General features: G+C 39.9%; 2 protein-coding genes and 4 long non-coding RNA genes across 11 annotated transcripts; 2 read left to right on the forward strand and 4 right to left on the reverse strand.

The window, feature by feature from the left end:
- Positions 1-21,766: 21,766 nt before the first annotated feature.
- On the forward strand, positions 21,767-27,067 carry LOC141587392 (putative GABA transporter 2). Its single transcript, XM_074408877.1, has 7 exons — positions 21,767-21,972; positions 22,281-22,511; positions 24,513-24,610; positions 25,270-25,456; positions 25,703-25,833; positions 25,919-26,155; positions 26,547-27,067. Exons 1-7 carry the CDS (start codon positions 21,867-21,869, stop codon positions 26,934-26,936), a joined length of 1,380 nt encoding a protein of 459 aa, XP_074264978.1. The 5' UTR covers positions 21,767-21,866; the 3' UTR covers positions 26,937-27,067.
- A 2,705-nt stretch (positions 27,068-29,772) lies between these two features.
- LOC141587395 (uncharacterized) lies at positions 29,773-44,070 on the forward strand. Of its 2 annotated transcripts, none has more exons than XR_012519760.1 (5): positions 29,773-29,894; positions 30,084-30,167; positions 31,591-31,655; positions 31,887-32,046; positions 43,049-44,070. It is a non-coding gene; the product is annotated as an uncharacterized LOC141587395 (long non-coding RNA). The 2 variants fall into 2 exon arrangements; XR_012519759.1 differs by lacking the exon at positions 43,049-44,070 and adding an exon at positions 37,404-37,838.
- On the reverse strand, positions 34,267-36,546 carry LOC141587394 (ethylene-responsive transcription factor ERF061-like). The gene has a single exon (XM_074408879.1). It carries the CDS (start codon positions 35,486-35,488, stop codon positions 34,448-34,450), a length of 1,041 nt encoding a protein of 346 aa, XP_074264980.1. The 5' UTR covers positions 35,489-36,546; the 3' UTR covers positions 34,267-34,447.
- Positions 44,071-58,904: 14,834 nt separating the features above from the next.
- Positions 58,905-61,142, reverse strand: LOC141585807 (uncharacterized). Its single transcript, XR_012519425.1, has 2 exons — positions 61,064-61,142; positions 58,905-59,084 (listed from the first exon to the last, which is right to left on the reverse strand). It is a non-coding gene; the product is annotated as an uncharacterized LOC141585807 (long non-coding RNA).
- A 2,007-nt stretch (positions 61,143-63,149) lies between these two features.
- LOC141585808 (uncharacterized) lies at positions 63,150-65,874 on the reverse strand. 4 transcript variants are annotated; one of them, XR_012519428.1, is made up of 8 exons: positions 65,731-65,874; positions 65,554-65,649; positions 65,135-65,441; positions 64,944-65,033; positions 64,576-64,750; positions 64,212-64,257; positions 63,989-64,120; positions 63,150-63,238 (listed from the first exon to the last, which is right to left on the reverse strand). It is a non-coding gene; the product is annotated as an uncharacterized LOC141585808 (long non-coding RNA). The 4 variants fall into 4 exon arrangements; XR_012519429.1 differs by having other exon boundaries at positions 64,576-65,033; positions 65,135-65,436; XR_012519427.1 differs by lacking the exon at positions 64,576-64,750.
- Positions 65,875-75,064: 9,190 nt separating this feature from the next.
- On the reverse strand, positions 75,065-78,916 carry LOC141585809 (uncharacterized). 2 transcript variants are annotated; one of them, XR_012519430.1, is made up of 7 exons: positions 78,671-78,916; positions 78,471-78,536; positions 78,022-78,106; positions 77,468-77,639; positions 77,201-77,372; positions 76,653-76,842; positions 75,065-75,514 (listed from the first exon to the last, which is right to left on the reverse strand). It is a non-coding gene; the product is annotated as an uncharacterized LOC141585809 (long non-coding RNA). The 2 variants fall into 2 exon arrangements; XR_012519431.1 differs by having other exon boundaries at positions 77,468-77,642.
- Positions 78,917-108,402: the final 29,486 nt, after the last annotated feature.

A 108,402-nucleotide genomic window follows, 5' to 3' on the forward strand; every position in this document is an offset into this window, starting at 1 on the left:
TCGAAAACCTCTCGATCGAGTAGGTTAAACCACTCGATCGACCAATGTCTCAGCAGAAGTCCCTCGATCGAGCAACAATCAACACTACAAAAAAAACGTCTCGATGCGACGGACACACTGCGACGGAATAATAATCCGTAGCAAATTTAAACCTGCGACGGACACTGCGACGGACCTTATACTCTGCGACGGACTTGCGACGGACTTTCCGTTGCGGCCTATTTTCCTGACATCGCCAAATTTTCGACATGGCGGGAAGGGTCGCGACGGAAATTCCGTCGCGAGAATAAAATAATAATAAAGTCTGCGACGGAAATTCCGTCGCTATATTAAAATAATATTTTTTTTGCGACGGAATTTCCGTCGCAGACATTTTAAAGTGTCCAGCTCTACACCTCTTAACACGCTGGAAAAATAATATTATTTTAAGTCTGCGACGGAAATTCCGTCGCAGGATTTATTATTATTTTATGTTTGCGACGGACAGTCCGTCGCAAAGTCCGTCGCATGTTTTTTTTATACGGGCAGCAGCGTCTCCTCCCCCTTCATTATCACTCTTCAATTATTTTCCCCCAAATCACCCAAAACTCCGTCTCCCTCAATCTCACCACCACCACTCCCACCACCACCACTCCCACCACCACCACTCCCACCACCACCCTACTCCCCAAATCACTCCTCCTATTTCTCCTTTCCCTTTTCCCCTTTCTTCTCCTTTCCCCTTTCCCTTTTTTCCTTTCCCCTTTCCCTTTTTTTTTTTCTGCCGCCTTGCTCCCTTGCCGCCGCCTAGTCGCCGCCGCCGCCGTTTGGTCCCGCCACCGCCGCTCTTCTCCCTTGTCTCCATCTCTTAATTAATTTAAGGTTTGTTTAATTTATTTTACTATTTTGATTAATTAGGGTTTATGGTTATTGTTTAAATTAATTATGATTAGTTTAGGATGCTTAGTATTATTAGGTTGTTTAGTTTAGTTGAAAGCCAATTTAGGATGTTTAGTATTATTAGGATTGTTTAGTTTAGTTGAAATCCAATTTAGGATGTTTAGTATTATTAGGATAGTGAAATTTAGTTAAAAGCCAATTTAGGATGTTTAAATCAATTTTATAATACTTAGTTTAATTAAGTTTAGGATTGGTAAAATAAATTAGTTTAATTAATATCTAATTTAGAATGTTTAGGATTATTAGGATAGTTTAATTTAGTTAAAAGCCAATTTAGGATGTTTAAATCAATTTTATAATGCTTAATTTAATTAAGTTTAGGATTATTAAAATGATTTAGTTTAATTAAAAGACAATTTATGATGTTTAAACCAATTTAAGGATGCTTACTCTACTTTTGCTTAGTTTTATAAGATTTATTAGTAATTATTAAGTTTGTTTTGATAAGTTGTGTACATTTGTGTCATGTATATTTTTTTTACAAATATTAATTCATCTTATGCTTGTGTTGTGATTGTTAATATATTTTTGACTTAGTACCCGTTCAGGGATTACACATTAGGTGTAATTCTTGAATAGTCCCGTTTTAGATTGTCTTTGAATCTTTTATGCCATTTAGGTGGTAAATACTCAATTTTTTTGTTGATTGTTATGAGACAAAATTTGGTTGACATTTCCTTTAATGTTCTCCGAATACATATGTAGAGTGAGAATTCATTCTAAATAATGTATTTGGAGAACTGTAAGGAAGTGCTGCCGAATTTTTGTCTCATTACAATCAAGAAAAAAATTGGGTATTTACTAATGGTATGAAAGATTCAAAGATGGGTTTAGGTTGGAGAGATAAGGACCCCAATCTGAAAGTATTTTTTTGGAGTTGTGGTTGTTGTTGTTGTTGTTGTTGTTTTTGTTGTTGTTGTTGTTGTTGTATGAAAAATTCAAAGATAAGTTTATGAATGCTCTTACCATTTTTATTAATAATTTTTATTTACTAATATATATGTAGATTTGCAATGAAGAGATTAGAACGAAACTGGATGTATGAAAGGTTGGATTCCAATAAAAAATTAAGGAAGGAATTTGTAATAGGGGTTAATAAATTCATTGATTATGTTAAGCAACAAGACGAATTCATTAGAAATAAAGAAATTAGGTGTCCATGTAGTAAGTGCAAAAATAAAATATTGTCGAGATAATCTGCAAATTGGAAAAAATACTTCCACCTTCATTTTTTAACTCAATGGAACATCTGCCAATTCATTTGCCATATGAAGTGAAAGTGGGTGGTCCTGTGCAATATAGGTGGATGTATCCTTTTGAGAGGTAATATCAATATCTTTTACGAAGCCTTTTAAGGTTAATACTTAATTTCATTCATTCTTAACCAATTTTTTTGTAGGTTCTTGAATCATCTAAAAAAAAAAATTGGAAATAAAGCTCGTGTTCAAGGGTCATTATGCAACGCATATTTGCTTGAAGAAATAGCAAATTTTTGTTCTTTTTACTTTGAAGATCATATAGACACAAAGGCAAAAGACCTTGACATAGGTCAGAAAAAGGCGAAGTATTCTACCTTGCCCGAGCTATTTCAAGATCATGAGGGCACTACTTCTGGAAAATGTCGTGAAAGATTTTTGGAAGATAACGAATATGAACGTGCACACCTCTATGTTTTATCTAATTGTGATTCGGATGAGTTGAAACGTATGGAAAGGTTGTTTGAGGATTACATCAAAAGAGAATATCCCGAGGTTTCTATGGCCGAGGATATTTGGAACAAATTTGAAACAAAATTCCCTAACTGGCTTAGAGGTCAAGTAAGTAAATAATATATATTCTATAATGCTTATTTAAATTATATTATTATTTGGTAAATAATTGGTTCTTTATCATTAATTCTAGGTAAATAATTTAAAAGATCCAGTTGTAGTTGCCTTAGCAAATGGACCTTCAAAAAAGTAAGAACATGGAAGCGTTATTCCATCAATGGATACAAATTTCGAGCTTTCATAGATGGGAAAGATTTGGAAAAGTCTACAATTAACAATGGAGTGTGTGTGAGTTCGATTGAAGGAGTGACTACTATGGAACCCTAAATGAAGTTGTTGAGTTGTCTTATATCAAGAGAAAAACCCTTACAACGTTATTTTATTCAAATGTAATTGGATAGATAACTCGGAAAGAGGAATGCAAGTACATAAGGAATATAAACTTGTGGATGTTAATCGAAGCAAAAAATTTCCAAAATATGACCCATTTGTATTAGCATATCAAGTGGAACAAGTTTGCTATGCTCCTTATCCAAATATCAAAAGAGATAAAGATCAGTGGTCAGCAGTATTTAAAATAAAGGCAAGATCACAAGTGGATGCTCCTACTGATGAATCTATCTTTCAAGAAGATGTTAATGGTGATACAACATTGACAATAATTGAAATAGAGGATGAGAATGAAAATGTGGAGGAGGAACAAGAAGAAACGCAAGGAGATGAAATGCAAGTCTGAGAATGATGCTATGCAAGAGGAGGAAGATGAGGAAGAGTTAGGAGAGGAGGCTTTGAAGAAGTATTTAGAAGAAGATGATGATGAGGATTTTTAGATTCGCTTTTTGAACGCAACGAAAACACTAATTTAAGTGATGATGATGATGATGATGATGATGTCTAGGATTTATATTAGTTGTAGATGTTTTGTACCCTTTCTTTCAATCTTATTACTTTGTTGGTACTATTAGTTGTAGATGCCGTATGGCTTAATTTAATGAAATCTTTCTTATTTGGTAGCTATTATTTGATTATTTGATTTCTTACTTTGCCAATTTCTTTTTTTGTTGCTATTATTTGATTATTTGATTTCTTACTTTGCCAATTTCTTATTTTGTTGCTATTATTTGAAGCTTTGATTTCTTACTTTGCCAATTTCTTTTTTTTGTTGCTATTATTTGATTATTTGATTTCTTACGTTGCCAATTTCTTACTTTGCTAATTTGTTATTTGGTTGCTATTATTTGATTTCTAACAATGTTGAGGAATTTAGTTGGTTTCTATGGCGTCGAGGAGACGAAGACATGGTAGTAATAGTAATGCAAGAAACCAAGGACAGGGAAACGAGAATGAAGAAATACCGGCAGATTGACAAAATTCATCTCGATTCTCTTGAGCAAGATGGCGGCGTTTGGTTAGTATGTTATTTCTTCGTAATTAATTATTTTTATAACGATTTATATATATATTTATTATCTTCTCATTCTTTTTTTCAGGTTGATGAATGAGAAAGTTGTGAGCTTGATATCGGATAATATTGGATGCAACTACAAAGAACATGCTCCTAATCGAAATCGGCGTCATCTAATCTAAAGAAGGATTGGTGGAATTGGTTTGAGGTATTAGCAATTGTCATTTAATTTAATACTAGGTATTTTATTCATTTATTTTATATTTATTTACAATCAAGTTTATTTTCTAACTTTATTTTTTATTGAACAGTGGCGTGTTAGTTACGATCCCCGTGACAAGGCAAGGGTTAAGAAGGCTTGGGAAGATGCCATGAAGACCCGTTTACGGCAAATGATTTATCGAGCTTATCAAAAGGAAGAGCATGAAAAGCCGGATTGGATTAGTGTTGACTTGCACCGTCAATTGAAGAATAGACCACTTGAAGATCCTACTTTCACGCCAAGATCGGAGCAGAATTCGGCCAACCGTAGGTCGGGAAGTGACGAGAAAGGGAAGGCGTTGGCTACTCACGTAATGGGTCGAAAAAGCACTTTGCAATATATGGACTCAATGGTAATTTCTTCACTTCCTTTTTTAATTTATTACCTTTTTTTTCTTTAACTTTATTTAAAGTTAGTAATTATATTTAACAAGTATCAAAATTGTAGATTGATAAAGATGGGAAAGGAGATATTCCGTCCGCTTTGCAAATGTTGGAGAAGACAAGGAAGCATAGCACAAAAGGATGGTTATCCAAAAAACTGGTCAACTCTTCGTAAGTTACTATAATTATTTAATTTTTAACTCATTTTTTCAATCATGATTATTTAGTAGATGGTATCTAATCTTTCGTTTTTTATTGATATAGGGTAAAATCATCTCAAAGAAAAAGCGAGCTTGAGCCAAGGGTCGAGAACATTGATGATAATGAAATTTATATTGAAGAACATGGAGGGTTTGATAAGAAAGGTAGAGTACTTGGCGCGGGAAATGCAGCACCACAAATTTGGGAGCACCACCGCCGCTCGACTGGTAACCTCTTTTCTACTCCTCATACTCCGGGTTTTGTTGGTAGAGTCGCAAAAGAGAATGCGCGACTAAAGCAAGTCGAGGCCGAACAATCTCAAAGGCTTGCGGCAATAGAGGAGTTCTTGAGCCAACAAGGTTTTACCACTCAAACTTGTAACCCGGGAGGTTCATCTGGAGCTAGAAATGACTTTGATGATGATGGTGGCGACAATGCTAGGCCTACTCCTACTCCCACTCCCGTGTATTGATGTAGTTGTTTGTTGATTAGAAGTTATCATTCCTACCCCGTAGTTTATGGACTTATTTGGCTTTCTTTGTTGAACAATTATTGTACTAAACGGTTGTAAACCTTTTATTTTAAGTTAATGTGAAGACGTTGTTTGGAAATCTCGTCTTGAACGAGTTGTGAATTTCTCAATTGCTGGATTTTCTGAATGTTTGTAGGAAACCGGGAGTATATGTAATTGCTTTCAAAGCAATTTGGCCGCTGGAAGAACGCTGTAAACCCACTGGGTATTTAATCCCTGCGACGGAATTTGCGACGGATTTTCCGTCGCAAGGGTTGACTTTCTGTTTGACTTTAGGGACACGTGTCCCATATGAACAGTGATCTGCGACGGATTTTCCGTCGCAGATTTTGACTTTCTGTTTGACTTAAGTGCCTACGTGGCCTTTATGAACAGTGATTAGCGACGGAAAATCCGTCGCAGATTTTGACTTCCTGTTTGACTTTGGTGACCACGTGGCCTTCAATGAACAGTGACGTGCGACGGATTTTCCGTCGCAAGTCACTGTTTTGCGACGGGTATTTGCGACGCACTGGTCCGTCGCAGGTCTTTAGCAGCGACGGAATTTCCGTCGCAGAACCAAAATTTGCGACGAAATAGAGCGACGGATTAAATCCGTCGCAATTCCGTCGCAAGATCTGTTTTTGCGACGGGATTGACATATTTGCGACGGAGTTTTCCGTCGCTATGGAACCTTTTTTTTGTAGTGCAACTCGATCGAGGACTTGGTCATGTGCATCCTACTCGATCGAGGAAGGAACCTCTCGATCGAGCCTCAGAGAGCCTAGGAACCCTTCGATCGACCACCAAACAGCTCGATAGACCACTTGGGTTTTCAATTCAGCTTACGTCTTCACCCAAATGCCTCGTAGTGCGTGCAACGACACTTCCAAGTGCAACATCTCGCTCTGGGACAATCCCGTCTCCTCTAAATGCATGCAAAAAGGACGAAAAGGAGCATGGTTCCACCACTTTCGCGATCATTCCTATAAAAAGGACAAAATACACCAAAGTAGCCAATTCGGGGCAAAATACTATAAAAATAGTAGAGAAATGCATAGAAATACGTGCTGAAATAGGCCAAAAAGACTATACATTAGGCACGTATCAAATCTCCCCAAACCAAACCTTTACTCGCCCTCGAGTAAACTCAAAACTAAACTAATGGAACGGAAACGATAACTCAGAGCTAGCTTAACTTGTCTACTTGAACCAATTTAATGCAACAAAAATCACGATTAAGCCAAGCGGTCAAAACGCAAACGAATTATAAGCTGTTCATAAATAAAGCTGACCTATCGACCTTGCAAGACCAACAAAACTGGACTCTCACGTGGTCACTCTTCTCTCATGAAGCAAAGGGCAAATGTAATATGTAAAAGAGAGAAGAAAAGACAGTCACTCGCCTAACTGCGACCTACATAGCATGCATGCAACAAAAATGAAAGACAATTCAAGTGCTAATGCACACACTCCAACCAAATAATGTCCGTCACACAGAGGAATTGCAATTAATATGGGAATAGTGAGGTTCAGGTGAGAAAAGGCAAAACAAGTTATGGAAATGTGGAGGTAAAAGCGTCAAGCTAGTTCCTAACAGGACCATAATAAACCGTCCGGATCTCAAACTGACTGAAAGACTAACACAGTGCCCTTCACTTGGCACAAAACTCACTAGACTGAAAGCACAATCTCCTCAAAAAATATAGAATAAGAGTGGAGGAGCTAGACGGTCACAAAGTTCCCCTTTTTTTTAAACACCGTCTGAGACAACTAACTGGAACAACCAACCCTCTTGTCGATTGTACGTCTTCAAACATCTTCTCAACTCTGACAAGAGGGTCCAACTTTTTCACAATTTTTTTTTCTTTCTTTTCTTTTTGTACGTGAATCTCATCATGTTTTTTCATTTTTCTTTTCTTTTTTTTTCTTTTCTTTCACGTTTCTCTGTTTTTTTTTTCTTTTTTCAATACTTTTTTTTTTTTCTCTTCCTCCTTCCTTAATACAAACACCAACTTCAAACGGGAATTACGGACCAAACTGCAACGGAAAACATACCACAAAAGGACAGACTAACTAGCTTGACTAGGCAGGCTTAGTTTGGAATGTGGCTAATGGGTCAAAAAGGCAAGTTTTGGTCAATGTGGAGCTAAATGGGTGAAAGATGTAAAGAAGGGGAAATTTTGCAAGACCCTCCCTGCATGTGACACCAACCAGACCGAATATGTGCATTTGACGAAATTGAATGTCATAAATGTGCAAATGAGACGAACATGCTATGCAAGGAGTACTACTCTCAAAATTCCTAATGAACTGGTCATGAATGGCACCAGTTATAGCTCTAAAACTCAGAATTTTTAAGTAGTTTGCCAATTGATCAGGTCAAGTCTAAACAGTCAGCTATTATTTGAACAGAAATTCGTAGACTATGCGTATGACAAAGCTGAAAAACCATCAATAGAGTGCAAGGCTCAAGTAATATGACAATCTATAGTGCAATTTCATCACGGGAATCTACCGTTCCGACTCAACCTAAATGCAAAAATAAACGTGAAATTTTTTGAATTTTTCTAATTTTTTTTTTTTTTTTTGGATTTTTGATTTTTATGAAAACAAACAACAAATGCAAACTGAAAAATTAAACGTGAATGCAAAACAAATGCAGATGCAGACTCAAAAGGATGCAATACCCTCCCCAAACCAAAACGGACAACGCCCTCGTTGTCCTCCAGCATACACCAGCAGAAATATGGGGGATGGGGGTATACAACCAACAAAAGAAAAATAAATAAAGGAGACGAAAAATAAAAAAGAGTAAGGTACATACAAAAGCGAACTTCCCCAAACCAGCCAGAAAACTGGGGAAGTGAGTAGACCAGTAGCTACTCGGTGTCGGCACCGCCGTCTCTCAGGTGCTCCGACTCAACAAAACGGTCTCCCAAACAAAGAACAAACAAGGGGGAGACTCGGTCGTCATCTCGGCCGATCCTCCGGATCGGGTACGAACGGAGGGTCACTCTCCTCCTCTCTGGCGGCTCATTTGTGCCGCCGCTCTCGCCGTCAGAATCGCACCGCTCGTGCTACCGCTGTCTCCTCCCCCTCCTCTGAGTCAGAAGAAAGTGGAGGGTACCCGTCCGCTGGGTATCGGTAGAAGGAAGGATGCGGCCACCCCTCTGGAATCGGTCGCCGGGCTCGGATGTGGAACTCGTAGAGCGGAAATACAGCCAAAGCCATATCCCGTCTCATCTCAAGAATGTACCGCACATATCCGAAAGCACGGCATCACGACGCCCTTGGTCCATGACCTCGGACGCCTCTAAGACAGGGAGGGCGAGACAAAATTGGCGGAAAAACCGAACCGGAAGGAGGGTCGAGTGGGGGTGGAGTATGAGTCCGAGTGGGTGTAGGCCGAGGCGTGGGTGTAGGTCGGCCTGGGCTCGAGTCCTGGTCGAGTCCGAGAGCTAGAAGATGCTCCGGCCTCCCGCTTCCTCTTCCTAGAAGAAGAAGGAGGGGTGAAGGTAAGGTGGTAGGTAGGTGGAGGTGGCCTCGCTCCTCGCCAGCGATGGGGAGCGGTAAAAGTGGCGGAAGGGTAGAGCACGGCAAGGTAAATGACGTGGAACCACAAATCTTCCACGTCCTCGCGCCCTTCGCCTTTGGGAACCGGCGAAGTCACCATGGCACCTGTGTCAAGGTAAGAAGCATCCCTATCGGGTGCGGCAAGTGAAGGGTCGGTGGGGTAAAGGTGGCGGGCAATCCTAGTCACTAGCCCGCCACGGACAACACGGTCTTGACCCGAGTCCCAATTCCGTTCAATCCGAGCTACCGGATAGGCAATGTTGAGAACAAACGGTACCGTAGTCAATGTTGAGGTACCCCGCGAGAATCGCTAGCTCAGTGTTGGTCACGTTATTGGACTCAGGGCGCCCAAAAATAGTCTCTCCTAACAGACGCAAGTAGTAACGGGGCGCAGGTAAGTGAACATGGGCTCCCTTCCGTGAGGGGAAGGGAGTGTGAGTAAGCGCAGCCCAAAGTGGCTGAAGGAGGTCTCGAGGTGGGGCGGTGGGACCGTCACTAACTAGGCCTAAAACTTGGCCAAACTTGGCCAAAGTCCAGTGGTGTGACTCATTGCGGAGTCGAAAGTAAATGCAAGAACTGGAGTGGTCAGCATCATAAGACTCGGTGTCAAAGGAATAGGAGCTAAAGAACTCGTACGTAAGGGTACGAATGGTAGCCTCCTGCATGGTAATCAAACCCGACATACCCGTCCCGTTCAACAAACTACAGACCTCCTCGTAAATGCCTAAGGTCTCTAGGTCAGTCTGCGCAAGGAAACGGGTGGGGGAGAGAGGGCAACGAAGTAAAGCAACTAACCGTTTCCGGTGAGCGTCAGAAGTGAAACGTACCGTGGGCAGCTTCGGTAAAGGTGTGAGAGCGCCCTCTCCCGTAACAACAGCCTCAGAAGGGCTGGAAGTGATGGCTAACTAGCTAGCCTCTGGTGTGGTCTCGGTGGCAAGATACCAGTCTGCTGGAACGGGGCTCGAATCCGCATGATCCGAGAGAGAAGGGCCTAGGAGTAGTGGTGGTGAAGCCTCGAACCGAGCTCCCCGAGCCGGGTCGCGGCGTACACCGTCCCTGCACTCGAGACAAGCAGAACTGGTGCTGCAGTGGTGACCAAGGCAGAGCTTGTGGCAACAACATCGGCCACGGACTCGCTTACGGACGAGCTGGAGGACGTGCTAGTAGAAGGCAAAGAACTCGCGTCCATCCTGTAGAGTATCAAAGGGCACGAATAAGAGAAGATGCTGCTAACCGTGGTTAAAACAACCGCTAACCAACATGTGACAGCAAAAAGGATGGCCCTATTGGTCGAAACAATCGACGTACAGCAATCAAAACCAAACAATTCCTCAAAAATTTGAAAAGCAAAGCAAGTGAGTGGTGATAATATGATAAAGCAAAGGATCGCAAAAAGGGCTAATCTGACATGAAAACCAGAAATGGGGGCATGTATGACTCTGGGCAGTCGAGAATAACCACTCACAGCGCGAGATTCCTAATAATTCACAGCATATAAAGGCGATAGGGGACGGTAACGGTAGTTAACAACAGCGTTAAGTAAGCATGGACTGAAGTTAAGCAAGCAAGGCAACAGAAAACCGTCTGACAGTCGACACATTCGACTCACAGGGACCCTAATCGCGGAAATCGCGCGAAATTCGAACTTAACATGTAGAAGCAGTGAGGAATTGCGAAAATATCATCAACAAGCTAATCAAGGGCAAATAAACACAATTTAATCAAATAAATTCGACTAGGCAAGGAATTTTCGAACCCTAATTCAATCACCTCAAAAAAATTCGAATTAAATGAAGAAAATATGCAAAGAGTGTGAAAGAAACACTTACTTGATGATGATTAACCTACAATATGCAATTAAACTTCGAATAATCAAGCAACAAAGGCGGATTTTCGATTGAAAAACCGCAAACCCTAATCCCCTTTAAAAACCGAGAAAACGAGCATAAAAGATGGGGAAAATATGGGGCTATTGAAGATTAATTAGCTATGAAGGGATTGTAGGTGGTGGATTTGATAATTTTGGGCAAAAATTGGGGATTTGGGGGAAAATCAATCGCACATTAGAGAGGGGTTAGACGGAAATTATGAGTGAAATGAAATAAAATTAGGGAAATAAAGAGTTTTAAGAAAGAAAACTCCCGTTGTCCCTGTTCATCTCACTCGATCGAGTGGTTTTAATCACTCGATCGAGGACTTTTGTTGTCCCTTTTGCTCGATCGAGTAACAAACATCCTCTCGATCGATCAATTCCTCGTGGCCTTCCTCGATCGAGTAACCAAAGCAAGCTCGATCGAACCATTTTTCACTCGATCGAGTACAAAAAGTACTCGATCGAGGACTTCCTCGCGTAGACTTCTTCGAATTTCCGTCTTTTCTTCCTTGATTTGCGTGCATCTTCCCCAAACCTGCGTAAAACATAACCAAACATATCCCAAAATACCAAAAACGCAGAAACACAGTCTATAGTCTTAGTCTACGCTAAAAATTGTCTAAACTAATTGTCCTAATTAAAAACGTAATAAAAGAAATTCAAAAGTAATTCAAACGAATATCTATTACATTTTGTTACACGGGGCATTTCCCGTTTAATTTATCAACTTTCGTAGCCCCTTGGTGGGCTTCTCGATCGGAGGACGTCACTTCGCGGCGATACCGACCGTCCTCTTTGACTTCCATGAGCTTGAATTATGCTTTTGCGACAAAAAGAGGAGGAATGTAGTTCCCATCTATGTAGGTGCGAACTGTCTTCGTCCTCGCCCCTCTGTCATCTTCCTTGGCATCCTTTGCTCCGATTCGATTGATAATGGTTGTACCACGTCCTTTGACAACTCCTTTCTTGCCTTCATCCTGCTACTGCAGTAAGGGAAACAGACGATTTTTCCTCCTTTTTGCTCTCAGTATGAGGCGGAGGGTTAGCAATAACAGCAATATTCTCCAAATTTTCATCTGGAGTGTCAATAATAGGGTCAACAGAAGAAAGGGCATTGCAAGGCTGAGCTTGCATGGGAGCCCTCCGGAACTTGGACTGATGGAAAGTCAGCTCCTCGTCCCCTACCTGGAAGGTCAAAGTCTTCCCCCCGACATCTATCACTGCACGGGCAGTGGACAAAAATGGTCTCCCTAAAATGATAGGGGTGTGCACATCTTCGGGGATATCTAAGACGACAAAATCGACGGGAATAAAGAACTTCCCGATCCGAACAGGTACGTCTTCCGCTACACCTAGTGGCCGTGATAAACTACGGTCGGCCATCTGGACAGTCATGTTGGTGCAACTCAGTTTTGTCACACCAAGTCTCTTAGCTAGAGACAAAGGTAAAACACTTACGCTAACGCCTAAATCGCATAGCGCATTATCAATCAATTGCATTCCTATGTGACAAGGGATCGAAAAACTACCCGGGTCTGATTGCTTAAGAGGTAGCTTATTTTGAGATAGGGCTGACCCCATCTCAGTCAAAGCTACGGTCTCATTATCATTAATGGTCCTCTTTCGTGCTAAAATCTCTTTCATAAATTTTAAATAAGAGGGTACCTTGGTCAGCAATTCAGTGAACGGCACGGAAACTTCCAAACTCTTCAAAAGCTCAACAAATTTGCCAAACTGTTGATTAATCTTGGTATTCTGCAGCCGCCTCGGGAAGGGAACAGTAATTGGAATCTCGAGTCCCTTGTTTCTTGCCTCCAAAATGTCTTTCGGAGCAAGTTCAGTATCCTTTGGACGCTTCTTACCTCTCGAACGAGGCCTTTCTGGTAATTCCTCGCTTAAACGAGCACTAGCAGGCTCTCGAATAAGCTTCCCGTCATTAATATCACTCGATCGAGCAATGTGTTCACTCGATCGAGCACCTTCTTCAGCAACTTCAGTCGATCGAGCAACATTCCCACTCGATCGACCATCTTCACTTCATTCACTCGATCGAGCAGAAAGACTACTCGATCGAGGGCTTTCCTCACCAATTCCACTCGATCGAACACCATTTTTCAGTCGATCGAGTAACTCCTGTGTCGTGAGTCCTTTTCTCTTAACAGAACATTGTTCATCATCAGTGACAGCTTTCCTCGGGTCTGATTTCTGTACTTCTGGTCCTTCATAAGAGAGACCGCTTCTCAACTCTATCAGATGCACCGTCTCATTTGGGTTCTTGTCATTTTGAGTTGGCAAATGACCCGGCTTCCTCGAGGATTGATTCGCGGCGAGTTGGGCAACTTGAGTCTCAAGTGCCTTTATGGACGCGTCTCGCTGTTGATCACTTGTGCTTCTTTGTTGATCACTCGCATGAAGCTGCTTTGTAATGGCTTGCATCATAGACTTTAACTCGCCCATTTCACTCACCCCACTTGAAGATGAACCGTGGTTAGGAGGGTTAAAGGACGGAGGCTTCTGATAGCCTTGTTGCTTCTGATGTGGAGGGATGTATGGTTGTTGCGGACCGATTTGGAGGGGCGGTGGGATTGAGTACGTTGTTCGGTTACTCCACCTCAAATTGGGGTGGATATTCGGCTCGTAATGAGTGTTGTTTTGCCTGTAGTGTTGAAAGGCAAAGACATTGCTCATAAGGACTAGGACAATAATCGGCGACATGTCCATCTACCCCGCACCTCGCATGCACGAAAGGACCGTCGTCATAGCATTAACCGTACATCCCTGGCTTGAGAGCTCCCCCTAGTTCATACTTGTCGAACCTAGCAGTAAGGGCTTCTAATGCGGCCACTGAAGAAGATTCAACGGCTCTCCTTTGGTTTCCTCTTGAATTCCCGTATTCAGCCCTATGAGTGGCTAAATCATCTATGATTTTCCATCCCTTCGTCGCCCCAAGTTGTCGAAAATCGACCGTTGGTCGCCGCATCTAGTATAGCCCTCTCGATCATCATATAAACCATTGTAAAAATGGTTGCACAGACTCCATTTTTCGAAACCGTGGTGCGGTATGGTCCGCACCAGTTTCTTAAATCGAAGCCATGCCTCGTGGAAATTCTCGTCGGGCCCCTGTTTGAAACTCGTTATCTGAGCTCTGATGGCGATGGTTCTCGAAGCAGAGAAATACTTTTTATAAAACGCCAATGCTAGCGAATTCCAATCTGTTATGCCGTGAGCAGCTCGGTCCAAATCCCTATACCACTCCTTGCAAAGATCGCGGAGTGAGAAGATGAACATAGTTTCTTTGATCCGATCACATCACGCCACCAGTGGAGGAGGTATGGAGCAAAGAGTAATCAATGAAAGTCTCCATATGCCGAGTTGCGTCTTGATTGCAGGCTCCCGAACGATTTTTCTCGACCATATTGATATATGCGCAGCTTAGGCTCGAACTTCCGGCATCTCCTATAGCAGTTCGAACCCTTTATAGAGATTGTCACCGTGGGCTCGAGTGACTAGCAATGGTTGCTTCCTCAGCCATTTCGGGAAATTCGGGAAAAATGTGACTCAATCGATGAATTGGAAACGGAGAAGACGGTGGGTTGTCTTCGAAAAGCTCGTTCTCGTAAAAGTTACCACGAGAACTAGGCTCTTCCTCTGCCTGTTGCTCTTAAAATAGTCTCCTTTTTACGCGCAGAGATCTCTCAATCTCGGGATCAAAAGGTAGTAGTGGCCCACCTTGCGACTTGCGCATAAGACGAAACTACAGACAAGATATGAGAATAGTCTAAGGAACGATGTTCCTTAAACTAAAAGAAGAATTAAAGATAAACAGCTAGTAAATTAAGCAATTGCCTCCCCGGCAACGGCGCCAAAATTTGACACGTCTGTCGCGTACCTGTCAAAAATAAAACCTAACGGTCTCAACTAAAAATGTAGTAGAGGCAGTCGAGTATCGAATCCTCAGGGAGGTAATGCAACTACATCTATCTATTTCTAATCCTATGGTAACAATTGGTGTTGATTAAATTTTTGGTTCTGAACTACGGAGTAAAAGGAAGAGAAATAAAGATGAGAGCAGATAAGCAGGAAAATGATTTAAAACTATCAATAAGAGGGGGACATGTCGGGAACTCGGTTCACTACGGTAGTACAACAACTTAGCAAAGAAACGACTCGCATTTAACTAATGCGAGACGGATATTAGAAGGTCCTTTCGGTCCACTTCCCACCCTAAAATACCACTAACTTAACTTTCGTCCTCATTAGGGTAGTCTACTGTTTATAGCAGGCCTATTTAGTCCAATCTTTCGATCCAGGATTAATTGTAGCCAGATTAATGGGTGACATAGAAGCGTGCACTCAACTAGGTCGAGAATTACAGTTATATTGCTATAGTGACAGAGTCTCTTATGTCAATTCATCTAATTCATTCACTACGTCGTCATTATTCTACCGCAGATCCCCTAATCCCAACATGAAAGGGTTTAGCTACTCATATTATTAATGAAACTAGCGTTAAAACAAGATTCCAGCAGAAGACATGACGAAATAACAATAAAATGCAATAATAGAAATTAGGGCAGAAAGAATGATAACAATAACAAGAAAATAATGCAACAAAAGGTTAATTATTATTAAGAGAAGAAAGGAGATTACAATCTAAGCGATTCCGGCGTAAAGAACAACCGAGTCCGAGTGAAATAATCCCAAAATGCAAGCAACAGTAGAAGGAGAAAAAGTAACGTAGGAAAGTAGCAGTAGTTTTAATGTGAAAGATAGTAAAAGAGATAGTAAAAGGAATAGTCAGAATCAATGACTAATAACCTAGTAAAACATAGGTTAAATAGCCAAAACCCCTAAGTGTTTATGCGGAAATATAAAACACGGACTGATTAAAGCCCAATATGTCGAAAACCTCTCGATCGAGTAGGTTAAACCACTCGATCGACCAATGTCTCAGCAGAAGTCCCTCGATCGAGCAACAATCAACTCGATCGAGGACTTGGTCATGTGCATCCTACTCGATCGAGGAAGGAACCTCTCGATCGAGCCTCAGAGAGCCTAGGAACCCTTCGATCGACCACCAAACAGCTCGATAGACCACTTGGGTTTTCAATTCAGCTTACGTCTTCACCCAAATGCCTCGTAGTGCGTGCAACGACACTTCCAAGTGCAACATCTCGCTCTGGGACAATCCCGTCTCCTCTAAATGCATGCAAAAAGGACGAAAAGGAGCATGGTTCCACCACTTTCGCGATCATTCCTATAAAAAGGACAAAATACACCAAAGTAGCCAATTCGGGGCAAAATACTATAAAAATAGTAGAGAAATGCATAGAAATACGTGCTGAAATAGGCCAAAAAGACTATACATTAGGCACGTATCACCTCGATCAACTATGACCGGGCTCGATCGAGGAACTAGGTGACTCGATCGAGTACAGTGGGGCTCGATCGAGGGACCTACAATTTTGATAAATTCTGCAATTTTTCTTAAGTCGGTTATGTAATACCCAGGATAATTAAGGACCCTGTTGACCGACTCTCTGACCAAGGAAGACCTTAGGAAGGAATGGGTGAAAGACTAAGATTGGAACATGTACTATATAGGATTAGTTACTCGACCTAGCAGAGGCTACTCTGCCGAGTATCATCTATACTCGACCGAGTAGAGCCTACTCAGCCGAGTACGCCAGTACTCGACCGAGAGTGGCTGTTGTTGACGCGTTAATATAAAACGCAAGTTCGCGAGATTCATTTAATTTCTCATTTTCTCGACAGTCCCTCTTTCTCAAACCCTAACCTACCACTCTCTCTTATCACCCCTACCTCCTTACACTCTCATGTTTATAGCCTACACCTCAACCATGGGAAGGTCGGGATTTGCTTAGGAAGGATACGCGTGTGGTCATCGTCCGTGTCACCGTCGGTTCGCGTTATTAGGTATGTCACTGTCTTATGTCTCTTTTACTAGGTTATTGAGGATAGTTGTATAATAGGAGATGGTTCTCGTTATAGGATGCATGTTGGAGTCTTGCTTGACTATATGTGGATGCTTTTCATGATTGGCAATGAGGTAGGGTTTCCCTACTCAGTTAATGTTAATTGATTTAAGACTGTGTTTGTTTTGTAATTGTTATTATCTGCTAATCATCGGAGTATGGGTGTTGTGGTGACGGTGGTAATGTGGTTGTGTTGTGACGGTTGTGGTGTTGTGACAGCTGTGATGTTGTGGGGTGGTGATGATTGTGTTGATTGTGGTGGAGTCACTTGCGGGAGTGGCTTCACACCCTAGTTCGCCCTCCGTGGAACCCGTCACGGGAGGGGATGTACACATTAAGGGACAGGGATATTGCTCGTTGATGAGCGAGATTTAGGTGGGGATGGGCTGCGGTCCCCCACCAGCGGAGTGAATTACCTGTTGCGATGGGTAATCCGGCAGGGCTGCACACTTCGGTGTGTAATCAGTTACTGTGGAGGATGATCAGCCGATTTCATTGTTTGTTTGTTTGTTTTATCTTGATTAGACAGTACTGACCCCGTTATTGTTGTTTTGTGGTATCTGTTGTGATCCATACGGGGATGGTGAGCAGTTGGCTTAGCAGATACTGTTGGTTTGTGGCTGCTTGGCTTGGAGGGATCGAGTCATCACGCTACCGGTTTAGAAGTGCGGAATCACGAGTTATAGTAGTCCTTATCATCACATGTAATTAGTTTTGTACCGAGTTGTAAAGAGTATGGTAATATTTTATAAATGATCTTTTATTGTCTATTAGATCTACTACCTCGGGTAACCGAGATGGTAACACCTCCATATACTGGGATGGTCCTTGGTAAGGCATCCTGGTGTACGGGGGTGTTACAGGTTACATTTTACTATAAATACCTAAACTCGTACCCTAAGTTATTTACGCTTTATTTTCCGTAGGTTTAGTAGAACTACTCTAAAAACTCTCTTAGAATACTTTAGATTAGTTTACATTAATTTAGCATTCGGATCCATTGCCTTTATTTACGGTATTGTTCTAATATTTCCTCAATTATTATTTCAATTACTTGTTCATCTTTTATACTTTTAATCATCTTTCTTATTATTGCTATTATTGTTATTATAATTAGTATGGGTAGCTAAGTTTATTATCTAGGGTGGAAGGGGATTTAGGTTGTTAGAAAGGGATTAAACTAATGAATTGATAGTTAAACTTGTTTATTTGTTGTTGTTCATGTTATTGTTCTTGATCTAGTAGATTAATTAATGGCCAGGGTTAATTGACTAGTATAGCGAATTGAGACTTTCACCGACTGGGTTAGAATCAATATAGGCCACGATAACTGAATAGAGATAATTTAATGATAGCGACTGCATGTTAAATTAGATCTAAAGGAATATTGAATCGACCGATCATATAACCTTAAACAACATAATTAGCTCTATCAATGAATTAAATCACACCCCGTATGACTACCTAGTGAACCCGAATCTCTAGACTCTTTTAATATATTTGAATTCATCCTTTATTTACATTGCTATTAGTTATTAGAAATCAAAACAATCAAAACCCCCAAAATTGGTTACTTGACAGACTTAAATATTCGGCCCTGACTTACCACTAGCTATTTTGTTAGTAGTAGTATATGATTTATTTTGATTAAGGCAAACGACTGAAAATAACTTTATCAAATTTGGCGCCGTTGCTGGGGAGGCAACAATTGTTCTGTTTGTTTCAATTTATTTTTGTCTTTTGTTTCAAGGAACTTCAGTTCCTTAAGACAATTTTATCTTTTCTTGTTGTTTTCGTGTATGCACAGGTCTAACAGGTTAGAGATTCTACCTTTTGATCCCGAGTCAGAAAAGACTTTTCGCTACAGACGAAAATTTCAAAGAGAAGCAAGTTAGGTGGAAGACTTGAGTACACTTGACTACGAGCGGTATACTTTTGCAGAAAATTCGTCCTTTGAAGAGGACACTCTTATTTCTGCACCTGTGATTTCTCCACTTGTCATCTTGTAATTGCCCCCTCCTCTTACCTTGGTCTTTGCGCAAAAACCAAAGGCAAACAAATTGTTGGGACGGAGAGAGTATGTTACTTCGACTCTTCCTTTTACGAACTCTACTCATATCATTGCATCAACATTACATAACATGGATATGGGTAGACCTGGCAAAAGTAACTCGACCCGATTGACCAGACCCGAAAAGACTAACCCGAGACCCGAAGTGACCCAAACTACATCACCCGAATGTGCACCGAAATTCCTAATTGACCCGACCCGACCCGAACATGACCCGAGTTTTCTTGACCGTAACTGACCCGACCCGAAAATGACCCGATCCGAAACCACCAAACTCGAAACTTGTCCGGCAAAATATAACTCTAATTGAACTGAAAAAACTTGAAATGACTATTTCTCTATTATTCAATGACCCGAAAATGACCCGAGCCGAAACAACCCGACCCGCTTGACCCGAAACAGACCCGACAACAAACCCGAAACAGACCCGACAACAAACCCGAAAAGACCCGTCCCGACCCGAATTAACCCGATTTCAATGAGAGACCCAAACTGACCTGACCCGAATTGGTCTGACCCGAATCCGACCTGTTGACCCGTTTTGCCAGGTCTAGATATGGGTATGGATTTCGTACCCGACACTTATTAGCTCGACCCTCATACCGAAATTGGAGTAACCCACCCATCGAATTAGGAGTACAAGTATTTTGGATGTGACCTAAAATATGTAAATTTTTTCTTCAAAAAATGCACGTGGTGCCCTTTAGGTTTGATATTTTGCCCGAAATACCCAATTTTTTCTATTCGGAAAACTTTAAGAGAACCATAACTCGTGTTTATGAGTTCAGAAAGTGATAATTTTTTTTTCAAATCGATCATCTTTATGAGAACTATGATTTGAAAAAAAAAAAATTATCGTATTTGGATCCGTGGTTAGGAGTTATTGAATGTCAAAGTTTTTTTGACCGAACAAACTTTGAGCGACCATATCTCTTGGTCACGATTTTCAAACTCGACAATTTTTTTCCAAGTCGTAGTTCTCGGAAAGATGATCAATTTGAAAAAAAAAAAGTCACTTTCTAAGCTCGTAATCACGAGTTATGACCTCTTAAAATTTCCAGATTAAAAAATTGGATAATTCAGCCAAAATTACAAACCTCAAGAACACCGCGCGCATTTTCCGCTCTTTCTTTACCACACCCAAGAAATAACAAAAAATAGAAAATCAATCATCCCCCTTATACTAAAAGAATAAGAACTTACTAAAATTTTCCCGCCTAAATGAATAATTCTATAATTAGACTTCATTATATCATATCTACAAGTAGGCCCTACTATTCCAATTTCCAAAGAATAAATAATATTTTTTCAATTTGCATAGACATATATTAATAAGATATTCTGATTTTGTTCCATGAATAATTCTAGGGTAAATTAGCAATTACTCCCTTTTATAGTACACTTTTTTAAACTTATTCCCTTTTAAAAATAAGTTTAAAAATTACACTCAGAAAATTGCTGAAATTTTTAAATTGCTCTCAAATCCCTATTTTTGTACATTTAGGACGAAAATGCCCTTGATTCTCATACGAGTATTATTTTTTCATTCTTCTTTCTCTCCTTAATTTCCATTCTTATTTGTCTTCTCTACCCTTCTCTTGCTTATTTGTTTTATTACTTGGTTCCTATCGTTTAATTCGGCTAATTTGTTGATTATTTTGTTATTAGATATGTTGTTGGGTTTAATTTCATCATTGAAAGGTTGAGTTTAGAGAGAGTGGGTGATTGTGGTGGTTGGCGGTGAAAGACGGTGATTGTTGTGGTTGAACGGTGTATAGGAATTAAGACAAAAGGAGAATAGAAAATAGGGAGACAAGGAGGAGAAGGAGAAGAAAATAAATCAAGGGCATTTTCGTCATAAAAATAGAAATATAGGAATTTGGGAGCAATTTCAAAATTTCTACAATTTTATGGGTGTAATTTTTTAAATTTTTTTTAAAAGGGAGTAATTTTGAAAAAGTGCATTATAAAAGGGAGTAATTGATGATTTAGCCATAATTCTATAATATTTTTTCCCGCCTAAATGAATAATTCTATAATTAGACTAAAAAAGTTTGAACATTACTAATACTTTTTCTATCTCTTAATAACAAACATTACTAATACACTAATAGTAAATTTTATGAGAGAATTTCAAATGGAGTCATACACGGTATAATTGTTAAATTCCCTAATATCTCTAACTAAAAAAACGCGCATTCGCGCGGGATCTATACTAGTACTAATTAAAAGAATAAGAAATCTCTCAAATTTTCCCGCCTAAATGAATTTGGCTATAATTAGGCTTTCATTATATCATATCTCTAATTGGGCTTTTATTATATCATATCTATAATTGAGCTTTCATTATGTTATATCTACAACTTGATTATACTGAACTTTCCATTTTCCACCGATTAATACAAAACATTAATAATAATAAATTTTACAATTAAATTTCAAATTGAGTTAAATATCAATTGTATAATTATTATTTTCCTTAATATTCCTATCTAAAACACCGCGCATTCGCGCGGGATCTATACTAGTATAACTGAATCCTGGAGGTGAGGATGTAATACGTTTCCCGCTCGCTATATATAACAACCCACCCATCCAAACGGATCAAACCTTTCCTCTATTCTCTTCAAAGTGTCCTCTTTCCAACAAATATTATACAGATAGATACCATCATTACAAAAATACAAAGCAATTCAAGTCAAGCAAGGCATTTACACAAACCTTTTCTCTCTCTCTCTTCTTTCTTTCTACCCTTATATAAACCCACACTAATTTCATGCTATTACTCATTTATTACAACCTTCTTTTACTATTCTCTCCGTAATAATTCTTGTATGTGACGGTTTCATTTTATTTTTATTATTCATTCATAATACAATCATGCCGCCTGAAATTCCTCTTTCTACACGCGTTTATCATGACCGACAACATTACTCCGCTACTCCTCTAAATGACGCTGGTGCTCAATTCGTCCTCGAATCCAAAGGTACGTTTTTAGTTACAAGTCGTTTTAGAATATTGCACAAGAACTAACACAAATCATTAGAAATCTAATTAACAATCTTTCGAGTGTTATTTTAACCATACAATTTGATTTGTAATTGGAGGCAGAAATTCTTAAAAATCAAATGTAAAACGATAAATAAAACGAAATGGATGGAATACTTTTATTTTCTTTGTATTTAATTACATGATCACTAAACAAGTGATTTCTTTGTCCTAACATCGTGTCTCATCTTGTGTTTCATTATTGATTAAATAACTTCGGTCATGTCATGAAATTAAAATGGGCAGGGGAGTGGTGGCACGCGGGGTACCACCTGACAACGGCGATAGTGGGGCCGACAATATTGACATTGCCATACGTGATGAGAGGACTAGGATGGGGACTCGGATTAATGTGTTTGACAACGATGGGGTTGGTGACATTCTACGCGTACTATCTCATGTCACTTGTTCTTGATTATTGTGAGAAGCAAGGGCGCCGTCACATTCGCTTCCGGGAACTTGCTGCCGATGTTTTAGGTAACTTCTTCGTTCCGTTCCTACTTGTAATATAATTGACCGGGACGGATGATGTATAAGTTAGTCTTGGAATTCCAATAATTTGTTTACCGTTTTTTATTATTTGCGAAGAGTATTTTAATTGAAAGGTAAATAAATGGATAAGACGGACGGAGTAATCAACCGCAAGTCTCTTTTAAGACAGACCTTTTCCATTTGAAATTAAGACGGATAAAACGTGACCATTTACGGTAAAATGTTACCATTTTTTTAAAAAAAGTTATCAGACCAATTTTCTAATAAAATGTTTTACGGTAACTTTAGCATTAACATTTTGTTATTAAATGGTCAATTAATAATGACATTTTTAGTGTTTTAATTTCAGACAAAAAAGGCCTGTCTGAAATGAGGATTTGTCAGTAATTAATTATGGCTAAGATTAGTGTGTTTGAGCTAATTTTATGTTTGTTTACGGAGAGTAGAGTGGCAAGTTTTTAGGATCAACATTTGTCCTAATGTCCTTAATCCTTTGAATGGAACCACACACGGTTGGTGGTTTTTTTAGGTTGCAAATTTGGCAAAAATTAAATGCAAATGAATAATTCCCACTTGACAGGGTAGTAAAGTCTTTTTATTACTTTTTTTTCCCTACAAAAATAGTCTTTTACTGTATTTCCTTTGCAGATATCACAAATTTTGAACACTATCCGTTTTAAGCGGTAGACAATTTGCGTCCCTCTAACAAAATGATAGTGGATAGTGTAAGTAAGTGGAAAATGAACACTCCCACTTGCCCTCGCACTTACATTTCATGAGAGGGTGACTATCCGTCTACACCTTTAGGCGAATAGTGTCTGTCTGCAATGAGACGGATTGAAGATCATTGATGGAGTCAAAATGTAATCATTTCTAACCTAAATTTTAATTATAAAGATATTCTCACTATAGTTCTGTGCATGTTTTGCCGGGATGTAGCAAATTACCCTCATAACTTATGTAATATGTGCAATTCAATCCCTAAGTTTCACTTGTAGCAAATTATCCCGATAAATTTTCAAAAATTGCAATTAAGCCCAAATCAATTTTTCTACCATTGTTTTTAACTAAAACTTATTATTTTCTATTATAAAAATCATTTTAAATATATCTATTAAAAATTAAATAGAATATTTACATATTCACCAAAAAATGTGAACCAAATTTAAGATCAAAAAAAAAAATTTGGGCATAACTTTTCATTGTAACTTCACTAAAAAATAAAAATTCTCATATTATGAATATTTTTTCACCAAAAAAAATAAAAAAAATATTTGATTATGCTATCTAATAATTAGGAATTTTAGGATTAATATTTGATCAATAGTTTTGACTTTTAATACTAGTAAATATATTTAATTTAGTAAATTTCATTAATTTCATTATTAAAAATAAGATATGTGGTGAATTACACATTAAGAGAAACTTATGGGGTTTATTTGCTACATTTATAAGTTAAGGGGCTTAATTGCACATAGTATCAAATTTATGGGGTGATTTGCTATATTTTCCCATGCCCTAACTTACCACCTTGACTAGAAAATGTTGAATGTCATAGGATGATACTGAGTGTTGATATTATACGTTAAAAACAAATACTCCTATAACGTGGTACTTAATGAGTGTCAGTGTGTCACCGGATGGTACAAATGCATTTACCTTATAAAACCAGACTGAAATTTACCCAGGTAATGTACAAAACCTGTTTATTGACTGATTGTACAAATGCGTTTACCTTACAAAATTCTCGAGTTCTAAAAAATGTTCGCGCCTAAGATTTGTTTGATAGGACGGTCCTGTTATAGAACCAAGGTGAAATTTATCCAGCCACCAAGGTCTTGTACAAAACCTGTTTATTGACCTATTACACAGTTACACTGCTAATACTTTATAGGATTTACCCTGAGATCCTCATGAATTCTTATCATTTGCAACTGTTTAATGATTCTAACCATTGTTTTCTTGATACGAAAACAACATGAACAGGGTCTGGTTGGATGTTTTATTTTGTAATGACCATTCAAACTGCCATCAACACTGGAATAGGGATCGGAACTATCCTGCTTGCTGGTGAATGCATTCAGGTATGAATTATCAGCTGCTCCGAAAAACCTTGAGATTCAACCATGATAATGGTAGAAGAGTTTGCCACGTTGTCAAGTTGCTATCTCAGTTGTTAGTTCAAGTAGGTAAATTGTCCTCATTAAATTAGATATGTAGAGGTTCTGGACCCATGATCTTATCTTCAATACAAGTTGAATGTAGCCTGGTTGTCATTGTTTGACCTCATCTTGTGTACATTACAATACACATCACTTATTGCAAAAACAATATTTGTAAATTACTATCTCCATCCCGGTCATTTGTTTACCTTTGGTTTTGGCACAAAGACCAAGGAAAGAGTAGGCAGACCAAATTGAGTCTGGAGGATCAAATCAAATTTGCTCATCAAAAGCACTACCAAAATAGAAAGGTTAACAATTGACTGAGACACCCAAAAAATGGAAAAGGTAAACAAATGACCGGGACGGAGGAAGTATGCAGTTACATAGATACTGCTGATGTTAGGGGCGGAACCAAAAAATAAGCTACATGGAGGGTTTTTAGCCTCGGCAAAATCTTTTTATTTCCATCAATAGATTTTTCGAAGTATAAATATGTTAGTGACTGGGAAGTGCTTACAAAATCATTCAAAATTTTCATGTGAAACTGAACAACTAACCCCTCCGTTGTGCTCTGGCAGCTCATGTATGTGAGTCTTTCGCCAAATGGATCATTGCAATTGTATCATTTCATAGCAATGGTGACTGCGGTGATGATAATCCTCGCTCAGATTCCGACTTTCCATGCTCTGAGGCACATCAACTTGGCCTCACTGTTACTCAGTTTAGGCTACAGCTTCGTGGTGGTGGGTGCGTGTATTAATGCAGGTTTGTGGACCAGCATTCCATTTTTTCTACCTTCTTTTATCTCAATAGATAATACCAATGCTTACTAACTTTGCTCGTATAGTCAATATCAATAGTACTTTACGAGTAAAGTTAGTTTTCTCGTATATTTATTGAATTCTGAATGGATACAGTCCTCCACTCCCCCTCCTTCCTTATTTTGCTTTGGGTTTAGATAGTTCCGGTATATTGTTTGAATTCTGAAGTTGATTTTTGGCTAATTATCAGATATGTCAAAAAATGCACCAAAGAGAGACTATTCTCTGGAATCTTCAGAAGCGTCGAGGGTTTTTAATGCCTTCACTTCTATCTCAATCATAGCTGCTATTTTTGGGACTGGTATACTGCCTGAAATACAAGTATATCTCATGCAAACCCCTTCTGATCATCTCGTCTCATTGTTTTTAAGGATGATAAAACTGATTGTTCTGTTTATTTTGGTAGGCAACTCTGGCCCCACCAGCGACCGGGAAGATGTTGAAAGCCCTTTCACTGTGCTACACCGTAGTTTTTATCACATTCTACGCTGTTGCCATCTCTGGGTATTATGTCTTCGGTAACAAGTCTACCCCCAACATACTCAATAGCCTTCTTCCTGATAGCGGCCCTGCTCTGGCTCCGGAATGGGTTTTAAGCCTTGCTGCCATCTTTGTTCTTCTCCAGCTTTTTGCCATTGGCTTGGTAATTATATACTCCTACCATAATGCTCTCATTTCATACCATTCTCTTCTACGAAAGTTTTTGTTATTATCAAGATAATACTGTATAAGTGCTCGTTTGGTTGCCCGTTGGAATCTAACTCCACAGGAATACCGAATTCATGGGAATTAAGTTCCCACATAAAATTCATGTGATTTTAGCAAACCCGTTTGGTTACCTACACAGGAATTTAATTCCACAGGAGTTTGCAATTACCCAGGGGGGCTAGGTAATTCAACTCCTAAGTTATACGGAGTCATTGGCGGATCCATATATTTGATTTGGAATGAACTTTAAAGGTTTAATGTCGAAACTTACACCCCAAATCATGAAAGCTCACCACGTCTTACCATCCCTTACTGTACGATTGTAGGTATACTCTCAAGTGGCTTTCGAGGTGATGGAGAAGAAATCAGCGGATACAAAACAAGGGATGTTTTCAAAGAGAAACCTCATACCACGACTAATTCTGCGGACAGTCTACATGATATTTTGCGGGTTCATGGCAGCAATGCTCCCATTTTTCGGAGACATTAGCAGCGTGGTAGGTGCCATCGGATTCATACCCTTAGACTTCATACTACCAATGCTTCTGTACAACATGACTCATAAGCCTTCCAAGTCATCCTGGATTTACTTGGTCAATGTTTCTATCATTGTTGTCTTCACTGGTGCCGGGTTACTAGGAGCATTCTCGTCAATTCGAAAGTTGGTTCTTGATGCCAGTCAGTTTAAGCTCTTCAGTAACAACACAGTTGAATAACTACGTACTCCGTAGTTACTAACACAATGACTAACCCTCTTTTAACATTATACTCATCCTCTCTCATTCATTTTCCTCGCGAATGTTCAAAATTCCATCACAGGAAAAAAAAACCCGTAAAGAATCAGATGAGACAGTGAGCGTAGCAATTCTTCACAGTGACTAACTCTCTTTTCTAACATTAAAGTAGCAGTTTTTGTAGGCAATTGATTTCTGTTTTTTTTTTTTTTTTCGTTCTAAAGTGAAGAAGCATAATATGTAGTAGTAACTTGTAAGTCTGTAATTGTAATTTGCCATTGTTATAATTCGGCTATGCAGCTAAAGACATGTAAAAAAGGCTGAATTAATGAATGCTAACTGTTTTGAGACCTGAAAGAATTGTAGAGTTTGTTTCGAGTAAAATGCGTGTACTAAGCGTTTTTGTTGGAGTAGCAGCAGAATGCTACTGTCTTTTCCTTTCTACTTCATTGATTCTCACGAGTCATGAATACCAAAACTCCGATAACAGTGGTAGAACTGATTTAAATTACGAGAATGATCACAGGTACTTGGAATGAAGAATTTATCAACTTTTTTGAGAAAAATAATACATCCTCCCATTCAATAGGTTCTTTACGTTTTTTATTCTTTTGTGAGAAGTATTTATAAAACGTAAAGAATCTAGACACTGCGTGCTGTAAAGTTTGAAGCATCATGGAAGCATCATGGAAGCATCAACATGCAGTCGGTATGGGAGTTCTATTATCCCAAATTTTCCAACTGGTTTAATTATTTATGATAGTGAATCTGGAATCGCATTCCTTTTTCTCCTTTTCCTTTCGGTGTAAGGTACAATTGGCCAAGGTTAATACAATATAAGGGATACGCAGAGCACATAATCGCGAACAACCACTAAGTCGAGACCACTTTGGTATCTGATTCGTTTCATGGACTTTAGTACATGGAGTTTGTGCCCCCGAATCAACAAGCAAGTCCTATAAATCATCTCCTCAATTACCAGTTCACTAAGTTTTTAGAGAGAAAAATGCATAGATCAAAGTCTATGATCGAGGAGGCGACTCAAAGTGAAATTCAACTCAAAGCGATATTCAAGGAACATGATGTAAATGGAGATGGGCACTTGAATACAGAAGAACTCAAGGTTGCATTTAGGAGTCTGGGTTCAATGATGCCCAATTATAGAGCAAATCGCGCCATTTACTACACGGATATTGATATCGATGGGGTTATTAACGAGGAGGAGATTGATGAACTTGTAGCTTATGCTGTTGATTGTGGTTACACACTTGATTGAGTTTTCTATGTTGTGTAGCAAGTAATACAGCAATGTGTTTATTGGAAGCTCCTTTCAATTCTTGCTTTTACTTTGAAATGAATCAAATAATAATCAATGCTTGTTGGCTTTAAGTTGTTCTTAATAGTTTTAGACTCTCTTATTGTCTTTCTTTCTTCCAAAATAGTCTAGTGTACAATTATGAATATCTCATGCAGAGCTAGCAAGTCTGACCCGACTCGAAGCTGAGCTGGCAAGTCTAACCCAAATAAGTATTTGATACATTTTGTAATGATATTCAAGGAGTCAAGCCGAGCTAATGTTGGCTCGGCTCGAATAACTCGTGAGCAGCATATTAAATGTTCCATTGCTTTGACCAATATTTTTATAGTTAACCTTTAAATCCTTATATTGAAAATATCGGAAAAAAAAAAACATAATTTAACAATTATATATAGGCTTGAGATGAGCTCGACCCTGACTCGAGCTCGAGTTAAAGCTTGCGAGCATGGTATTGAGCACAATTTTGTCAAGCTTAGGTGAGCTTGAGATTAGCTTGAATTTTGTTTCACGAGCACAAGTCGGATAAGGTCAAGCTCCAGCTCCGCTCGAGTTTGGGATATGGGACGTGCTATGAATTGGACGTCCACATGAGGCCCAATTATAAAAATCTAACCCAGCCCAGCCAAAATTATAAAAATTTCTTGACTACTTTCTCGTTATTCCCGCCAAATCCCCAATTCCACTCCAAAATCCCCAATTTCATTCTTCCGTTGAGAATATGTTTCCAATTCATTCTTCAAATCGTATTTTAGCTGATTGCGAAATCGACACTCTCTAAACTGGCGAAATTGATCGAATCTGATTGAAATTCTTCGATTGATTCTAGAGAAGAGATGTATAATCAAAACCTTAAGCAAAAGAAAATGGAAATCGCCGACGAATTCGACGCAAAATCATCTCAAATTGCACTAGGTAATCATTATATTGTCTGTTTTTACATAATTTCATCGATTTCTTTATTAAATTTGAAATTTGACTTGTGTACGTGCTAAATAATTTCGATATGTTGAATTGATGTTATATTGAATGTTGGAGAATTTTTAGGTTAATTTTGTTAAATGAATGCGATCTGAAACCGTAAATTTTTTAGGTTACTTTTGTTTAATGAATGCGATTTGAAACCGTAAAATCTAATGTGTTGTTATATTCGGTAGATGTAAAGATATGATCGATTATACTTAGTTGAAGGGAATTCACAATGGACTGTGATATACTTCGTGAGTTTTGCTAAGGACCTTCGCTTCCCGTTACCTATAGTCGGATAAGGTCAAGCTCCGGCTCCGCTAAAGTTTGGGATTTGGGACGTGCTATGAATTGGACTTCCACATGAGGCCCAATTAACATGTAAACCATCCGATATCACCATGAAATCTAACCAGCCCAGCCAACATTATAAAAATTCTTGATTACTTTATCGTTATTCCCGCCAAATCCCCAATTCCACTCCACAATCCCCAATTTCATTCTTCCGTTGAGAATATGTATAATCTGATTGAAATTGATCGAATCTGATTGAAATTCGTCGATTGATTCTAGAGAAGAGATGTATAATCAAAACCTTAAGCATAAGGAAATGGAAATCGCCGACGAATTCGACGCAAAATCATCTCAAATTGCACTAGGTAATCATTATATTGTCTGTTTTACATAATTTCATCGTTTTTATTTATTTATTTTACGGTTTCAGATGATCATTCTTGACTAGTAACATATTGAAATTGATTAGCCAGGTCTTGATTAACTGATTGAAAAATCATATTCTCTACTGGCAAAATTCATGGAATCTGATTAAATCCTTCATTTGATTATAGATAAGAGATGTATAATCAAAACCTTCAGCAAGGAAATGCAAATCGCCGACGAATTCGACGCAAAATCATCTCAAATTGCACTAGGTAATCATTATATTGTTTGTTTTTACATAATTTCATCGATTTCTTTATTAAATTTGAAATTTGACTTGTGTACGTGCTAAATAATTTCGATATGTTGAATTGATGTTATATTAAATTTTGGAGAATTTTTAGGTTAATTTTTGTTAAATGAATGCGATCTGAAACCGTAAATTTTTTAGGTTACTTTTGTTTAATGAATGCGATTTGAAACCGTAAAATCTAATGTGTTGTTATATTCGGTAGATGTAAAGATATGATCGGTTATATTTAGTTGAAGAGAATTTCTATTCACAATGGATGGTGATATACTTCGTGAGTTTTGCTAAGGACCTTCGCTTCCCGCTACCTATAGTTGATTGCGGTTGTGGAAGTTGGGAGGACTCTTAGATGCCTTTTCAAAATTGAATGTAGGCCGTGTTTTTAGTAATGATGTTAGAAAATATTGACTTCTCACATGGTATCCGAGCCTGGTGATCCTCAGGTTCCGAGTTTCAGTCCTCGGAACTCTTACTCTCAGAATCTCACGTGTGAAATTTCATTGATTGGACATCAACCATCAGCTTAATAATCTTTAGGTTGGGATTATCATTCACAGTTTCCCTTATTGTCCGCTGTTTCGTTGGTCCATATATGAAGTCAAGGTACATCATCGTGCTTGTTTCTATTCCACACACTGAGAATTATTAAGTTTGAATGCTCTGAAGATGTATAACTAAGAACGTGTTTTCATAAGAAGCTTCTAGGGCCTGATTGGAGTAGTTGTTTGATTTGAATGTACTTTACTTGAGTATTCTGAAGATGTATAACTAAGAACACGTCTTCTCAGGAAGCTTCTAAGGCCTAATTGGAGAAGTAGTTTGAATAGCTCAACCTCCGATGTTATTGCTAGAATAGTGCTACCGACTTTGGTTAATGCGTTGTATGAATTGGATGCTCTTGAGTTTAGTTATATAACTTTGGCTTGACTGCATTTTTCATACAATTATTTCATTATGTTAAAAACTTAAAACTAACTTAGAATCACTTCGTAAAACTGTATATGCAAGTTAGTCAATTGTAAAGATACTTGATACTGTGTATGCTCATTGCTGGCTCAAACTGTCAATTAGTCTGATCGACTGTACTTTATCATCATCATACACATGTAAGCTCCTGCCATGGTGCCTTAAAGGAGTTTCGATCACGTTCATAAGACCCCATATAAGAAATGTAGTGATTGTCTGCTTTTTTAGTTGAACTTTTAAGTACGGTACGGAATATTTAGTTGGATAATTCCATTTACTTTAGTACAACCCAAAGATAAAACACAACTTTGTTGGCAGTAGGAACACTGTTACTAGTATTGCTGCATTTTGGTGACAGCTTTGTTACCCAATGCATTCAAATGGAAAATAAAGATTGAGTTTTGTGTGGTTGCTTGCAGGATAAGTTGGAGACTTACCATAGCTAGAAGATTCAGCTAATCAAGGACGCACTGAATTGGTGAAGGTATTGTTTTGTTTATAGTAGCCATATGGATTCATGCAATTCACCATGACATCTGCTAAATTATATGATTGCGTCCCTATTCATGTTTGCCTGTTGTGTAACTTGGGAGTTGGAAAGTGTGACTTAATTGATTGAAGTTTCATGATTGCTCTTGTTCAGTGTCACTGTTCTGAGTTATGTTATTTCATTCATTAATTGTATCGTCATGCACTGATACAAGAGTGACTGCAGTCTGGAGACCAGAACATGTAGAGTGGTGGCTCTCTTAATCCCTCTTGCTGGGTGGCTGCGATGGGATGGATCAGTGTTGGATTTCAGTCATCTATTTCTCCGGATGGGAATCATGCTTCAAGATTTCAGACTGTATTGGAGAGGCTGGTCAGCTTTAAAGGTATTATTTATTACTCCATCCTTTTCACAATATAAGTTGTTTAAGGTTAATGCACAAGAATTAAAAATATGATTGAAGTTTTCTACAAAACATTGAAAATAAAAAAGTTCGCCCATGGTTTATGAGGATTGTTATTAAACGACAAAATCTTATAATAGTCCTTGGAAAAAAGAGGATAAAAGTATAAAACACATAGGGAAATGAGGATAAACATAACCATTAGGGACTAGGATACTATGCTGCCAAGCAATTTAGTCACTACAAAATATTAGATTTTGTAAAAAGTTTCTAAGTGGCGTCTGCTATGAATGCATGATCTACTTAAGCGTCCCAATTTCCCGATGTTGATTCCTGATTATCCATTGGGAGTAGTAGCCTACTAGAGGTGAAGTGGAAGAGTTTGAACGACATGGCTATGTTTCAACTAAGTAATTAGACTTTAGCTTTTGGGTTTTACTTTATAAGACTCATTATTTATTCTTTTGATGCCTCTGGCGACTGCCAATTCGCTTGTGCAGTGACCTACCATACTTCATAGGTCTTTTGTGCATCGAACACAATTATTGGGGACTTATTGTGAGATAATTTGTGCTAAGTGACTATTTAGTTGCATTATTGGAACTCAATTGTTTTAATAATAGGGAAGTAATTACAAATGAAGGGGTATACAGGGATCCTCAACCTTGTAAGTATTAAGTAGTGACTATTGAAATCCTATCATAAAATAGAAAGTACAGCCCGTAACCAGCTAAGCTACACCAGCTGTATCCGACACTCCAATTAGAACTCGGTGTGTAAGGATCAAAGTTATCCTTAATCTAGTTGTTGACATAGGTAGTTCTTTTCAGCACCTCTACAGTTGATGTAGGAAATGCCAGGATTACCTAATACTGTTTTCTTTGTGCAGAATGTAGTTCACTGCTCACTTATTTTTTTTCCTTCAGCTTCCATTATTCTCCCTTTAAATTCTTACATAATTTGTGGTACCTACCAAAAGAGATGATACGGCTCGAAATTGTTTCCCCTTGTGCTGTCAAGTTGCTTTACACCACATATACTGGATGTTGGTATATTGCAACTAGGACCACCATGTGAAATTATATCACTCTGTGCTCTTTTAATATTACTAAAGCGATGTGCCATGGTTTGGGTCTCTCTCTCATTTTGCTAATAAGATGATCTGGTTATCCATCTTCATTTTTTCCTTGCGATTACAAGATCTTCCTTTTTCCGTGATATGACAGAAAGGTTGTCATTGACATAGATATGTTACTGGGACTTATATGGGTACAAAATAAATTTGAGGATGGGGAATAGGATATTCCTGAAGTGGTTGAATTAAAACCTTGCAAGTACTACTGATTAGAGACTTTACTGTCTTCACTGAAAAAGTGAAAAACTAAAAATGTTGATCTTTAGAATTGAACACCTACCTCCAGAAACAAAAGCATCATCATATCGCTTCACCAGCTTTCTCAAGGCGACTCTTTAGAGCTCTAAATTTTATTTGTCCTCAATTAATGGGGATGCATACGCACCTCATGTAGTTGTGCTTAGTTGCAGTTGAGAAGGATGAAGTCTTTCTATGGCGTATGGGAACATATTTACATTGGCGATTTATTCTGGAGAGCCAAGAGGGGTCAATATTTGTCTTATGGTTTAGAGGATGTTCCACTTTTCTGTCATTGTCATGCCATCTGTCTCTGTCGTCCAATGTGAGAACATATATGAGCTTAAGCACAGAAATTAGATTGGAATATCTTCTGAGGTTGATTGTGCACGTTATTGGTTTCGCTTCAGGAAGAGAATCATGTAAAGGAAGAGTTAGTACCTTAGAATTTGAACTGCTGGGTTTTGGGAATTCGTTCTAGAGGTGAATAAATAACCACGTATCGATTGCAATTTCTAGTGGCATGGCACTCTAATATTTATTATTTTCTCTGGTCCCATTATGTGATGATATTTTGACCTCGGTTTAACTTTTAAGTGTGTAGCAATGTTACACAACTTGCACTGTGTTTGATATAGCTCTCTTCGTGCAAATTTATATTATAGGGATGAACAAGAAAAGAAAACATAGCTTGCAAGCTACAACAGTAATTTTTGTATAGTTTTAAAGACATGTAACTGAAATATGCATATAATATAAGAGATCGAACTTCCAACCAGGCCAATAGGTTCCCAGCCCAGCAAAAAACACAGAGACTTGACTGCTAGATTAACTAATACTCCAAACCTATCTCCAATAACATGTCAAACAATAATATGATACATAGACATGTGAGAGCACTCCTTACCAATAGAATGCGCACTTAGGTTCCGAACTAGCCTAGATATATTATATATTTATAATCAAAATGCACACTTAAAACCTCAGGTTTCTGAATAAATGATCCTTGACCTAGTTAGCAAGAACTTCCCAGATCCATTCTGCATCAAAAGATGGCATCTTCTCCAGGGAACAGCCCTCGAAATCTATATCATCTGCCCCCATGGAATAGCTGGTAGTCGAGTCTGAAGGTGTTGAGTTACCATTGCTCCACCAACCCTCTTCAGAAATGGTTGGTGAGACCATGCTAGTTATTCCACTATCAATAACCATCCCAGAGCAAAACGACGAAGATGGAGAAGAATGTAACTCCTTAGTCGAAATATCATTCTCGCTGCTTTTGTGATATTCACCTCTAGTGCCATTTCCTCCACCACCATCCTCAACACTTGTATTATCAGTTTTAGTACTAGTTACTGTCTCTCGCTGTTTCTTTTTGGCAATTTTGATGGCTCTCTCACGCTTCAGCTTTTGGCAAACAGTTTGTATTTTTGTATCGACAGCTAACTTGAGTGAATTCATCTTAGCTGAATCTCCAACACCCAGCTTAGTAGGATCCTTAAGGTTAGGAAAATTCAGCCTAGCATACTCACCTCTAAGCTTGTATGCGGCACGATCATAGGCATACGCAGCAGCTTCTGCTGTTTCATATGTACCCAACCATACCCTCATTCGATTCTGGGGTAATCTAATTTCAGCAACCCACTTTCCCCAATTCCTCTGCCTCACTCCCCTGTACATCTTCTTTGTACCAGGGTTTGTCTGGGTTCCAAGATATGAAGGACTCCGGAATTGACTGCTTAAGGAAGAGCAGGCATGGCTCGGTGTCTTGGACCACGTATCAAGGTAAAATTTTTGGAGTATATCTCTTTGTTGGTGGTAAACTGATGAGCCAAGTGGCTCATATAAGTGGTTGTACTCGTTGTTGTTAGTCTCGGTCATGGGATTTAAAGGTTGACAGTAGGAGAAGATTGAATCCAAGGTGTTAGAGTTATTAGCACCTGCTGTTAAAATAAGTGCTGATACTGAATCTCTTATGTCAATGGGTGTTGTGAAAGAGGAAGGCAGGTAGGTTGTGTTCTCTGCCATGCCTGTTATAATGTTTTCTGCCATTTTGTTGGGTGATTTTGTTCGAAACCGCGAAACTGAAGGAAACTAGAAGCTAAATTTCTGGTAAGAAGCCACTCAAAAATTTGGACCCTTTTTCCACTGAAAATTGTTTGAATGATAAGATATTAGGTGTTTTAGAGAAACAATAAGATCGGAAAAAAAAAACCATAAACCCAATGATCCAACCAAAAATATGTGGAGCAGTGGCTACTTGAGTTGTAAGATGAGAGATTGATTCTTGATGAAATATATCAGATTTTTATTAGGTGAGGGAATTAATGAAGCTGTGAATTTGGTTTGATTTTGCTTCTGTAATGGTTTAAGTTTATTTATAGACAAGTCATGCCCTGTTCCTACAACTTTATCTCTTAATTGATTGATATCTTCACAAGATGACAAAAATCCACTTTATGTTGGGTAGGAAGTTTTTCAACTTTATTTCATAGCAGCAAACCTTCTGAGATTTCACACATGGGTGGAGAAACTTTTTTCAACTCTAAGCTGACTTGGTTGGTTGTTTCTAAGTTATGGTGCCATCAATGTTAACTTTATGGATAGATGGTAGAATCACTAGAATGTGCTTTGCTACATGGAGTTTTGCCATTAGTTTGGAGGTGCTTAAGGGTATTTTAGAGACTTTATTTCTTCCCAAATTACATTATAAAACCGTTTTATGGTGCGACCATTTAAAAACCTATCATTTTATGGTAAAATGATCATTTTTTGTTCATAAGTGACCACTTTTATTATTAAAAAATGACCACTTTTTAAAAGTGGCCGCACTTTATCATAAAGTGGTTACTTATGGCGCGTCGCATCGATCGCACATAATAACTACTATTTCTTCTATATCTCCAAGTTTATGAAGTGTTGAAATATAACCAACTTGTGCTATGATAATTAGGCTAGTATTGTGCTTGGTTTTGTTGATGATAGGGTTGGCGAAATATGGAATAGGTGATACTTAGTACTAATTTTGTTTTACATTCATGATGAATTATACATCATGCAAATATTTTATATGAACAAGTCAAAAATAAAAGAAAAAAAAAAAACTACGAAAAAGATTACATCATGGATTAGAATGTTGTTAGCTTAGACTTTGTTTACTTGTTTTAAAATTCTTTCAACATATCTTAACTCGTACTTTCTAGAATTACTTGTAATTAAATGTTGACCATGACACAATGTTCAACTGTTACGTCAAAAAATTTCAACTTTCTACACCATTAATTTATGTTGTGTAAAGGTTGCCATAAATAAGCCAATATTAGGCTAATACGGCAAATATTTAACCGATATGTATGATACTTGGCCGAAATGGATGATATACTTGGCTGATACAAGGTTATTAAAGTGTTACTTGAGGTACGTTACATCTTCTACATGAATAGGGTCGTATAGAGTACTAAACTACTCTGTACTAATCAAGAGCATAACAATTAGTTTTCCGACTTAATTGACCCGGTCCTCGCCTTTTGTGTTGGGGTGGAAAAGAAAGTTTTATGTCTTGAATGTGTTGACTTATTTGGCTTTAGACATGAGAGGGTTTTGGGATGGCTGAAAGGGAAAGCCGAAAGGTGGTGTACCATGCTGTTGTTCAATTAAAATTCACGTAATTCTACTATACAAGATGCCCAGAAGTGTACTGTTAGTTGTTACATGAGTACTACAAGTTTACAACTCAATTACTACTGTTGCCACGCGTCCCAAATTTTAGGTGCAACACTTAAATGCTTCATTTTGGTCCCTCTTGTGGTGGTAACTTTACAATGTATACATACTGTGATAATATCTTTACTTGATTTTTTCTCTTTAAATGAACTGAACTTCTGGTAGATGTTTAAAGTTTTTAGCGCTCTGTTAAATGCTGCGTGATGTCCTTTTTTTAATGCTTCATTTAATGTTTCTGTTATAGGACAATCTCCTATTCTAGTGTATAATGAACCAAGTGGCGAAGTCAAGATTTTAACTTAGTCAGGCGAAAAATTTCAGCGGGAGCAATCAGGTTGTAGTACAAGGTAAACTTAAAAAAACTTTGATATTTCTATAATTCAGCGGGTGCGAGCACTTCTACTAGCCCTTCCCTAGTTCTACTATTAAGTGAACCCTCTCATTGCTTCCTTTCTTAGGTCTTGGGAGATTCAAAACTTTACAATTGTTTTTTTTTGCTTAAATATTATCAAAACAATTGTTTTCAAATGTGATGAAAGTATGATACACTTAGAAGAGCACAAAAAGGATTGTACATCAGATGTATTAGATCATACCTAATGACTTTTTGAGTTTTTGTGTATTTTTTTTCGAGTACTATAAAGTTTATAAATTACATCTTAGTTTTATGATGTCAAAAATTAAATTTTTTTGAGCTTATATGTAATTTTTTTTGAGTTACTATAATGTAACTTTTTGAGATTAAGTAAATAAACTCAAAAACTTTATAATAAAACTCAAAAAATTTAGATTAAAACTCAAAAAAATTATCTTAATGCTCAAAAACTATACAATCTGATGTACTACTTCAGATGTATAATCCACTTACTGCTTAGAAGAGGGTGTACTGTTTTTCGTCGTTTAGGAAGTGAGAACACGGAAGCCTAAGAAGACAATAGGCCATCATCAAAGGATGATCCTTTTGGAGAACATCTCATTTGTCCTTTTAAATCTCTAGCATTTAGAGGATGAGATTTTAAATCTCTAGCATTTAGAGGATGAGATTTGGTTTCATTTCAAGGTTTGAAAATTAAACATATTTCACTCATGTTGTCATCAAACAAAGGCGAAAGGAGTAGTAGGTCCATTAAAACAAAAAGGCAAACTTGACATTCACAGAAGACTAAGAGGGTAGTGGACCCTAATGAGAGGAAAGGGCATTAAAACGTAAAGGTGAACATTGGAAAGTTGAGGACGTCTCAATGAGTAATGACTATACTCGTGAATCAATATAGATTGGTGAAAAGCCATTTTTATTCCATGTGAATTTTATATTTCCGGTGTCATCATGACGATCATCTAGTTTAAATTAGATTTTTTAAGTGAATGACAATAGCTAGTTAAAACCTTCCAAGTTCTAGTGAGTGGAAAGCCCTGTTTTTGTAGACTTAAAGTCACTTCTTTTAAGTTCAGTTCAGATATGTTCATAAAAGTTCAGATCATATAAGCTCAGTTTAGTTCAGTTTAGATCCTATAAGCTTAGTTTAGTTTAGTTCAGATCCTATATAAGTTCAGTTCAGAAAAGTTCAGATCATATTCAATGCAAAAGAACAGAACCTATATGAAGCCCTTGCATAACACTTGTTAATTCTGTTATAATTGATCTAAATACTTATGAATTTATACTGAATAGAAAGCTTAATTATTTGGAAGTCAATCCTTACACGTCGTTATGATGCTAATTGTGTTTTTGGACTGATTTGGATCATCGAGGAAGGAAAGGATGATACAAAATCGGGTGTTTTGGAGGGAACCATTTTCCCTCAAAGTCTTCTCAAAATTGCTCTAAAAAAAGAGAGATTTGGAGGAAAAACTTTCTTTCTCCATCCTCCCCTTCCCTTCTAGACAGAGCTTTTTATGTGTTGCTACTTGTTTTTCTCTTATGAATTTTATAGCTTGGGAAGTTTAGTACCCAAGGATTTTTATGCGATAAAGATATGCCCTAAAGATTAAAGGGAAATTTTATCGTACGACAATTATGCCTGCCTTACTTTACGGCTCCGGGTGTGGGGCCATGAAACATTGTCACATTCAAATGAGTGGGGGCGGAGATGCGTATGTTGAGTTGGATGTGCGACCATATAAGGAAAGATCGATTAAGGAATGAGGTGATTAGGGAAAAGGTAAAAGTGGCGCTAATAGAGGACAAGATGATGGAAAATCGACTAACATGGTTTGGCCATGTGAGAAGGAGGCCTATGGACGCACCAGTTAGGAGGTAGGAGGCTGAAGACTTGGAGAACATAAAAGGTTTCTAGGGGTAGAGGGAGACGAGACAAACATGGCTAAGGGTGATAGAGCACGATATGAGATTTATTGGGCTTGAGGAGAGAATGGTGACAGAGAGGGCACAATGGAGAGAAAAGATACATGTGGATTTTTAGTATTTGTTGTTATTTGACATATTTAGGGTTTTTATTTAATATTTAAAAAAATTATTTGTTCTTCTCTCCTTTATTACACCTTTTTTACAACAATTTCTTATATATTTTTACTTGGTTCACTTTTAAGATATTCCGGTTCCTTAAATTTTACTTCGGTTTTCAAATTTTTATTCTCGATTTAAATTTTATGTTTTTATAAAAGAATCAACCTATAAGTTTACCTTGACTTTTGTATTATGTTTCACTCTTTCTTTTGTTTTTCATTTTTCCTTCTCTATTTTGTTTGCATTTTAAGGTGTGTGTTCAGCTATGCATGGTTCTAAAGGATGATTCATGTCAGCCGACCCCAAATTATTTTGGGATTAAGGCTTTGATGTTGTTGTTGTTGGAAGTTTAGTGCCCATTCAACGAAGGGGATTAGGATCCCGGTGACAGTTTAAAGGATATTTTTTCTGTACTTTTATTTCTATATAACTCACCTTACGATCACGAATTGTGAGTTTAACTTGTGAAACATTTGGCAAACTAGACGAGGTTACAAATATCTACGACAATCTTTTAACACAAAATCTCATCAAGATCGACACTATCTCGTCATGTTCGAAAACGGATAGTCTTCTCTCTCATAAGATGCAAGTGGCAATATGCATGAGTGCTCCATTTTCCCTCCCACTTGCCAACCCACTTGCTTTATTGTGAGAGGTCTTCAGCTTGTGACGGATATTGTCCGTCACAAGTAAGACGCTTTGATCTTTTAAAATGTACTTGTATTTGAGATGCTTTTTTTTCAACGGCATGACGTGCTTGTATGCATCTAAATTATTGTAATTTGAAGGGTAAAAATGATAAGAAGTCATTAGGTGAAAAATCTCTACATGTGTCCTTCCAGTACCATCGTAGTGTTGTACGATTGAGTAGCTTATATAAAGACACAATAATAGCTGGAAGAAAACTTGAAAAAGGCAAGTTTTGGTAGTATTAGAGATTGTCAAACGAGTACAGAAGAAAGATGGGTCCAGTAATATGCCGACTATGGCAGGAAGTGGTCCATACGCCTGGTTGTCATTCACGGCCCATATACTTAGGGCGCCCATAAATCCACTGAGTGGATGTACGGGGACACGGACATATTGCACTCATACCCCTAGTAATTGTCTTGTGGGCCCCAGTTTCAGAATTTTGCAGTACATCAAAAAGGGTAATGTGGGTGTAAATCTCACATTTCCCGTGTATTAGTCGATTAGTCCCGTGAAAATGTGCATACCCTATACTTATCATCTTACCCAGTCCTCTCTAAATTATCAAGTTAGAAGAAACATATCCATCACATTTGTAACACGCGTCTTTCTTTCTACATACTCTCTAGAACGTAAGTAAATTATATGCTGCTCTTGTGAATGAATATTACACATTTACACCCTGTACTCCTTGATTGAGTATTATTGTGAATGTGTGGTACGGATTGTTAGGTAAATATGTTTCTGAGGTAACTCGACTGCAATTGTTGGATATGGTTATTTTTCGCAAAGTTGTCAACTTTTTTAGTTTAAAAAGAAGTATCGTGTTATATATGTTGAAAACTCCAAGAATCTGACAAACGAGAGTGACCAAAGTGAGGGTAAGACACTGTTTCTGAGGTGTAGTGGAAGTTTGGATGAAAATTTCTAACTATAATTAAAATTTAGCATTTTTTCAAGTTTACTTCTTACAGTTACCCTTTTTCCCCGCTGAAATTTCAGGCCCGGTAAGTTTAAATTTTGGCTCTGACACAGCTAGATTTCAAATTTTTAGTCGAACAAATTGTCGTGTTATGTCGGAAAGTTAAAAGTATCCGACATACTATGAGCGACCAGATTGATGTACCAGAGTAACATAGAGACTGGAATTAGGGTTGTGTATATGTGGTTAATTCGATTTGACAAACGTGAAAGTTTGCTTCTATTATTATGTTAACCCAGCTCGATATGTATGAGAGAAGTCGAAATTTGAAGCATCACACTCGCTGAAAGCACGCTGTAGCATGTCCTCAGTAAATGCCAGATCTCTTCGATTGAGAGCTATAATTGCGTCGTTTTGTTTTAAGTTTGTATTTTTGAGAATTTGCCTCAGGTTTAATTATGATGTCAGTGTGATATCATCGAGGTGTCAGGGCTTTGTTCAATCAGTAAACCAGAAACAATCAGCAAAATCACTTTGGTGTTTTGTGTTAACCCAAATTCTTGTGTAAAAGTTGTGAATTTTTGGTTTGTGAATCCATTTTACACATTAGTAGTTTGAGACGGTATTTTGGGGTTCCGCCGTTCTGGTATGATGATTTCAGTAATTATGTTGTATACGCTCGACGCCTTACTAGTGTTAGTAGTGTACATAAACGATATTTTGGGGTTTTGGTATGATGATTTCAATAATTTATCTACTATGAAGTGGATTAAGAGGCGTTTAAATGTAGAGTAGTTTTAGACTATTAGGCAAGACCGTTTATCTAGAGGATAACTTTAGTAATGTCATGTGACTATGATTATGCGACTCCTGACTCCTGACTCCTGAGTCATGTCATCAAAAAAATATCTACCCACCTCATAGCTAACCCGAACCCGTCAAACCAAAACTCCTTATGGCCTTATCTCAGCTTCTCCGTCTTCTTTGAAGGTTTCTCTCAACGAGCCACCGACGCACCACCATGTTTGGTCTGCCCACCGTTGATAATCTCACAACCAAGGACACTTATTAAGCTGCTTCCTTGTTCTACTATCACCGTCATCTTTGAACCAAATCTTCAAATCTTTATTTCTTCTAATTTTGTAAACCACAAGTTTTTGATCGAGTCATGATTCTTTCCGCAAAAGCTTCATTTTATATTTGCTTCAACCTTCGATATCATCCCCCTGAATGTTGTCACTCATTTCGTTCCACGCAAATTCTTATTTAAGACGGCAATATCCATTTTAATGGTAAAACACGGATTCAAATAGGTATCATACTTCGTTCGTATGATAAAACTTAGTTGTCTAGGTAATTAAAAAAAATGCCTTATCACTAGGTAGTAGTATTTGCATTCCGTTTTACATTAAAACGGATATAGCTGATTGTCATTTGGAATTTCATATTTTTCAATGGTGAATTCAATTGTTACTTCAGTTAATTTGTCACTGATTGACAATTTCTCTCCATTAGCTTTACTTTAACAAAATCAAATCATTTCCGTCTTTCTCCTCTACTTGTACTGTTAGTGACTGTTACTGCAGTTTGGACGCATACATTTCGGTATGAAAATCACTTTGTTGGTTGAATTATAAAGAAGTTACTTTGTCAGCTGAAGTATGAAAATATTACTTTTTGAGTAAAAATTACTATTGAAGATTATGTAACGACTAAAATCAGAGGACTTCGATGACAAATAAAGCTATAAGAGGAAAAAGCAAAGTAGACTGAAATGTTTGAGCATGAGCTATGATATCAATTATAGGGAGGGATGAAGACGATGTGAATGGAGAAGGTCATCAATGATCAAGGTGGTAGGCGAAAGAGTGGGAGATTGATAGTCACGGTGATGGAAGTGCGATAGTAAGGGCGAAGTAAGCAGTGCAGCGTCTCAGAAGGTATGCTTCGCTAATTGGACGCTTTTTATTTAATTTGTAGATTTCATATCACTACAAAAAGACCTCCTCGCTCTGAAATTTAAATGAGTCTTATATACTCTCTAGTTTTGAGATTCTTAATTTTACAATAATTTTTTTCTTCGACTTTTATTAGAATTATTTCGATTTTACAGCCGTTCTGTAAATGAATAATTTTTCGTAAAAAATACTAAGTTGTTGCTTGTAAGAAAATATGGTTGGGTAGAAGAATGAGAGTAGAATGGGTCAAGCTATAGCAATTAGCAAGCATAGTGTGGAGTTGGTACAGTTCAGAGTGACCCCAAAGGTTTGCATCAATACATGAATATGATGGACCCCTCTTAAATGGTTTAAAACTTTCAATATCGTGAGGTGTCCTAATCATTTTAGACTCTTTCTTGTTTGTATGCCAAAGATAAAGAAATGGGCGGTTTGACAATTTTCTAATTATTCTTCAATCTGGCCAGACAATTAGACATCAGTACTCATCACCCCTATAGATATATCTTGTTGACTTTTTAGTCTTTAATTACAATTATACAGTTACGGAGATCCAATTATATGTGTAGATTCAATGATATATCTTGTTTGCAGACGTCAAATAGCTTAGTTTATAAAGTTTTCAGAGTTGTTAGTCTTAAGTTGAACTTCAAATTAATAAGGTTAAACTCTATTAAGTGCACTCTAAAAGATTGGTCGAATTACAAATGGATTGGTGTGTTTGATCGAGTGTATTGACACGACTGAGAAATGGAATGGGGTGTTTGATTGAGTATATTTGAAATGCATTTGGGTCATTTTAGTTTTTAATATTCACATATTCTTGGTTAAGACCATCCTGAGTTAAGACGACATTTACAATCAACCTAAATAAGGCGCTAATAAAAGGAGGATTATGAGATGTCTTAACTTAAGTCTGTCTTAACCAAGACATACACTTTAATATTTGATCGAGTTATTTTGATTTTGTTAGATTTTAAACCCATTTATATTGGTAGAATCTCAGACCGTGTTTGTAACTCCATGACCTAGCATGGGAGAGAATTTAGACCTGGTAAAATGGGTCAACGAGTCGGGTTTAAATCGGGCAATTCGGGTCGAGTTATATTAAACCATAGTTAGATATTTGATAGATTTTGAACCCATTTCTATCGATTATGTCATCTTTTAGACCATCTTCTTTCCTCAAGAATATGGGAACCCACTCAAACTAGAATTATAAGTACTCCGTACATGGTATGAGAAGTTGTTTAGGTCAATATGGATATTGAACTTGCTTTGAAGATGAGAAGTTTTTTGGTTATTTTGGATCATGTTTTGAACCATTGTATGTATTGTTCTAGTTCTTGCTCATTGTTTATGTCTTTGAAAAGTGTAGATAAGAGATTTAGAGCTTTTTTAAAAAAGAGATTTAGAGCTTGAAGTGATGAAAATATGTCGTGTTAAGAATATTGTAAAATAACGGGCTTAATTGAGTAATATAGGCCTGTATACCTCAGATGTGAATGTGATAACACTAGGACTCGTACATTAGTTTGTGTCCTATAATTTTCGAAAGGGGTTTTCAAAGTATTTTTAACGAAAAATGTTCAGATTTTTAATTACTACATTTTTTTTGTTAATAAGTACTCGTACATTAGTTTGGAATATTAATTTTACATTTAAGAAAAACTATTTGTGATTATTAGTAAATATTGTAATTGATAGTGTGTATCAATTAGTTATACTGTTTCTATAATAGCAAGATACTTGCCTTGTATTTAGGATGCTTAGTTAGGTTATGTAACTATATATACGTAAATAATACAACCTCCCAACTCAGGGATTTCAGTATTCTACATGGTATCAGAGCTAGGTAATTCTTTTGTGATTCTCGCCCACGGCCTCCACAAAATTCCTGCCTCTCTTCATCGTGCCTAGCCTCACGCTACAATGGCCGGTGACGATGCCAAAACCGAATCTCTAAAACCCTCCCTCCATCCCGTATACACGGTCACTAACATACAAAATAAGGTCCGTGTTCTCGATGGCGTTAAGGTCTCCTACTCTTTATGGGTCGACCTCTTTACCCTTCATGCTCGTGGTTATAAGGTTTTGCATCATATTGACGGCACCGCTCCTCCGGCAAAGACGGATTCGTTGTATGAAGCGTGGACGGAAGTCGATGCCATTGTTTTACAATGGATTTATGGCACAATGTCTGACGACTTGCTTCCCCGTGTTCTGGCGCGCGATTCAACCGCTCAACAAGCATGGACTCGTGTTGCGAACATCTTCACCAACAACAAAGGTGCGCGTGCCGCTAGCCTCGAGCACGAATTTATCAATCTCAAACTCGGTAAGTTTCCCAATTTCGATGCATATTGTCAAAAATTGAAGGAATTATCGATTGCGCTTTCGGATGTCGGCGCCGCCGTCAGTGATCAGCGGCTAGTTTTACAACTGGTACGCGGCCTTCCTAAGGACTATGACACTGTTGCGGCTTATATAAATCAAACACTGCCGAATTTCGAAACCGCGCGTAGTATGATTGAACTTGAAAATCACCGACATGAGAGTCGTGATGAACCTGCGGCTCTGGTGACCCCGACTTCCCCTCCTGCTGAAAATCGGAATTGGGATGATGCACCCAACTCCGGCCAGTCTCGCAATAACCGCCACAACGGTGGCAAACGCGGTAATAAATCTGGAAATAAGGGTGGGAACCGTCAGTCAAAAGAGCAATCCACTCCGTCTATGTCTCCTCCGTGGGGCTCGATGCCGGGGTGGCCGTCTCAGTGGACTCCTCCACCATGCCCCTACCCCACATTCCCTGGGTGGGTGCCGCAATGGCAGCCGTGGCCAATGACACCGCAGAATGCCACGGCCCGTTCTTCTCGCAGCAATTCGCAAGGGTCTCGAGCTACACCTGGTTACGGTCAAGCACATGTTGCCGCAGCCGCAGATAGCCCACAACTTACTGATTTAGGGCAGGCCTTCAGCGCCCTTAATATGCAGCCCTACAATGGAGGTCCGTTCTATATGGATACGGGAGCCTCGTCTCACCTTAGCGCGGATGCAGGTATGTTCCATTCCCCTCTCAATTCTAGTACGATTCGTTCTATTTATGTCGGGAATGGCGCTAGTATTCCAGTACACGGTTCTGGCCACACCAATATAGCCACGAAACACCGCTCCCTACACCTTCACAATGTCTTATATACCCCGCAAATAATTAAAAATCTTATATCGGTAAGACAATTTACTAGAGACAATAATGTGTCCGTTGAATTTGACCCAACTGGTTTCTCTGTGAAGGATTTAGCGAATGGAAGTCTGATTCTGAGGAGCAACAGTGATGGCGACCTTTACCCCGTGTCAGCTGTGTCAACCGTGCCAGCCGCGTCAAAGTCCAGCCCCGTTCTTCTTGCTTTTTCCCGTGATGTTTGGCACTCTCGATTAGGACATCCGGGTGCTTCTGTTTTCAATTTACTTAAGTCAAATTCTAGTATTGATTGTAATAGCAAGTCGAACTCTTCCTTATGTCACTCGTGTCAAATAAGCAAACACAAAAGGTTGCCTTTCTCCGATTCTTTATCTCATACTCTCGCACCTTTTGATATTATACATAGTGATTTATGGACCTCAACAATCAAAAGCAAAGCAGGATACAAATACTATTTAATTTTGATCGACAATTTCACGCAATTCGTTTGGGTCTATCCTCTTAAATTCAAATCCGAAACCTTCTCCAAATTCATTAATTTCCGTAATTATGTCACCACACAATTTAACCGTCCCATCAAAACTTTCCAGTGTGACTTAGGCCGAGAATTCGATAATCATGAATTTAAAAATTTTGCGGACCAAAATGGTCTCATTTTTCGGTTTTCGTGCCCCCAAACCTCGTCCCAAAATGGTAAAGCTGAACGCATGATTCGACGTATAAATGAAATTGTTCTCGCTTTATTACACCATGCGTCTATCCCTCTCGAATATTGGGTCGATGCCCTCCATACGGCTGTCCATCTCCACAACATTTTGCCCACCAAACTTCTCAAAAATCTCACACCAACTTCCGCTCTCTTCCACAAAAATCCCTCCTACTCTCACCTCCGTGTCTTCGGTTGCGTTTGCTACCCAAACCTCTCGGCCAAAACCCCTCACAAGCTTGCAACCCGATCTACCAAATGTGTCTTTCTCGGTTACCCACAAGAGTTTAGAGGCTATAAATGCCTTGAACTATCCACTGGCAAACTTATTATTTCCCGCCATGTCACCTTTGACGAATCGGTATTTCCTTTCGCTAGTCCTTCGCCTCAAACCCATGACACCACCAACGGTCACTTGAGCCCAGCCCTTATCGACGCATTCCTTAACCAAACCCAACCCACGACAGCCACCACCCACGACCAACCCAACTCCCCCAGGTTGACTCTCCTGTCAACACACCTGCCTCACCTCAAACCCCTCCTCATATTTCCCCTACGACCACTGCCCAACACTCCCCAAACCAAATCAACCAACCCGTCACTCCCCATAACCCAGCCACGCCTAACCAGCCACAACCATCCCCTCAGTCAACCCCCACGGTTTCTGACCATTTCCACCACTCCCCTGACCCACCACCCTCGTCTTTTCGTGACCATCGCATGACTACTCGAGCCATGAATGGTATTTTTAAACCCCGTGTCCTTACAGCTACAACCGAACCCATTTCCCCCCTACCCAAATCCCCTCACGCTGCCCTCCAAAACCCACACTGGAATACCGCCATGAACGACGAGTTTCGTGCTTTAATTGAGAATAACACTTGGGAACTCGTGCCTCGTCCCGCTAGTGCCCCTGTTATACGTTGTATGTGGCTTTATCGTCATAAATTCAGGTCCGATGGCACGCTTCAACGCTACAAGGCTCGCCTTGTGGTTAATGGTAAATGTCAGCAGGTGGGAATTGATTGTAATGAGACCTTTAGTCCGGTGGTTAAACCAACCACCATCCGTACTGTCCTTAGTCTTGCTGTTTCTCGGTCGTGGCCCATACATCAGCTTGATGTTAAGAACGCGTTTTTACATGGGGACCTTATCGAAACTGTTTATATGCATCAGCCCCCCGGGTTTGTTGATCCCAAAGCACCGCATCATGTTTGTCGCCTCCGTAAGTCCCTCTATGGCCTAAAGCAAGCCCCCCGGGCTTGGTATCAACGGTTTGGGAATTTTATTTTATCAAAGGGGTTTCGCAGCAGCGTTTGTGATCCGTCCTTATTTATTTATCATCATGGTTCTGACATGGCCTATATGCTTCTATATGTTGACGATATTGTGTTGACGGCCTCTAGCACTTCCTTACTTCGACGCATCATTGACGATTTATCAAAGGAATTTGCAATGTCTGACCTTGGCAAGCTGCATCATTTTCTCGGGATCCAGGTATCACGCACGAAAAATGGGTTATTTTTATCGCAAAATCACTATGCCCGTGACTTACTTAGCCGTGCATCCATGGCATCGTGCAATCCCGTGTCCACCCCTGTTGAAGCCGGGTCCAAATTGAGCTCCACGGCAGGCCCCTTACTTGCTGACTCTACGCTTTATCGTAGCTTGGCCGGCGCCCTTCAGTACTTGACTATCACTCGACCCGATATTTCATATGCGGTACAACAGGTTTGTCTCTTTATGCATTGCCCTCGTGAACCCCATTTCCAGTTTTTAAAACGCATTTTGCGTTATGTGAAGGGGACTCTCAATTATGGTCTCACCCTCACGAAGTCTGCCACCAATACATTGACTGCTTATTCCGATGCGGATTGGGGTGGATGTCCAGACTCACGTAGGTCTACTTCCGGCTATTGTGTTTTTCTTGGTGATAACTTGGTGTCTTGGTCCTCCAAACGTCAAGCTACTGTCTCTAAATCTAGTGCGGAAGCAGAATACCGGGGTGTTGCTAATGCGGTTGCCGAGACTAGTTGGTTACGTAATTTACTCCTTGAGCTCCACGCTCCCATTTTCACGGCCAGTCTAGTGTATTGTGATAATGTATCCGCCGTTTACTTATCCGGCAACCTCGTCCAACATCAGCGAACTAAGCATATAGAAATTGATATTCATTTTGTTCGCGATCAGGTTAAACTTGGGAAAGTCAAAGTTCTTCATGTCCGAGCTGAGTACCAGTACGCCGATATCTTTACCAAAGGCCTTCCCAAGCATCTCTTCACACGTTTTCGGTCCAGCCTAAGCGTCCGTTCCTCTCCCGCTTCGACTGTGGGGGTGTATTAGTAAATATTGTAATTGATAGTGTGTATCAATTAGTTATACTGTTTCTATAATAGCAAGATACTTGCCTTGTATTTAGGATGCTTAGTTAGGTTATGTAACTATATATACGTAAATAATACAACCTCCCAACTCAGGGATTTCAGTATTCTACAGTGATTTTTTATGACAATAGCAATGGTATAAAAATAAGGAGTTTCATCCCCGTAAGGGACTCGTGATTTGCAAAAGAAGGACTTTTTTATGTGAAACCGATTTTTAAAGTAGAGATACCATTTTATACTTGTAAGTTATAAGGAACTTTTAGCATTATTATGTGCCATCGAAAAAAGGTGATATAGAACTCTTATGATTGCTAATTGCTATGCCCTATGGTTGCTGATGATATCTGTAAGCTATACGGTGTACTTCAGTTAGTTTTGCTGAAGACGGGTCGGAGTAAGTGACGGGTAATGCCACTCACAAAACGAATAGGGGGGACAAGGTGGAGGCACCCCATGTGCTTCCCTCTCTCCTCTATTTGGGTCATTTGTGAGAGAAAATGGTATCCGTCACTCCAAAGTGACGGATACGTGCCGTCTTCAATGAGATTTTGTGTACTTTGATAACATGCCGACATTTATCTTTACAAATTGCAACTGAAGAAGGAAAAAACCAATGGAAGGTACGAGTAGCGTTTTTGGTTGGATCAGTTTCTGTTGTAAGTTGGTTAGTACAACTCTCACATAATCAATCATACTCATAATCAATGCGTTATGTATAAAGCTTTTCTACGAGCATACATAACGTGTATTGGCAAACACGTGTCGAAATCCTATTTATTCCTTCTAATGTTTGGATAGTTGACTTTTTATTAACAAGCCACTTGGCACAAAAGTGGGCCCTGCTTCCATGTAAGGAAGACCAATTCCGTTCATTTGCAACTTGGCAGGTAAGTCAACCCTTACTTCCATGATTCCATGTGACACAGTTTGATGTTGAACTGTAGAGTGATTTTTTCATGCAAGTAGAGCTAGCTAACATAGCGGCGTTAGCGGGCTAAAATATCACGGTCCGAGTGATGCAGTTACCCTAACGGGTCTGGCTAATGACACCTTTGTATTGACCAGCTCTAGGCTCTAGCACTAGAGCTGGCAAGTCTGGCCCGACCCGAACCCGAGCAAACCCGACCCGACCCGAACCCGGAAATATTGTGACCCGAAACCGACCCGATGACGACCCGTAACCCGACACGACCCGATTATCAGTGACCCGAACCCGACCCAGACCCGACCCGATATTGACCCGACCCGATACTGACCCGATTAAATTGATGACCCGACAATTATTAAGCTTAATTTTGATCAAAATGAAAGTGATTTTGTGTTTAGATTGATATGCTTGACTTAGTAATGAATTAATTAAACCAAATAATAGGTTAAAAACTAAATTTAATGGTAAAAAATTATAGTAATGCGATTAAGTTACCGGACCCGATAATGACCCGACCCAAACCCGACCCGACCCGACACATCTTTTGACCCGAAATGACCCGACCCGATAACGACCCGAACCCGACCCGACTCGACCCGAAAGGGTATGCTGACCCGATATGACCCGAACCCGATATGACCCGACCCGACGTGACCCGACCCAAACCCGGCCCGACTGACCCGATTGCCACCTCTATCTAGCACTAAATAATCTATAATGAAGTGAGGCGTTGTTAGGCGTCATTGACGGGAACGTGCTCAAGCCACTGATTCTGAGGCCCGGTCCTGCACGACCGGGCACTAAAGAAGAGTAGTGTTGTGCACGGGCCCTACCCATCAGCCTAGCCAGCCCAATTTTGCACTTCTACAATTTTCATTAAGACATCAAATTAAGCTGATAAAGTCATGTGGTTTGTCTTAATTTGCTGGTGTCTGTTTCCATCTTCCTAATCGCCATTTAAGACTCTCCTCAATCCCAGTAATTATCTCACTTAGTTGCTTCATATAAATATCAACTCTACAATTATTCCTAACTTCCCAAATACCGTAAATTAGGCCAGAAATGGCAGCTATCACTAATTGTTTATTTTAGTAAAGGGCTGTATCTCGAATTTTTTTCTAAAATAAGGCTTAACACTAAAGAAATTAACAAAATGGGTCTTTGTTTAAACTTATTACCCAAAATGGGTTTACGTCATACTCGAAGCTAGGCTCATATTCAAGTCGCTTCCCCGCTAAGCGACTACATCCCGTGTGAATATAACTGCAGTGCTTACAAATTTAAGCCCAAGTAGCTCTGGGGGGCAGCGGCTTGAGGTCCAAGTCGCTCAGTGGGCCAGCGGCTTGAGCCCAACTATGGTATTTTTACCAAAAAAAAAAAGAAAAAAAAAAAAAATTGAACCTATGCAGAATCGAACCCCAAACACAGAGACGTTGTCAATACTCCTAACCACTATGCCACATGAAACATAGTAGTTAAATGAAGCGCTAAAATGTTATATTGAGAACTAGATTCTGAGCGCTGCTTTTAGTACTTAATATTAAACTTTCAACGCGCTAAGTTATCAACACATTACAACTGGTGTAGTGGATAGGAGGGGAGGTATGTTGTGCAGGTGATCAAGGTTCGAATTCTCCCAGCATACAAAATTTTTTTAAAAAAAAATAAAAAACTACCATTGGTCGCTCGGTGGGTAGGCGACTTCATCTAAAGTCGCTTAGCGACTGAGCGCCTTATTCCCGAAGCAGTTTTTCCCAGCTCTCAATCTTACGTGGACCCATTTTCGGTAATAAATTTCAACTCGGCCCTATTTTGATAATTTTTTTTGTTTTAGGCACCATTTTAGAAAAAGTTTCCTGTATCTCCATCTAATAGCCCAGGCAACACAATCACAATGCCATGTAATCTGCAGCCAATCCTTCAGCAAACTCAGGCCTTAGGCATAGTCTACTATAGGCACACTCAAAGAAAAAGTGTTGAGTATCTTTCTGCACTCCACACAAATAGCACATCTCATCATTAAGTACTCCAAATTTCAGTAATCGATCTTTGGTTAAGCACCTCTTAGCACATCTCATCATACTCCAAATTTTGCGTATACTGGCTTCGTCGACCAGGTCTAAGCGATGTAGCGCTTAGTGCACAAGTTGTTACAGAATAACTATATGATTATTTAGATTGTCAACCAAAATACACATTTTGTTTTTATACGTTATTGTATTATAGTAAAGTATGATCACTTTTTCGCAATATGAAAATAGTTTCTTTATTAAAGACTATAAAAAAACAATCGATTTAATATTGTAATTCCAATATATTTAGGCGTTGTTTAGTAAATAACATATTAGGTGAAATTAGTAGATTTTGGCTTAATTGTAGTTTGACCAATCAATCTACTAATTTCACGTGTTTGTTTATGGCGTATTCTGATAGCATATTGGCCGAAATCTGCTATTTTTGAATATGCTATTAATAGTAGCATATTGTAATAGCATATTCTTTAATACATGAAAATGGTAAATTTGTTACATAATCTACTAATTACCAAACACGTATTCTTAATTCTACTAATTTAATTTGATGATCAAACCTACTACTAATATCTGTCAACCATATACTGCTAATGCTATCTGCTATTATAAACCGTTTGTTAAACTGGGCCTTAAAGATATTTATAGCCGTTTAAAAGTGAAAAGAGAAATATGAATGATGTACTAGGGCTTGCCTGGAATCCATGAAATAATTTGGGGATAAATTTTAATTGGGTGATAATTACTAGGGAAGTTAATTACTTGGGTAATGAGTTCATTGACGATAGGTTTGGCATAAGGGTAATGATTACTGAGTAGATGTTTTACTCCTTAATCATTAGCCGGGGGGAAAGTGGGTAATGTATTACCCTTTCATGAGAGTAATAGATTCAGGAGGTGAATAATTACTCTCATGCCAAACATGGAAAATGTACCCTACCTATTACAATATTACTCCTATATTCATTCCCCTCCTTTTACCCTCAATTCAAGCAAGCCCTAAGGAGAGTTAACAAGTAATCAAGTATTGATTCCACAAGAGTTGCCTAAATTGTAGGCTTGGTGAGTTTGTGAAATTGTGCTTTTATACATAGGGGTGAGCAAGTTTAGGTTCGGACCGAAAAAATGGATCGGACCGGACCATTTGGTCTGGACTAAACCCGGACCGAATTTTTTAGGTCCGGTCCTCGGTCCTCATTTTTTGAGTTTTCGGTCTTCGGCCTGGTCCGGACCAAACCCCGATATTTTAGGTCCGGACCAAATTGACCGAATTTTATGTTTCTAAAGACTATCATTAGAATATTATAAACTAAATTACCATTTTATCTTCAAAAGACATTATAAATTAATTTGAGTATTTTTTTCTCAAAAACAATCGTCTAATTATTCATCAACATTTAATTTAGTGAAACTTAAATGTAATTATCATACACGAAATAGTGAAAGAATTAGTTCTAGGTCCATTTCGGTCTAAGACCGGACCGGACCGAATATTTCGGGTTTGGTCCGGTCCAAGACCGAAAGTTTTAGGTCCGGTCTTCGGTCCACAAAAAAATTATTTTCGGTCTTCGGTCCGGTCCGATTTGGTCCGGTCCGGTCCGGTCTTGGACCGATACTCAGCCCTACTTATACATACATTTTCATTCCATTGTATAATTTCTATTTCCTCCGTTCCGGTCATTTGTTGTTCTATTGAGTTTTTTGGTGTCTCGGTCAATTGTTGTCCTTTATATTTCAGCCTTCACACTTAATTTGATCTACTTGTCATCTTATAATTGGTTTCCTTCCCTTTCCTTTGTCTTGTGCCAAAACCAAACGACAACAATTGATCGAGAGGGAATTTAGTCCATTTGTTATCTTATAATTGCCCCCTACTCTTTCTTTGGTCTTTGTGCCAAGATCAACGGACAACAATTGACTAGAACAGAGGAAATATATTGTATGGAGTATTAGATTTAGTACTCCGTAACAAAGTTTTGAGTTATAGGGAATATATAAGTTATGGACTTTCACAAAATCTCATTGAAGACGACACGTATCCGTCACTTTGGAGTGACGGATACCATTTTCTCTCACAAATGACCCAAATAGAGGAGAGAGGGAAGCACATGGGGGTGCCCCCACCTTGTCCCCCTATCCGTTTTGTGAGTGACATTATCCGTCACTTGCTCCGATCCGTTTTCAGTAAGACTAACTGATGGACTTTATTGTTAATAAGTCATTTTTTCGCAATCCTTACATGATGGTGGTAGTTCGTTAAGATACAAATCTGTTAGAGCAAAGCTTTGGGAGTTTCTATAGTATTCTATAAGACATAGAGTAAGTCTTGCTTAAAACGGGTCGGATTTTAAAACGGGTTGTTGTGTGAGAGGAAATGGGTTGAGGGGACAAAGGTGGGACCCCCCATGTGCTTCTCCACTCACCCTAAATGGGTATTTTGTGAGAGAATATGGTATCCGTCTTATTAATAAGACGGATACCTTGGTCTGAAATAAGAATTGGCCTAAGACATAATACAAAAGGACATGACTAATTGTTCTATAAGACTACCATTATGATAAGACGGGCCCAATTAAGACTTAGCCCAACCTTTCTTTACCTTTTTCTAACTATGCTTCTTTAGTATTTTCTCTCCTTCTTTGCTACACCTTCGTAAGTCATGCTAAATCCCCGTCTGGCCACCCATGAACCAGAACCACCATATCAATGGCCAAAAATAATTAATCCTTATCCAGTCCCAAACATGTCGGTCGCCGATGATCAACGATCCTACTCCATGTAACCCGTGTGCAAATATTCATCACAAAGTCATGAGTTTCTAACTTAAAATACTAAATCGTCAAACATCTAGATATCAAACTACACTTCTGATTTACTTCCTCCCATCCAGACCAAAGGTTACAGTTGCTTTTTGGCACTATTTATGGTCGTATGGAATCTTTGATATTATTCTTAATCTATAAGACAAAATATAGTCATGTGAGATCTTGTTTAATTTATCGTCATGAATGCTATAACAATATCAAATTTTTATAATTTTTAATAATGTGTAATTAAAAATATGCACGTTACAAAACGTGTCTCGGCAAGTGTGATAAAGCAACTGTGACCTTTGGTCTAGATGGGAGGAAGTATAAAAATAGAGCAAATATTTTGAAACACTAAGTCATCAAGGTACAGTTACTAGTTGGTAAACTAAAAATCTTAGAACTCTAAGCTCGCAACATAATAATAAAGACTCAATATTCATGCTATTAATTACAAATTAAAACTGCAAGTTTTAGGGTTAAAAACATTAGTTATCTAGCTGCTTATGGGAACATAAAAAATGGCCTTGATCAAGAATATATAGAGAGTAAATCAAAAGCATATATTAGGTAAGTGAGTTTAAATAGGAAACCCATTATATTTAAAAACTTAGTTTTCAATATAAAAGTATAAGTAATCAAGTTAAAAACATCAATTTTCTAACCTGGTTGTACTGTGGTAATCGGCAGCACTGTGGGTCGGTGGCTTTCAACAGTCTTCTTCTACGGAGATGGCGGAGTTGGGGTAGGGACGTAGCGTGTAGGGCCGCAAGGATGGTAGGGTCGGTATCCATAGGGTGATAAGAGGCAGTGGAGTGGGGTGGGTTGGGGTTCACGGTGACGGAGTGAGCATTTTCTTTATTTTATTTTAATTCTTATTCTTATTCTCATTAGTGGGCTAACTACTCCTATTGGCTCGTCCTATGGTATAGGACAGTCCTATAGGAGAGTTGCTGGAAAGGTACAAGAAAGAACCCTAACCCAAAACAGATAGCGGATTCAAAGCATAGATCGAAGCCCTTAACTTGGGCCATTACCAGGAAAACGTGAAAACAGTTCATATTTGCCGGAAGTCCATGAAAATAGACGAACTTAAGTACTGGGCTATAAAAGAGGTTGATCCAGTTCGCTGAGAAAAAACAACCAAAATTCACAAAACTGAGGCATTCAGGCCCGCAATAGAGTGGGCTCATTACCATTATATTTGGACTTGGCTAAAACATGAGGTACTCTCCCTTTTCTTACCGGCTGCTGCCATCCGGTAGTCCGGTACATGCCGCTCGAAAAGAAGCTTTAGGTAGTCGCAGTTAAATGATTGTAAATCTATAATAATGTACTCGTAATTATCGGGCTTTTTTTTATTTTATGATTTAAATGAGCTCATTATGTCGTGATAATAATCAAATCCCCAATATTATAGTGCAAGTTAGAAAGCTCTTATCATTTTGAACTAACTCTTATTCTTACAAGTTAAGCGTGTCGTTCAAAAATAATTTGCATCTTATTTGTCAAATTAGCTAAGGACATAAAACAACCATGTCAAACACAGCATGGCACGTGCAATAATGTCGTAATATTTGTTGGAATATAAACCCATATTTGAGGTGTTTCGGAGAAAGAGAAATTGTATTACTCCCTTCATCCCAGTTATTTGCGTATCTCAGTCATTTGTTGTTCTTTCTATTTTAGAAATGTATTTGATGAACAATTTGCTCATTCACACTCAATTTGATCCAAATATCATTTAATAATTGGTTCTTTCCTCTTTTCTTGATCTTTGTGCCAAAACAAAAGAACAACAAATGACCGGGACGGAGGGAGTACTATATAATTAGGTAGTTACTCTTTTATGTACATAGATTACTTTTTCATGAACTTTTTACCATAAAATCTTTAAATACTACCCTTTTCAATAACAAAATTTTACTCTCTTCCCCTTTCTAAAGCCTAATCAAATACTCCAAATTTCTTCATTTACGGGTAGAGTGGATGAAATTTAAAAATGAAAAGGGTAAAAGAGTAATTTGCGTACATAAAAGAGTAATTTGCGTACATGAAAGAGCATCACCCTATAATTATAGAAAATGTCAATTAATTTTAGGATATAACCCCCCTTGTATTATCAGGTGGTCTTTCTCTCCTCCATTTGAATATAACCCGACTCATTTACATGTTCTAACAACATTTTTGCGAATTATTATGGGAAATGGACGTTTGTAGGGACCGAAGTCTGTGTTGTCAGAATTCATAAACACATGATTAAATAAGTGGATGCGCCGTAATACGGACACGTGATTTGCTTCGCAATTTCCTGATTATACGGTGATTAATCATATTTCAACCGTTAATGAAGCGTAGACAACGGAACCTAATTAGGTACTGATGCATGAATTATTGCATTCATCGTACAATGAAACTTTAATCGGAAAAATCACCCCAATAACATTTTGATTTACATGACCAAACTTTACTACCTTTATCCCGGTCAATTATTATCCTTCGATTTTGTTATAAAGACCAAAGAAATAGGAGTGGACAGTTATTAAATGATAAGTGGATCAAATTGGTGTGAAGGATCAAATTGCTCATAAAATGCATTACCAAAATAAAAAGAACAACAATTGATGGAGACACCCAAAAATAAAATAGGACGTACAACAAATGAGCGGGACGGAGAGAGTAAATCACTAGGATTTGTTTGTCTTTCTGTTAATTGCAATTTTGATGTTATTATACAACAAGTTTGTAAAATGGACTCCTGTTATAATTAACTTCTTATTTAAGATACTTATTTTAATAGATACTCCGTATGTTTTACACAACTTTTGTGTAATGTGGTCTTACGGAGAAGAACAATTATTTGTGCGGAAGGGGAAATTGACAAGATTCGAACACGGTATCTAAACTAATTATAAAGTTATTAATTAAATGGTATTGATTATTGAAATTGAATGGGTAAGATAGAGTTCTCATTTCTTACAACTAGTCGTTGCTCCGCGCCCGGAGCACCCTACCGGGCGCGGTGCCCCAATTTGGCTAATCGCTTATCTGACCGCAGGAGGATGCGTTGGAATAGAAAAGTATGTTATCATCATCTGGCCGAAAACACAAACGAAACATAGTAAGCACTATAACATTATAGGCATGCTAAAAAAATGACGGTAATGCAGAATAGCTCTGGCACAATAGTTGTAAAATATTATGCAAAACGCTTAAGCTCAAAAAAAAATACATATATGCTCAAAAAACAAAAAAATTGAAGGTATTACATCCGATGTATGTTCCTTTTTCTCCTGTACCAGCAAGGCACACATTTTTTTTTCAAAAAATACCGGAGCAAATTGAAATAAAGAACACTACAAATGATCAACACAATTAACGATCTTGCCTAGAAAAAGCTTCCGAACGAGCGAGATGCCCCAATCTGTCTAAATAGTATTGTGAAGTAGTACTTGAAAAAAAAAATCTCTTCAGATACACACTAAGCAATATGATTGGAATACCTTGCATAATCCGAATCCTTACAAACTTATTGGAATACCTTTTGTAAGTACTTAAAATGTGGAGTAGCTAAAGCATCAGAGTGCCTTGCAAAATTTCAATTTCTCTAGACACTATAAATAGAACAATGTAGAACCTACAAAGTTTTACCGCGGTATAGCTTACGCATTCACGAAAAAATGAAGTGTTACAACAGCCTACCTAAAAAAATGTAATGCAATAAAATAATTACAACACAATCTCACGAGCGGCATTCACTATAAGATTGAGAGTGATTATTCAATCGTTTAAGCTAACCTAATATCTTGCATCGAAGCTGCCATCCTGCACATGAATAAATAGCAACAATCAACATAGATGGTAAAACTGCTTATGTTTCATTTAAACCGTTAGTACATTCCGTAGCAACATTACGAATAAACTCGAAAGCGTGGGATAAACCACAATTATCAGATCATGACCAGAAAAAACGAAATCCAACATATCTACCCCAAAGGCCCAAACAAACAACAAATTTTATTTACTCCACTCTATTTCACACTACCATTTCTATAGTCTACAATTGCAATTTTATTCATATTTTATGAGAGGTTCATAATTACTTAGGGAGGGACCTCTACCTATTTCGCACAACTTAATAGTCGCTGCCCATTTAGTTAACTTGCCTTTATAATATGTACTCCCTCCTATTTACTATATTCTTCCTCTTTTCTTTTTGTACAAGAAATAGGAAAGTGAATTTGGACCACACAAAACACACTACCCCACATGTAATTTAATTTGGACCAAACAAATCAATCCAAAAAAGGAAATAGGGAAGAAAACCCGAATAATCCGAATATGGAAATGGGGAAGAAAATGGTGAATAGGAGTAGAGGTGGCAATAATTGACACGACCCAAAAACACGACACGAACCCGACACGAAATTAGCGGGTTAGGGTTGAGAGGTTGTGACCCATTTAAGTAACTGGGTTGACACGGTCACGACACGAAACTTAAATGGGTCGGGTTAGGGTTGAACTCTTTTGACACGAACCCAACACGAATAACCCATTTATTTAAAAATGTCATAATATACCTGGGTTCAATCAATAATCTTACCAATCAACTTAAAAATAGTCATTCTTATTCACCATTTTTGAGATAATAAGACTATAAACCTTAGCTTCTTTATTATTTTATTGGGTTAAACGGGTTAAATGGGTTAAAAATGACCTGTTACAAGATAAATGGGTTAAACAAGTCGGGTTCGGTTATAGAAAAATTAAATGGGTTGGGTTAGGGTTGAGACAAATGACCTATTTATGTAATTGGGTCGGGTTAGGGTTGAAGTAGTAATGACCCGTTCAAAGTTGACACGGACACGAACACGACACGACCTGATCTGTTTGCCAGGCCTAAATAGGAGGGAGTACTTCATACTTGTTTCTTAGCGACTATTTCAATTAGTTTTATGTGCTTCAAACGACACCACCCTCAAAGCTGCTAAATACCAAATACAAGAGGGTGCCAAAGTTACATAAATTACTGACCTATAAGGTCAATACAGAAATCTAATTAGAATCCGGACTACTTCCTCATTTAGTATCAACGAGCACATTAAATACTGAAACCATAATGAACATCTAAGTCTAAATTATATTAAATAATTCACGTAAATTGTCAAATAAAAAGGAAGAACACAGTAACTATCGAAATTTAGCAGAAACATTCGGTATGTGGTGGAAAATAAAAGGGATATTCTACATGGTACCCCTCAATTTTTTGACTTTCTACATGGTACCCCTACACTTTTTAAAACATACATGGTACCCCTAATTATTGTCATTATCACTAAGTGTACCCTTAAACTTTATTTTCCGTCAATTAAACTCAGTTTTAGGCGTTAAGTGATTACTTGGACGCGTACCAAGCTTGTCATTTATCATCCCATGACATAAGGACTCTATTAGGCTCAATATCCATCTTTGGACGTGATAATTTGGCAAGGAATCAATAAATTTTTTTAGCCCATATATATCAATAAATATTAGGATCAAGATGGATATTGAGCTTAATAGAGTCCTAATGTCATGAGATAATAAATGACAAGTTTGGTTACGCGTCGAAGTCATTACCTAACTTTTAAAACTGAGTTTAATTGGTGGAAAATAAAGTTTAGAGGTACACTTAGTGATAATGATAATAATTAGGAGTACCATGTATGTTTTAAAAAGTGTAGGGGTACCATGTAGAAAGTCGAAAAATTGAGGGGTACCATGTAGAATATCCCAAAATAATAATGAATGGTGAGAAATATTACTTGCAAACAACGCGATTAACACATTTATTTCGCTCTCTTTTGTTCTTCCCGAAAGGGGTCATCGCCATCATCGTCATTAACTCATTATCACTCTTTTCATCATCAGTGCTTTTCTCTTTGTTGCCATCACTGTCGTCGTCATCATCATCAATGTCATCACGCCATATTACAACATGGAGAATAATCTTGTCTCAAATGGCAGAGCTGCATGAAGAAATCATAACAATTTTTAAATTTTAATAAAGAAATTGAATACGTCATAACTTATCTAGCCGATTCACCCTTACTCACACTCTTACTCTATTAGATTCTAAAGCTCCGTGACCTGTCAAGTTTCTAATCAGTAAATTTTCAGTCAGGCCTAAATTATCTTAATATATTCATCATTTGAAATATGTTTGAGGTTTTAAAACGTTCCAATAACGTTCAGAGTGTTCAATTGGCTTGCCACTCTTAAACACTTTTTAGGGTTTTTTCTAATTGTAGGAGCCACCCCAGAAGACATTCAATTTCCGTCTTACAAAGTAACAAAACTAATAAGATCAATGAAGTAGTTGTGGGTATTGGAATATAGTTCAATGTGATCAGTGTATCCTGTTGCCTTTTCTAGATAGGATCGTCCTCATCAACCATATAATAAATCTTTGTAAGAAAAAACATTTTTTTTTAAAAAGGATATGGAGCTTGTTCTATGTAAGGATATGGCGCTTGTCCTCTCCCTAGCTCCCTCCCTCTCTCAATATAAACTAAACCAAACAGAGTTTCTCTCCACCCTCTCCACTTTTCCCTCTCAAACTGGGGCATGCCCAAGACAACCTCTGCCTCCTTCCTTCTCTCCCTCATTCCCTCTCTCCAATCTGAACAATAGAAAAAAGAGCCTTTCTCCCTTCCTCGGCCCAACTCTCTTCGCTTTTTTCCTCTCAAACTGAACAGAAGCCAAACAAATATTCTTTGTCATCCCTCCCGTTTTTGTGACTATCTGATAAGTATGCACCTAGTCCCATGTAAGCAAGATTTAATGAAAAATTAACCACATATGCGAAAGGAATTTGAACAAAGATTAAACACAGACGCTCTACCTCCCCCATTATATCCCTCCGTCTCAACGCTCTACCTCCCCCACTATATCCCTCCGTCATATCGTACATAATTAACACCACACCAATCTGGTGAAAACCATCTGTGAATTTAAAATGTATCTATCCAGTCATATCCGAGTCAAACCCACGTGCTCCAACAAAATCTATATGCTTAGCATTCACAGAAGGTTTCACTTTCAGACTCACTTGCCCCTTCCCAAGACCACCACAAAGATAACAATGCGCACTAAAAAGACACTCAATGTCCTTTTAACGAAGCTTGGTTTATGGTAACTCACTGATTCTCTTGTGGTTTACCTATGATCTCCATGGATGATGTTATCAAAGATACTGTATTTATATGGTTAATTATTTGAAGATAGGACACAATATGAGTGAGTTATTTATGTATGTGACGTTACTCTTTTTTTTTTGAATGGATTACAAACTTACAATAACCCCTCTTAAAGCCCTCTAATAACTAAAAAAATATGGGGATGACTTAGCAATGGAGTCAGAAAACTTAAGACATTGATGACTATGATGAGTATTTTACGCAAATTAGTCGCTACTTGGACGGTCAACAATGACTCCTGGTCCTCTAACTATCCTCTATCATTCTTTAAAAAATAAATGTGGAAACTTATTATGTGGCTAGATGGTGCAAAGCTAACAGAGAACCGAATTTAAACAACAAAACGTGCCTGTATAGTCTTCTTTATCTTGTAAATTATAGATGGTAAAATAAAAATCTATAGAAAAAAGTTCATAGTCAATAAATCAAAGTTTAATTTCACCAAACTTGATCGAGGAGTCTACTATTCTGTTCTTAAAGACAGTATTGCCCTCAGAGATTTACCAGTTTATCCTTTTCCCTTTTCATCTAACCTTAACAATGATTTCAAAAGTAGTGAGTTAATACGAATGCATGAATAAACATGAGTTAATCAAGTGAAGAAACTAAAATACCAAATATTAAAGAAAAAAGAGAGGGTAAGATAACTAACCTGAAAACCCGGCAAGACAAGAGATCCTCAGCTTAAGGTTCTTGAAGGAAGACAAGGGATTGTCCTAAAAAAAGAGAAGGCTTGTAAACCTGCAGATTCCAAATATTCGTACACCATGAAAGTGTAACAGTGCCACTGTAAGCAAACATTTTAGAAGCTGAAAGTTCGATTCAGCTCTATAATTGGTGCCTTGAAATGAGGAAGAAATGATTAGCTTTATGTGTCAATCATTTATTGTCACACTCGTAAGGATGATGTACTACCTCACCACATAATGAATTATATACATAACGGAATGGGATAGAAACAAATTCAACCCAACTGAAACCCGCGGAAGAGCCAAAATAAAACACCACCTATCATCCTACCCCTCAACTGGAACTCCATAAACTACTATGGACTAAATTTGCCCGAACTAATTAATTACTTACTTAAACACAACAGTTCATAAATCACGAAATTAGGTGACTAACCAAATACACACAAATCAATCTCTAAGAGTCTAAGAGCAGCGATTAATCATACATAAGTCATCCTAAAATTAAAATGAACCCTCCTCATCGCTTTTCCTTCCCCTCATCCCTCCCCTACGACAACGCCACCCTTGAAAATTGGGTTAAAAAACAGTTTAATTATGAATAGTCAGTGCTGCTACGCTATAGATGCTTTAATCTGGGGAATCTTTCAGGAAATTAGGAAAAGTTCAGAAAAAAACTTACTTTAAATCATGTCAAAGTCAATAAAGCTAATGGGTAATCAGTAAAGATCAACACTACGAAAATTTTGAGTAAAAGCTAATGGACAATAAATTTTAAAACCTAAACTGGCAGCAATATTACCTTCACTGGAATACAACAGCGTGCGACCCTAAATCTCCTCCACTCTCGGCCACCACTCGCGACCTTCGGCTTAGATATCTCCTGCTCCTACCTCTGATACCCAAGCACCAACACCGAAACATATTTACCGAGCTACAAAATAATATTGGGGTGTTAATTAAATAATATGGAGTACGACTAAAAGTAGGGAACAAATATGGAATGAATAAACCGCACCACGTACCTGGCCAATTGGATCAAAGTTCAGCATAAATCAACATGAAATTCACCTGCAACAAGAATAATTGTAGAATTTAAGGGTAGAATATACTACATTCACCTGCAACAAGAATAATTGTAGAATTTAAGGGTAGAATATACTACAAAGAAAGAGGGAAATACTTGATTTAGCTATACGACGGTCTAAATTTAGTAGGCAATGGCGTAAAGACGAATTTGAATACGATGAATCTTGAATTGCTGAAAATGATGGAAAACAGAAACCTTGTTGGACAACATTGACATTTTAAGTAGTACAATTAAATAAAGTTTCTTTAAAAGGAAGAGGAAATACTCAATTTGTAAACCTAATTGGAATGCAATATTACCTTTACATCATCGTTATCAATTCTTACTACCATGGTCCAGCCCTAAAACACCTACACGTCACTACCAGCTCTGAGACTCAGGCTCATACACCACCACCACATAACCCTTGTATCCCGAACCTCCTTCTCAGCCGTTCGATAAACATAGCCTCTGACTGAGCTCATAAGCAATATTCTGAAACTTCTCACATTTTAAGAGAGCTCACAGTTTTTCAAAAGCACAATGTTTAAGAAGCAAGCCCAAAATCAATGGTGGGGACACTATTAGTAAGAGACCGGCCAGTCCCAAAACACTACATTAAAGTACATGGGCATAAACAACTTATACTAATTACGGAGTAGTAAATAAGAGACCTTTAGAGTGTTACCTGGGCTAAATCCACAGCCCTTCCCGGCTGTTAGTAGGCTCCATCGTCGATCCCCGTCAAATGTGGACCAGTATATCTCGGAGCACTATCCTGCAAGATTCAAAAGTGCATCAGGGCAGAACGACTTCCCACTCGTAAACACGTTCTATATGGCAGACCCCGTGATCCGGAATCACATTCATGGAACTTACGGCAGTGACAATGAGAAAGGTGCGCACCGCCCACCGATCTATCCAGTACAAATTAGGCGCACAAGGGAGACACCTGCGTTGTGGCGCCGCAAACACGATTGTCGGCTATAAAACACAGCCGTTAACAGTCGCAGATTAAGTACCCGGTAACACCATATCTGCAATAAGCAACATTATAAAACTCACACCAAGAAAGCCCATGATCAAAATACAATAATACGTGCCCAATGTCTAAGAGCGTAACACATGCTTGCCGCCCCCCAGGACCCATCTCAAGCTGTGTCCCCATTCCATGCGCGCGCCTATGCTAAGTTTCCCAGCAGAGGATAAAACAGTTAATTACAGCAGTAATAGCAAAAAAAAAAAGCAACTCTCGCCAGAGGAGGAAATCAATAAAGGTTAGGCATATACAGTAGTACCTCTGGTGTAGAGCAGTTTCTGACATTGTTAGGCACCCCACCCTGGCAGTAGCAAACAGTTGCCTCTGGCTGAGTGTCACCAAAACTGCAATAGTACTATCCCTGATGTCAGTATACGAAAGATCGACCACAAACTGTAAGCAAAATCAGCTACATGGGAGTACAGGGTGTAAATACCACGGAAGGTTGTTCACCAACTCCGGCCACTTGGCTAAGAACTATGCACACACAGCAAACTGTTACAGTAAAAGATGTTGGTACAAATTAAATGTCCAGACCATTGTTGAGGCTCTTGGTATCAGTTATTCATAGGCCCTGCAATTTTTCCTAAACTCGTGTCATAAATAATCATAACCAAAACCTAAATGTAAAACAATATACAGGAACCGAATGTAGCACAATAGAAATCAAATGAGTACCTTACTATGTTCCCCCCTTTCAATCTCCTGCACAACCTCGTAACCACCTTGAACAATAACAAATGAACACAGGTTCAATAAGAATACAATAAACTTGTAAATCACGGAAACTTTGACAACAAGATCACAATAACCCAATTAACAGTATATACAACGCAAAATAAGATCATAACAACCCATTATAAAGTACAACCATTACAATCAACACCGCAGTGAGATGTTCTTAAAATTAGAGCTACAATTTTCAAAGGTAAAAAGCGCAAAAACCTAAATCGAGAAACATGAGGGGAAATTGTATTGAACGGTTTATTTAGCTAAAGTGTAGTGAGTAATAGCGACAAAACCAATAATAATAGCAATAACAGTAATTGATGGGGCATATTCTGCACCGCTGACCAAGTCAACATATTGAGCAAGGTCAAAGATATCCACATCAAGTCAACGACTTAGACAGCCTAGCCGATGCAGCCCATCGGCTGTCAGCCTGTGTCTCGGCATGGCAACCACCGCCACCGGGACACATACCCGCGTACTCATATCCAAGACCCCTCGGCGGTGAGTCAACAGGGCCCGCCGGCCTGCCATAGGTCCCTCGGCCGAGGGGTAGATCAGTCTTTCCACCTGCTAGCCACTTGGCCACTTGGCCACTACGTGACAAAAGGTGAAAGTCTATAAATACTACTCAACCTTCATTGAGGAAAGGAGCCATCCACAACTTAACCTAAGAAACACTATTCATCTGGTATTATCTTCCTTATCTCTCTACAATATACATTCAGCCAAGTAACAACAACTTATCCCTTAAGTTTACTGACTTGAGCGTCGGAGTGAGTACGCTTGACACAAAGCCAAGCCCTCAGTTCGTTCATTGTTGCAGGAGAGGCCGAGAGGAACGATAAAGACAAGAAGGATTCAACTCAAGACATTATTCTACAAGCCACGGGTGGTAACAATACTTGCTCTGGAATTACACCCGGAACAATTGGCGCCGTCTGTGGGAAATCGCTACTAGAAGCTAGTCACATTCATTCCCAAACAAAAAAAAAACACACAAAAACCCACCCAAAAAGCTAAGAAGATGTCGAAACAACAAGACGCGGTCGTGACCGACGAAACCGCGTTCTACCAAGATGATACCTTCAACAATTCTGGAGTCGTGCAGCCCTCCACCGGCGGAGTAATCCAACCGGAGTTCGGGATGCCAATAATACCGACACGCCGCCGCAACCAACCAGGTCACCATCATGGGACATGTGGTTGACGTAGCAAACCGAAAATGCTCCCCTGGACCTAATTAGTAATACGCCCGCTCACACCGTCACGCCGACAAGAGCGGCGGAAACCGCCCAGAGACCAGGGCCTAAAATGTGACTCGAGAAATTTGAACGGAGCACTAGGAGAAGCCGACCCGGTCAAGTCGCGGGGAGCCCAAAGTGGGCGTGGTAGACCTAAGTCCTTCCCGTACTCATGGGAGGACAGCGTCCCCGCAAAGACGAACGAGGCTTACCCCAAAGGAGCCAGAGGAGTCCGACTCAGCAGAGTTGGAGGAGAAGTCCGAGTCGAAGAAGGAGTCCTTCCCGCTACGAGGGGAGGAGCCGGATTAGGAATGCGAGTAGCCGATCGCCGCGTGTCGTTCGACACGTGGTCAGACAGCCCCTCAACGCCTACGTCCTAGAAGTCCAGGTGCCAACTAAGCTCAAGTTGCCACCCATATCATACAAAGGGGAAAGTGACCCAGCCGACCACGCTGAGGCTTTCGAGTCTTACATGTCGGTATGGGAGCAGCCCGATGAGGTCTGGTGCCGAGTTTTCCCAACAACTTTGCATGGGATGGCTCAAAGTTGGTACAAGGGGCTTCCCGACGGCTCGGTATACTATTACGCCGACCTAAGGGACGCCTTTCTAGCCCAGTACTCTTGCAACAAGAGAAGAGCCGTGGAGACATCGGACCTCCTAACTATCAAACAGGAGGGAGGCGAGTCTCTACGAAGCTATGTGAAGAGGTTCGACGGAAAGGTCCAGCAGATTGGAGAAATTAATCCCGAATCGGCGGCCTTCGCGGCGATGAAGGGCCTCCCAAGGGGAGATTTAAAAATGAGCTCATCAAGTGCGGAGGCCGGGCTTGGATGCCGCCGGGGAAGATGGCCGACCAGGCCATCAAGGTAGAGGACTATCACAAGACTGGGTAGGCCCAACGAGGCCGAACACTCGAAAAGAAGAGCCGACGGGAGGACAACCCCGGATGAAAGACGCCGTGACAACAACGGGTCACGGTCCGATGAAAGACGCCGTGAGAATAATAGGTCACGGTCGGACAAATCTGCCAGAAAAGGACTCGACGGGCGCCGGGTGGAGTTCAGAACGTACCACCGAGGCGGTACAATGATAAAACCCCTCTCGTCGTATCGCCGCCGAGGTCTTCGCCCCGAGCAAAACGAGGGCCGGAAGTGGGAGAGACCCCCAAGCCAAAAAGTGACGGTGACACGAGCCTGTGAGTACCACGGCCACACCGGCCATTTAACCAACGCATCGCCGGCATCAAGAATGCCATTGAAGAGCCGATCCGGAAGGGAGCCTCGGCAAGTACGTTGCCAAAGGCCAAAAGACCGACGCCGACGATTCGGGTAAGAAATCCGTCTTGAACGGATAGGAGTGATCCATGTTGTCATCGGGGCAACGAGAACGGAGGGTCCGCCCATGGGCACAAACGGCACCTGAACGAGCTATATCAGGCCATCAACTTTGTGCCCAACACAGCGATCCCCGCTTCCAACATCCCCGATATAACCATTGGAAGGAAGGACTACGAAGGAGTCGTCGCCCCTCACAGCGACCCACTTGTAGTCAATTTGGACATATCCAACCACTTGGTCAAGAGGTTCCTGATTGACACAGGCGCGTACACGAACATCATGCTCGGGAGTGCTTCCTCGGCCTCTACCGAAAGTCAAGGACTTGAGCCCCGCACCAACCCACTATACAGCTTCTCTGGGGCCTACTGGTACCACTGGGATCAATCGGACTCCGGTGACGTTCGCGAAAAGAATGCGGCTAAGAATGTCCTAGCCGAGTTCGTGGTCATCGACGGCTCGTCCGCCTACAACGTTCTCATAGGCCGAGTCACTCTGAGCGAGGCCGACGCAGTGATGTCCATCCGGCCCTAACACCGATGTATGTCTCGGACCGGGGAAGCACATAAGCTCGTCTCCAAAGACGAGAATGACGAGGTGGTCAACGTCCAGATAGCTGCCAGAGGATGCAACATGCAATCCCTCAAAGTGGCAAAGAAATCAGAGAAAGGGAAAAGTCTATCCTTACAACAGGAGGGCGACCTTATGGATGTAACTAGCGGCTGACTGGGAAGGTGTGCCTTTGATAAACCATTAGGACACTGGTGATCTCGGGAAAACTCTATGTAGCAGCGGAGGTGTCCAAAACAGCTGTGGGCATCCCGACGCATGTTTTTATCTAATGAAAAATCGTCCAAGTCTTCCATCAAAATGTTCATTTTCCCCATAGTCACTAGGAAGCAAAAGACGACGCCAGACTTGTCATACCGACAAGAGCGGCAGTCTCTATCAGGAAGCGGACGTCGGCTCACACTGTCATACCGACAAGAGCGGTAGTCTCCATCAAGAAGTAGGCGCCGTCGCAGTCACCCCAAGTAGTAGACGCCACTAGCCACCCCAAGAGGTTTGACGCCGTCGTGATCACTCCAAGTGGTAGACGCCACAGCATCTCCATCAAGAAGTAGGCGCCGTCGCAGTCACCCCAGTAGTAGACGCCACGGCGATCACCCCAAGAGGTTTGACGCCGTCGCATCACTCCAAGTGGTAGACGCCACGGCAGTCTCCATCAAGAAGTAGGCGTCGTCGCAGTCACCCCAAGTAGTAGACGCCACGACAGTCACCCCAAGAGGTTTGACGCCGTCGCAGTCACTCCAAGTGGTAGACGCCACGGCAGTCTCCGTCAAGAAGTAGGCGCCGTCGCAGTCACCCCAAGTAGTAGACGCCACGGCAGTCACCCCAAGAGGTTTGACGCCGTCGCAGTCACTCCAAGTGGTAGACGCCACGACAGTCAATAACAAGAAGCAGACGCCGGCTCACACTGTCACACACCGACAAGAGCGGCAATCACCATCGGGACGCAGACACCTCGACGGTCACGACCAGCGCAGGTGATACTCGCAAAGCGGTCAAAATGCCTTCGAAGCGTTAACACAGTTGAGGAGCACACTCTAGACTGCCTCGGCCAAGCCGAGGCGGAAACAAAAGAGGCTCAATTAATAAACGCAAGAGAATAACTCAGACGAAGACGGGAAAAGACCTCGGCCAAGCCAGAGGCAAAGTGAAAACGCTAAGTACAGATTGAGACGCTCAACTATTAGCACAAGAAAAAGGAATGAAGTAAAGACCGCGGCCTGGCCGGAGGCAGAAGAAACGAGCTCTTATTAAAAGTGTTCAACAAATTACAAGAAATGCAAACAACGGCCGTCCCCATAAGGATTAAGCCAAAAGACCACCTACCAAAGTTGTACAAAATACAAACAAAGGAAAGGCAAAAGGTTACAGATATCATCTCCTATGTCCTTTGCTGTCGCCGCCATCGCCAGCGAGTAGCAAAGACCTTCTTCGATGGGCAACCCAAATAGTTTCCTAGCGGCCTCGGCTTCGGCGGACCTCGCTTTAGCCTCGGCCTCCTCAGCTGCCCTCATTCTATCGGCTTCCTCCTTGGCCGTCTTAGCTTTCTCAGCAAGAGCTGCCGCCTCCTCGGCCGCCTCCTGCTCTATCTTCACCCTCACCGCCTCCTTGGCCTTCTCCTCCACGGCCTTCTCCTTAGCTTCGAGCTTGTCGTCAAACAGCTCGTCGAATTTGCTCCACGGAAAGGAACCTTCAAGAGGGAAAAGCTCCTCAATTACTTCCCCGGCATTTGCCGGCCGGATCCGGAGGTCGGAGCACATGTCAAGGAGCATTTTGGTTTGGAGCATCTCAATGTCGTCCTCCTTTTGCCTGATGATGGCCTCCTTGCTCCGAATCACCTTCCCCTGGATCTGAAACCGTTCCCTGAATTCATTCCTCTGCTGGAAATAGAGGTCGGCGTGCCTCTGAACGAGGTCACACTTCGCCAGCAGCTTTTCAACTTCGGCCGCAGCAGCCTCGGCCTTGGCTCTCTCAAAGAAGGACCTCCTTTTCGGCGTCCTCCCGAGCTTTCTCTCGCCCAAGAGCGCTTTCTCGGCCTCTCCCTAAGCCTCTGCTCATTGAGAAGATCCAGCTTCGCCTTCGCGGCCACCTTCTTAGTGGCATTAAGCTCAAAAGCGGATTGAGCCACGGCCTTCTCCTGCTCCATGATACGAGCACCGGTCAGCTCGTTCCACCTCGCGCGATCTCTTGATCAACCTCGCGCTTTCCTACAAGCCGAGAGGGGAAGCCTTCTGGGATGAAGAGCGGTGGCGACGTTTCGATCACCAGCCTGCGGTCGGGAAAGGGAAACCTTCTGGGATGAAAAGTCAATGGCGACGTTATGATCACCAGCCTGCGCGGGGTTCTCCTCCACTTGCTGCTCAACAAGAGCGGCGGTCGACAGCGGCTGATCTACAAAATTAAAAGAAAAAAAGAAGAGCATCAGTATCAACATACAAAGGCATGCCGAAGAGCCTATCATCGGCGGCCTGATGAACCAAGCTAAACGAGCCACCGGATAGATCAATACCGTGCTTGGCCTTCTTGGCCGAAGGGCGCATTTCTCGTCGTCGCCAGCAGAAGCAACGGCAGCGGTAGAAAGGGTCTGCTTTCTTTTACGGACAAGGGGCGACCCCTCCTCCTCATCGGAGTCGTCCCCATTGGAGATATAAACTATCTCCACCGCTCTCCTTCGAACAGCAGGGGGGATGAAAGGCGGAGCCGATGTCGAACCATCACCGCCGAAGGCTTTGTTTTTCGTGTATGGCACGGCATGTTACTAACAACCTTCGCCACGGGCCTCCACCACATTCAAGCTTTTTTTCTTTGGTCCATAAGATCATTCGGCGACGTCCTGCGGTCATGGGTCAGAGCCTTGGGATGCAAGTTAGCAACGGTTTTGTCCTTGTGCAGCCCCATTCTCCGGAGGATATCCTCAGACAAATCCGGTCCAAAGTAGTCTGCGAAGGAAACAAAGCAAGAATTAAGTAGAGGAATTAAATCGAAGTTCAAAGAACAGGAACATTGACAGCGGTGATGGGCCTCATACCGACCCCACTCACCCTGTGCTAAGGCCGGTATGAGGCCGACATGGCAGAGCGGCTCATCCTGAAGAATGATCTGCGTTGGGGGAATCCATCTTTTCGGCACCCCACTCTTGTCCGCCTCAAAGAGCCTCATCGTGACCTCTCATCCTCCCTAAGAGAGACCCTGCTGGCATCCATCTTGAGTTTTTTCCGGTGACCCATCGTCATGTTCCGCCTTAGTCTCACACCGCAAGTTAACTTGGTCCGAAAGCGTGGGCGGGCGGATAGTCATCCCAAGACCTTAACGTACACCCACCGATCTCTCCAATCTTTGCAAGAAGTAAGTTTGTCAACAGAGACATAACCCTTCTCCATGTGCACACTGTACCAACCAACTCGGCCGAGAGATGTGGTGGAGATAATGAAGCCGGCGGAATAAATTCACCGTCGGGGCCTCCCCCTTGAAGAGACAAAGCCACACAAAGCCGACTATCGTCCTCATGGCCAACGGATGCAGTTGGGCCACAGCGACGTTCATAGCTTTGATGATAGCCATGACGTACTCGTTCAGCGGAAACCGGAGCCCGTACTCCAAGTGTCGCATGTATATACACCGGTATGGCCGGTGGAGGGCAACAGACGGCTGACCCTCCTCGGGGATAACAATCTTGTATCCCCGCCAAAGAAGAAATGGCCCTCGAAAAATTTCTCACCGGAACAATCGGACAACTTATGGGTCCAAGCTCGGTCAACGCGTACCTTACAGACGTCACCGTGATCCATAACGTACTGCCTCCCCTCTTTGGGACGAGCCTTTTCAGCATCATCACCAAAATCGTCTGCGTCATCATCGACATCAGAGTCATCCTCCCATTCCTCCAAAATTCGAGGATCGACTTCAGGAGAAGGAGACCTAGGGCCCCCAGGCCTTATCAGGAGGGCGTCCAACTTCTCCTCCTCATCAAGACGCGACGGGGAACCCCCCGGCGCCGGTTTACTAGGCCCGGCATCAGCAGAAGACATGTTTACAATAAAAACTTACAAAGTTAAGAAATTGGGAAGTTTGTTTGTTTACCTTGAAGAAAAACACTCGCCGGAGTAACAACTCTGAAAATTAGAAGACAAAGAAGCCCTTGAAAGTTTAGAGAGAAGAAAATTTTGGAGAATGAAATTGGTGGCCAATTTCACGGAATAACTGCCCTATTTATTGGGAAAAGCCCATGAAGAAGGACCAATCACCGAACAGACACGTGTCGGACATGCAACCACGGGATGTCAATCGTTGCAACAGTTGAACGTCAATCAATGCAACAGTGACCAAGCGTCTTCAACACGCCCATTCATATCTCTCCGCCTATTCACCTTCCTCAACAAACTCCCAAGCATCTGTTCTCCGCCGGCCACATGATCAACCAAGCTAAGTAGCGCCGGCCGGGGGCAATCAAAAACAACCGGCACTCTCAACCCTGGTCTCGGCAAGCGTCACTTTCTTTTCCACATCGGATGCCCTTTACACATCCATGTGGAGGGGGGATATGGTACGGCCTAAGAAAGACCAGGCCGAGGGAAAAGAAGCCGCCGCAGAAGAAGCCGATGCAGAAAATTTTTACAAATTACTTACGCAGAATATACGCTCAAACGTACATCGGAGCCCATACCACGGCATAGACTACGCTGGGGGCAAATTGATGGGGCATATTCTGCACCGCCGTGACCAAGTCAACATATTGAGCAAGGTCAAAGATATCCACAAACAAGTCAACGACTTAGACGGCCTTAGCCGATCAGCCCCCATCGGCTGTCACTGGTCTCGGCATGGCAACCCGCCACGGGACACATACCCGCGTACTCATATCCAAGACCCTCGGCGGTGAGTCAACAGGACCCGCCGGCCTGCCATAGGTCCCTCGGCCGAGGGGTAGATCAGTCTTTCCACCTGCTAGCCACTTGGCCACTTGGCCACTACGTGACAAAAGGTGAAAGTCTATAAATACTCCTCAACCTTCATTGAGGAAAGGAGCCATCCACAACTTAACCTAAGAAACACTATTCATCTGGTATTATCTTCCTTATCTCTCTACAATATACATTCAGCCAAGTAACAACAACTTATCCCTTAAGTTTACTGACTTGAGCGTCGGAGTGAGTACGCTTGGCACAAAGCCAAGCCCTCAGTTCGTTCATTGTTGCAGGAGAGGCCGAGAGGAACGATAAAGACAAGAAGGATTCAACTCAAGACATTATTCTACAAGCCACGGGTGGTAACAATACTTGCTCTGGAATTACACCCGGAACAGTAATATTAATAATCAAAGCAACAATGACAACAATAATAATAAGAAGAAGAATAACACTTGAATTAATCAACGATGGCAAAACACTAATCAAGTCCCAGTTACAAGACATACCGTGAAAGATCAAACTGCTACTACGCTCCGTTAAATGCCGATACTGAGCAAAGTACAACCTAGAGAATCTCCCAAGACGACCAAGCTAAACGGCAAGCTGAGAAGGTCCACGAAATCCCAGGTGAATTGGGTCACGAAATCTGGTCAGTTGTGCGATATTCAGACACCATATGACGGAAGGAACCAGGGATGATGGTTTGGTGGATGTGGCGAAAGAGAAAATGAGCAATAGAAATTATTATTGGGTGAATGAGGCCGAATGAGAGGTGGTAAATGAAATAAGGTTAAGCATAAAATGGATGGTGGGGATTAAGAGGGAGAGATCAATGTCATCTTGCAATACCTGAAATCAAATAGAAATTCGCAAAAAAGGAATAAAAATCATGAATATTGTGATTCGTATACGAGTAACCCTAAAAATAAACCTAGAAAATTGAACTGATGTAAAGATTGATGAAGATGGTAGTTGAGAATTCACCCTTTTGAGTGAGATTGTGAGAGAGATGAGATGATAGACAACAGGTGATGGGAATTGAAGAAGATGAAGCTACGATTGTTGCGCCGTGGAGGGAGAAGAGGGTTTTTGATGGTGAAGTAGGTTTGTATAAATTGAGCAGCAAGATGGAAAGGCAGAAATGTAGAATGAAAGGATGAAAGGCAGGGAATTCCTTACAAGAGCCATTGAATTGGAAACAATTAAGGCCATTCAAGAGCGAGAGATGCATCTTACCCTGTTCTGTGTATTAAGCTGCAAATGTATTCATCTCGCGATCTTTCAATTACCTACGGATGATTAAACAAACACAAACTACTCAAAACTTCAAATTGATTCCTCATTAAAAACTATACTTAGTTGGATATAATCTCTTTTCTCTTCGTCTTCATCATAGGTTTGATCAGTCCCACTGGCCTCGTATCTCTTCCGCATCCTGATCGATGTGATGATACAAAATATACCAAAAAATAGAAAATTAATTGGCAGGGGTAAAAAAAGCAAAAGCTCGAGATTGCTATTACTAATCTGCCAAATAAAATTTGTGAATGCATAATTTAAATTATAAAATAAAAAAGGGGTTAAAACGCCCATCATAAAATAAAAAAGAGGTTATAACACCCATTGTAAAAGCATCCATTCCCGATATTGATACAAACCCAGTTCATATTTACATGCAGAACACCACTAAAATACCAGAACAACATGAGCAGAGTCTAACCAAAACACAATTTATTAATTAGAGATTAGTAATGGCATATTCCTGCAAGTATAATCAAGAACTTGAAAGACAATATGTCGTGATTTATTTGCCTCTAACTAAAGGCTAGACCATATAGCTCTCCACTGTGGCTCTAACGAATGGTTACAGCGTATATATATATATGTAAACACAAACCAATTGCATTAAAAACAAGGGTTTTTTGTCAAAAACTACCTTATATTTAGGGGTATTTGTAAAAATACTACCTTATATTATTTTTCTTGTTTTAGACTACCTTTGTTTTCTCATTTTTTGGTCAATAACTACCTACGCTAAGAGTCTAGACATATTTGGTCTATTTTGCGGCTTAACCTGTCTCACATGACTCTTTTATGTTTTAATCTTACTTAGGCCTGATTTTGGGAAGTGATGATGTACTTACGCTTAACTTTAATAGATGTTTGTAGTTATTATTAAAATGTAAAATTCATAAATTTTTCTTATCTGAAGTCAAATTCTCGATTGAATGTGATTGATCATTGTTGTTTGATGTTAACAAAGACATATGAGATAGATTAATGTCGCTAAATCGACCAAATCTTGCTATATTTTCAGCATAGGTAGTTATTGACCAAAAAATGAGAAAACGAAGGTAGTCTAAAACAAGAAAAATAATATAAGGTAGTATTTTTACAAATACCCCTAAATATAAGGTAGTTTTTGACAAAAAACCCTAAAAACAAATACAAATAGAAGACCATTATGGGGCAGAAACATCCATTAGCAGATCCGCAACAAACATGCATTGAATAGCGAGCATCTAACATAGGCGAAAAGCAAAAAGCGAAAAGTGTGTAGTGAAAAGCGTAACTGTATCTTGATGAAGGTAATGAAGGAACTCAAGAAGAAGGTGTAGTATGAATGGTTGACATGGCAGCCACCGCTGGCGACAGAAAGCCACCTGAAAGGCACCATCAGATGGAAAGGTTGACATGGCAGCCACCTGAACCTCTAATGGAAGGCTGAATTGCAAGCAAGGGCATAACCATATCTCTAGCTACCTGCATTAAACACGATAAATTGTCACACTTATCACGTAATAGAATCATGGCTCATATAGGGATTGGGTTGGTCGCACACATGTGACCAATTTTATAACTTGTCACACCCTTTAATTTAGACATGATGAATATTATAACTTGTCACACCCTTAAGATCAAACAATAGCATCAGTAATTCAGCTGGTCACATCGCTACCCTAACAAAACCCATAAGAATATCAATATCCAATGCAGCAATTCAATGGCAATCTTAAAAAAACCATTCAAAAGTAAATAACAAAGCAAGCTATGCGCCTATGCCCCAGAGAGTATATTATCACGGCTACTGTGAAACGACAAAGGTAAAATTATAGCGTACCATGTCCTGGGTAAGACGAAGGATCCATTAAAAGCAGCCATCAAGAAAAAAACATCGATTGTAAACCAGCTGCAATAGCTCGGAGGGCCAAAATCTGTAGCAAACAGCCAAGTGAAGCAGTCGTAGGATCTCGGAAGTTCAATATATCGCATCAATTCCCACCCCCACAATCCTGCAGTCGCAAGGAAAAAACACAAATAAGAGAGCTGACCAGGAAGGACAGCAACTATAAGCTTATTTAAACACAAAGGTAAAATTAAAGCGTACCATGACCTGGGTAAGACGAAGGATCCATTTAAAGCAGCCATCAAGCAAAAAAACATTGATTGTAAACCACCCGAAATAGCTCGGAGGGCCAAAATCTGTAGCAAACAGCCAAGAAAAGTAGCCGTAGTAGCTCGGAAGTTCAATATATCGCATCAATTTCCCCCCCACAATCCTGCTATCGCAGGAAAAAAAAAAAACAAATAAGAGAGCTGACCAGGAAGGACAACAACTGTAAGCTTATTTAAACACAATGCCAATTATATGTGGCATAGGACATTGCTAGACATAAAGCAAAGGCCCAAAACACAATAAACGACATACCATTATCGCAAAAACAAGTAGGACTACTCACCACGAACTGCTGGACTAACAGCGACCCACATACACCATTTTTAATGTTCTTTCCATTTCATTAAAATATTACTCACATATAATAGAGAAATAGGAAGAACATTAAAATGTGGAGGGAGTAACATTTATATAAAAATGATAAATAAAAAACATCCGATAATAACACTAATAACAATAATAATACTCCTATAATAGGCAAATACCTGTAGCTAGAGACGACCACACATAATGAAAATCGGAGGGCACTCTTCCGAGAGACGGCATACCCACGGAAGAGTAGTACATAACCTGATTAAGAAACAAAATTAAAACCCAGTAAATCAAATAAAATAGTCAAAACACACATCTGTACCAACATATATGAGGAATTGATAACTGAACCGACCAATTTATGATTGAATATACCAACACAAAAAACGACAGAGAGGCTAAAGGGCGTAACTAAGTAACAAGCTTACAAATGAGAGAACAATTCTAAGGAAAGCCAGCATTAAAAATGCTAATCCGAAAACGAGAAAATGAAAATAACAGCAACAATAACCATAACACTAATTAAAACCACAATTAACAACAAAACAATGAGATCTTGAGAAATATCAAAATCCCAAAATCCACATTAACAAAAGTAATACATGGCCGCTAAATCGCTAACCTTAGAACTTAACGCATCTCCAGCTCCAAGCTCGTGCTCACAACTCCAGGCCCACAAAATAACCATCTAAGAAATCAGCAGACAACATAATAAACAATAAGAAAAGAAAATCGGTGATGGAAATAACGGAAAAACCTAGAAAACGGAGTAAAATAATCAACATTGAAATAAGAAAATCAATAATGGCCCAGAAAACAAACCAATTGTCGTCATATCAGCATCACCGCCATCGTCATCATGCCAGTCCATACCTAGGTTTTGCCGAGGGAACTCAATCGCAGTGTGAGAAACAAGAGAGGGATGAGAATAAGTGGTGGAGTGAAATGGCTGATGGAAAAGGTGAGATTGTGGCTGTGATTTTAGGATAAATGGAGGGACGAGATCTTGAAGAAGGATCAAACGGTGGAGGATACACTTGTGGCCATACTATTTATAGCTACAGTAAGAGTAAGTTTACTCTTTTTAAAGGTTAGGGATTTGGTTAACGTTGTTCTATATATAATATTCTAGTCTATTTTATCACATAAACTCAGTTTGTCCTAACTCACACAACTATTGCTTTTATGCTGACTAAAGAATCAAAATCATACTACTCCCTTCCTCCGAGTCTAGTTATCCATTGTCTTTTTATGTGAGGAAAATTTCAAACATTGATAACTATTGGGAATAATAGTTAATTTAACTATACAAAATTCACAAGAAACTTATGCTATAAAGACTTAGGTTCATATGGTTAATTTCAGTTATAAGTTAAGTTCAATTAAGTTCGTTTCAGTTTAGTTCAGGTTCATTCAATTCAAGTACATTCAGTTCAATTCAATTCCACATTATTCGGATTATTATTCGGATTATTATTATTATTATTATTATTATTATTATTATTATTATTATTATTATTATTATTATTATTATTATTATTATTATTATTATTATTATTATTATTATTATTATTATTATTATTATTATTATTATTAGGGTACTGCTTTTTATCGCCCCGAGTTTTACTAATATCGCCCAAATTATGGCATAAAATTTCCAATACTAACCCTCATCATTTTTATCTCCTCTCATATAATTTCAGTTTAATGCAGGCATGCACCTCAATTTAGTTCAATTCAGTTTTGTTCACATCCAATCAGTTCAATTCAGTTCTAGTTTAAAAAAATAGGACCTTAATCCTGTTATTTTAGACTTAAAATCATACTTTTTAAGTTTAGATTCCATCTATTTAGGCTATGTTTGGTAAACAGCGGATTAATATTGGCAGAAGCAGATTGTGAAAGCAGATTATAATTAGCAGATTTTGTTGACAGGTTTGACTAGTATATTCGATTAGCAGATTTTGTTAAAGGTGTTTGGTAAGTAGCAGATTATCTCAATCTTTTGTAAAATGACAAGTAAGTACATGAATTAACTATGGAATAAAGGTAAGGTTATATTTTCCTAAGGGTAAAAATGTGAATTTATTTTTTTTCCCAATCTACTCTTAGAATATGCTGGGGGAGCAGCATATTGTAAAATAGTAGATTCGGCCCCAATCTACTATCTCAATATGCTGTTTAGCAAACACCCAAAATAGCATATTGACCGGTCAAATATGCTAAAAGTCCCAAATATGCTATTTTTTGTCAATCCGCTGTTTACCAAACACTCCCTTAACTTTACAAAATCTACAAGAAATTTGTGCTCGAAAGACTTGCATATAAATTCAAGAATTTTGGACTTGCATTGTATTTTTCCTCTTCATATGATTTTAGTGGTAGAGTTAGGGGGGTTAGTAGGGGCGCTTGTCCCTTGGTGGATAAATTTTTTAAAGTTTTTTAGTTAATTTTTTTTTAATTTTTTCAAATGTACCTTACAAAACAAAAATTCTCATTATAGACGGACACTATCCGTCTATACGTATAGACGGATACCATTTCCCCTCACAAAATACCTATTTGGCATAAAGTGGGAAGCACATGGGGGGTGCCCCACCTTGTCCCCCCTACCCATTTTATTAGAGGTCTTTACCCGTCTGTTCGCCCCACCCGTCTATACCAAGAGCTATTGCTTACAAAATTTGTCGTTTATCTCTTCAAAATTTTTTATCCCTTAAATTTAAATCTTAGCTCCGCCACTGATTGTTAGACCATCCCCAAGCAGTAGTCACGCTAACTAGGTCACAACCCGATTTTACTTCTAATTACACCTTATTAACCTTGACCCATTTTCACCCTCTCAAGCAGAAGGTCGCGACCTAGGTCATTAACCCAATCATTTTCCACTTCACAACATTCCCAATCAATCCGGCAATCCCCACTGTCATATTATATACTTTTATTTATTATTTCTTTATTGTTGAACCAATAAAAAGTGTCCACCTAGAAGGTCACCAAGGTGGTCAATTTGCTCAACCATGGTCACAAATTGACCTTTTGATGCAAAAGGTCACAAATTAACCATGAAAGGTCACCAATTATACTTACTTAATTATGTCATTAGCATGAACAAGCAAGGTCATGACCTACCAATTGACCTTGCTTGGCATAGTTATGCTTCATGCAAGAACCACTACTAATTTACCCCATGTGAAATCGGTTAGTAGCAGAGAGCTAGATGCTAGTAATGTTAGCATGATACTCTGCTCTCTAGTCCACAAAATCCAAAAACAGAAGGTTGGAATATCAAAATGTAGTGTTATAGGAGGAGTATTTCATAGGTAGCACGTTATAGTACCAACAAAATCATATAAATATTTGGTCTAACTGAAGCCAACAAATTTGTTGAGGCCCAGATATCTATTTCGGTTTATGGGCACGTAACTTCGGCCAGATTCGGATGTCCCCAAGATTATATAATTAATCATCAACCAATTGACTATATCTGTACCAAAATTCTGTTACTTCCGACTCAAATTCAGCTTATTTCAGTTTAGCTTAACTTTAAGTTCATTTCAATTCAGCTTTATTTGATTATCATTTTTATTTTTGAGTGTCTCATTTGCTTACCATTTCTATTTTGGGATATCTCATCACTTATTTGGTTACCTTTATATACTAAGCATGCTTATAATGAGTTATTTGATCATCTAATTTTATTATTGTCCACTTGTCATTTAATAACACTACCTCTCAAAAGGTCTTCTCCCCTTTTCTTGATCTTTGTGCCAAAAGTAAATGTAAACAAATGATCGGGATGAAAGAGGTATGTGTCAACCATTTGAATTGCAGCCCAGACACAACCCGAACGTGAAACAGGACTGAGTCGGGCCACTACTATGCCAGCTTCTTCCAGTCGCCCAACCCACTAAATAGAGAAACAGGTTGGACCGGGCTGGGCCTCCTCTGTTTTTTTAGTGCTTGGACAGGGCCTAACCAAGGAAAATGCGGCACTAGCCCGGTCCGAGAGGAGTAGCTGGTTGTGCCGGACAAAAAAAAAATTCCCCCACAGGTACGAGCTGGCTTGCACCGTTGAACATCCCTATATATATGTGGATACAGTTAGTCTTATGTAAAGCGGTTTAAACTAATATGAAACTCGTGATAGCGTGATAGGTCGTCTTACACAAGTGTTTGTGATCACTAATAAAAACCATTATTGAAAAATTGGGTAATAAGCCTTACATAAAAATTGGCAGCATTGCACAAATTTTGCTATTATACATGCATAAACTACATAAAATTAGATAATTTCTTCCTTTAAATTCAAAATTGCATGTACAATTTATTTTACACACAACTTTATGTAAAATGAATTTTGTAAACGTTCTTTTTTGTTGTCTTTGGTAATGATATGGTTATACATTTTTTTGGTTTATAAAATCCATATTATGTTATGTATAATTACATACGGAGTCTAACTTAATGTTATGTATACATTTTTGTTGTCTTTATGTAAAATGAATTTTGTAAACGTTCTCAAAGCAAAATGCAATAATGATGAGAAAAATGAACAACTAATGAGATACCACTATCATATATCTAATTTAATAATAAAAAAATTATAAGCCGTGTATTTAATGCACGGGGTCTAACTTAATTAAGTAATATAAAAATAAAAATTTTATAAATACGATCTAAACTAGTAATAGATTAAGTGATTCACTTATTATCACCATTCTAATTTTATTCACAAATTCTTGTTTGTGACGGCACATATCCGTCACTCTTGAATGACGGATACCATTTTACCTCACAAAGTACCCATTTTTTCTCTCTTTGCAACACTATTCATGTGGTCCCCTTTCTCCACTAACCCATTTTGTTACCATTTTAACTCACAAAATATCCGCCACAAATGATAACCCGTCACAAGGGAGACCAATTGAATTTTCACAAAATCTCATTGAAGACGGACGATATCCGTCACAAGCTTGTGACGGATACCGTTTCCTCTCACAAAATGCCTATTGAGAGGTGAATGGGAAGTACATGGGGGGTGCCCCACCTTGTCCCCTCTCCCTTTTTGTGAGAGGTCACAAGCTTGTGGGATTAGCCCGTCACAAGCAAGACTAGCTGTTGAATTTTATTTATACTGGAAAACTTGGTGCAACAATCTAAAAGTCACATCAAATACGAAAGCTCCGTTCTTTTAAATTTAATTTCAGCTCATTTCAGTTCAGTTTGGTTTCATTAAGTTAAGTTTGGTTTAATTTAGTTCAGCTCATCTCTTTACAAATTAACCCTTACTTCAGTTCAGTTCAGTTCAGTTCAGATCCGTTTCATTAAATTCAGTTTAGTTCACTTTATCTACATTAAATTCAGTTCAATTATTTTCAGTCAGTGGTGGAACTAGGGGGCTAGCAGGAGCCCTCGCCCCTCTAACGGTTAAATTTTTTTCAAGTATACCTTATATATTACTCCCTCCATTCAACTCCACTTTGCATGTTTCTCTTTTGCACACTATTTACAAGCGGACATTCAATTTCAATTTTCTCTCGATACATAAGTTAAAATATATTCATATGGGATATTGTTTGATTCGTCTTTAAGAATACATTAAAAATATCTAACTTTTATAATTTTTGCAAATACGTAGTTAAAGATATTTACCGTGTAAAAGTCGCGTTGATAAACGTGATAAAGCAAACATGTAAAGTGGAGTTAAATGGAGGGAATATTACTCATTCACCTCCTCTAAGCTCAAATCCTGACTCTATTACTACTGTTTTCAATAAAAAAGAACAGAGTCCATTTTTTAAATAATGGTCAAAAATAAAATATTTGTCGTTTTGGGTCGGTTTTGAAAATATTTGTCAAAACGGTGTCCACGTAGGCTCGGGATTTCTAGACCTGAAACACGCCACTACTAATGGCGTGTTTTGTGAAGGAAACACGCCATTAGTAGTGGCGTGTCTTTACAACAATTTTTTTCCTCAACTGACTGAACTTTAAATAAAAAAAATAAAAAAAATCCATAAGACACGCCATAGGGGATGGCGTGTTTCCCCTTCGAAACCCGCCATTCCCAATGGCGTGTTTGTTTTAATCCATTTTTTAATGAAGTTTTTTTCCTGACTCATTATAAATACGCCATTGGTAGTGGCGTGTTTTAGGTCCAGAAATCCCGAGCCTACGTGGACACCATTTTGACAAATATTTTCAAAACCGATTCAAAACGACAAATATTTTATTTTTGACCATTATTTCAAAAATGGATTCAAAAGAACATAGCCGAACACTTCAATTTTGTAGGGAAATAAGTATTCTTGCACCATCATTTATTGTTGAATACAAATAGGTCACTACGTGTTAATATTGCGGCCTTCCACGCTTTCTGTTTCGTTAGACATAAAATGTGACGGTTGAGACGTAGTACATAAACAAGTTGGGCCAAGAGGACATCATTAAATAAGGTGGTCCATCACGTACACAAAACTTGGTGAAAGAATCGAATCAACCTTTGTAAAAAATAGGTGAATTTTCAACCACCATTGGACCATGCATCTTTACTTTGTTCCAATTAATAGCCGAAGTACCTTAGCCACCTTATTAGCCACATTATATGTTTGGATAGGACTCCCTACATGACTCTATCAAACACTTGGCTACTAGACTATATGCTTGTAGTCTTGTAGTTCAAGCTTCACAAACGGGCCGAGTTTAGGTCCGAGATTATGGGTCGGGTTATAAGATTATGTTGATTTTGGGGGGTTACCGGCAATAACGACTATTTCCGTAGTCATGCCGAATATAACTTTTATACTAGTAACCAGGGGCGGAGCCAGGAATTGATTTTATATAGGGCTAATTTTTTTCCAAGTCACGTTTATATTTGTAACTTAAAAAGTGAGAATAGCCCGCAAGGTTGGAGTCTAGTGGTTAAAACTTGGGTGAAATTCTCAGGAGACCCAGGTTCAAGCCTTCTCAAGAGCAAAATCTTGTGGAGAATTCTTGGCCTGAGTCCATGCCTAATAGATTTCGAGCCTGTCACCCTCGGGTGGCTTACCTGGTATACGTGGTTTGCAGGCTATCACGTACACCTGAGGGTTTACCCAGTGCGACCGAAGGTAGCGGCTGTGGGTTCCCTCGTCACAAAAAATAAAATAAAAAGTGAGAATACAACATATAGTAAGTTTAAAAGAGGATCTAACTAAAACAATTACTCCGTATATTAAAATACGGTACTTTTAAGGGTGCCCAAACAAGTTATTTTAATTTGCACATTTAACATAGATATTTATGTTATCTGAGTTACTAGAATGTAATCTATTAACATGTTCAAATCCATTAAGTAGTACGGAGTATTATTCAAATTAGCTCGAAAATGAGATCAATTTTTTGAATTTTTTGTCTATCTATAAGTCTACAATTCAAAGAATTTTGAGCTCAATAAAACATACAATACTTTTGATGGAGTATTTAGTTCATTTAACATGGAACATGACATACTAATTTCAAAGAAATTAACACTAACATTCCCAAGTATTATGACATTACTAGCAAAATATTAACATAGAATATGGCATCTAATTTCAAAAAATAAACATTGACATTACTAGCAAAATATTATCATTCCCAAGTAATGTAATGATCCAACAAATTAATGACATTATTAAATTAATTAAATGCTAACTTTTATGAATGTAAACAAAAATAATACAAAATTCACTTGATAGAAGCTTCGAACCTAAGCCATTTTGCACTTCAAGACTCTAAAAAACTTTCCATTAACCAACTATGCTCTACTAGATTGTTGTTTTCTTAGAAACTCAAAACTATTTATCAGAAAATCGTATTGGGCTATAGCCCATACAGCCCACTGAGTGTATCCGCCCCTGCTAGTAACTGATATAACGACACAACCTTGAAAATTTGATAAGTTTTTTATTTTGTCATTATTATTCACCTCTTGTTGACTTGTTATAACAGGGCGGGTCCAGTTCAGGTTCATGTCAAATGTGTTGGATCATAATACAGATTAGGTATGTCGGATCGAATGTATGTCGGCGGCTCCGGTTCAGGTTCATGTCAAATGTGTTGGATCATAATACAGATTAGGTATGTCGGATCGAATGTATGTCGAGTCAGTTAGGCCTATGGGTCAAGCTATAAGATTATGAGTTGTCGAATCAAATACAAGTCAAACATATATGTCATGCTTTAGATACGAGTTAATTTACTTAAAATAAGTCAAAGCGATTTCTTCGTAAAGTTGGCCAAAAGGGTGGGCCAGCTCTGCCCGACACAACTCAGCTCACAACCTCACACCAGCATGCCCTTTTTTCGGCCAGCTCGCCCTTCTACTCAGGCCGGGTCAAGACCAAGGATTCCAAACCCAGATTGCTCGATCTTGAGCCAGTTATTTAAGAGCCTAACTTGGCTCGGCCACACGGCCCACCCCCTCTTTAGTGTCGTGCGGTCGTGCCTGGACAGCTGGCCATTAACTCATATCCCAGCCCGCCCTAGCCTGGCCCAGTGAGCACCTTTATTCCGTAGTACACATGTTATAAACTATATTACTCCGTAATTGTTAACTTCTATGATATTATAATCTACTACGGTGTCCCGGTTATTTGTTTACCTATTTCATTTTGAATGTTTCGGTCGATTGTTTACCTTTCTATTTTGAGAATGCTTCTAATGAATAATTTAATCCTTCACAGTTCACAATTAATTTGGTACACTTGACATTAAATAATTAATTATCTACTTTTTATGTACATAGATTTTGCGTCAAAATTAAAAGTAAACAAATATCCGAAATGGAGTGAAAACATACTAAATAAACTCAATGGTATGGGTTATTATGAAAACGTAGTAATTTGGCTAACACAAAATCTCATTGAAGACGGCACGTATCCGTCACTTTGGAGTGACGGATACCATTTTCTCTCACAAATGACCCAAATAGAGGAGAGAGGGAAGTATATGGGGGTGCCCCCACCTTGTCCCCCTATCCGTTTTATGAGTGGCATTACCCGTCACTTGCTCCGACCCGTCTTCAACCGGACTAAGTGTTTGGCTAAAACAATAATGATGGGCAAGCTACTTGAAATGGTGGTGGAAGCTTGAAATAAGTGATATGTACGGGTAAGACGTAGCAGCATGCATCGACTTGCTCCTGCTTTCCCATGAGCTTCATGGTCATAGTGGGGACAACCTTTGCGGTTTCCCATCAATTTTGATTGACTTCCTCTTTCGATTTTGAGGGATCCTATTTTATTCTCTTGAACCCAAACACAATACATACCTAACCTTACAAAAAAAATACGACTTATATTATCATACCAACCGTATACATATCTTAGAACGCTTGTCGACAAAATAAATAACAAATCATGGAGGATAGTGGGCTAATCAATGAACTTTGTGTGATAAAGTTTAAAATGAGTTGAAGAAATGTTATGTCTTAAACTTTGATATTTAGTGGCAGAGCGAGAGGAGGGGTTAGCAGGAGCGTTTTCCTCCGTTGAAAAAGAAAATAATCTACTTGTTTTTCGGATTATACTGAGAGCAGCATATTGTGATACTAGATTCACTGATACTGTTATTTAGCTAAAAAATCATATTAACTCTGCTATTTACCAGACATTTGGGCTTTATTTGGTAAATAAGCATGTTCAAAGATTTTAGCATGTTTGATTAACAAACCTAATAGTTTAAGTATTTGGTCCAGTAAATGACATATTGAAATAATAGATTGAGCTTGATCTGACGTACTGTTTTACAATATGTAATAATCAATCATTTTACGCACATGATAGCAAAACTTATTAAACTTGTTCCGGGTGTAATTCCAGAGCAGATTTGTTACCACGTAAGCTTGTAGAATGATGGCTTTGCTTGACTCTTCCTTTCGGCCTCTCCTGAAACAATGAACAAACTGAGGGCTCGGCTTGGTACCGAGCGAACTCACTCCGACGCTCAAGTCAGTAAACTTAAAAAGGGATTAAGTTGTGTGTTACTTGGCACAAAGTATATTGTAGAGAGATAAGGGAGTTTATACCAGATTAGTATGTTTAACTGATTATTTGCGGATCCTTTCCTCAATGAGGGTTGAGGAGTATTTATAGACTTTCACCTTTTGTCACGTAGTGGCCAAGTGGCTAGCAGGTGGAAAGACTGTGCTACCCTCGGCCGAGGGACCCATGGCAGGCCGGCGAGCCCTGTTGATTCCATGCCGAGGGGTCTTGGATGTGAGTACGCGGATGTGTATCCCGGCTGGCTAGTTGCTTGGCCGAGACCCAAGTGACAGGCCGACTGGCTGCGTCGGTTAGGGTTTGTCAAGGTGTTGACTTCTTGTGGATATCTTTGACCTTGCTCAATATGTTGACTCGGTCGGCGGGTGCGAGAATATGCCCCATCAATTTTCCCCAGGCGTAGTCTATGCCGTGGTATGGACCATCGATGAGTGTTGAGCGTATTCTGCGTAAGTAAAAATTTCTTCCCCGGCTTCTTCTTCCTCGGCTTGGTTCGCTCGGTGCCGTATCGTATCCCCCTCCACATGGATGTGTAAAGGGCATCAAATGTGGAAAAGAAAATGGCGCTGGCCGAGACCGAGGTTGTGAGTGCCGTGTACTTTTGATTGCCCCAGTAGGCCGCCAAGCTCGGTTGAACAATGGCCGTTTGGCAAGTAGATACCAAGGATCGTGTTGAAGAAGATACGTCGATTGGCATTCTGTCAAGGAGCGTGTTGAAGAAGTTTTGTAACTGTTTGTCGATTGACATTCCATGGCTGCATGCTTGACACGTGGCTCGGCGTTGATTGATTGACGCTTCATGGGCTTTGCCCTGATTGGTCTGTTTCACGGGCTTTGCTCTATAAATAGAGCAGTTAACCCCTGATTTTGGCCGCCAAAAATTCACTTTCTCAAAAAAAATTTCTTCTCTCTAGCCTTCTTTGACGAAACATCTCTCTAGTCTTCAAAGCGTTACTCGGCGTAACACTTTTCCAAGGTAAACAAACAAATTTTTCAACTTTTATTTATTAAGTATTTGTTGTCATGTCTTCGCGATCTTTGGACCTAGTAATCCTGCGCCGGGGGGCTCCCCGTCGCGCCCTGATGAAGAGGGGGCACTGGTTGTCACCCCGTTAACCGTTGGGAGTCCCAGGCCGCTTTCTCCTGAGATTGATCCAAAATATTTGGAGGATTTCGAGGATGATGGTGATGATGTTGTTGATGACGGTGATGATGTTGATGATGATGGTGATGATGAGGAAAGGACTCATTCCGATGAAGAGAGGCCGCATCTCTTGGATCACGGCGACGCCTGTAAGATCGGTCCTGATCATGCTTGGACGAACAAGTTCGTTAGTTGTTCTGGTTCTGAACTTTTTGAACATCATTTCTCCTTCGGCAGGGAGTATAAGATTGTTATTCCTAAAGAGGGTCAGGCCGTCTGTTGCCCTCCCCCGGGTTGTATCGGCGTATATATCGGACACCGGAGTATGGGCTCGGTTTCCTCGAATGACTACGTCGTTGCCATTATTAAAGCTATGAACGTCGCCGTGGCCCAACTGCATCCGTTGGCCATCAGGACGATTATTGGTTTTGTATGGTTGTGTCTTTTCAAAGGGGAGGCCCCAACGGTGAACCTCTTCCGCCGGCTCCACCATCTCAAACCAACTACCCTAGGCGGCCATGGATGGTATAGCATACAAACCGAGCCGGGCCGTCACGTGACCAAGGCGACGTCTTGCAAGGACTGGAGGGGCGGTGGGTGTACGTTGAGGTTCCGGAGGATTATCCCGCCTCGGTCCTTCCAAAGACGCGTCAATTTGCGGTGCGAGAGCAAAGGGGAGCATGATAAATACGTCTCTAGAGTAAGCTTAAGATGGATGCCAACGGGGTCCTCTTAATGAGGACGAAAAACGGCAATGAGGTGTTTGAGGCCGAGAGGGATGGGACGCCGAAGGTATGGATGCCCCCGACGCAGATCGTTCTTCGGGATGAGCTGCTCTGCCACGTCGGCCTCATACCGGCCCTCGAACGGGGTGAGTGGGGTCGGTGTGAGGCCCATCTTTGCTTTTTATGCTTCTGTTTTTGAACTTGTGTCATTTCTTTTGCTTAACTCCTGCTTTGTCTCTTTTGCAGACCGATTTGGCCCGGAACTGTCTGCCGAGACCCTCAAGAGGTTAGGACTTGACAAGGACGGGAAAGTTGTTGATTTGCATCCTAAGGCCGCGACACGTGATCGCAGACCGGCCCCAAACGACCTTATGGATCAGCAGTTGAAGGTTTTGGATGCGGGGCCGGCTCAGAGGAAGATCTCCGGTAACGTGCCGCGCCGAAAGCCAAGAGCAACGTCTACGGCGGCGACGGCGTCAACTTTAGTTCAACCTTCAATCCCTGCAGTCCAAAAGGAGAAGGTGGTGGTCGTTGTTGATGTCGATGAGGAGGTCACCGTTGCAGAGGAATCTCCTCTCTTACGTAAGAGAAAAAGAGGCGTCTGCTTTTTGCCCATTGCTGCATCGCTACCGAGGCCGGCAAAGAAATGGGTCCTCCAACCAAGAAGGCCAAGCCTGGTACAGATCTAACCGTGGCTCGGATGATGGGGTTCATTAGGCGTTCCGATGATAGGCTCTCTGGTATGTCAATAAATGTTGACATGGATGCTTTGTCCGAATTTTTTGTAGATCAACCGCCGCCGTCTACCGGTCCCTCTGAATGGCTATTAGAGAAGCGGCCTGTGCAGACGGGTGATAAGAATGCCGCCATCGTCTCCTCCTCCCCGAAGCCTTCCCCCGCCCAGATTAGGAAGATGCTGGAGAAGTGGGCTGACGTGGCCGGTGCTCACATTATGGAGCAAGAAAAGGTCATGGCTGAAGCTGCTCCTGCGCTTGAACGACTTAGGCTTGAGCTTGATGCTTCTAAGCAAGAGGCCGAGAATGCGAAGAAGGACTTCCAGGCCGGCGAAAATGATTTTCTCGCTGAGCGAAAGCTCAGGGAGGATGCTGAGAAGGCGGTCCTAGCCGAGAGGGCCAAGGTTGAGGCTGCGGAGGCTGACGCCGCTAAGCTGCGGGAGGAGCGGGACAAGCTTCAGCCTGCTTTCGACTTTGCTGTTAAGAAGAGGGAAGAATGGAAGTCTCTGTATTTGGCTCAGTCGAAGGCACACAGGAACACAAGGTCTATCCTCGCCCAGAGGGAGGAGGACATTGAGACGCTCCAAACTGACGTCATCCCTAACATGTGCGCCCAATACCGGGACCAGGCCGAAGAAGCTACCAAGGAAGTAATCAGAGAGCTCTTTCCTGACGGCTCCTTCCCGTGACAAAAATTCGACCAGCTTCTTGATGATAAGGTGGCTGCTGCGGATGCAAAGGCTGCGGACGAGGCAGAGGCGAAGAAAGCCGCTGAGGAGGCTGCGAAGAAGGCGGCCCATGCTGAAAAGGTGAAGGCGGCCAGGGTGGAAGCTGAGAGGGCAAAGGCAGCTGAAGCTGCCAAGTCGGCTTCTGGGTCGCCCACTGATGGTGATGCCGTTACTGCTGCTGATGGCGAGCAGAAACAGGCATAGGGAGACGGGCGGTCGTCACCAGATTCACCCGGCATCTCGGATGGCTTCAGCTGTTCGGGGGCCAACTATTGAGCCTTTTCTCCCTGCCATCTTTTGGCACTTAATGTCTTATGTCTGTAACCTTTTGCTATTCCTTCTCTTTTTGTAAACTCTTGGTAGGTTGTGTTTAGGCTATCCCAATGGGGACGGCCGTCGACTTCTTTCTTGTATTACCTGTAAATACTTTAATAAGAGTTTGTTTATTTTGCCTCCGGCTTGGCCGAGGTCTTTATCTCATTTTCTTCTGAGTTGTCTTCTTTCGTTATTAATTGAGCGCTTTTTCCGTTTACGCCTTCGGCTTGGCCGAGGCGGTTAGAATGCGTATCTCAATCGTACTTAACGTTTTTAAACATGTTGGCGTGTGGTCGCTTCCTCCACCGCCCGAGGCGGTCGATTTGCGTTTCCCAACCGCCGTTGTGAACATGTTAGCGTATCGGTCGTTGTGTCTCCGTCACTCTCGGTCTGGCCGAGGCAATCGGGGTTACTGGCGCGACAAGCGTGTCAGATCTGTAGACGTGTTGATCGCTTCCTCTTTCACTCTCGGCTACTGGCCGAGGCGTCCGATTTTGCGTTTCTCAACCGTACTTATACGTTCCTAAGCATGTTGGATCAATCGTGGGGCAAGTCGCGTTTCCCTCATCACCCGCGGCTTTGGCCGAGGTGATCGAGTTTACGTTTTTTCTTTGTTGTAAATATCTTGGTATGACTATGGGAGAGACACTTCATTTTGATAGAAAACTTGGAACATTCTTCATTAGATATAATCAAGCGTTGGGGTGCCCACAACGGTCTCGGACACCTCCGCCGCTATACGAAGTATTTTCTAAGATTGTCGGTGTTCCGGTGGCTCATTAGAGGCACTCCCTCCATGTCTGTCGGCCCGGTATGTACCCGGCCTCATTTCTTCAACCACTTTGTAGGGTCCTTCCCAGTTGGCCGTCATTTTGCCATGGATGTTTCCTTTGTTGGTGGCGGCCGACTTTCTTAGGACTAGATCTCCTACTCTTAGGTCCCTTTTGTGGACCCTTCGGTTGTAGGCTCTTCTCATTCTGTTTTGGTAAACGGCTAAGTTAAGCCGTGCCGTGTCTCGACTTTCTTCGACCGTGTCTAGGGAGGCTTTCGTGCCTTCCTCATTTTCGATCAGGTTAAAGGTTTGCGTTCAATGTCGGCACCGATGCTTCAATTGGTAGGACGGCTTCAGACCCATAGACAAGGTGGAATGGATTGTATCCCGTTGCTTCTTTCTCCGTGGTTCTAAGGGACCACGGGACGCGGAGTAGTTCATCACCCACCTTCCCTTTAGATCTTCAACCTTCTTTTTCAGCCCGTTTAGGATTGTTTTATTAGTCGCCTCCGCCGCCCCGTTGCTCGAGGGTGGCAGACGGAGGAGTATGCAAACTTGATACCGAGTTCTTCTAGCCAGTTCATCACTGTGTCGCTCCAAAACTCTCGGCCGTGGTCAAATACCATGACTTGGGGTAACCCAAAACGAGTTATGACGTTCTCCCAAATCACCTTTCTTACGGCCGCCGTGGTCTTGGCAGTCTGCGACAGCTTCGACCCATTTGGTGAAGTAATCAACGGCGACGATCAGGTACTTCCTTCCTCCGGAGGGCGTCGGAAATGACACTAATAAATCCATCCCCCACTGTGCAAATGGTAGGGGCTAAATCTTGCCGCAAGTCTCGGGAAGGTGCATGTATCACGGAGCATGCATCCGACAATTCTTGCACTTCTTGGTCTTAGTTCGGAATCTTCAAGCATGGTAGGCCGAAGTAGCCGGCTCGAGTGCTTTGTGGGCTAGCGTTCTTGCCCCCATGTGATGTCCACATATGCCTTCGTGAATCTCTCACAAGATGAGTTCCGCGTCTACTGGCCGACACATTTCAAAAGTGGTCTTATCACGGACCTTCTGTATAGTTCTCCTTCGAACACCAAGTATCTTGCGGCGATCCTCTTTATTTTTCTCGAGAGAGACTGCGGTCCTCCCAGTAACTCTTTTGTTAGTTTGTATTTCATTATCGGAGTCATCCACGTCGCCTCGGCTTCTATGTCGCCCACCATGCCGACGGTCTCAGTGATGCTTTTAGCATTCTCGATATCTACCAAAGACGGTTTGGTGACATTCTTGATGGTTGAACTGGCGCGATTTGAGAGAGCGTCGGCTCGGTTGTTCTCAGACACTGGGATGCATTGGATTTGGAAAGATTTCAATTTTGCAGTGTCAGCTTTTACTCTTTCCAGGTATCTTACCATCCCATCGTCTCGAGCTTCATACTCTCCTCTGATTTGGTTAGTCACCAATAGTGAGTCTGTCTTCAACATAATGTGTTCCGCACCGGCAGCTCTAGCTAGCTCGACTCCAATTATCACCGCCTCGTATTCGGATTCGTTGTTTGAGGCCGAGAAGGTAAACTTCAAGGCGTACTCAAACTCGTCCCCGTTTGGGCTGATGATAAGGATGCCAGCTCCTGAGCTGTTTGCCGTAGAGGACCCGTCGGTGTATACTTCCCATACACCGGGGTGTGATTCTTCTTGGTATGTGCACTCGGCTAGGAAGTCTTCAAGTGCTTGTCCCTTTATCGAGGGCCTCGGCTTGTATTGAATGCCGAAGCTGGATAGCTCCACTGCCCATTTGATGAGCCTGCCTGATTTTTCGAATTTTTCCAATGCTTTCTCCAATGGTTGGTCGGTTAAGACCGTCACAGGATGCGCGTCGAAGTAAGGTTTCAGTTTCCTTGCGGCAACGACGACAGCAAAGGCTGCTTTTTCAATCAGTGGGTAATTTCTCTCGGCGGGTAGCAGAGTATGGCTGACAAAGTAGATTGGGTGTTGCTGCTTGTCTTCTTCTCTGATGATTACGACACTGACCGTGGCCGAGGTAACTGCTATGTATAGATATAACATCTCCCCCAGCATCGGCCTGGACAGGGTCGGGAGAGTTTGAAGATGAGCTTTCAGTTGCCTGAAAGATGTGCTCTGTTCCTCCCCTCAGCTGAAGTCTTTATTCCCCTTCAACACTTTGAAGAACGGGGTGCTCTTGTCGGCTGACCGGGAAATGAAACGGGCGAGAGACGCCATCCTCCCGGTCAACATCATAACCTCTTTTCGATTCCTCGGCTCCGGTAGGTCCAGTATTGCCTGGACTTTCTCTGGATTGGCATCAATTCCCCTGGCGCTGACAAGCACGCCGAGGAACTTACCTGCCCGGACACCGAAGTTGCATTTCATTGGGTTAAGTTTCATCTTGTATTTTCTAAGTGAACAAAATGTTTCGCTCAAGTCGGCCAAGTGCTCGCTGTCAGACTTGCTTTTTACAATAGCATCGTCGACGTAAGCCTCGATGTTTCGCCCTTTTTGATCTTGAAACACTTTGTCCCCTGACCTAGTGTAAGTTGCGCCAAATGCGTTTTTCAAACCGAACGGCATCATTTTATACATGTATGTGCCGTGTATGGTGATGAATGCGCACTTAGGCATGTCTTCTTCGGCCATGAATACTGATGGTACCCGAAAAGGCGTCGAAAGGTGCTCAAAGATAGTGTAGCTGCCGTTGCGTCTATTAAGCTATCTATTCGAGGCAAGGGATAGCAATCTTTAGGGCATGCTTTATTAAGATTTGTAAAATCAACACACATCCTCCACCCCCCGATGACTTCTTCACCATTACAACATTTGCTAGCCACTCGGGGTAAGTACAAGGCATGATAAAGCCCGCCTCTAATAGTTTGTCTACCTCGGCCTTGATGGCCTCATCTTTCTCGGCCGAGGAGTTCCTCATCTTCGCTTGACAGGGCGAGCGTTGGAGAGTACGTTCAGCTTGTGAACGATCACCTCTCGGCTCACGCCTGGCATCTCGGCGGCTGAGTACGCGAAGACGTCTTTGTTCTTTCTCAGCAGGTCCAAGAGGTCGGCTCTGAATTTTGGCTCCAGGCCGACACCGACAGTTACGGTGCGTCCTGGGTCAATTTCTATTTGTTCGGTCTCGGTCCCCTCGACCATGCTGACGTTGTTGGTGCTCATCGGATCACCCTCCTATCGTAAGGATGGGCTCTTCCCCTTCTCTGATTTCTTCGCCACTTTGAGGGATTGCATGTTACACCCTCTGGCAGATATTTGGACATTGACAATTTCGTCTCTCTCGTCCTTTGAGACAAGCTTTTGTGCCTCCCTCCGGTCCAAGACATACATCAATGTCAGGGCCCGGATGGACATTACAGCATCGGCCTCGCTCAAAGTAACCCGGCCTATTAGAACATTGTAGGCAGACGTACCATCAATGACCACGAACTCGGACCAAACGTTCTTGGCCGCATCGGCTTGGCCAAACATCACCGGTAGTTTGATTGACCCCAGGGGAACTAGGCCGGCCCCAGAGAAGTTGTACAGTGGGTTGGTGCAGGGACTCAGGTCCTCAATCTTCAGACCGAGGTTGAGGAAGCATTCCCTGAATATGATGTTTGTGTAGGCGCCTGTATCAATTAGGCACCTCTTAACCAAGTGGTTGGATATGTCCAGGTGGACGACAGTGGTCATTTGTGCGGGGCTACGACTCCTTCGTAGTCTTTCTTTCCGATGGTTATATCGGGGACGGTGGAAGCGGGGATTGCTGTGGTGGGCACAAAGTTGATGGCTTGGTAAAGCTCATTTAGGTGCCGTTTGTGCCCATTAGCCGATCCTCCGTTCTCGTTTCCTCCGATAACCACCTGGATCACTCCCATCCTCTGGAATACTGATTTCCTGTTCGCCCCGTCGGAGCTCGTTTCCGGGGCCCCGGCTACGCATTTGCCGAGGGCCCCCTTCCGGATCAGCTCCTCGATGGCGTTCTTCAGATGCCGACAGTCGTCGGTCTTATGGCCGGGCTGGCCGTGGTAATCGCAAAATTGGTTTGCGTCGCCCTCCGCCCTCGTCTTGGGGGGTCTTGCCCACTTCTGCCCTTCATTCTTGCTCAGGGCATAGACCTCGGCCGGTGATTTGACCAGGGGGGTGAGACCGTGATACCTCTTCTGGGTGTATGGTCCCGAACTCCCCCCGGCGCCCGCCGAGCTCTGTTTCCTGTTAGATCTTTCAGGCCGTGACCGACATCGTCACGACCTTCGTCGATATTCTCCCGGTGGCTCCTCATTTCCTCGGTGCCCGGTTTCACCGTGGCCTACCCAGTCTTGTGGTAATCCTCCACCTTTACGGCTTGGCCCGCCATCTTTCTCGGCGGAGTCCGGGTTGAGGACCTCGCACTTGATCGGCTCATTTTTGAGCTCGCCTTTCGGGAGGCCTTTCATCAGTGCGAAGGCCGCTAGTTCGGTGTTCACTCACGGATCTGCCGAGCTTTTGCGTCGAACCTCTTCACATAGCTTCGAGAGACTCATCCTCCCCCGTTGGATAGTGAGGAGATCCGATTTCTCCACGGCCCTTCTCCGTTGCGGGCGTCTTTGGGCTATGAAGTTATCCCTTAGGTCGGCGTAGCAAAGATACCGAACCATTAGGCAGCCCCTTGTACCAACTCCGGGCCATCCCATGCAGGGTTGTCGGGAAGACTCGGCACCATACCTCATCAGTCGTTCTCATACCGACATGTAAGACTCGAAAGCCTCGGCGTGGTCGGTAGGGTCACTTTCCCCTTTGTATGATAGGGACGGCGGCTTCGATTTGGTCGGCACGGAGACTCCGAGGACATAGGCACCGAGGGGTGCTCGACCATGTGTCGAATGACACGCGGCGATCGGCTCCGCAACCCTTGTCGGCTTCTCTCCCCGTGGCGGGAAGGGCTTCTTGTTGTCTGACTTTGGAGAGTCGGACTTCTTTCTTCATTTCTTCGGGGGTGGCCTCGTTGTTGCCGCGGCGACGCTGTCCTCCCGCGAGGTAGGGAAGGACTTTGGTCTCGCACATCGACACCACGGGCGCCGCCGCGCCCTTGCATGCTCAGCTCCTTGTATTGCTCCGGTCAAGTTGATCGAAGTCACTTTATGGGCCCTGGTCACCTGCGGGTGTGCTGCCGTCACCGTCGTTGCGGCGGGGGTGATCGGCGTATTACCCATCAGGTCCAGGAATAGCTTCAATTTGGCTGCATCGACCACATGTCCCATGACAAGGACGTGGCGCGCGCGCGGTGTTTCGGTAGTATAGGCATCCCGTACGCCGGTTGAATTACCCGGCCGGTGGGGGACTGCCCGATCTCAGAATTATGGACTCTGTCATCCTGGTAGAATTCAGTTTCTACACTTATAAGCTCTGGCTGTTTTGACATTTTCTTAGCTTGTTGGATGGGTTTTGTTTTGTTTTTTTTTTTTTGTAAGGGATTTGACTAGCTTCTAGTACCTTCCCCACAGACGGCGCCAATTGTTCCGGGTGTAATTCCAGAGCAGATTTGTTACCACGTAAGCTTGTAGAATGATGGCTTTGCTTGACTCTTTCTTTCGGCCTCTCCTGAAACAATGAACAAACTGAGGGCTCGGCTTGGTTCCGAGCGAACTCACTCCGACGCTCAAGTCAGTAAACTTAAAAAGGGATTAAGTTGTGTGTTACTTGGCACAAAGTATATTGTAGAGAGATAAGGGAGTTTATACCAGATTAGTATGTTTAACTGATTATTTGCGGATCCTTTCCTCAATGAGGGTTGAGGAGTATTTATAGACTTTCACCTTTTGTCACGTAGTGGCCAAGTGGCTAGCAGTGGAAAGATGTTTCTACCCTCGGCCGAGGGACCCATGGCAGGCCGGCGGGCCCTGTTGACTCCATGCCGAGGGGTCTTGGATGTGAGTACGCGGATGTGTATCCCTACCGGCTAGTTGCTTGGCCGAGACCCAAGTGACAGCCGACCGGTCGCGCTTGCGTCGGTTTAGTCAGCCCAAGGTGTTGACTTGCTGTGGATATCTTTGACCTTGCTCAATATGTTGACTCGGTCAGCGGGTGCAGAATATGCCCCATCAAAACTAAACCCCTGATTACGAAACACTTTTACTAAATTTTTTAATTAAAATATATACAAGTTAGACTTGTCAATCAAATATGTTATGTAGAATCTATTTGATCGACCAATATGTTTCATCTAAGACCATGTTTATCAATAATCATCATTGACTTACGTAAACAATAAAAATTATATACTCATCACATGACTTTATGGTCTATATTGGACATTTATGTCCAACTTTGTCTTTGTGGTTTGAAAGACAATGTTTTCAACCTACCTCAATCGTACAAAGGATGAGATCCGATAGGTTGGTCCAATTGTCCTGAATCAATCTAATTAACTTACCTAAAAAAATAAAAATTGGTTAGTCATATGTAAGATATAGTATGTAAATGTGACATGAACGAAGACTCAATATTACTCAGTTTCACATTTTAATTGTCCAATATCAATGAAAGAGACTTAGAATTAAATTGGATATGTATCAATTTGATTAATCTGCGCACATATAAGATATATGTAAATTTGATATGAAGACTCAATATTACTCAATTTTACATTTTAATTGTCTGATATCAATAGAAGAGTGATCATTTCAAGGGTCGAGGTCGAATGGAGCGACCAGTGCGGGTCACTGGTAATTTGAAGATCAAATCTTTGATTTATGTTGAGTAATTTTTATTAGTTTGTAGGTACACTTAGACTGCAGCTCAGAGGATTTAGAAAAAAAAGGATGTCAATCTAATCCAATTTCATGTCCATTATCATCCACCATTCAATAAACGTCAGACTTCTATCTTCAGTTTGTCCTTTTTCTAACTTTAGCCAGGTTCGTTGGTTATCAAGTAGCTTTAGGGACTCTAGTACCCCATATTTGTATTGTAGCTTGTTATTAATAGTATGTAATCGGATAATTATGTAATCTCGTATTTTATTTATGAAATTTATTGTTGTAAAAAAAAATGAATGGATGTGTGAAGAGTTTAGGATTCAAGTACCTAAGAGGGGGAGAGGGTGAATTAGGTACTATTTTAAAATTTTCAACTTAGTCTTTATTGAATTAAAGCAAGTTGATTGATAATGTGAAGAACAAATGGATACATCAAGTAATATTGATTCATTAAGAGTGTATCACGATATTTAAGAAGATTGCTGTAAGGCAACGGTTAATCTGACTGTTGCTTGTATGTCTTAGCTCATAAGAGAAGACTACTGACCAAAAGCGACAGTATCATCGACTGTTGTTAAATAAAACGTGAGTGAACAATCGAGTAATATAAATGCAGCGGAAATTAAAGTAAAAAAGATTAACACGATGCTTTTGAATTGGTTCGACCAACTCTCTAAGGGCCTACGTCCAATCTTCTTTTATTAATAAGTTTAAGTGATCTACTCCGACTACTTTGACACTTACAAATAAAAGGACCAACAACCTACTCCGGTTGCGACACAAGTTTCAAGACTACTCCGTCTAGAAACTTAAGACTCTTATTAAAATGATTACAAAGATCAAGTTTCCTCAAACTGATTCTATGAAAGAATTGATAAGGACAACTTATATATCAATCGATTCTAGGCAAAAGAATGTAATACTTAAGGCAACGGTAGTGAAGACTGTTGCCACTGGAAGACTTAGAAATATTTTGCAAAGGAAGTAAAAAGCTTTAAGTTCTTAAAAACAAGTTTGCAAAACACTTTGAAATTCTCTGGAAAAAGTCTTAAGAAAACGAAGGAGTGGAGTGCTCCTTTTATAGAGAAGCAAACTAGGGTTTAGAGGTCAAGACATAAGGTAGAAAACAAATATTTTTGACTTAACCAAGTTTGCATAAAAGTGGCATTCTTCCAAAGGTTGAACAAGAAAAGAAGCTTTGTTATTATCTTTAAAAAGTCTTTGAAAATCAGTCGAAGCAAGAATGACAACCAAGTGAAGACATTTTTAGAGGAACAAATTTAGAAAGAAACAAGTTCTTCTTTCCAAAAGCCATGAAAAAATGGATTGCCATTTTGAGTTAAAACCTTTTGAAAGATGTCATTGGAATATCCTTTTCTTAAACAACCACCTTTCACAAAACTCAAATATCAGAAATGAGTATTTCAAAAATAGAAGTTTGTATTTGGAAATATGAGTATTTTTGAAATTGTAAGACTTCTTCCAAGTGACACGAGTTAAAACAACAGTCTAGCTTACTGTTGCCTTAGTACTATACTCTCTTACCCTTACATAAGTGACTCTTATTACAATACAATTTCTTGGGTAGCTTCGTCAACAGTTTTTGATCTTGAACATTGATTAATTCTTAATTGGAGAAGAGGACTAAATCCTGAAATGAAACATCTTAAAGCATGGTTAAACATAGACATGTCATCATCAACAAATGTGTTCTAACACTGAGACTTTGGATTAAAATTGGATATGTATCAATTTTGTTGTTTTCATTGCTCCTATTGTGGGAACAGTTAAAAAAAGACTCAAAAGACGGCAAAAGATTAATTGTAAGGCTTGGAGGCCAGTAGGCCACAATGGGAGACACTGAAATGAGATAAAGAAAAAGGAGCTCTAATGCCTTTTAAGGTACACTTCTGGTACGTCTGAACCAATACACAATTTGAAAATGATACATAACGAACTACACATTTTCAAGCTTTTCCCTTTTTAGTTGGTCTCATAATAATTCCAGTACAATCAAAGATGTCTAAATGTCGGTATGAATGAAAATGAGTGTGTTTGGTTTACAAACATGAAATTATGAGATTTCCATAGTGTATAGTATGATTATCTAATGTATGTAAATTGGGAAACAGTTATTTGGCAACTGTCAAGGATTGCAATTCATGTATAATGTTTTCAACTTAATTAGAAGGTTAGGTAAATAATTAACTACAACATCCCCCTGCTACTAAGAGAATAAAAACTTTTAGTAGTTTTCCCGCCTAAAAAATAACCTCTCAAAATTATATATGGAAACAATATTACATTTATATTTACCTATTTTACAAGAAACAATTATTATCCCTAATTTATTAGTATACAATCATTTCCATAAATGTTATCCTTCATCAGTTACACTCTAAAATTACGCAAATCGCCTTTTTATAGTATTATCCTTCATCAGTTAGACTCTAAATATGGTTTTTTAAATGACGTAACAAATTTTTATGTATTTTCTTTATTAAAAATAATAAAATAAAATAAAAAATATTAGTTAATTATTTATAAATTGTCTTTTTAAATGCGTAGTATACTGTTTTTACCTGTTTTCGTTATAAGGTAATACACATTTTAATTAAATCTTACATCACTTAATTTTATTTTATGTCATATTATATAACGATAGAACATTACAGTATTATTTTTAACAGTAAAATAAAAACAGTTTTAGACAAAAATAACTCAACTTAAAGTATCTTTTGATGGTAGTAAACTTTCGTTTTCTACTTCTTACTAAGATTATATTTAGTACTCCATACATTTTAACATTAAACTCCAAGTATAGTTAATTTATACAATTAATTTAATAAGAAAATTTCTTTATAAAACGAATCTAGAAAATACCGTGTTGTAACACGGGAACTATACTAGTTTTGGCATCAAAATAATAAGACCTTCACCTCTCCAAGAAGTATTACGCCTTCAAGGGTAATATTAGATTTTGTTATCGAGTCTAGGCCACGCTCATCGAGAAGGAGAGTGTATCCACCTCAAAAATTTAAGAAATTTAAGAAGAATTCATCCAAAACAAATTGACAATGAGTAGTAACTCCTAGGATTATAAAGGAGATTACACTACTTATCTCTTTCTCCAATGTGTAAGATCAACATATGACATCTCCCAACGCCTCCTTACATGTAAGGTCTTTTTTCAATTTTCCAAAACCTGCCTGCTGTAAGCACATTTCTGAAAAAGATGAATGTGAGTCTCTTCAAGTGTATAAGTCATTTTGGGTCGTGTTATTTTCGTCTCAATAGTTAAAAATATTTTAATTAGTATTGTACTAATTAATCTGACTAATAAAGAGTACATTACAATATTAAGAAACCAATTAACCATGTAGGTTAAATGTATATGATATTACTATGACTTTAATATTAGTAATATTGGGTCACTTTGGATCGTTTCAGAATTGGTCAATAACGGGTCGAGTAGTTTTGGGTTGGGTTACCTTGAGTCGAGTTAGTATCGGATCAATCAAGGTTCAAGTCGAGTCAAATCGAATTTCAGATCATGTATGACCTAGGCAACATTAGGTTATCTCCGGGTCTCGAGTTATCCTCGGATCATATCAACTTTGGCACACAGGTCCGAACTGACTCATGTGAGAAGGCGGTTGGCGGTGCTCCCTTAAGTCTGGCCCAAACCCGAAACAGATAGACAAAAATTGACTTTTTTTACGAGCCTACAGAGAATAGTCCGACCCTGTCCTAAGTAAAAGAGCGGGCTGGACTAGCGGGCCTAGTTTTTCATCCGTGTAGGCAACTGAGCTGCACACCTGCACCTTTGGAGGCCTAGCTCCAGCGTCAAGGTACTCATGTATTCTCACATTTAATTGCTTCACATTAATAAATTGGGAAGAAAACTCGCTACTTTATAAATTGAATAGTTACTCATCATATCACCAATTAGAGGCTCTGTTTGGCAATGTATTTCAGGTATCTTATTTGACCAAAATTTTAGATATCTTATTTTTTTGTTAACGTTTGGCAAGTAGCTTATTTAACCAAATAAGCTACCTAAAATGAAATGCTACCCAGAGTAGCATTTGAGATTTCAGGTACCTGATTTGCTTTTTGAGATTTCAGGTACCTAAAATAATTATCATATTCTTTTATTTCATTTCACCAAAATCAATTACCTTTTCAGTTAGTTTGCCAAACATTTTTTTTATATAATCAGTTATCTTATCTTCAGGTTTCAGTTAACTTTTCAATTTTCAGTTAGTTTTATGAACATAGGCACATAGCCCTTATAATGAAACTTTTTTTGGTTTGAAGTGTCTTTTTATACCGTATCCTCATACATAGTTAAACTTACGAAATTATCCTTCTAATAACTGTGAATTAAGGAGTTGTTTGGTTACCCATTAAATAACACAGGAATTCCAATTCATGTGAATTGCAAAATTGGTAACTTGTTTGGTTACCCATATTCACATGAAATAGAATTACCTTGGAATTTTAATTTCTCCATAATTTAGGAAGTTGCTTACCTAGGTCCCCCATAATTAGATGTGAATGCCTATATAAATTACATTTCCTTTATGCAACCAAACAACATTTTTTAATTTACATAAATTCTAAAATCATGTAATTTATCACTTTTTAGGTAATGCAATATCTTACATGCAACCAAACGACCCTAACAATCACATTGCATATAGGCAGCGTTTTAAGTCAACTTGAACATTTGAATTGTGATTTAAACTTAGATCTAATGTTGAGATTTGAATTGAATGTACTTCTGCTGGCGTATCAACAAATCTACAACCTTCAAATTGTCACTAATAAAAATTAATAAATGACTGTCTCGTAATAAAATCCAAGTGTAAGCGCGCAGTCAGGCATTAATAATGTCCTTAATTAGTAGGGATACCAAATTATTTCGTCGAAGTTTCTCAAGTTCAAATTGGGGTATGTCAAATTGATTATAAAATTCAATTTTAATTCAGGAGAAGTTCATGAATTTATGTCCGAATTAATGTGAATCAAGTGAGTGTAAACTCCTGGAAATTGCATCATTATTTTTTGTATAGCCTGGCAAATTTGCTGCAGGATCATGTATATAATTCAGGAATATATTTATCTGTTACATAATGGAATGGAAGAATTTGCCAGCATTATTTTGGTGGATTTTAGGGTTATTTTATTATTATTATTATTATTATTATTATTATTATTATTATTATTATTATTATTATTATTATTATTTTATTTTTATTTTTTTTAGAAGGATGCGCACAGCTTTCATTAAAAGAAAAATAAAAGTTTACATGAAATTGGTGGGGAGCCGAGAGACAATCTGGAGCCCCTCATCCTTAGCAACAGCAAAGCTAAGTCTAGTAAAAATATAAGCGATCACCCGAGCCCCCGCATCTTGAGATATTATAGACACGGAATTTAATTAGTTAAATACTCATTTATTAATATTGATAAATGGAAGTTCTGTTATTTTAGGTTGAATTGAGCTTAAGAGTTGAATTGAGATGAATTGAGCTTAACTAAATCAAAATTTGCTGAAATGAATAAGGCTGAAATAAGCTCAGCTGAACTGAAGCGAGCTTAAATGAGCCGAAGTAGGTTAATGTCAACTGAATAAAAGCTGAAATTAAGCCGAAAAGAACAGGGTTTAATTAACGTGCAAGATAGCCTTATATTCCACTTTATAAGTTCTATTATCATATACGAAGTAGTTTCTATTTTGGGGTCCTAAGAAACAATGATATTAAAAGTTCACTGCTTCCCTTACCAAACATGTACACGGGATAAGTAATTTGTAGGAAATTGGGAGGGAGAAATGGACAATGAAATTAGAACGGGGAGACTAATTATTGCACAAATTATAGAGTAAAATAATTTACAATTTGAGACGATCTTTCTATATAATAATTCGTTCATTTATCTATTGCTACTAATCAATGTACGGAGTACGTTTTCTTATACAAATAATGACGGTCTCACAATGTAATTACTATTGTTACTGATATATTATTAATATTGGTTTTTCTAAAATGTGCCCTACAGGCACATGTGGAGACGAAAATGAAAAGTTTTTTTTGATAGATATTAGACCACCCCAAGCAAGGTCAATTGGGGGGTCAATTTGTGGAATGTCACCTTAATCCTTAATTAAGAAAAAAAATTAGGATGACTTAAGGGGTGATCAAGGTGAGTAAAGGTCAATTTGTGACCCTTATTGGCTCAAATTGACCTCCATTGTGACCCAATAGGTGTCACACTCTGGTTGGTTGTTCAATTTTTTTTTTTTTGCTTTTCTAAGATTTTATTATGTAGAATTAGTTTGGAACTTTTAGAATTATTTATTTTCATATTTTTTTATCTTATGTATGCGATTTTTTTTTAATTATATTTGTGGTTTTTGTTGTTGTCAATGAAATTGTTTTTTCAATTTTTAAATTTTAACATTGTTATTTAATAAATTTTTTCCAGTAGTGTATCCCATTAAATTAATATTTAACATATTGGACTACTTTTATTTTATGAAAAATACAAAAATAACTTGTGTATATTTTAGTTAGTAAATAATGATTGAAAAAGTAAAAGAGAGGTTTTAGTGAGGTAGAGAAGGTGAGAAATGATTGGAAATGATGAAAGTGAAAAATAATTGGATTAATTGACCCAGGTCGTGACCTTCTGCTTGGGAGGGTGAAATAAGTCAAGTTAATAAGGGGTGATTAAGAGTAAAAATTCTGATTGACCCGATTAAGTCGGCCTTTTGCTTGGGGATGGTCTTATATTGTACTTCGTAGAAGATTGGAATAATAAACCACCTTTTTAGATTCCAATACCATAGTTATGAATACTCCCATATTTATTGTCAAACTTTCCATTTTAGTTTCCTTAAGACGTGTCTTTATGACACCTTTTAAATATTTGTAGACGAGTAAGGTTCTATTTTCTTCGGTGGATAGGTTCTACACTAAACTGAACTAAATGGAGTCGAACTGAATTGAAAGGAGCTGAGATGAACTTAGTGGAGTTTAAGTAAGAGTTAAATTGTGAAAAAATAAACTGAATTAAACTAAATGAAGTTGAACTAAACTAAATAGAATCGAGCTCAAAAAAATGAGTTAAATATCCGTCAAAGTTAAACTGTTACTTCAACTTAATTCTATTCAGTTCAGTTCAGTAAACAGACCATTATAACAGGTAAATTATACCATGCACCCAGGAGTATGGTGCATGGTACTCCATTTTTTTAATTTTTTTCTTATAATAAATAAATTATAAATTTAATAAATTAGAAAATAATAAAAAATATATTATTATTCATAATTTTTATTCCTCTACAAATTGAGATCATATTTGATATATTTTGTTATTTATTTTTTTTTTCCGAGTCCGTTTTTGAAATAATGCTCAAAAATAAAAGAATTGTCGTTTTGGGTCGGTTTTGAAAACATTTATCGAAATGGTGTCCACGTAGGCTCGGTTTTGACGAGCCTGTATGGGGCTTAAACACGCCATACGTATTGGCGTGTTTACTTCAAAGAACACGCCATACGTAATGGCGTGTTTAGGCAGTCTAAAATTCTAACCCAAAGTCAGTAGCTGAACAATATAAGCAAAGGAAACACGCCATTACGTATGACGTGTCTTAAGAAGAAAACACGCCATTGCTAATGGCGTGTTTAAGCAGCACATTTTTTAGCCCCTTTCCAGTAGCTGGTAAAATCTCAAATATTAAACACACCATACGTAATGGCGTGTCTTTATCTTGAAACCCGTCATTAGCTATGGCGTGTTCTGCCAGTTTTTTTTTTTTTTTCATTGCTGCACAAATTTCCTTCGTTCTCGTATCTTTCCTTTGCCAAAACAGAAAACCAAACTCAACCATGCTCAACAATGCAAAGGACAACACAAACCATTGCCTATTATAAATAAAAACCGAGTTTACACACCACATAAGCTTCGCACAAGGGGATTAAATTCTAAGTTTTACAACTAAAATGTCAAACAAATTAACCATCTAAAATGTCAAACAAACCATTAATCCTCTAACTATTACATCAAGTCATCAAGTCTTCTTCTTGCTTTTTCCTCGAATGCGACTCCAAAACCCTTTCTTAGGCTCCGGGGTACCTTGTTCATTGACGGGTGACATTGAAGACATGGAAGGCATTGAAGACATGGCCGGCATTGAAGACATGGAAGGCATGGAAGACATAGAGTGTCTAGCCGGCATGGAGGACTTAGAGCGTCTAGCCCTCCTAGTGTATTGCACCAATGGTTCATCGTCATCCACATTCATTGAGTCAAGGGACTCTTGAACCATTGGTGAACTTTCTTCCCTTGGTTCTACGGTTGGTTGAAGGAGATGGGAATAGCCTACATGTTCAAGCGATTGAGAGGAGTAGTCCCGTAGGTGTGAAACCATTGTGCGGAAATGAGGAGGCACCTCAAGAGGCATTTGTCGAAGCTCCTTATCACATGTATTATGGACATTGACGAAACCATGCGCCTAAAACAAAATAAGTAGTATAAGAAAATCACATTTTATGATATATTGGTTAAGAATTTTAAGACAAGTATATTAAGTGTACTTACAAGATATTGTGTGGCTCCAAATGGTGCTTGATAAGTAGCTTGTGGGGGGAAAGGGTTCAAGCGAAGAATAGCGCGATCCCGGTACCAAACCATGTAAGGGTCATAGTAGCTCATTTCAATATCATCCTCTTCACCACGGAACCGAAAATCACCCCTCAACAAGGTTACGAATCTCATGACTTATGAATGCTCGTTTCAAATTCATGTGGTCTTGAGGTACCATGTCACAAACACAAGACTCATCATGAGGACCTTTGTATGTCACAATGGTAAAAACTTCAGAATGAAAGTCTTTTTGTGTAGCCCTTAACCGTCAATTACATGGTGTAGGAATCCGGCCACATTTGAAGGTAATAGTATTAGGCTTTGATTCGGCAACTTTGAAAAATTGATTTGCTTTAACACAATATGATGTCACCTCATCGCTAAGTGAAGCTTTGTTTGGGAACACTTGTCCAACCGCAAACTCTTTCCCATGTTCATATCTTACCATATTTTCCCAAGTTTTCCAACTATTCAATTCATCCTCATCTAATTGATCAATCTTATTAAACCCAACAATGGGAGCACTAGCAAAGACAAGATCATCATCACCATCTTCTTCATTTGCCAACAAATTCTCATCAAGTATTGCCAATTCCTCATCAATCTCACCACCTTCTAAGTTACCATAAAATTCCCCATCATTTACGTCATTAGTTTCAAGTGAAACAAATTGAGCAACATCATCTAGCCTAATACTTGGTGTAGGAGTGACAATTTGAC

Source organism: Silene latifolia, chromosome 6 (assembly GCF_048544455.1).
Source record: "Silene latifolia isolate original U9 population chromosome 6, ASM4854445v1, whole genome shotgun sequence".
Taxonomy (NCBI): Eukaryota; Viridiplantae; Streptophyta; class Magnoliopsida; order Caryophyllales; family Caryophyllaceae; genus Silene; species Silene latifolia.

Coding starts and splice junctions, on each gene's coding strand:
- LOC141587392 (XM_074408877.1), top strand. CDS start 21,867: ATGCCGCCTGAAATTCCTCTTTCTACACGCGTTTATCATGACCGACAA. Junction 25,457..25,702: donor GGGTGCGTGTATTAATGCAG/GTTTGTGGACCA, acceptor GCTAATTATCAG/ATATGTCAAAAAATGCACCA. Junction 25,834..25,918: donor GTATACTGCCTGAAATACAA/GTATATCTCATG, acceptor TTATTTTGGTAG/GCAACTCTGGCCCCACCAGC.
- LOC141587394 (XM_074408879.1), bottom strand. CDS start 35,488: ATGGCAGAAAACATTATAACAGGCATGGCAGAGAACACAACCTACCTG.